General features: G+C 30.8%; 2 protein-coding genes across 2 annotated transcripts; both read right to left on the bottom strand.

The window, feature by feature from the left end:
- Positions 1–30652: 30652 nt before the first annotated feature.
- LOC129286380 (cytokinin hydroxylase-like) lies at positions 30653–98685 on the bottom strand. Its single transcript, XM_054922373.1, has 9 exons — positions 98539–98685; positions 98259–98340; positions 98002–98144; positions 97689–97923; positions 97082–97256; positions 34039–34295; positions 33687–33916; positions 32237–32839; positions 30653–31084 (listed from the first exon to the last, which is right to left on the bottom strand). The coding sequence occupies exons 1-9, from the start codon at positions 98683–98685 to the stop codon at positions 30653–30655; spliced, it is 2304 nt and encodes a 767-aa protein (XP_054778348.1).
- A 42455-nt stretch (positions 98686–141140) lies between these two features.
- LOC129286281 (uncharacterized) lies at positions 141141–141956 on the bottom strand. The gene has a single exon (XM_054922305.1). The coding sequence runs from the start codon at positions 141954–141956 to the stop codon at positions 141141–141143; it is 816 nt and encodes a 271-aa protein (XP_054778280.1).
- Between the last annotated feature and the right edge of the window lie 2223 nt (positions 141957–144179).

Here is a 144179-nt window from a genome sequence, read left to right as displayed (position 1 = left end):
ACATATGGCCAAATTTTCCACATATACATCTCATATATCACCATGCCATAACCCCATATAACTCAATTACTAGCTCACATGACCATTCTTACCATTCATACATATAAACACACAAAGGGGCTAGGATTTCAAAATCATACATACACACATATATTCACAAGTTATGTACAAGTGTTGGTTCTTATGGTAACTTATATACAAACCACTACTATTATTCTCAAATTCATTACACCATCTTACAATGGGCTTCATAAAGGATCCTCTAACCTTGGCCCAAATCTTTTCCCATCACACCACTAACACCAAAACCTAAAAAATGTAAATAATTATAGATGAGATCAAAATCTCAGTAACCAATATAGTTTATTCAATCTACTAGCATAAATAACTATGCCAAAGTAGTGAAACCAAAATTTAGCATATACATACATACATACATACATACATATATATATATCATAACATAGCTTTTCTCATAACTTTTTCTATTATAAATTATTTTCGTATACTAGCATGATCATCTATCCATCGATCCTCCAAAGCTCCCTAACATGAAACCATAACTCTATTAGATCAATCACTCATTGACCCAAGTACACTTTCAATAGTAGAAACACCTGGCCAAAGATAATTTATCCTACCTACAGACTATAGTTTTCCTCATGTCACACACTTGTGATAGAAGCATTGTTGACTCTTAACTACACACTAACGGGCACTAGTGAGTTGCCAGACTACCCGGATGTCCTATGGTAATAGTTTCATAATATGCTATATTGGATTACCCATGGTACCAACCCATAATATGCTGCACTAGATGTCCCATGATGCCAACCTGACCATATGAATTTGTTCACTTACATCATCACACACACATATCTGTACATATCTTGGGTGAACTCCTACCCCCTATGATCATGCTTTTTACACACTTTTCAATGTTTTCTTTCTATAATTTCCACCACCATACATAAATATATGTATATATATATGCATATATCAATCCAAACTAGAAATCATTGAACTTCCCTTTTACAAATCAATTTCATGCTAAAATTGTTCACAATATGATTTCATGCATAAAAACTTCAAAAAAAGAATAATACATTTATTTCTACACAGTTGTATGAGTTAATAAACATAACAAACTATATAGTTACCTTCACCCTTTTATTCAATAGAAAGGATTACTCGTGTTCTATAAACCTATTCAAGCTTCTTTTCGCTATTTACTCATCACATAATAGAATCTATACAAATTTAGGCACCCAAAGTCAATTTTACCATTGACAAAAAGTGCCAATTATCATAATTAAACATCCAATCACAACTATTCCTCTTATTTGTGCCCATTTCTATGCTCTACTCCCAATTATCACTTAATTTAGGTGCTAATACATCCATTATCAAATTTTCCCAATTACTCTCTCTCTAGCTTAAGTCAAATTATGCCTACTACTTCAAACCTTTATCATTCCGACTCAAACCAATCACAATATATTTTAGTCCCAAAGGACCTTTCTATTTCTCATTTCTCCTAAGTCATTCTTGGTGGAGTCAAGCTCTATACTCTAGATCATCAAGACTTCCTCATGATAGGGCTACATTTCCCCCTACCATAATCCAGGGTATATATCGCAGATGTAATGCATGTCAGTACACATGCCATCTCAAATTCAGTTCAATCAATACTCACACACCCGTATGCATATACTTTCACAATGCTGCTACTCTATCGATTCACAACACAATACACATAGTTATATTAAAGTATTTACAAACAGTTTCATAAACAAACAAGTAAAAGGGTTACTCCAATTACCTTTAACTCTTACTATTAAGGGTTACCAACTACACTAAGCTATCAGGGGCGCAAATTTTCACGAGCAACTTCACAAGTGCTCAATCTATATAACATATTACCCCTCAGTCAATTCTCAACACATTTCATAGGCATTGATTTGGCTAAACTGAATCCCTTAATGTATAAAACTATTTAATTGAACCCTTTTCAATTCACTTATCCAGTATTTATGTTCACTAGCCAATAGGCTATCAAACAATCATAACAACCTCTTAACACATTCATTCACCCAAATTCATCCTTTTAAGCTAACTTTTAGGCCACTTTGAGCCTAAATGCTCAAAGCTCAACTATTCAACTCCATACTAGTTATAAAACCTTAGTTCTGTATTTGATATCCCATTTTAACCCTTTATTTTATGTTACAACACCTTAGAATCTCATGATTCAATTTCTCAACTGATGAAATTCAATAAAAAAGGGGTCGAATTGAAGCTTGGGATTGCGTGATACTTACCTAGCAAATTATCAATTGAAGCTGACTTTGAACCTTAAGTTATGGCTTGCCTTAGTAGATCCACAGCTTCCTCACCTCTCACGCATGTCTCCCCCTCTTTCTTTTTCTGTTTTCATGATCTGACTTAGGCTTTAAGTAACAATTTTACACCATGCATTACGGTGCATATAGTTTCTGCTACAACGCATAGCACAGTGAGAAAAATATCACTTGTGCTCTCACGTTAAACCTCAGATCATCTTTCTACCCTTTAATTCTATTAATACAACACCCAAACAACACAAATTATCAACTCAACATCTAAATCACAATCAATCCCCTAATTACTAATTCACCCTTGATTAATAATTAGTTCTTGGGATTGAAATTCAAGATGTTACAACATCCCAATGAATTAATATAACATCCCATTATTCAGAATACCAATCTCACATTAAATCACTAATTCATTCCATAATAAGTAATTAATGCAGGATTAAAAATTCAGGATATCACATCCATATAGGCAAGACTAGAAGTTGATTTGTGTTTTCAATCATCTAAATAAGCTTGCTAACTCCCTCTCCTCTTTCTTTAAACTATTTTTAAAGGGTTAGAAGATTTGGAGATTTTGGGTTTTGAGTTGGGGAAGATTATACCCAAACCCTATAGATTGTATGTGATGATTGGAGCTTAACTAAAGTTTCTTTGAGTTAAATAATTATTAATATGAAGCTTAGCTGTTGTTTGGAATAAGTTAGATCAAGCCCTAGTTAATTTATAGCGTTTTAAAGTGTGACAAGTTGAGATACATGGGTAATATGGGTAGTTAATTTAAAGCCCTAGTTAATTTATAGCTTTTTTAAGGTTACTGATGGAACTGTTTTTGAGAACATGAAATCTCAAAATTAAACTGGGAATTTGTTAGCTTTTGAAAACTTATTTGTTGCCTGAATTCCACTTTTGTTTTATTGTTCAACTAACTCAAGCTACTTTCTCAATGTATAGGGAATTTTGTTGTGGTTGATGAAAGTGGAAAGGAAAGGGCTCTTGATTCAGGTAGCAAGGTTGCTTGTATTGTTACTCAAGTTCTTTACCATGAACAAGTTTGAATGCTTCAAAAATCTCCAGAATGGTATGCTTTTCTTGATCCTTTTGATCTTACTAGCTAGCAATAATGATAATGCATAAATATCTCAACTCTTTCCTCTCTTTCTCTTTTTCCTTTTGAAAGTTATAAAAGGATTCTCAGTATTACACCCACGCACTGGCTGTTCCTGCACTGGTTTTTATTTTTCATCCTATTCATCATGCACACAGTCTTACAATCATCATTTCATCTAGGCCTACAATTTTCAAATCTAGGGCTATTAATGATTCAAATGGAAATTTGCACGGAAACACCTCCCAACCAGAGATTGAGAAGGACTCTAGTGATGATGATGGACTACCCCCATTGGAAGCCAATACAAACAGGTTGAGACCTTTTGAGTTACAAATGGAGGAAGATTCTGAATCCAATTTTGATACAGATGATTGAATAATTTATCTAGATTTTGGTGAACAATGGTAAAAAAGTATTTTTAAAAATTTAAATTCTTGACAAATATTAGTGGTAAGATTATACTTTCATTTCAATTCATTTTCCTCTATCCAGACATACCATTAATGAACTACCTTTATGTCTAACTGAATTGAAATGGTTGGCATGTGAAACAATTTTTCTTTATACCAGTAGGCTGGCTGATTCTGCAGATACACTCAAGTTTATGAGATTGTTTGGCAAACGTCCAGTTTGTGAGATTGAGTTTGCTTTAAAATGTAAACAATTTTGTACTACTCTTAGTACTTACAGCAACCTCAATTTATTTGAATCATTAAGTTGCTCTTTGGAACTATTTTTCATTAGTTTTTTTGGCTTAATGAAGTGCATTTAGTGTGTAAAAAGTAGATGTAACTAAGCGGCATCTATCACTTGTCAGTACTTTTGTTTAAAATTTGAAGGTTTTAAGAGATTATTTTGATATTATCTTTTTTAAATAGACCACTTGCTGACTGTAGAAGCCTTATGGCTTTTGAATTGACTTGATTTTGATCCTTTTGCATAGGTTTACCCATGTATTTCAAAAAAAATAAGAAATGGGAGAATTAGGGTGATATAGGTAGTTAATAGTGCTTATGTTAATTGAAAATTAACATATAGTACTTGTTATTGTAGATTATGGTATGGGGAACCTTGCTTTAACCCAAGAAGAGATTTAGTACCGTGGGTAACTCTTTTAGTAATAAAATGATTGAGGTAACTAGATAATTTATTATTCATTATCTTGTACAAGTTATTCATAAGTTGTTTTTGTATGATTGGTTATATATACATATATAATTTTTGTAAAAGTTAAATATTTTAGAAAATGTGTGGAGTATTGATTTGTGAAATTTGATATTTTTGAAGTAAGTGGTAAGATCCATTATATTTGTTTAGAAAGTGGTTATGCATGGTCAAGTGAAGATATGTAGTAAAATGTGGCATGTTAAAATGAGGAAGGTCACCCTAGTGGGAAATTAAGTCCATATGGCACTATTGGCACCTCAAGATGTGGTGTTGGAGATTTATTCTCTTAAATACCTAGATGGGTGTGGAGTTAGAGATTATGCTCCTTAGTATCCATAAGGTATGATGTTAAAGTAACGACACCCTAATTACTCATAATAGGGGGAACCTGTAGTCCAGAAGTTGTTTAGGATGCCTTAGTTAGGTATTCCCACCATGGATGTTAAGCTTAAGGACTATACACTTGGTCTGGTTTTGTTAAATAGCCTATCGATTCGGTCAGGAGTATTGGAGGATCATATGATTAGCGATCATGCATTGCAATTATGGTAATTTGTATATGGTATATTCATTTTCCATATTTTAAAACCTTTTTATAACTTGACATGTTAATCGATAATGTAGATTATCTTAGTTATTGAGATTTTTTTATCTCACCTCATGGTAATTATTTACAGGTTCTACTGCTAAGTTTGAGCAAAAGAAGGAATCAGGCAAGGGCTAGCATATTTACTACATTACAATTGTAATGCTTGATTTTGTTTTGGGTTGTGTGTACATAAACTTAAATGTATAAGAATATGAGTTGTCAACTAGGAATGCATGACATTTTGTTATTACCACTTGTATTATATTATGCTACTTTCTATTTTAGCCCAATATTGTATATAATGTGAATATGTCGTGATTTTTGTGGTGATGGGCTAAAATACTAATACAAGTACAAGAAATGTTGTACATATGTGGTGATAATGTATATATGGTGTATTATGTGGTAATGATGAGGCCAAGTAGTATTTTTTTATGATTTTGGTGAGATTAGCCATATTGGGTAAAACCGACATTAAGTAACCAAATTTTGTGTTTGGTGTGTTTAAATGCTCAATCAAGTGTATATTAGTCCATTGAACTTGGTTCAAGCCTCAAAATAGGTTAATAGTATAAGGTTTGAGTTTTGGGTACTTAGATGCTTGAAAACCATTTTAAAATCTGACTTTTGCATCCGTGTGTCTAATTTCTCATACGATGTTAGATCATAATGAAACTTATACTATTAGCTAGCTTATTAAAGAAGCTTCGTGTAGGATGCTTGAATCAATCCAATTAGAGATTTGATATGAAAATGGCGCATAGCAAAAATTCAACTTGAAAAGCTATCATAATTGTCATGATTTGGTATGTGCATGGTGGTATAAATTATGTATGCCATAGCATATGGTACAATAGGGGAATTGAGCCCTCTATGCCATATTTCACAGCACATGGACCACATGCCATGGTATATGTACTAGAATGTACAAAAATAACATTTTTGGCTCTGTTTTTAAGTGTTTTGCTTCCTAAACTTTTCCATGCTTCTTATATGTTTAAAAACCATTAAGTTTGAAGTCAAACTACCTATTTAAAGGGTTTTCTTAGGATCCTAAATATTCTAAATTATTTTTAAATGTTTAATAGTTTTAACTCTTCTGTGTGTACAGTGAGCTTAGGAGTGATCTATAGCTCCTAACTACCATTGTATGATATGATGGTGTGGTGATCAATGGTAATGTCAAGGTGGACATTACATATACACTCAAGATATTTATAAAAAGGTTTAATAAAGATTGGATTCTAAATGAGTAGTTAACCATAACTAAAGATTATAGAGAAATCTTTATGTGTAGATTATGGTCTCAAGACACTCAAAAATTATTATAGTTAACTATTGGTTGGGTTAAATTTGGAAGGGAATTTGTGTTATATGAATAAAGGTATTAACTAATTCTCTGTATATTTTATATAGGATGTTTTGAAGAAGACAAACTTTTTAGAAGTTGAAAGAAGTAAATCTTTGGATTTTTTAGTATGGCAGGTAAGTAGATAGCGTCCAACTAATTTACTTAAAAAAATTATTTTTCTAAAAGAATATATGTTATGTAGATTATTTTTACTAACAAATATGCTAAGTATTGGATTTTTGGTTATTTAAATCTTTTCATCTTCTGAAAATATAAAGTGATGGTGAAGAATAATTAAATTATGGCATGTTTATATATTTTTCCTTATAAAGTATACTTTCAAGATTATTGAAATTATTTTTATAAGCTTTGATAATTTTTGTTTCTTAATAAATGCAAGCACGAACATTAGTTATGAAATTTTATTCTGACAAGTTTTGATGTTTAAAAGTATTCAAGCATGTTTGATTTTAAGAATGAAAATTGTATTATTAGTGATGATTTTCTTACATGATCGAAAATGGATTTGAAAGGAACTTTATACAAAGTAATGGTTGCTAATGGCAATTTCATTAGCTCTTAGCATGCTATGGTTAAATTCTAGCTAGCTTGGTATTCATGAGCATTATACTCATGTGTTATGGGTCTTTTGCATGCGCTTGTTTTATGGGCCTTATGTGTAACATCTTGAACTTTAATCCAAGAAAGTAGTTCCTAATTAAGAGTAAATATGTAATTAGTAGATTGATTATAGTTTTGGATGGTGGGTTGATGTATGGTGTTGTTTGGCTGATGTGATTCTAAAATCGAGTGGTAGAACATACAATCTGAAATGTAATGGGCTAGTAGCAGTAGGAATTGTCTTACTATGCCATACGTCATGGCAGGTGATGCATGCGCCACGGTGCATGGCACAAAATTTTCATAAATCTAATGTGCCAGCTAGTGAAATTAGAGGGAGAAAGGAAGAGAAAGGATAAAGAAGACAAGGAGGAGATCCTATTATACTAGGGTAAGGATTTTTAAAGGATTCAGAGTTGACTCCAACCAATGACTTGTTGAGTAAGTTTCGTACTACCCTATACTACATTTCTACCCCAATTTCTCTAGGTTGGGTTGATAGAGAAACTTGACTAGGGTGTTTTAAAGGGTTAAAATTTGAGGAAAGGGTTGGTAATGGACTTTTTGGTGTGAAACTATAGTTTTGTGACTGCTTTAAGGTTTAGTGGTTGAGTGTTAGAGATATAGGGTTAAATTGACTTAAATGGTCAACTTAAAAAGAGTAAAATGTTAGTCAAATTTGCTAAAAAGTTTGTTTTGGTCATTTTAATGGTCTCAAGGTGAATGATTATAATAATTGGGTTAAGTGGAGTTAAAAGGTGCTAACGAAATTGTTTTATGTAGTAAAAAATTTGGCTCATCCAAATTAGTACCCTGTGTTAAGTATTAGAAACTGATAAAAGACATTTCATTGTATAGATTGAGCATCCAAGGAATTGCTTATGAAAATTTGTGCTATCTAAGGGTAAAATTGCTAATGGTAACCTTAGTAATAAAGGTAAAAGGTAATTGAAGTAACCCCTTTCTTTTATTAGCTTGTAAAATGATTTACAAGTATTTTATATTAATTATATGCATTTTATTTTATAAAATGGTAGAGTAGCAATTTTGTGAAAAGCGATGCATGTGCATTTACATCCATAAGTATACCTTAGTCTAAGGTAAGGGGTTGTGCCCTACTCTATGCAAGGTTGGAAAGTCCTGAAGGTCTAAGGCATTGATTATGATCTGCTAATGATGACTTAGAATGAATCTATGAGTGTACCTTAGACTAAGGTAGGGGGTCGTGGCCTTATTCTATGTAAGGCTAGGAAGTCCTAGTGGTTCAAGCATAGATTTTTATTTGCTAGTGGGGAAAATGGAGAGCATACCACCTACTATGATACCCTAGTCTGAGGTAATAGTTGGTGCCCTGTTTCATATAAGGATTGAAAGTTCTAGTTCGAGCATTGAGCATGCTCCACTAGTAGGAACCAAATGTACATGAAATAACTACTCTACCAAAGGTGTTCTATCCATCTTTCAAATTATGGACTCCCCTTATTACTCATACAATTAGAGTTTCATTTACTTTAACACCACATCCTTTTAGGAACTGAGGAGCCCATGTCATGTAATGACTACCTGGATATCCCACGATAACAGTCCCTCACATATTGCTATATCGGATGTCTTATGGTGTCAACTTGACCAAATGAATTTCCACACTACTCCATCTAAGGTGAACTTTCACCCTCTATTATGATCATGTCATTACACACATATAATGCAATAACCCTATTTACATTTCATTTTCAATTAGCTTAGTTACCATCACAAAATAAATATACATATATAACTATATATAGGTGTAACATCTTAAATTTTAATCCCTGAATTAACTAACTTTCATTATGATAATTGAGTAAATTGACGTAGTGTGTAGCTAGAGAGGTCTAATAACTATTTAGTGGTTTTTCAACCTTAATTATGGGTTCAATGTGAAGTCGAGCCATACAAGCATTAAAAGGAAAAGAATATAAGGATGAAATATTTTTGTGCCACACGCCGCAGCATGAAATACATTCGCCATGGCACACAGACAACAATTGAAGTAAGAGGGGACCTCTCTATACCATGCATCACGATGCATGAAGCGTTTACCATAGCACACAGCCATTTTCTACAAAATATTAATCACGAATTGAGGCAGAAAAATAAAGAGAAGGAAAGAGGAAATAAAAAACTAATGGAAAACTCTGCTAGGGTTCACCTTTCGGGGAATTGTGGGTTGTTTTTGGAGCTACTAAACGCTAAAGGTAAGTACCCTACACCCATTTTTTCCTATTTCTTCCACAGTTATGATGTTTTTTTATTGGGATTTCATAGTAGGAGAAGATTTTTGGTCCATATAGATTATGGGTTCAAATCCATTGACTCAAATGGAGTTCATGAGATTAGATTGGAGTATCAAAACCTCAAAATATTGAGTTTTGAAATTTTTGGTTGGTAGACCTCATAAATATCCAAAATTTGTATTTATGAGGGTTGTTGGGAGAGTTGTAATGCCATTAATAAGAGTATAATGGCTCATTAATGTTATTAGATACTAAAGAGAGTTAATAAACTCAATAGGTAATGCCAAGGGTGAGAAGTAAGGGTATTGGGTATTGTGGGAGTGTAAATGTGATAGTTGGAATGGGTGGTTGACATTATTCATAAAGTTTAACTTGGTTGATTATAGATTGAGCTCTTGCATGAACACTAGTTTGGCTTGGAAAAGTCAAGTTTAGAAGCTTGATATTAAGGGATAAACATTTGACCTCTTAAAGGTTTGAAGTAACCGAAAGAACCCTACATTGAGTTGTTATATGTTAATTGATTGTTAGTTCTGAATTGTGAATGTTACATGAACTGATTTCTAATGTGAAAGCATGTTATTAGTCTTGACAAGTCTTTGAAATATGAATGCGCATACTGTTATAATTGATATGAAATGTGAGATTAAAGTTAAAGTGAGTTTTCAAACTATGAACATGTATATGATTTGAGATGAGAAGATGTGATGTGTATGATAGGATAAATGTGTATGGATGGATTTATATGGTATATGTAAAATTGATTTGGATGCTCACTTGGGTAGAAAATTTATGTGAGCCTAATGTGTTAATAATGAATAATGAGATTGTAAAAATATTGAGCATCATATATGGCATGATTAATAGGTAGGAGTTCGCCTAAGGATTGGGAGTAAAGAAAATTCATATAGTATTAAGGCTGCCCTCTAGTACACAGGGGTATAGCCTTATCCAACAGTTTGTCAAGGGATGAGAACCTAACTATCTCCACCAGTTTATTAAAGAGATTACCTTAGGTTATATGATACCTTAGAGATTTGAGAGTAGGGAAAATTGTGGTCTGAGAATGAGTCACGTAATCTTTAGCCAAGTCACACCCACAATTAGTGAGCTTGGGTAATTCAGTCACACGGACTGAGCCCTATTTAATGTTATAACCCACGGTTTCAGTCGAAGGAAATAAGAAGGGTATAAAGTTAGTTGATTATTGCCTATGTGATTGTATGACGTGTCACATGATTGAGTTATGGCAAGTCGTGTTGACATGTTGTGTCATGATCACATGTCTGTGTGTCTTGTGATAATGTACCTTGCATTAAGATGAAAATTGTAATGCCCTCAACAACATTACCATACGACCCTCCACATAAACTACTAATCAAAATAGATAACTTTGAAAGCTTTGAGATCTTAATATCAAACCTTTTGAAATCTCTGCATAGAAGCCATTTAAGTTGTTTAAAATAGCACACAGCGAAAGTACTAGACATAAACACAACAAGTAGCAACTCAAAAAATCTAAATTCACACAAAAAGTAGGCCATGCATCGTGGCTCATGCCACTTGCACTGCGGCATGTGGCACAGAAACCTTAGTTGCATGCTTTGTGCCATACACCATGACATGCTGTCCTTTATTGACACATGCATCGCAGTGCATATGCTAAAATTTGCTGTCAAATTTTGTATTCTGATATGAACTTCAAAAGCGAGTTGTTTTTGCATTCGATGTTTGATTGGGGTGATTCAAGCGCCCACACGAAGCTAATTTCAAAATCCAACTAATGACACTGGTTTCATTTCAATCTGATTTTTCATTCAAAAATTAGACACCCAAGTACATTTTAACCATAATATGTCAAAATTTACTACTTAAGCATCACCGTTTGAAACTATAAGTCATTGGCCACTTCTAGGCCTTAACTACGTCCAAAAAGACAAACACTACCTAATTGAATAATTCAAATCATATTATCACACATATACACATTTTTGGCCTTTCAACTGCCCATGACACATATCTGAGGCTAAATATCTTTATTTCTCTTCATTCCACATAAATAGACAAACTTTACACATAACACATATATTGTTTATCCACACACATACGTACACATCCTCTAGCGCACAATGTCAATTTCACCACATACACATAAATATCCACAGTGGCCTAGTATAATAAAAATCACACACATATCCACAATTCACATGTTCATGAACAAGATAACCATCCCTATGGCAACTTATATACATAACTACTATTATACAGTCAAATTCATTATACCAAATTACAATGGGCTTTTCAAAGGAATCTCTACTTAGCCTATTTCCTTTCCCTTTGTACCACTAGTACTAGAACATGAAAAATATAAATGACCACGGGTGAGATCAAAATCTCAATAACCAATATAGTTTATTTAATATCTATTACCATAGATAACTATGCCAAAGTAACAAAACCAAAGCAATAGTATATATATATCAAAGCATATAGAATCTCCTCCTTTGAAGCATTTCTACACAATTACCATATTAGCACAATCATCTAGCCATCGAACCTCTAATGCTCTCCGACACAAAACCATAGGCTCTCCTAAATCAATCATGTATTGACCCAAGTACACTTTCGATGGTAGAAACACCCGATTAAAGGCAATCTATCCCACTTATAAACTATAGTTTCCCTCTTCTCACACACTTATGACAAAGGCATCATTGACTTCTGACTATACCCTAATGGGTACTAAGGAGTTGCCAGACTACTCGGATGTTTCATGGTAATAATTCCAATGCTATACCAAATGTCCTATGGTACCAGCCCCTATAATGCTACATCGAATATCCTATGGTGCCAGCTCAACTATATGATTTATTGACTCCCATCTCCACACACACATATCCACACATACCCTGGGTGAACTTCCACCCCCTATAATCATGCTTTTCACACACATTTCACAACTTTTCCACAATTTATACCATACATACATAAATATATATATATATATATATATATACACATACATATTTATAGAAATCCATCTAAACCAGTAATCATAAAATTACCATTTACAAATTAATTTCATGCTAAAATCATTTGCAATGTAAAATCATGGATAGAACTAACAAAACCACAATTTCACACTTATACAATTACTTCTACATAGTTATAATAGTTAATAAACATAATAAAATATATGGTTATCTCAACCCCTCTATTAGATAGAAAGGTTACTTGTATTTTCCTTAACATTACTTACTTTCTTTTGCTATTCAACTCGTCACACACAAAAATCTACACAATTTAGGCACTCAGAGTCAATTTCGTCATTGACAAAAAGTGCCAATTATAACAATCAAGCACCTAATCACTACCATTTCCCTTATTCAAAATCATTCACACGCATTAGGAACAATTGCCACTCGTGATTAACACTAACTTTCTCACAATCAAATTCTCTCTTATTATTCCTCCTCTAGATTAGGTCAAATTGAGCCTATAGCTTTAAAGTTTTATCATTCCAACTCAAACCAATCACAAAGTACTAGTTTAGTCCTAGAGGACCTTTCTATTGCTATAGAGTAAAAAATCAACTTCTTAAAACTCCCAAATTTAATTTCTCAATAGTTAAAATTAAGAGAAAATAGGATAGAATTGAAGGTTAAGGCAATATGAGACTTACCCAATAAGTAATAGGTTGGAAACCTCATCCTTTCTCCTGAAATCACTTGCCCTATATAATGCCCTCAATGACATTACCATACAACCCTCCACATAAACTACTAATTAAAATAATTAACTTGAAAACTTTAGAATCCCAATATAAAAACATTTCTAAAACCATTTAATAAGATATATGAGTTGTAAAATATTACACAACGAAAGAAATATGCAATAGCATCTCAAATTCAATGAGAAAACATATGTAATTTAACCAAATTAATTCAAGATAGAGGCCACGTACCGCGGCATGTGGTCCTTTGTTGACACATGTGCTACAGCGCATATATCAGAATCTGTTGTCAAATTTTAAATTTTGATACGTACTTTAGAGGTATGCCATTTTCGCATCTGATGTCTAATTAAAGTGATTCAAGTGCCCACATGAAGCTTATTTCAAAATCTAACTAATGACACTAGCTTCATTTCAATTTCATATCTCTTTTAAAAAGTTAGACACCCAAGTACATTTTGACCATTTTAAGTTAAAATTTGCCACTCAAGCATCACCATTTGAAACCATATGTCATTAGCCACTTTTTAGGCCTTGACCATGACTAATTAGACAATGTACACCTGATTGATCTATTATATACACAATATAACATGCATACACATAATTAGCTTGTAAACTGCCCATTATACATAATTTAGGCAAATTCTCAATTTCCAATCTCATTTATACACATGGCCAATTTCACATACATATCCCATATTCACCATATCCACACACATTATCATCCATCTACTAGCCCACACTGTCATTTCTTCATATACACTCATATACACAAGGTAAGGGAATCAAAACATCAAACGCCATTAAAATCTATCATAAAATGCACATGTTTCATATGACAACTTATATACACATTTACCACTACTTATACATAAATTCATTACACCAGTTCTTACTAGACTTTATTGAGAAGTCTCTATTCTCAGCCTAATTCCTTACCTTTCGTACTACCACCAAAACCTAAAAAATGTAAGTAATTATAGGTAAGATCAAAATCTCAATAACCAATATAGCTCATTTAATGCCTATTAACACAAATAACTATGCCTAAGTAACAAAACTAAAGTAATAGCATGTGTGTGTGTGTGTGTGTCAAAAGTAAATATAGAGCTCTTCTCTTTTCAAAATGTTTCCACAATCACAATACTAGCATGATCATCTATCCGCCTAGCCTCTAAAGTTTTCCAACACAAAACCATAAGCTTTACTGGATCAATCACTCACTAACCCAAGCACACTTTTGATGGTAGAAATACTCAGCCAAAGGTAATCTATCCCACCTATGAATTACAATTTCTCTCATTTCACACACTTGTGATAGAGGCATCATTGACTCCTAACCACACCCTAACAAACACTAGGGAGTTACCAGACTACCTGAATATCCCATAGTAACAATCTTAATATAACACTGTATAACACTTGTCCCAAGTGTTATCCAAAAATCACACAATTCAAATAAACTAAGTGTGGTTAAAGAGTTAATCCTAAAACCAACTTAGGAAACAAACCATTTAAATCACTAAGCAAATACACGATTGCAAAATAAACATTTAAAACCTTTTTTAAATAAAAAAATTTATAGGTTTTACCTATAGCGCACGGAAGCAAGCTAGGTAAAAATGAGGTAAAAAGATGTTGTCATGACAGCCCTCCCAGGCCAACTTCTGGGAGGTGTCGTTCTGTCATCTGATTCCCGATCGAAGTAATTTTAAAGCTCACATATCACATTCAAAGGGTAATATAAGTGTACCAAATTTCAAAAAGATCCAATGGTCAGATTAAAAATTAGACATGTTAAAATTTAGTCATTTTTGTTGTCATGACAGCACCTCCAGACTAAGTTCTGGAGTGCACCATTTCATCATCCGACCTCCGATAGGAGCAATTCCAAAGTTCACATGTCACTTTTAAATAGTACTATTAGCATGCCAAATTTTAGAAAGATCCAAATTTTAAATAGTACTATTAGCATGCCAACTTTTAAATTAAATTTCATGCATGTTGCAACATCATCACTGTTGCTGTCATGACAGCTCCTTTGGACTAAATTCTGAAGTGTGTCGTTTCTCCGTCTGATATCCAATCGATGTGATTCCAAAGCCTATATGAAGCTTATAAACGGTTTTACTTGTGACCGAAATTTTAGAGAAATCCAACAGTCGGATTAAGATTTGGACACCAGGATGCAAAAGTATAGTTTTTTGGTAAAAACCATTTTCAAAATTGTCCAAATCTCATCCTAATGGTGACAAACCTGTGGGAATACTTTAGACACATCAAATAGGACTAAAAACATCTGATAGAACATTTAAATGATAGAAAAACCCTTTATACCAAAATTTGACCACCCGGGTGCCATTTCCCAAAATGGACCCTAAAACCCTAAAATGCACAAATCACACAAGACTAGCCAAAAACTATTCCAAATATCATATACACATATGAATACACACATTAAACATTTTCACTTGGCTCAAAGATCTCTGTGGGGCCCACGCACATACTCTCTCTATCCAAGGTGTATGTTTGCCCATAGCACACCATTTGCAATGCAACCACTTTACATTTGCTTACGGAATCACATATATACCAAAATAAATATTTACTTGTAGTGAAAACTTGGCCTACTAAATAAATCCATCAAAACCACTCACCATAGCCAAGTTTCCTAGCCACAAGTTTACAAGCAAATAAAAATTCACACACAAGCCATACAATCCACACATACTCACACACATATACATAATCACATCCTACTGGCACCCTAATTCTAAATACATTACAATAGATTTGCTCCAAAAAAAGGGGTTGCAGTTCTTTACAATTCACAAACAACCCCTAGCTCTGCTCCTTTCCCCATCCTCCATTGGTTCCTTCGCCTGGACCTGAAAATATTGAAAAGAAAAAGGTGAGACAACCACAGTCTCAGTAACAGAGAAATCTATATTGATTATTACAAAGTAAGCCATAATCGAATAAATGAATAATAAATTCAATATCGTATATAATTTAGCCATTTAAAATGTATGAATGCAAAACATAGGCCGGTATGGCCTTTCATGACCAACAAAATGCCCACTGGCACTCTTTAACTTGCAAGTAAACCTTATACCCACTTGTACCTCCACAGGCAGAAAACATAATCTAAGCTATGATCTAATCCACCAAACCGCCTGTACCCCTTCAATGTGAATCCTGAGCAGTCGAAGCTAACTCCCTCCCAGAGCCAGCCCGACTTACTCTCCATGTAAGGGCTACCTTGACCTAGGCACTCAACCTCACACTTCATATGTCGGATTCCCTCCCCCACTGGGAGGTGTCAAACACTCAATATACTAACCACTTTAGTACACTGAGCCCACAATACGTAAGGCAACACTTAGTACTAGTAGTGTGCTATAGAATATGAAAAGTCCACACCTTCTCATTGCTGAACTCCCACCGAGATCATGCCTTTTACTCGTGCCTACCTTTCCCGAGTATTGACCACTTCAACACTCTAAGGTAGTATAACATTTATAAATCTCCTTTAAATGGTTCCTTAGCCTATCTAAGGTATCTTACTTAGTTACACTTCCTTTAGTTCAACTTCTATTCTTTATGATTACAATATATGCAAACAAATCTCGTTTCCATAAAAATATTGTTGTTAAACAATTAAAAAAAATATATTTGCACTATAATCAAAATAATAACCCCATAACCCCTTATAAAGCACATTTAATCTTTTAAAATATGTAATGCATGATAGCTAGTAATATTTATTCAAAAATAGCTAAAATAAAGTAATAAGAAATATAAATTTCCCTATTACCTCAACCCTTTGGTACCAAAAGGGTTTCTCTTGTACAAAATAAGACTTAGTTTGTTCCTTAACTTCTCAATAAGTTCCATCAACAATTCCCTACAACATATAAGTGATCCACATCACTTTTCATGGCAAATAGCATTAATGAAGACTATAACTCATGCCACACAACTTGAGTTAATGAGTCACAATCCATCCTAATGGTCCATATATTAAACCAACCATTCACATACTACTACTTAACCACCAAAACCATTTATTAACCATCACCAGGCTAATTTCTAATTTATAAAATTTTTAATCAATTAAAAACCTTCACTTAGTGTCACCAACTTTCATAATTAGCCCTTATAATAACAACTAAACCTTGATTTAAATCTTATTGGGCTCAAATAGCAAAATTATAACTAAATCAATAGACTTAAACTATTGAGGAGAAAAATCCAACCTCTCGGGGTTTAATTTATGCCCAAAACACCTCTTTTTATCTAATTATTCACTCAAAATATTAGATCACTATATAGAAACTCAAAACAACCTCTCAAGGACCCAAAGAAACCAAAGCTTACAAGAATAAAGCCCTTAGGATCAAAATCCATAATTTACCTCTTTCAAAAATTGAAGAAAATCAAGAAGGAAAGAAGAGAATTGAAGTAGGGAGCTTACCTACCGTGTAGCCAAGCTCGCAAGGGCCGTAGAGCCTCCTAGATCTGAGCTCTAGCTTCCTTCTCTTTCCCCTCTCTCCACCGTCTCCTCTTTTCTTTGTTTCTTGCTCGTGCGTTTCTTTCCTTTTAAATTTCTATTTTTGCATTCTTTTTTCTTCTTAAATTGCTGATATAATACTTTGGAAAAAATTACAAGAAAGGACCAACATTTTTTATTATAGCACAAAAGCGCGAGTCAACTTTGGTAATTTTTTGCATAGTTAAAAATCAAATAAAACAAAACTTTTGCTAAGAAAAATTCAAACTCTGGACCTCTATCAAATTACTCTAAATTTTAATTTGATTATAGATATTTTATTTTAGTTTTAAAATAAATCTGAGTCTTAAAATTTTTAGAATGTTACAAATAGCCTGTATAATGCTACACTGGATGTCCCACAATGCCAGCCTGACCATATGGATTTGTTCACTCCCATCTCCAAACACATATATCCATACACACCTTAGGTGAACTCTCACCCCCTATGATCATGTTTTTTCACAAAAGTTTCACTGCTCTTTCACATTTCTACACCATACACTTTTATACATAACATATATATATATATACACACACACATTTAAAGCTAGAAATCCTTAAACTTTCTTTTTGTAAATCAATTTCATGCTAAACTTGTTTCATAATAAACTCATGCATAAAACCTCATAAAGCAATAATACATTTACTTCTACACAATTATATGAGCTAACAAACATAACAAATTACATAGTTACCTCAATCCTTTTATTTAATAGAAAGGGTTACCTATGTTCCACAACCCTATTCAAGCTTCTTTAGCTATTCAACTCATCGTACGCAATAATCTACATAATTTAGGCACTCAAAGTCAATTACTCTATTGACTAAAAGTGCCAAGTACAATAATTTAGTACCTAATTGCTATCACTTCCACAATTCATACTCATTCATGTGTATTACAACTGATTACCACTCAATATAAGCTTTAACTCCCTCACAGTCAAATTCTCTCTTACTACTCTCTCTAGATTAGGTTAATTTGAGCTTATAGTTTTAAAGTGTAACATCCTAAATTTTTTAATCCTATGATTAGTGGTTGATCATGGGTAAAGTAGAAATTTGTGTGGGATTAGAGATTCAGATGATTACTTGATGATTTAGCTTGTTTGTGTGTTGTATGAACAGATACGGGTGATAGGAATACATTTTAGGTCAAAGCAAGTACGAGTGGTGAGAATAAATCTCATTATACCATGCGCCATGACTTATGCTACATATATCATGACACGTGGACTAGACAATCCCTTCATAAGTTATGAAATTTTAGAAATTTCAGAGAGGTGAATTTTGGAAACACGTGAGAGAAGGAGAGAAGAAGGTCTGAGAAGCTAGAGAAAGCTATTTCAGGCTGTTAAAAGGTGCTTCTAATCGATAACTTATCAGGTAAGCTATGTATAACTCTTACCTTCCATTCTACACAAATTTCTTTGAAAATGAATTATAGAAAAATTAAATCAGTAGAATTTAAGGGGTTTGATTCTTTTCTAATAGTAATAAAAAGGTTTTCAAAAGTTAAATTAGAGCTTTGCGACTGGTTTAAAGTTGAATGGTAAAGCTTTAAACCCATAAGCTTAATTTGGCCTTAGAAAGAGAGTTTTAGGAAAAAAAATCATTTTTGAGTAACATGAGACTAGTTGAGATGATCTAAAGTAGTAATCGAGTAGTAATGGACTTAAAATGGATAAATGGAAAAGAGTTTATGGGTTGAATATAGCCCTAAGTAGTCAATATGAGTTTTTGATCAAAATGGATAAAATGATTGAAATGTGCCAAATGTGTTTAGATTGGCATATTGGACGTGTGAGTAGAGAAAGGAAGCTTGAGATAAGTTATAATAGTAGTTAAAATCCACAAGTTACCTTTCTAGTGATAGAAGGGTTGAGGTAACTGAATAACTTCTTTTATTTGACTGTTTATTGTAACTATGTGTGACTATGTTATGTAGTGCATAAAATAATTTTTGAACTAAGCATATTTTATAACATTGCATGATTATCGTGTGAAATGGCTTTTAATTAAAATAAAGCATTAAAATGTGTGATTTCAAATGGAATGTATTATATATGTGTTATGTGTAAGAAAGTATGTAAAATGATAAATGAAAACCTTGAATGGTTTAGAAAGCATGACCATAGGGGTGGGAGTTCACCTGAATGGAGGTGATAATAAAGACCATATGGCAAGGTTTCCTTAGTACCCGACAGGGTGTGGTGTTGGAAACAATTCTCCTTAGTCCATTATAAGGTGCGGTGTTGGAGAAGATCTCCTTAATACCTAGTAAGATGCGGTGTTGGAGATGTAAGACTCCTTAGTGTCTATATGATATGGTGTTAGAGTCAATGATGCCCTATTGTGCATATTTGGGGGAAACCATAATCCATATGTGTGTTAGAACATCTTTGGCTGGGTGATTCTACCACTGCAGGTGAGCTCAAGACCAATAAGAGTGTACATTAGTCTAAGGCAAGCCTAGGGCTGTGCATGGGCAGGGTCGGGTAGGGCAATCCATTAACCCGATGCCCTGCCCTAAATGTCTTCGGGCAAAAAAACTATGCCCAAAGCCCGACCCTACCCGAAAGATGCCCGACTTTGGAGGGGCCGGGCGGGCAGGGTCGGGCAGGGATCGGGCACCTCGGGCAGGGTCTCCAACCTTGCCCTACCGAAATAAAAAATCAAAACCATCCACACAAATCTAAAATATACTGTAGCAAATTAATTATTTCCATCAATAAATCACTTCAAGCTCTTATTTTAAAAGTAATAGATTGTTAAATATCACTAGCAAAAATATTATGGTGTCATCAAAAAACTTAATGGCAAAACAAATATGGAAGGAATTTTTCATGCAAGTCACAAGTGCTGTCCAATTTCAAATTCTAAGAAATATAAAAATATTTAACCTAAGGTTTACAAACTTGATCATCAAGGCATCTAAAAAAAAGAACTACCATTTATGTCCCCATCAAGTTAAAAAATTATATCCTATATTATTATTTTTATAAAAAAATATATTATATCTCGGGTCGGGCAGGGTCAATTGGTTTGATACCCCAGCCCTAAACCCTGCCCAACCCGAAGATCGGGCTCAGCCCGACCATGCCCAAACAGAATTGGGCAATTTTTTTAGGGCTCGGGTTGGGCATATTTTGCTCGGGCCGGGCCGGGCATCTCGGGCTCATGGGCATCCTGCACAGGCCTAAGCAAGCCTATGGTTTTGTGTCGAGGTGATTTGGAGATTCGATTGGCAGTGATCATGCTATAATATGCTATGAAATGCTATGGAATATTATATGTAAGAAAGTGGTGAAATGTGAAACATGAAAGTAATCTAAGTGAAATTTAGAATATACATTATTTTAATGAGATTTAAATAGTACATTATATTTTACTTCCATATTATTGCATGTGATAGTCAACAAGAGTAAGTTATTCTATTACTGAGATTTTTATCTCACTCCCGTGGTTACATGTTTACAGGATCGGGCAGTGATCAGGGTAAAGGAAGAAAGTCTGAACTGGCTTGAGTTGTGAAGCCATGTATGCTCTGAGATTGTGTAAAGAACTAAGAATTTATGTATATATGTATATATGAGTTGCCATAGGGTTTCATGCATGTTTTGAGTCATGAAGTTGTGAAATTATATCTTGATTGTGGATATTTATGATGAAACGAATTAAGGGCTATGACTTAAGCATATTTGTGTTGAATTTGTTGTGATTGTTAGTGAATCTTAAGCTCAAGTGAGAAATTATGATGAAATGAGTAATTTGAGGCTAAGATTATAATATACATGTATTATGAATGTGATTATATATGCTTATCATGGGAACAAGACCAAGTGGCCTATGTTGTGCCAACAAATGGCAAGTTGTGTGAAGTTAAAAAATGTGAAAATTGACTGTTGATGGGTCAAATTTCAATATATGTGTGTGGTTGAAATAAACTATAGTCAATCAGGTGTATTAAGTCCTTTTAAACTTTATTCAAGGCTTTGTGTGATCTAATGAGAGAAAGGGATTGATTTAAGTGCTTGAATGAACAAAAATTTTAAAAAAAGTGACTTTTTGCACCCAATTATTTAAATTTTTATAAGGCCGTTAGATTGTATCCAAACCTATCTAATTAGATAACTTATGAACTAAGCTTCGTGTGGGTACTTGAATCACTCCGATCGAACATCATATGTGAAAACAACACACATCAAAAGTCTACCACTTTTGCTGTCAAAATGATAGCAGAAATTCAAATAGGCTCGCCACGATACATGGTGTCACATGCCATGGCACATGGCACAGAATAGGCTGAGTGTGTAGCTTTGTGCCACATGCTAAGGCACATATACTGCACACCGTGGTGCATGAACCAAATCCCAACTTTATTTTGTGATGAAAATGCATACAATTGAGATGAGAGTGTTTATAGGATGTGTCTACTACTAGAGAAACACATGACTTGCTTTCACTGTGTATTTCTCTGATTGCATTGTGATTTAAATGGTTTTGTAAAACAAGTCTTGGGCCCATGCTTTTTAAAAAAAATATATGATTCCTGTTTGGTGTGAATGATGTGGTAATTCCATAATCTTCTCCTATACCTAGAAGATAGAGGAGGAGGTTACATAAAGCTTTATCGTTCCGATTCAAACTAGTCACAAAGTATTACTTTAGTCCCAGAGGACCTTTCTATTAATATAAGATAAGAAATCATCTCCTTTAATCTTCTAAATTCAATTTCTCAATAGTTTAAATTAAGAGAAAATATGTTAGAATCGAAGGTTAAGGCAGTACGAGACTTGCCCAATAAGTAATAGGTCAAAAACATTGTCCTTTCTCCCAAAAATGATTGCCCTAGGTAAGAACTCTCTCTTCTCTATGCCAAAATCCCTTCCTTCTTGTTTCCTTTCTATTTCTCATGAGTTGCCATGATCTCATGTATCAGAATTCTGTACCATGCGCCATGGTGCATCTATCCTCTGTCATAACTCGTGACACAGTAAGGGTAATCCTCACTATGCTCGCACACTTTACTTCAAGACACCATTCTTTCACTCATACCTATTCATATAACATCCTAACTAATCAAAATAATACTTTACTATCCAGAATCCTAATTTGACATTAAATCACTAATTTAATCCCTAATCAGTATTAATACAGGTATTAAAAATTTAGGATGTTACACTTTAGTAGAGAAACCTCTCTTCTCCATGCCAGGACCCTCTTTCTTTCATTTCTTCTTTATTTTCATGAGCTACACACGTCCCACTTTATCTAATTTCTATGCTATGCACCGCTGCATGTGTCACAATGAGGGAAATCCTCACTATACTCACACGCTCCACTTCAAGATGCTGTTCTTTCACTCATATCTATTCATATAACATCCCAATGAGTCAAAACAAACTTCACTATCTAGAATCCTAATATTGCATTAAATCACTAATTCATTCCTTAATTAGTTATTAATGTAGGATTAAAAATTCGAGATGTTACAAAAATGAGCTAAATGAGTAATGATAAGTTGTGTGCTATGTATTCAATCATGTTTCAAGAAATTTGTTTCATATCTATGTATTTATTACAATTGACATATAACTGCATAAGGTAAGTTTTACCTTAATTACTTGGTAGTTAGACTCAGCCCTTTTCTTTAACATTTTACTGACTCTAACTTTGTTATTGAGAGGGATAAAGCTCTTGAGGCTTAGGAATTCATACATTCCCTGTGTAGTCTCTAAGTATTGTTTATTCTATGTAATAGAATTTCATTGTCAATTCTAGGATGAATTTTGTTCACACTTGCACTATAAACTTTCAATTTACCATCTAAAATCATAATTAACTTAATTAATCCATTAATTTACCTTTAATTAGCAATTAGTTTTTAAATTGAAGATTTTAGAATGTTACAACTAATGCCCATGAAAATGATACACAAGTAATTAAGCTTCATTTATAGATAGGAAAATACAACTATAATAAGGAGAGAGTGAGAGAAAGCGAGGTGGCGATTTCACATTATGGTGTTAATATTGTTATATATGATCATTTATGAAGAAATATATCAACATAGCTTGTATTATAAAATGCAGTCTCCTGTATGAAAAATATGGTCCAACCTAGCATAAATGAGCTAACCCAGCCCATCATTGGGTAAAAAAAAAAGAGAAGGATAGAACTACGCTATTATGCCTACTTTCTTATGATAGGTTGAAATTTTCATAGGCCAACTCTTTTGTGATGGATTGATAGGTCAAATGTGCTAAGTCATTTTAAAAAATATGAATTATAAAACTATTTTTTAAAAAAATATTAAAATTCATATATTCACAATCACAAATCATAAGTCACAATTTGCTCATAATTTATAAATCACCTTCAAAAATATCATCCCTAATTATCCACAAAATTCACTTATAATTTATATTTTAGAATGAGTGAGGAGGGTGTCAAGCTAATTATTAAAAGGATGGTCATAAAAGAAATAAAAGAAGTATAATAAAAATCATCTCAAATTTCTTGTTGGATAAAACTCACTAGATTAATTGCCTGGGAGAAACTAACTCACAATAAAGTTGATGGAGGGATGGGTTTCAAGAATTTTGTCCTTTTTAGTGATGCTCTCTTAGCTAAGACTACTCGGCACCTCATTCATAACCCAGATGCTCTATGGGCTTGTGTTCTCAATGGGATTTATTTCTTTAAGATAGATTTTCTTTCAACAATAAAGGGGTACAAAGCATCTTGGTGTTTGTCTAGTATTGTAGCTGGTAGATTGTTTCTGGATGATAAACTTTATTGGAAAATTGGGAATGGTAAGTCTATTGTTTCTGGATGATAAACTTTATTGGAAAATTGGGAATGGTAAGTCTATGAGAATTTGGAAGGACAAATGACTTCCTACCATTAAAAGCCATAGGCTCCTATTTGTGAGGACATAGAGGTAGATGCTGATTGCTTGGTGGAATGACTCATTGACAATAGACAATAAGATCTATCTCATTTGACTATTTAGGTGAGAGATGTAAAGTCTAAATCTTGTAAATTTGGAATAAATTGACTAATTAAGGGATAAATTAGTTAAAAATAATTAATTAATTTAATTATATTTTTAGGTTGTTAATTGGCTTTTTGGGTCATAATGGTCTCTAAATTGAGTTAGGATGGAAGTTGGATCGAATCGGGTGACATCGGGGGGGAGCAAAAGTGAGCTTATGCTCTTTACGTCGTGAGCCATAACTTATGTGTTGTGTGCTACGGCGCATGGTACAACACAGGCATAAAACAGGAAAATAATCAAAAAAAAAATTCAGTTTTGGTGGGAGAAAGCTTGAAACTCGAAGGAGGAAGATTTGGACACTGCTAGAGCTTTATTTTGGGATGATTTTGAAGCTAAATTGGGCCTTTAAACTCTTGAGTAAGTTTTTCACCCTTCTGTATCTTTTCACCTCTTTTTTCACGAAATTTGGGAGTAAGAATTTGCTCTAAATTGATTAAGCTATAAGTCTATGTTTTAAAGATTTCAATTAACTCTAAAGGTTTGGTATAAGTATCTTAACCTTGGATAAGTGATAATATGAAGCTACTTTATTGTTTGGTGAAAGTTGGATCAAGCCACAGCTTGATTATGGGGTTTTGAGGTGTGACAAGTTGAGATGTCAAGTGTTATATTGTGATAGAGTTAGAAGGAAGCTTGAGGCGAATGTGTGGACAAATTGTAATCTTGAAAAGCCTCTTAGCTGAGAATATGAGTAAGAAGTGAGAGAATTAAGATGTTATTGATAGCTAATAGTGCTTGTGTTAATTAAAAATTAACATATAGTATTTATTGATGTAGATTGTGGTGTCTAATTTTTTGATCTGAAAAGCGAGTCTGGTAGCTTAAAAATTGACTTTTAGTTGCGGCCAAATATCAAAATTTCAGATTCTGAATATTGTCCAACTAATTGAGCCTAAATATGGCCCAGTACCACCTAAAGTTCAATTCAAAACCTTAATTAGGATCCGATATAACCATTAGCCATTCCTACATTATTATTATTATTATTATTATTATTATTATTATTATTATTATTTATTTTAGTCCAAATTAACTCTCAATTCTTTAATTTATCCTTAATTATTCAATTATCCTTAAGTTAAATATTTTTTATATTACAAAAATAGTTTAGTGGTTTTATTTATTTGTCATATTATTTTTTGTATTATATGATTAAGAGGCTTTGGTGACTTAGTGGTCAAAGTTATTTGGGCAAGCCAAGAGGCTATGGGTCTGGTTGTCGAAGCTCGTGCAGCAGTGAAAGAGATCAGGCCACCGAAGTCTCGGCAGGGGGTTTCGGTGACAATGACTGTAACTTTTATTAAAATAAATGAAGGGCATTTTAGATATTTCCCATCAAATGTAATTTTTATTTAGTCCCTGAGTCTTATAGTGAAGTTTCAAAATTTATTGGGCTTGCTTTGAAGATAAGTCCATTCAGGGGTCCTATACTAGGGTCTCCCAAAAAAGAAAGCAGGCAAGAAATGAGGTTGCATATTTACAGAAAATGAGGAAATATATTATATTTTCAAATAGAAGAATTAGAGTGAGTCACATGAAAAAATTCTTTCACATGCACAAAGAAAATGAAAGAAGAACGTACCAATTTTAAAGATTGTCTTGGTAAACATATTTAAATTTTTTTGAGATATCTATGTAGAAAGATGTAAAACGAAAGCTAAAAAAGTCACATATAATATAATTTCTAATTTCCATAACCATTCTGAATCAGTTCGTCTTTGTTTACTACCCCAAGGGTAATTTATTTGTATCAGTAAACATTGTATGGTTTTCTTGTACGAAAATATATTAGGGAGAATGTCATTCAAGACCCCATCAAGAGAGATAATGGCACTTTAGGCTTACATATAATTCTAAATTTATTTTTTATTATTTTTTTTTTGCAAGTCCATGCCTTATCATGTGAGTTTGATTTCATTGCTCATCAAGTGATAAACACCACCGTACTCATCACTTGATGAGCATGTAGACCATGCAAATTTTTAAAAATCTAGACAGTTTAGATTTTATAAAATTTATTTTTTAATTTTATTTTATATTTATTATAAAAAATATAAAATTTTAATAAATTTATTTTATTATCAATCTAGACAATACAGATTTAATATGGGTGATACAATTTAATATTAATTTTTTAAAAAAATTATGAATTGACTATTTAAATGTCAACTAGATACAAAATATATTTGAATGGTCAATTTATAAAATTTTTTTAAAAATATTAATATTAAATTAGATTATTTAAATTAAATCTATATTGTCTATATTGATAAAGTATATTTATTAAAATTTTATATTTTATAATTTAATAAATATATATTAAAATATAAAAACAAAATGAATAAATATGAACCATCTAAATTTAAAATTTAGATGGCTTATATTACTCATTAGGTGATGAGCTCGCACATGATGAGTATCAAAACCAAACTATCATCACAAAATTAGGCATATATGTATGACAGTTTTGATATGACGGTTACTTTACAACTAGGCATTCAAATATTAATAACAATATGGTTGAATTTTAACAAGTAATTTTAATTTCTTTCAGGTAATCATTTATTAAAAATTCCATCTTAGCTTAAAAATTAACTAGTAAAAGTTATATTGACAATAATATATTCTAATTTGACACAGGTCAATCTTTGATTGGATTATATCACATTTTTAAAACAAAATTTCAAGTTACTCTAAAAAATTAATAAGTAAAAATTTTGCAATTGACAATAACGTAAGCGGATTTTGAAAATTCATTCTCTGATTGTCACAGGTTACATTTTTAAAATAAAATTTCAAGTTACCCTGGAAAAAAAATAACAAGTTATATTTCTATGTACAATTAACAACGAGTGCAAATTTTCACAAACCAACATATGGATTTTGAATAAATTATGATGACTTGGAAAAAAAGTCACTTGTCAAAATTCCAACACTTTGTTATCAATAAATAAATACCTAGTTATAAATAAAAAAAAAACAATACAATGCACTCGTATCAAGGATATTTTGCATTTTTACATCAAAACATATTTTCACCGCCATCCTAAGGGTTTGCAAAAGAATTTTAGAATTGTATAGACCCAAACATCTATTTTGATCCTCATGGCAACGCTCAATGACATTCTCCCAAAATATTACTAGATATTTGTTTTTTTTTTAACTAAAAGAGATCGATATTTGTTTTCATTTGTAGTACTTTAGTTATTATTCATTTGGAAACATATTAATTAGTACTATTTACTCTTTAATAACGTTACTTGTTTTTCCATCTTATATTTTGCACAGGAACAAAAAAATTTTGGGAGAATAACAATTAAGTCTTAAAAGAAAAAATTAATGACAATTAAATCTCAACAATATTTTTTGAAAAATAATTTTAAATATCAATTCAAACTGTTGAAAATTTAAAAGTTTTAATCATAAATATGATATTTGAATTCTAAATATAATAATTAGTTTGCGATTTGGATTCTTATTTTTAACTGTTTGAATTGCTATTTATATTTTATTTTACAGAGAATTTTGATAGGGACTTAACTGTTATTGATTCTTTTTTTGGGACTTTATTGTTATTCTCCCAATTTTTTTTGAAGAAAATGTGATGAAAATTAAACTGTTCAACAAACGATTAAATAAATTAAGATTGTTTCATAAACTTGAGCTACAATATTTCAAACACCGAGATTAAATTATTTAACTTCACGATTTTCAAAAATTGTGATCAAATATATTATTTTTTATTATGAGAAATGGGAGAAGTATATCGATCGCATTGATTATGAACTTCTCTATTGTGACAAATAATATCATTTTATAAACTGTTAAATACACTGCGCAGGCTGCCTTTAAAACACAATTTTATATCACCATTTCTATATTATGCTGCAATCAGAACAGGAATGGTCGTGAGAAGATGGTATATTTTAATAGTATCGTTATTCTCTGTTTTCGTCAATATATTTAATTAATTCACTCATTCATTATCGTACGTGATCTCTCAGTCTCTGATTCATTTATATATACATACATACATATATATATATATATATATATATATATAGCTGCGCAAAACTTTGACCCTTCCATTTTCCACATGATTCCTAGATTCCAACATTTTGAAGTTTAAAGTATACTGTCGATCAAATTCAACATTGATCACCAACGGGCACGACCTTCTGTGTGAAAATTAATAGACAAATTAAAAGTCCACATGGTCATAGACGTCAAGTACACAGAGATCTAGAATTGATGACATCTGCACATGCACAGTTACACACACCTTCAAGTAGATTGATACTAACGCATCACAGCGAGACAAACCTAAAAAAAATCACTTGATCATCACTCAAAAAATTAGAAAAAATAATAATAAAATTTTTTTCAAATTACATAAATGATAATTTTATCTTTCGAAATACCATAATATCAATAAAGTCTTTAGGGATCTCTTTGTAATAATTTTTTACAAAAAAAATCATTTTATCCTTATTGACAAATTGTGATTTTTTATTCAATTCTTACATAATTTTTTTTAAAAAAAGCTGTGATTCTTTAAACAAAAGCTATGAATGAAGTTTGTTATTTTAAGAACTTATTTTTCAATTATAGAAATTACACTTGACAAGTTATGATTTCTTGTTCAACTATTGCAATTCATAAAATAAAATTTGTGATTGAGGTTTTTTTTTAATAATAAAAATTATATTTGAAAAGTTGTGATTTCTTACTCAATTTTTGTGATTTGCAAAATAAAAGTTGTCATTGAGTCATGTTATTTTCAATGAGCGTAAAATGATTTTTTTCTAAAAAAGTTATTGATAAAAAGGTCCTTAAGGACTGTATTGGTGTTATAATATTTTGAGGGATCAAATTATTATTTACACAATTCAAAGAAATGTTATTGTCATTTTTTCAAAAAAATTAGATATTTCCTTCAGTCATACATATATAGTGGGTAAAAGAGAAAATTAACCCATAAACTATAAATATATGAGTTTTTGGAACTCTATGCTCATTGTTTGTGTAATGTTTTCATTCAATTTTTGAAAACAATATAATATAGCCCCTACTGTTAACAAAAGTTAACGTTGATGGTTAATTAATTAGAAAATGATAGAAAAAGACCTTAAAAATTAAGAGAGAGAGGCCAATAAAATTTTTTAGGTCATTTTCTATAATTTTTTGAATCCTTGATTGTAATTTTTGTATCCTTTATTGTAATTGTTTGGTCTTTTTCTGTAAGTTTTGATATTATTTTCTGTTATTTTTTTATAAACTAATGATCAAAGTTAAATTTCGTTAATGGAAGGACAACATTATATTATTTTCAAAAATTAAAAGAAAATATTATATAAAAATGAGTTTAGAGTTTTAGATGCTCTTAAACTTATAGTTTAGGGATTAATTTTCTTTTTTTTATCCTTATATATATATAAGGTGTCTTGTTTTTTTTTTCTTGTCAAATATATAATAAGGTGTCTTTTGAAAGATAAAATGGGTCCAATTTAAAAGGTATTGTATCAAAGTATCAAAAATGACTTTTCTTTTTCATACCCCTAATATTTCAATACTAGCTACCTAATATCTCATGACTTGGACCTAGTTTCATGATCTCTTTCACACAGAACAACAATAACGGTATAATTCAAAGTACTTGAATGTGTTCTTGGACAAATAAATTCACGAAACAACTTTTATTAATTTACGTAAAAATATCTAAAACATCGTATAATTATAATAAGAACAGGAATGAGTATATAATATGTAAGATTTGAAACTACACTGTTACAGCTAAATTGGAATATTAATTACTTGCTTAATGTTCACTGCTTAGTGATCAAGAGGCTCAACTGTGAGAAGAAGTCCATGAGCAGGCCTGAGAGAGAGCATAATTGAAGGAGAATGATGATAACGTGGAGAAAGCTTAAACCTAAACCTAGAAAGAAGAAGAGTTAACACAATCTTATACTCCATGAAGGACAAGTTCCTTCCCACACACATTCTTCCCCCGAACCCAAAAGGTAAGTAACCCATCTTATGGCTACATCCTCCATTAACGTCGTCTTTGAACCGCTCCGGTCTGAACTCGTTCACGGTTTCTCCCCATAGTTCCGGGTCATGGTGCATCGCCACCACATCGATCCACATGTTGGTGCCATTAGGCACTGTCAATTTGTCGACTTTAATGTCTTCTCTGGCTTGCCTTTGAACGTTTGGCGCAGGTGGGTATAATCTGAGAACCTCATTCATCACCCACTTCATCTGTAAAGTAATATGAGTTCAACACAATCGCAAGTGTGAGAAAAGGATTGAATAGTATTGTGAATACGAAATAATATTCATAGCCAATGAAAATTCAGATCAACCTATCTAATTAAACCAGTAAAATATTAAATCAGTGTCTTCTGGTTCAATGACAGATTTGGTTTCAATACCTTTTATTTTATTTTATTTTTTTGGTCAGATATTTCTAACATGTTGTGTGTTGTGTGGCTGTTCTACTAACTACGTGTTTATATTTATCAGACACTTGGCTGCGTTGTCTTGGCTATAATATTGACAAGGAAAAAAGTCAGCACCACGTACACATGTGGATGTGGCAAATAAAGGCTTGAAAAGGGGCACCGCGTTTTCTATAATTTATTATTTTCATTCCAAAAAGAATTGGCACTTTGTGGCTGAAGCTGCGCACGGGCATGCTTTATGGCGTGGACTATTCAAGTTATTATTATTTTTTATTATTTTTGTTTTGTTTATTTCGTACCTTTCATAAATAATGGTCAACTATGACTTGAACCACACAAATATGAGCCCGTCCTTACACACGTATTGGGTAGAGGTATCAATATCAATACTGTAAACAAGTCATTATATAAATATATTACGTGGCAAAATATTCTGAAACAGCATGAGACGAGCTGAATTCCAGAGTATCAAACTCTTGTCAAAATTTAGTATATCATGCTATATCATTTTAAGAGGGAAAAATTATCTCAAATTTTAGAATAAGCTATTATTCATTATTTATAAATTATTCCTAACACATTTCATCAAAAAGAAGTCTTAAACTTCATTAATTCTGTATTAAAATTTAAAAAATTTTCACTTCTACTCCCTTATAAGATGAAAAAGAATTATTTTGAATAATTTTTTTTAGAATTTAATAAAGTAAAAAGGTAAAGATGAATATAAAAAAATAGTGAAATGTATTATAAATAGAACTAAAATTAATATTCTCTGTTTGTCTTATAAATAAATAGAACGAGATAAGTATTTTTGACATTTTTAAATATGGTGAAAAATGTTTGATTACCAAGCAAAGATATTTTAATTCCTAATTAAGTGGCCATTATTAAGTTAGAAACCATACGAGAAATTAATTAAAATCAAGTGAGAGCAATTAATCTCTCGTACCTTCCTTAAACCTGCGAGCAAATTGACATCATGAAGCTCGTTATCTCCCACGACTTCTTTGATCTCATCTCTAAGTTGATTTTGCCAATCTTCATGCGTAGCCAAAAGCATCAAAGTCCAGGTTACAGCAAGTGCAGTGGTCTCATGTCCACCAAAGAAGAAAGTCTTGCACTCATCAACAAGTTCTCTCATAGTCAATTTATTCCCTTGCACCAACAAATCCAACAAATCTTGTTGATTTTCCTGAGGTTGTCTCATCGTTTTCAACTGTTTCCGAGATTCTATGATCGACAACAAGAGATTATCAATCTCCTTCCCCAGTTTCTTGGCCTCTAGGGCTTTCTCAACGTTCAAGTAATTCCCAAAAGGCACACCCACGTATCGATTAGTCTTGAAGAGAGTCATTTGAAGAACTCTTAGTTTATCAAACACTTGCTTTGCCTTCTCATGATCTCTCATACCAAAGCTCGTTCTCGCTATGATTTCTCCAGCTGTGGCTATAACTTCTCTCTCTACGTCTATTTCAGAGTTTCCAGAGTTTATTTGGGAACACCATCTTTGTATCATTTGGTTTGTGGATTCCACCATCAAGCACGTCATTGCCTGGTTTTAAATATCACCAAAAAAAAAAAACTTATTATTAGCATGCTTACGCTTATGATTAGAAGAAAAATCAGATTATGAAATTATACAGACTTAGTGGTACAATATGTGCAAATCATAAATCTGCGCGCTGCCACTATATATATGCATTGTCGGCTGATGAAGGTAATAGCTTGCTTTTCAAATCCGTAATGATTGTGCGAATGTATTTTTGGGCAAGTTGTGGAAATGATTAAGAACCAATCAAATGGGTGAAAAATTGGAGAGGAAAAAAAACTAAGCATGGAAGGTCCTAAAATAAAAATGCGTTGCAGATCTGCAATCGAAATTCAAGAATCATCGATATTGCAGATTCTTGAAGATCTTTCGAAACTTGACTAAAAGTTTGAAATCTCTACATTAATGATCTTCGAGTGTCAGCTCTACTTTCTCCCAAAATTTTCACCGACTTGGTCTTTTCTGGTTTCCTACATCATCCTCACAATTGATAACTACAAAACTAATCCCTTAAACAATCTCAGAACCCGATTAAGGGGTTCAGTAAATGTTTTTGTAGACCGGTTTCGCAAGGAACAGATCTAGAAAGTACTTAAGACACACCAATTTATTACTAAAATGTCACCGCCTCTACTCTCTAAATAGGTCTAAAAAGACAGGTTTAGATAACTATTTTTCCACTAGTCCTCAACAATGCTCACTATACACACTTCCGGATGGAACCCAGCTGGAATAATGTTCAAGAGGCCCACTTAGTCCTTATATATGTACGATGAAAAGGCCACATGTTCTAGATCACTAAAGCTTGAGAGAGAGAGAGAGAGATGGAAAGGAGGAGAGAGAGAGAGACCTTCAGGTTGAGAGGAGAGAAGGCGGGGGCAATAATATGACGATGACGAACCCAGTCGTTGCCTTCGACCATAAGAAGGCCACTTCCAAACATGGCGTCTCTGTCATTTCTGAACACACTCGGCTTTCCCCATCTCTTCGCCAAAACCTCTGTCGACATTCGCTTCAAGAATTCTGGTTCTGCTATATACAAGAACGGCTCTGTCCCCAACCAGTACACGAACACCTTCCCTGCATTATCATCATTGTTCCAACACCAACCAACCAAACACACATTCATCATCAATTCCTTTCTCAATAACATTATTAATGTATATATATATATATAGTGGAACTGTTTGTGGAAGACTTACCGTGAGAATTCTGCCATCGAGAGAAGTAAGGGAAAACGTTGGAGTGTATATCATGGCTGGGTTTTGATGATGATGATGATGATGAGTACTGAAGAGTGATAGCACTTGTGGTGTTATTCTGGTTTTTCATCTCTTTAATGTTTCCGAATGGGAAACTTGGCGTTGGCCCTCCAAATCCACATCTCTTCAGCTTGAGATGTGTCAGGACCGGCTTCACCCACCATGAAAATGCAAGTTTCAGAGCTAAACTGATAAAGCTGAACAAAACAAGACCCACAATCAACCTAAATAACTCCATATCTCTCTCTCTCTCTCTGTGTATGTGTCTGGCTTTGGATTTGTACGTATCAGTACTTACGTACGAGGCTTATAAATTCTGAGTGAAGGTTGTGATGAACCAAGTTCTGGGGGGGAAGAGTATTTATAGAAGAAGAGAAGGGTCGGAGAATGCGTGGCCGTTGACTAAGCAAAAGGGTTTGAACATTTTGGATGGCGCGAATTTTTTATTTTTCCATAATTTTTCTTCGGTCATAGATTACGCGACTTGTGACCCACATGTTGGCTGTTCTGTTGCGCTTCATTTTTGTCTTTGTTGAATTTTGCTTCTATTTTCAAAACTCTTTAAATGAGGAAAAAAAAAAATAAATTTCACATATTTCCCATGAGTTTTTTTTTTTTAAGTATACAAAATTACAAGCCTCCAATTTTGATGAAAAATTTGTGTATGTTCTTTTTTTATTATTATTATTCCATCGCTTGGTATTCTTAAAATTTAGGGTATTAACTACCTTATCTTGCCTAAACTAATATGAAAATCCTGCTATGTGATATTATTATCATCAACAACAACATCATGGATACCTTAAGAACACCTTTAGCATATTTATTTAAGAAAAATTAATCATTTAATCTCTACAGTTTTAACTTAATTGTAATTTAATTCCTGAACTTTGACTCATTATAACTCTGTATTTATAGTTTTAACTAAGTTGTAACTCAATTTCTTGAATTTTGTCTCTTACAATTTAGTCCCTATAATTTCAACCACTTAAATATTGGTCATTATATTTTTAAAAATAAAATTATAAAGATTAAAAATATTTTAAACTTTTAAAAGGGTTTAACAATTTAAAATATTAGTAATAAATTTTAACATAATTTTAATTAAAATATAGGAAAAGATATTTAAATGGTTGAAACTATGGGAAATAAATTACAAGAGTAAAAGTTTAGAAATTGAATTACAAATAAAGTCAAAATTTCAAGAATTAAGTTATAACAAATTAAAATTTAAGAATTGAGTTATAATTATATCAAAACTACAAAGATAAAATGATTATTTTTCTCTTTATTTAATAAGACTGTGTTATGAGCACAAGCTCAAAGAAGGAGCATATCTCAAAAGAGTGAAAGGCTAACATGTTGGGCAAAGAGTCCTTGAACTCATAAAACCACCCACTTGTAAGCCCCATGATGTGGAACTCATTACAGATTGTATATACAAGAATTGAGAACTCAAGACTCCAAAATAAGTTAATTAAACTCTTTCAATCAGTTAAACCAAGTGTCACTTGGTAAAATTTGTGTATATTCTAATTATAGAAATGTCATGCAAGTGAAAATTAAGAAAATTTTTTCAATTTAATTTTTTATTTTAGAAGTTTCAAAAAAAATTAAAAAAATAAAAAGGCATACATAATTCTTATAAGATTCAAGAGGCATAAATATCAATACATATTATAGAAATACTACAAAAATTAAATACTATATATTATTATGTTGTATATCTCCTGCTCATTCTATAAATCTCTATATAATATAAATTTTTTTAAAAAATACATTATTTATTAATTATAAATAATGTGACTCATTTTTTAAAAATTTATAATACTCAAGGTTAAATCAGTGTGTTTAAAAATTTAGCGAGAATTATATTGAAGTCCCACCTAAGAAAATTAATTGTTGTAAGATTCATTGATAATTAAATTAAACTGCATTGACAACACAATTAATTATTAATGTATTTTAGTTCAATTATCAATGAACTTTGTAGTAATTAATTTTTTTGTGTGAGATCTGGTTGTAATTCTCTCAAAAATTTATATGCCCCCAATCATGCAATACTACAAAGATTAGGTTAGGTTAGGTTGAATCTAGTTTGTACTTCCTCCGTTTAAAAATATAAAGCATTTTTTGAAAAGTTAAATATTAAAAAATATAAGAAATTTTTAGTTTTTCAAGATGTAATCATTATTTTTTTCAAAAGTGCCCCTATTGATAGTAATTTTATATTTACTATAGAATGTTTAATATAAGTAAATATGAAAAAATAGAGTTAATATGAAAGTAGATAACTATTTTATTGAGGGTGAAATTCGGTTAAAAATGCTTTACATTTTTTAACGGAGGGAGTATTAGTTTTTTAAAAAAAATTAAAAATTAATATGTGTGTATATATATATATATATAAGTATAAAAATACATGATTGTAAGAAGAAAAAAGGAAAAATTATAACTTGATCTCATAAAAGAGAATTTACTATTAGAAAATCCTATAAAATTCATAAAATACTCTTAAATTCTAAATCATATGCATTTATAACTTGACAAACAACATTTACATTTGGGCAACAAGCATTTGCCCATTGTCCAATTGTAAATGCACAGAATTTGAAATTTAAGAATATTTTGTAAATTTTAGGGGATCTCTTAGTAATAAATTATTTTTTGTGAGACTTAGGTGTAATTTTTTCAAGAAAAAAAGGATTGCGTTTTTTTTAATAAAATATAGGAAAGATTTATATAATTTTTTTTAAGAAAACATAACTTTGAGTCTCTACATTTTGTTTTAAATTTTTTATAGATCCCTATATTTTTATTTTTCTCTATTCTAGGCCCCAATAGTACTGCTCATTGAGGAACTTAAAACATGAAAAAAAAAAAGGTGTAAGAACATAGAACATCAATAAAAGTGTAGGAATCTATAGCAAAATTCAAGTAAAATGTAGAGACCCAAATTTTTTTTTTAGGCCAAGGGAAGATTTATACTCCCTCTGTTTAAAAATATAAAATATTTTTAATTAAATTTCACACCAATAAAGTAGTGTACTTTCAAATTAATATTATCTTTTTATATTTACTCTTATTAAATATTTTATAATAAATATAAAGTCATTATCAATAAGGACACTTTAAAAAAATAATAATTATATTTTAAAAAATTAAAATTATTTTATATTTTTTAATATCTAATTCTTTAAATAATAGGGGGAGTATAATTGAGACTATTAAATTTTTTTTAACTTTTTAAATGGTCGGACTAAAATAACGGGGACGGCACCCTTTAAGTTGTCTTTTGTTGGGAATTGCGGCTGCACGTTAAAGGGGTGTGGAATCGACCGGGCCAAATACGCTATTATTTGTGCGTTTCGGGAACTTTTAATCTTGGTTTGACCAAAACAACGTCAAAGTAAATTGGATAATTAAACAAATTGATCCTAAATGCCTAAATTATAATTCCAAAAGTATCTAAAATTTTAAAATTATTTTTTTGTGTAATGTTTCTATCAATTTTTAAAAGCAATGCTAGCTCTTTCATTAACAAAAGTTAATTTTTAATATTAGTGGATTAGAAAACGATAGAAAAATATCTCAAAAATTATTAAAAAAATGTCCAATAATATTTTCTTAGCCTTTTTAAATATTGTTTATGGGTCTTTGTCTGAAATTTTTGGACCTTTTATTGTAAAGTTTTGGTTATTTTTGTAACTTTTGATATCCTTTTCTATCATTTTATAATTAATTAATGGTCAAAATTAATTTTTATTTATGGCAGAGGCCGAATTACAAAGTTTTTAAAAATTGATAAAAAAATTTTATACACAAAATAAATTTAGAATATCAGACATTTATAGATCTATAATTTAGGAGTCAATTTGTTGCTATCAAGTAAATTTATCTGGAAAATTGAAATTACCTTCCTCGGTCAACTCAAAAATTGTAATTTAAAAGCATATTATTTTTATATGAAAACCAAACAAATACTAATGTAATGTTTGGTAAGAAAAAAATATTTTAGAAGAAAAATGTTAAATACATTTACCTATATTTTTTTCTAAATACGCTTCTTATTTTTTTTAGAAATTATTTTTTTGGCCAACTTTTAGAAATTATTTTTATGTGTATCAAAAATATAGTAAATGCATAATCCGTCAAACATATGACATGAGGAACCTGTTATTCTCGCTTTGATCAAGAAAATTTTGGAAGATTTATTTTAGCATAAATTATAAAAACAAGAACAATCATGCATGTTGCATTAATTATACTCCTTTCAATTCAAAATATAAACAGTTTTTAAGCAAAAATTCTCATATCAATAAAGTTCTTATTCCCATAAAGTTATATACTCCATTGTTTTTTTCCTTTTACTCCTAATCTCAATTATTAATGCATTCCATCATGAGTAAAAGATACATTTATATAAATATTTAGCTTAATAAATATAAGCAGTAAAATAGAAAAAAAAATTTACATGTAAGTTAATAATTATAAGGGATTGATAAATATAAGGGGTGAATTTAACTTGATCCATCTTGGTAATAAATGGTGTGCCCATCACCTTTGAAGAGATTTGGAGTGTCCAGATTTAAAACTTTTAGTTTTAATTTCAATTTTACATTTATTAAAATAAAGTTCTAAAATTATAAATTTTTTAATAAATCTAATTATTACCAATCTAGATCATTCAGAGTGCCCATTAGGAGATTATCTTTATTTTTAACATTGTATTTATCAAAATAAAAATTTGTAAAAATTTAAAAATTAGGGTTAAGAAACAAGAACATCCATGAACTTTTTCTCAACACGCTTCTAATATTTTTAAGTTAATAATAGTGCATGGTAATGTTATCCATTAAACTTATAAAAAATATCAACTTTCTTCACTATGTTAAAATGGCTTGACAGTCAAATGTTTTCAATCCTTAAATTTAAGATAACATTAGGCCATGTTTTCAAAATATTCATCTTGTTAGTATAATTATTTTCAATCTTTTCATTACTCCATTCTGTTATATTTTTACTTTTTCAATTTTTTACTATATTAGTTGCAAATTTATAAATTGAAAAGATGGGTGTTAAAAATGTCAAAGATATATAGTTTTGAAATCTTCCACAATGCAACGATATATATATATATATATATATATATATATAGAAAAAACAAGTACTTCACTTAGAAATTGAGAAACGGCATTTTTATTTCCTTAAAAACATATTTTCAATCAAGGAAATTTTTTTAGAAATTATGGCCTTTTAAATTTATTAATAGCGTGCATTTGCTATTTAGATGCTTGAAGATTTGAATTTAGATTTAAATTTAAATTGAATCCTTTGTTTGAATCACTGTTTTGAAAACTGGACCGGACCGGCCGGTCGGACCGGTCAGACCGTCGACCGGTCTGGTTTTCGGTCTAGTTCAAAGGAAAAAATCATTTTAAGAGTTGAGCCAGGTTGAGCCGTTTTGAACCGGCGGTTGGATCGAGAACTGGATCCGGTTTTCAAAAACCGGACTGTTCAAATTTTTTTTTATTTTTTATCAAATTTTTTTAAAAAAAATGACTAATTTTTTTAATCATTTGATATTATATTGTATCATATAGCTTGTTAAGTTGTGATAAACTTAAAATATTTAATTTTTTAAGTTAAATAGCAATTTCATATGTACTTCTTATATTTAAATTATTATATACATATATAATTTTTTTTAATTTAATTATTACGTCAATGGTCCAACCGATTGAACCATGCGAACCGTGAACCGCTGACTTTTCCGATTCAATGTCCGATCCGGTTCTGAAAATATTAGTTTGAATACATAAAAGTCTTTAAATTATAATTTTTTGTAATTTAAAATTTTTTCTAAACCCTTATTATTTAAAATTTCAATTACCCTAAACCTCTTTTCTTTTTTATGTTTTTACTATTAGTTTCTCTATTATTTTAGTTACTCCTCTTATCCTCATTCTTGTCTTTGATTGATTGAAAAAATAGAAGTAAGCTAGTTACTTTTAATCTTTTATTTCTATTTTGAATATCAAGCCATCTTCTTCTATCTTTAAAGTTTTTTATACTATTCAAACAAGAGATTTTAAATGCATAAATTTTAAATATAATATTTAAAATTTAAAATTTATTCAAATCAATAATTCCTCATTGGTAGGCAAAAAAAAAATACAACTCGTTTATTAGGCTGCAAAAAAGTCAAGTTACTCTCTCCAATATTATAAGGAATTTTTTTAAAGGGATTGATGATTTTTATTATAAGTTGTTTAATTGTTTGATGAAGTATTATTAATTAAGTTTCTTTCAATATTACCCCTGTTTTAAGCCCTTAATTTTTAGAGATAATGTAATACAAATTTAAAAGTATTTTATTTAAATATGGGTAAAATTATAAAATTATTCTATGTCCAGATAAAATTAATGAGATAATCGCCTCTCATTAATTTTAATAAAAAATTTAACAATATTTTATGATAGAAATCGGAGGAAATATATTATTGTTCGTATTAATAAAGTGTCAGACTGTCAGTACGCACTAATTGCTTAGCATAATTTGGACTTTCACATATTTCATAAAGTGGTAAATAACATGAGTCCTTAACTTAGTGAATTTTTTTCCCCCTCTTTTAACATGTCTTCTCATATTTTAAAATGATTTAACTTAAATATTAAAAATATTGTAATTTTTTAAATGAAAAATGTAAGGTTACGATGATACACAACATCAAGACACCTAAGCCATTGGAGTTTTACTTAACTTTCAAATAGAAAAGGCTTCGAAAAATGACAAGTTTCAAAAAGTTGAATTAATAATAATTAAATTTTAATAAAAAATTTTAAAAAAATAAATTGTAAATTTCAATTTAACAATTATAAACAAAAACTCCTCTTACAATTTAAAAGTTACATTTAATATTTAAATATTTATTTATAATTAAAACTTTTAAATTTATAATTATTTAAATTAATATTTTAAAATTATTTTTCAAAAAACAAATGTTGTTAGCATCAACTTGTCATTAATTTAAAATTTTAAGATTTAACTTTCATTTTTCCAAAAGCCTTCAGCATCCCTGTACGAACATGACATCAGTGCACGGATAATATCAACAATAGGAATTGCATTTGGTGTGCATTATCACGGCCCTAAAACTTTTCTTTCCTTAACCCGTATCGATTTTAATTTGATCAATCTTTTAATTTTAATTAAATTAGCTAAACCTATAAAGTAGGCAAAAAACTTAAAAGGATTAGTCACACAAATAAAAAGTAGAGAGTTTAAGTAAATAAATTTGGGAGTTTTGTTGATTTGCTTGAGTAGTTACAAATAAAGGATGAGGGAATATTTATAGGCTCCCCCCCTCTTCTAAAAAGTTCCCACTTCCTTAATAGATGGTTGGGATTAATTCGATGTAATGATATACATTCTATCTCTAGAATATTTTATTGAAATATTTACAAGGAATATCTTGATATTTACAAGAAAAATTCTAGAATGTATTAGAGGAGAATATTCTTAAAATAATCTAAATATTTCAAGTACTCTCTATACTATTTTAGAGATATTTAGTTCTTTTGAAGTCATACTAGTATATTTCAGAAGTTTTTAGTGCTTTTTTTATTGTTCTAAATCATTCTGAAAGCTTTTAGAATTATTTTAACCTCATAAAAATTTTAATTTTATCACAGTGTGCTCATCAAGCTAGGAAGGATCCTGATGCTCTATTTCAGCTTTATTTAATACCTATCATTCATTTAAATTAATTTTTTTAAATATTTTTAATATTATATTTATTAATATAAAAAATTTTAAAATTTTAATATATCTATTTATCACTAATCTTATCAGTACAAATTTAATCTAACAATTCAATTTAATATTATAAAAATTATAATTTTATAATTTAACTATATAAATAGATTCTGTACAGTTTAAGTATAATTTAAATGACCTAACTTAATATTAAAATTTATAAATTTTATAAATTAACCATTTAAATATACTCTAAATAGTTTAAATTTAATATTAAAATTTTTTATATTTTTTATTTTAGTAAATATAATATTAAAAATATTTAAAAAATTAATTTAAATGGACAATATTAATCAAATAAGGCTGAAATGAAAGGCCAAAATTGTTTCTAACCTAATGAGCACGCGGTGTCAGAAGCGAACGTATTTGGAGTCAGTTCTACAGTGCCATAGGAAGCAATTATTATTTCATTACTTTTTAAAAAAATTAAAGTTGTGCCGCTTAAGTTTTTAAGAAATTTAAATTTAAATTATATTTTTGAAATTTAAATTGTATTTTTTAAATTCAATAATTCATGATATTGCAATAATAAATAATTTTATCTTACTAGGTTATATACATTTTTAAAATGTATGATATTGTATTAACATATTTTATATTTAGGTTGTTTTAAAATTAATTATCAATTTTTTCTTGACAACTTTTATTTCTAATTTAGGTAAGGATTACAAATTTTGAAATAAAAAATTACTCTTTATATTTTTAATATACACAGGGTTACAAATTAATTGCCTTTTCTTTAAGAAAAATGAATTCATTAATATTTGTCTCCCTTCCCTTCCATGTTTCTTGAATTGGGTGGATTAATGATCTCACACATTGCACGGAAAAAAATCTAGTTTTGTTTCTCGGAGATCCTCAATGGGATTCAATAATATTTATTTAATTATTTTAGTAACACCACGGTAAGTTCAATTGTATTGAATTTGATTTTGTTCATAACTAATATCAAATATTATTTTCTGTAATTGTTGCTTATTAAAATGCAATGGACATTTGTTTTTTTTTTTTCAAATGATGAATTGTTTATTAAATCACAATTAATAACAAATTTTATCATTTAGTGACGGACTTGTTCCTCAATAACATCAATTTTTTGAGTAGTGATTTTTTTTTTATATTATAACTAAAGAGTATTGATGGTTTGATAATCATTGATTTTTTGGGTGGCCAAGGGATCTTAGGCTGAAACCCTCTCCCTTGGCCACCTTTAATGATTTAATGACTTAATTGGCTACTGACATCAGAGCTCTAACAACACCTTATTTAGAGGTGATCATCTAGTGACTGGCATTGGTGACAATGATTTAAAAGCTAGATCGAACTAGATGGTCAAACTGTCATCTAGAGTGGTTAATGACTCGATGTGGAGCAAAAAACTATTTTCATGATTGAGCCAAATTAGACCAAAGTTGAGCCGCTATTGAGTCAAAAATTAGAGTTGAACCAGGAATCAAACAATTTTAAACATAATATTAAAAAAATTAAAAATTTTGAAAAAATAAAAAATTTTAAAAATTAAATCCTACTAAAAGCCAACTTTATTTTTGAACAATTTACTTGTATAAAATAAGATTTGATACTATTTTTTATAAAAATGTTGACAATTATAGATGCAGATACGGATACTTTTAAGTCTATTCACATCTAATTTAATTAAGATCCACCTATATTTGACAAGTTATAAAATTATAATTTATAATATTATTAATTTACAGTCATATTATGTCATTTTATTAATATGCTATAGATTTTTTTGTTATATTTATTTTATATATACATTTAATATTTTTTATTTAATTATTAGATTATCAATTTGACTACATGTGAACCATAAACCGTCGGCCTTTCTGATTTAATATCTAATCTAGCTTTAAAAACATTACTAGTGAATGTGGGTAAAGGTGTTTAGAGGATGGGACAGGATCAAGACACCCCTATCCCGTGTCCCATCCTGAAAAATTATTGCAAGTGAATTTTTGTCTTGTGTCCTATCCTATCCCAAAAAGTCATCTTGTCCTATTAAGAATTGAGATGGGATCAAGACAAAATCGGGACGCCCTGCTATCTCAATAAAGTGGACAATGTGGGAGAAAAGCCTAGATAATAACATTCATTAATTAAAATTTTAAATACATAACTTATTAAGTTTAAAATCGAAACAACACAAGTATATAAATCACAACAATTATTGAATTACATCAATCACAACTATAAAATGTACAACTTAAAGTCAATTATACCTGAAACATAACATATTATGATATCAATTATAAGTGATCTCTATGCTATAAGAGCAATAATAACAGATAAGCTTGGCACACCATCAAGTTATTGTTCTTTTTCTTTAGTTGAAATATATTAATCTAATGACTCTTCCTAAAATAAAGTAAGAAATACAATATAAACAAATGTTATTAAATATGCAAATCAAGAATAAATTATATTAATATAATTTATATATTTTAAAGAAAGATATTAACATGTGCAGTGTACTTTATATCATTAAAATTATTAATAAATTTTTTAGTTTTAAATAAGAATAGCAAGTATTGAAATGATAATTAATATAAGTATAAATTATATTAATATAATCAATATATTTAATGTATATTTTTTAAAAAAATAATATATATCCATATAATATATATTCTTGAGGGTAATCTCGTATCTCGTTTCGTCCTGAATTCCTTTACTATCTTATTTTGCAAAGTCCCGTTCTAATTATCTTCGGGCCAGGATCAGAACGGGTATAAGTTGAACACCTCTAATTATGAGGAAAGACTTTTTTAAATATATATATATATATATATATATATCAAGGGTAGTTCAATCTTTTTGCAATATAATGAAATTTTATTTAGGTGAGTAATTTTAGAATAATCCAATCCTTGTTTGTAAATGTTTTTTTAGAAGGCCTTTGAATATAATTTCCTCAAAAAAGTTGGAGATAGCTACCCCGGATATTTAAAGGGGCACAATAATATATTTGAATATGATTTGAATGTACAGAAGATTGTCCTGTGTCCTGAGTTTGCTTGCATGGGTTGTATCGCTCTACTTTTTTTTTTTTAATCATCACATAGTTTTTTGACCAATTAATCATCACATAGTTGAAATTAGAGTTAGAAATACGAGCGGGCCCGACTTTTATAGACTCGACCCTTAAAGGCTTGAGTTCTAAAGCCTGGTTTTCTATTCTGAATCCCATTTCTCAAGTCCGGCCCTTATGTGAAGGGTTTAGGGCCGGGCCCGTAAATCCTTTTTTAAAAAATAAAAATAATAAAAATAAAATTAAATATTATAAATTAATTAAAATATTCTAAAATTAAAAAAATAAAATTTTTATAATTTTTTAAAAATTAAACAACACACATTTAAAAGTCTAGTAATAAAATTTAAATCTTGATTAAAAAATAATTTATTTTTTATAAATACACAAACATAATAATTATAGAAAAATAAAAAATATCAGGAATTTTATACTATACACTGATATTTATTAAATTATATTAAATTAATTTTAGAATAAATTAAAATTAATAATAATATAATGTGTGTAGGATCAGATGAGTAAGTCATTGGTTTCAAACACATATTCTACCAAAGAAAATAATAATAATAATAATAATATAACAGGGCTTGAAGGGCTACTCGAACCCGAGCCCTTTTTTATAGAGCTTATCAGGGCCAGGCCCTCAAACCCGATTACTTTAAAAAAAATTATTTTTAAAATCTAAACTCTTATTTAAATAAGGCCTCTAAGCCCGACCCTCTAAGTACGACCCTTATTCCCAGTTTTAGTTGAAATGTGCTATTTTCTTCATCTCTATCTCCCATTTGAATGGATAATTGTCAATAGTAGAAATTAAATAGCCATACGTACATAATTGAATGGATGGGGCAGACCAAAAAAACCAGTTTACAAATAAATTAGTGGAAAACTGTCGTGACTCCCGCTCGCGCGCGTGTTTTTAATTTGCTGTCATGCTTTTAATTTATTCACAAATTAAATTTAAAAAAATTCTATTCTTTTTTTTGTCCAAAAAAAAATTCTATTCAAATGTAAAAGAATCACTAATCTCAATAAAAATAGCAGCATGATAAAAAAATACATATAAATAATGACTACTCTTTCTCCTCAAAATTATAAGTAATTTTTAACTAACTTTTACTCTGAGAAAACATTTAACATCATTAAAATTACATACTATTTTTATATTTATCTTTATTTAATATAGTAATTTTTTTTTCAATTACTTATAGATATCTTTCTTTTAAAATTGTGGTCAGACATTAAATGTGAATACCTCTCTCAACAAAGATTTGAATCTTAATTCATCATGTTATGAGAGAGTAGCCTTTTCTGTTAGACCTAACTCTCGTTATTAATATAATAACTTAATTATAAATAAATATGTAATCTTATTAATCTAAAGTATTTATTAATTGAAATCTTGAAAAAAAATCATTAATTAATCCTAGAAAATATCAAATATTTTATATTTTTAAACAAAAATACCTCTAAAAAATTCCTTACAATTCTAAATGGAGGGAATAAATAGTAACAATTGATTATATATATATATATATATATATATATATATATATTGTTGATTTCCTGTCCTCAACGTCAACAACTTGGCTTAAATATTGATAGCTTTTTTATTGTAAGACACGGGGAGTATGTTGACAGGCAGTAGAGGCTAAATCAAATATAATTTGATGGATTCCACGACACGAATGACATGATATTAATGACAATAAAATTTAAGGATAGTAATTATGAGCATGATAACATGCAAGGAGTACAAGGTAAGGAGCAAGAAACCTAACACTTTCAATCCAACATGTCTAAAAACCTTTTACAAGATATTAGAGATCCAATAATAGGAGCCTGAATTAAAGCCATAAAGCTAGCCTTGTTCAATCTTGTGTAAGAAATCCAAGAGCTTGGAGAGCATTAGGGCACTCCTCTCAAGTCCAAAGGAGAGCATCTACGAATGTAAAATGTACTTAAAATTTAAATTTATAAAGAGAAGTTGAATGAAATTATTCATTTTAGAGTTTATAACTCTTGTGAGCCTTAATTCTTTGTGGTGGCATCTCATGTGAGAAACAAATGTAATTAAGAACGTGATCAACTCTTATAGTGTCTTTAAAGGTTGAGGTTTCTAGACGCAGGTGCTCTAGAGAATCTTATTGTTAATCATCATCCCGTTGTTTATTTCATTTCTTTCTTTATTTTTGTCATAAATTTCATCCCTTTTTTTGTTCTTATATTTTTGTTGTGTTTCAGGGTTCTGTCCCTAAACTAGCATGATTCTGCTTTCGCATCCTCTATCAAATTGGTATCAAAAGCTTTGGTGCTAGTTTGCTAGTTATGGTTCAAATTCTTGTCATTTTTTCTTCTTCTTCTTTATTTTCATTACTTTCATCTTCTTCATCATCTTAAGTTACTTTTTTTTATCATCTCTTATCTACCCCATCTACTTCTATCTTTTGGTTTTCCTCTTCTTCACCTTTGTGACTTTTCCATCTCATGTGAGTTTTCATTTTATTAGCCTAGTAAAAAAAATGCCTAAAAATTCGTACAAAAAGGCCAAAAAAAGTGTTAGTGTGTTAAAAAAAGAAAAAAAGTCTACAAATTCAAAAAAATTACAAAAAAAATTTAGATATTACTATGAGTTGTGATTGTAGGAAAATGCTATTCTTGAATTTCAAGTCACAAAGAGGTTGCCTAAAGAGAAAAGTCAACTTGAGTGATAAGAAAATCTTCTACTTTGATCACTTTCTTATTTTTAATTTTTGATAGCACTTTTTAAATTTTTTATTCTCCAATTTTACTATTTGTGTTACTCTCCTATTCTATTTGGCTTCCTATTTTTATCTTTGAGTATTTGACTCTTTGACTTTCATTTTTTTTCTTTCCTATTTTTGTTTGTCATGTGTGGTTTTCCCTTTTGCAAGTTTGATTTTATTTAAAAATTTTGTTTTCCTATTTGTTTCAAAATTTCAAAAATTTGAAAAAAGAAATCCTATTTTCATCTTGTGCTTATTTTTTAGTTTTTTTAATTCATAAGATATTCCTTGGTTGTTTCTTAGTTTCTTAATTTGTGTTTAGTTTCACCATTGAATTCTATCCACAAACTTAGTAAGTGGTAAAAAGCAAGTGTGTTTTTCATCATTAAAAAATTTATTTTTTTTAGTAAAACACGAGTGACTTTATTTTTTATAAGAGTAAACACGTGAATTTATGTGTATGATGATCTATTTTTATCTTATATGATTTCTAGTACTTCTGTGAACATTAATAATAAGGATGAATCCCTTAATGTTGATATGAACTCTCTTTTAGAATTTATTAAAACACAGTTATAGCAGTTTTGCTTGGAATTTAATTAGAGGTTCCATAAGGAAAATAAGAATGAGCTAGAGACTTCCTCTTCTAAAAGGAAGAAGCTTGAGACCCCTAGCGATGATGAGGAGTATGAAGAACCCCCTTCTCTTAAGGGAAAGAAATCCTTAAAGTGTGATATTGACTTACTGGACCAAAAAGTAAAGTATCCTTCATTTAAGAGTAGCAACAATCTAAAAAAATACCTTAATTGGGAAATGAAGATAGATCAAATCTTTATGATTTTTGATTTGTCTGAGTCAATAAAGGTAAAAACTACTTTTTTAAATTTTACTCTATTTATTGGTGGCAAGATTTACAGTACAAAAGAAGCCAACTTAGGAAAAAGTCCATTAAAATATAGGAGAAGCTTAAAAGATACTTGAAAAAGGCTTATTCCCTAGCTACTACTACACAAAGTTGAATAGAAAATTGAGGATATTTTCTCAAGGATCTATGACTGTGGAGGAATATCTGCACGAGTTGAATATCTTAAAGTTTCATACAAACACTCAAGAGAATGAACGTGAAACAATGTCAAGAATTATGGATGGCTTAAGGTTGGAGTTGAGAAATAAGCTTGACTTGTACACTTTAGTGGATAAGGAAGAGCTCATACACAAAGCTATAAAGTTGAACCAGAAAAATAAGAACAAACATTCCAAGTCTTCTTAGAAAGACTCCAAGGCAACTTCCAAATGGAAGGATTCCAAGGCCAAAGATACATCAAGGCTAAGGAAGAAATGAAGCCCGAGTATGAGGGTAAAATTTCTAACCCTAAACCTTCTTCTTATTCATTTAACACTTCTCTTGTCAAGTGTTTCAAGTGCTATGGCATGGGCCATGTGGCGAGAGATTGTAACAATAAAAGAGTTATGATCTTAAGAGATGATGGTGGCTATAATAGTGGGCATGAAAGTGATAAAGATGATGCTGATAACGTTGATGATGATTCTACCTCCCATGAATCAAATGATGAGCTTGAATTCAATAGTGTTGTTGACTCTATCTTGATGGTAAGAAAAGCTCTCAATATTCAACTAAAGGAGGATTATGAACATAAACAATGTAAGCATATTTTTCATACTAGATACTTTACCAAAGAGAAAGTGTGTATCAGGGTAATTGATGGAGGTAGTTGTACTAATATAGCTAGTACTTTATTTGTGGATAAATTATCTCTACCTTTGATTCCACACCCTTAGCCCTACAAATTGCAATGGTTGAATGATTGTACTGAAATTAGTGTATTGAAGCAAGTGTTGATTACTTTCTCTGTTAGGATTTATTCTTGTAATGTATTATGTGATGTAGGCCTTATGCTTGCTGGACACTTGTTATTAGGTAGGCCTTGATAATTTGATAGTAAGGCTACCCATGATGGTTTTAGAAATTATTACAAAGTGTCTTTTAAAGGCAAGACTGTTGTACTAAATCCTCTTACGCCTATCCAAACCTATAAAGATCAACTGAAGATTGCTCAAAATTATAAGCAAAGGAGAGCTCCCCTTAATTGTAGCATAAGTGAAAGAGAAAATAAAGAGAGTATTACTTTACTTGAAAGTGAATCAAAAGAGAGAAAAGAGTGGTGAGAAGGTGAGAAAAGAAAAAAATAGAATGGTGGGAGTGAAAGAAAATAGTGAAAAGAAAATGTTATTGTGTGGAAAAAGTGAGATTCAAGAGGTTTTGATGAGTGAGCGAGCTCTTATTGTAATTTTCAAGAATATTTATTTTTATACTAACACTTTTAACCCTACTTCGCCTTCTAATGTTGTCCCTTTATTGCATGATTATGGAGATCTATTCCCTGATGAGGTTTCTGATGGACTTCCTTTCTTAATAGGAATTAAGTATGGGATAGATTTCTTGTATCAAGCTGCTATTCCAAACAAGCTTGCTTATAAGGCTAACCTTGAAGAGACTAAGGAGATCCAGTGCCAAGTAGAGGAATTGATGATGAAAGGCTTTGTGCATGAGAACCTTAGTCCTTGTGCTATCCCTATTATCTTGGTGCCTAAAAAAGGTGGATCTTGGAGGCAGTGTGTTGATGGTAGAGCAATGAACAAAATCACTGTAAAATATCATTACCCTATCCCTAGACTTGATGATATGTTTGATGAGTTGCATGGTGCTTCTTTCTTTCCTAAAATTAATTTTAGAAGTGGTTATCATCAAATTCGCATGAAAGAAAGTGATGAATGAAAAACTGCCTTTAAAACTAAGTTTGGATTATATGAATGGTTAGTTATGCCTTTTGGTTTGACTAATTTGCTCCTAGTACTTTTATGGCATTAATGAATCATGTTTTTAGAAAGTTTATAGGCAAGTTTGTTGTGATTTACTTTGATGATATTCTGATTTATAATAAATCTTTGATTGATCATGTGAATTATTTTAAAACTGTGTTTGACACTTTAAGGGAATATAAGCTATATACTAATTTTCAAAAGTGTTTCTTTTGTATAGACTCTGTTATCTTTTTGGAATTTATTATTAGATCATAGGGAATCTGTGTGGATGAGGAGAAAGTTAAGTCTATTCATGAATGGCTAACTCCTAAGAATGCAAGTGATGTGAGAAGCTTCCACGGCTTAGCAAGCTTCTATAGGAGATTCGTTAGAGATTTTTCTAGCATTGCTGCCCCTCTTAATGAACTTGTTAAGAAGAATGTGACTTTCATGTGAGGTGAGACATAGGAAAGGGCTTTTCAAACCCTAAAGGATAAATTGACTAATTCCTATTTACTTGTTTTGCCTAATTTCTCTAAAACATTTGAAATTCAATGTGATACTTTTAGTATTGGTATAGGTGCTATTTTAAAATAGGATTCTAAGCCTATAGCTTAGTTTAGTGAAAAGCTACATGGTGCAACTTTGAATTATTCCACCTATGACAAAGAGCTCTATGCTCTAAAAAGGGCCTTAGAAATGTGGCAACACTATTTATGGCCTAAGGAATTCATCATTTATTTTGATCATGAAAGTTTATAGTTTTTCAAGTCTTAAGGTGAGTTAAACAAGAGACATGCTCACTGGATAGAGTTTGTTGAGACTTTTTCCTATATGATTAAGCATAAGCAAAGCAAAAAAAATGTCGTTGCTAATGCCTTATTTTAAAGGTATACATAATTTCCTATTTGCATGCTCAATTAATTGGCTTTGAGATTCTAAAAAATCTTTATAAATCTAATTATGATTTTTAAAATATTTAAAAATCTTGTGAAAATCATGAATCTGGTGATTTATTTAGATTTGATGGATTTCTTTTGAAGAAAAATAAATTATGCATTCCTATTTGTTCTATGTGTGAGTTGCTTATTAAGGAAGCACATGGTGGTGGTTTGATGGGACACTTTGGTGCAGAGAAAACTTTGGCTATTTTGTCTAATCATTTTTTTTGGCCTCACATGTGAAAAGATGTCATATCTATTTGTGATAAATGCATTAAACATAAACAAGCAAAATCTAAGGTTTAACCTTATGGACTTTACTCTCCTTTACCCGTTCCTTCTCACCTTTAGGAACATATTTCTATGGATTTTATAATTAAATTGCCTAAATCTTCTATAGGCAAACATTATATATTTGTTGTTGTTAACAGATTCTCTAAGATGGCACACTTTATTGCTTGTGCTAAGACTAATGATGATATTGACATTGCTGACTTATTCTTTAAAGAGATTGTTTTACTTAAGACTATTGTGAGTGACAGGAATGTGAAGTTTCTTAGTCACTTCTGATGTACCCTATGGCATAAATTGAAAACTAAGTTACTTTTTTCCACTACTGTCTATCCATAAACTGATGGTCAAATTGAGGTAGTCAATAGAATTATAACTACACTACTAAGAGCGATAATTCAAAAGAATTTAAAGAATTAGGTGAATTGTTTACCTCATATTGAATTTGCTTACAACAAGGTTGGTCATTCTTCTACTTCTCATTTTTCGTTTGAAATTGTTTATAGTTTCAATCCATTGTCTCCTATTGATATTTTATCTTTGCCTTTTCCTGAGCGTGCTAACATTGATGGCAAGAGAAAAGCTAAGTTTGTACCGGACTTACATGCTAAGGTTAAGGCAAACATGGAGCGAAGAATGAGCAATATGCCAAGCAAGCTAGTAAAGGTAGGAGATGTGTGATCTTTGATCTCGAAGATTGTTTTTGGTTATATTTAAGGAAAGAGAGATTTTTGAATCAAAGAAAATTCAAACTTCAAGCCCGAGGAGATAGAACTTTTCAAGTTCTAGAAAGAATTAATGATAATACTTACAAGATTGATTTGCCTAGCTCTTATAGAAATGTTAGGGCCACATTTAATGCTTATAATCTATCTTTATATGATTCTATAGATTCGAGAACGAATTCGATGGACCCCATGGCTTAGATAACATGGCATTAATGGCAACGAAACTTGAGAATGGTAATCATGAGTATGGTGGCATGAAAGGAGCCCAAGGAAAGAAACAAGGAGCCTAACACTTTCAATCTAACGTGCCTAAAAACCCTTACAATATATTAGAGATCCAATGAAAAGAGCCCAAATTAAAGCCATGAAGCAAGCCTTGTTTAGTCCTGTGCAAGAAGTCCAAGAGATTGAAGAGTATTGGGGCACTCCTCTCAAGCCTAAAGGAGAGCATTTAGGCATGTATAATATATTTAAGATCTAAATCCACAAAGAGAAGTTGAATGAACTTATTCATTTTAGAGTTTAACTCTTGTGAGCCTTAGTGCTTTATGATGGCATTCCATATAAGAAACAGATGTGATCAAGAGCGTGATCAACTCTTATGGTGTCTTCGAAGGTTGAGGTTCCTAGAGGTAAGTGCTCTAAATGGTCTTATCTTTAGTTATTATCCCGTTATTTATTTCATTTATTTCTTTATTTTTGTCATAAATTTCATCCCTTTCTTTTTGTTGTTGTGTTTTTGTTGTGTTTGAGGGTTCTGTCTCTAAACTAATACGATTCTGCTTCCGCATCCTCTGTCATAATTACTTGTATTTTTTACTATCTATATTTAAACTATCATATAAAGATTTCATTTTTCATTAAAATATGATAAATGATTAATCTTTTAAAGGGGAAGACTTATTATTTAACCATAAATACTTAATATTCCGGTTAAAAAAACCATATATACTTAATATAAACTTTTTTTCAATTAAATTGAAACAAGTGAATTTTGAAGTGTTAATAATATTAATAATGAAAGTTTATTATAAATTAAAATAAATAATATATAAAATATTTGTATATTTTGATTTAATTGGATACAATAAAAACTTTAAGTATATAAGGTTTCCCATTAAATAAATATACATTTTTAAAATTAAATTATATACTTATCATATTTTTTCACATAACAATAATTAAATAGCTATTATATCATTATATTATAAAAATGGGCTTTGATAACATTTAAAATTTAGTTTCATAATGTTTATAAAATGCTATAACATTCAATGTTATAATAGGTCTTAAGTGGTGTTCATTAATTAATTAAATATCACAAGACTAATGTAAGAGGAAAGGCATTTGGTTTTGTAAACGCCACCTCTTTGAGTTTCTCTTTTTTTTTAAAATAAAAATAAAAATAAAAACAGAGAGGTGGTGTTTTGTCTCGCTTGAAATGTTACCTTTCTCCCTCTTTTGATCAATAGAGATGGCACTTTCTTAAAAGATAAACTCCACATCTTTATATTTACTAAAATTGTAAATGAAAAGATTATTTAGAAGCAGTGGCATTTAATATAAGAAACTCTGCTTCTCTGCTTTAACTTTAATATTAATGGCATTTTATTTTTTGTTGCTACTAAATCGCACTTATGTAGTGGTATATATTTCAATTACTATTAATGATAAAAGTATTAAATCATCATAAATTTTAATTTTAGTTGCAATTGCTTTGATTTAATATATATATATATATATATATATATATATCAACGTTTTCTTTTAACCAAATGGATCCTGCCGCGAGTGCGATGTAGTTTATCATACACATGTTTGCGCGAAGGCTTAAGACATAGTCTGATTTATAACAATGAGATTATTAATAAAACGATAAAGGATATGCAAGATATATGAATTCAAAACACAACAATAACAACAAAAGAAGCAGGGAAGTACACTTATACTTGAAATAACCAAATTAATTTCTTGCCTGCTCAAGTGAATAGGTTATTATTTCCTCCAACTCTTACATGTACATAACATAAAGGACTTGTGATCATCGTGCTTTAATCATTAATAGCAATATTATTCAATATTTATTTTTAGCTCTTTTAATATGCCACAAACTATTTAATTATGAAATTGAAAACAGCAGACGAGTTAAAAACACTGGTTCAAGAGTTAAAGATTAAAATTATAGTTAAACTAGTTATAAATAAATTATTTTATTAAACCAATTAAGATATTGGTTTCATGGTTTATCGGTTTAATCAACAAGATTGACTTGAATTTACATGTTACATGCTATTTATAAATTATAAATATAAATATATGTAGTGCAATCTTATATTCTGTACAAAGTATGGTCTCCACAATGTAGTTTAATACTTTCTCTATCCTAAATTATATGACAATTTTGAAGAAGTTTTTTTATCTCAAAAATATAACACTTTGAATAGATTAAGGTTTCATTAAATACATCAATTTTAATATTACTCTTTCTCTTTCTATAATTAATTTTTATCCCTTATCTTTTCAATGTGTTAAATAATAAGTATTTTTGAAAGTTTATATTTTTATTTTAAAAAGATAAAGTTATTAAGTGTATTTAATAAAATTTATTAATATACAAAATTTTATTTAAAAATATTTTATAATTTAAAATAAAGGGAATATTATGCATGAGAAGCGATGACATTGAGATTTGGTCATTGCATTATTATAACCTAAATGTCGTGGTCATCATAGACTTACTTACAAGATGGTAGTCTTATAACATTCAATGGCAATAACAGTAATTCAAAGTAAAAATTATGATCTTATTATGACAGACATTAAAAAAGCTGTTATTGTTAGTGTTTTCGGCCAATTAAAAACATTAAATAAAACTTAATACACAGCTAAAAAATATTAATTATTTTAATGTTTGCAGCTAATTAATAAAAGATTAATATTTATATGCATATCAAGACAGTCATTATATGGCCTGTTGTTAGTGGGACCAACATCTTATTATAAAATATAAACTAATAGCATGTATCGCCAGGTCCTAAATGCACTGTCGTTATCAGCAACAAATTAACGACACAGTTCCCAAGGCCTGTCATTAATATATTCATTAATAGTTCTTCAAATTAATATAAATATCAATAAATAATGTCAATATTCATAAAAGAAAATTAATCATTTAATCCTTATAATTTTGACCTAATTATAACTTACTCTTTAAATTTTGCCTCATTATAACTTAATCTCTAAAATTTTGACTCAATTATAAATCAATTTTTAAACTTTACCTCTTATAATTTAATTCTTAAAGTTCAACCTTTTAAATATTGATACTTATATTTAAAAAATAAAATAATAAAAATTAAAAATATTTTAAAATTTATTACTAATATCTTACATTACTAAATCCTTTTAATATTTATAAATATTATAAATATCAAAAGTTTAAAATATTTTTAATCTTTATAATTTTATTTGTTAAAATATAAGAACTAATATTTCAGAGGTTAAATTTTATGGACTAAATTATAAAAGACAAAGTTCAAGGACTGATTTACAAGTGAGCCAAACTTCAAGAACTGTGTTATAACAAATCAAAGTTTAAGGATTAAATTACAATTGAGTCAAAACTATAATGACCAAATGATTAATTTTCTCTATTCATAATCTTAATATTAATATAAATGATATTTATATAATACTCCCTCTATTTAAAAATGTAAGATATTTTTAATTGAATTTTACTCCCAATAAAGTAGTTACCTATTTCAAACTAATCTTACCTTTTCACATTTACTTTATTAAATATCCTATAATAAATATAAGTTATTTCATTCAATAGAGATATTTTTAAAAGAAAAGTAATAATTATATTTTAAAAAATTAAAATATTTTATATTTTTGAATGGAGGAGTACAAATATTGTTCATGAAAGTTCATATTACTAATATTGATAATAATATTCACATTAAATAAGTAATATATAATTAATTTAGAGTTGAAAGGAAATAGATGTGAGAAGGATTCTGCTGACTAGCACGCAAGCACAAATGATAACAATTGGGAAAGAGCCAACATCAGTAATCAGGGAACCCTTAGAGAGTGTAATAATTAACCGAAAGTTTATAGGCCAATATCGGGGCTATTTTATTATTTTAATTTAGACTGAAAAAATCTCTAAACCTAAATACAATTAGTTGATTCAGGCCACACTCAGGATATTTTATTATATTTAATGATATTTGTCAATAATATATTATTGTATATCAATGATAAACTTCTTATACATCAATAATAAACCTGTTGTGTATCAATGTGAACTAATCATACACCCAAATTTTTAAAAAATTGATCTATATTTTCTTGGCACGAGACTTTTTTCAGCCAATTAACCAATTTATAAATTAGAATATTAGATGTAAAACAATTTCTATAGATATAATATAATTATAATATATAATAAAATATCTAACATATTGAACAAGAAATATATAATTGATGGAAGCCCGTAATATTTTTAATTACCAATTACCTGGGGTTTAGATAATGTTGTTATTATTGCTGTTGCTGTTATTGAGTTAATATGTAAAAGTATATATCATTGGAAATTGGAAAATATAGAGAAGATTAATATGGTCCTTGCACAAAGATGACACAGATTGAGAAATATGGCAATGGGCGCACAAGAATACGTAAAAGAAAGCGTGTTAGGAAAAGTTTGGTTTGAATTCTGAACAGAAGCTTCCACTTTATGAACCGGCCGGATATTTGAACCGAAAGTAAACTTCATACTTTACACATTTAAAAGACCATGAATCTTATTACGAATTACTCTTAAATATGAGTGTGTGTGTTAAATTAGTCCATATCCATTCATCCATCCACACACACACACACACGCACACATATACCCTCCATTAAAAATAGAAGGCATTTTTTGGGGGCAAAATGTTAAAAAATATAGAATAAAAATGCATTTTTATTCTTAAAATATTTTCAAAAAGTACGTAACCCCTTAACATTTTTGTTAAAGTAATTTTGCCCTTTCCGTCAAATTTTTTAACATTAACTTCAAACATTGACTGTTAAAAAATTTGACGAAAAGAACAAAAATGCTTTGTTTTGATAATATTAAAAGCAAAATTGCTTCAACAAAAACGTTTATGGTACTGGGTGCTCCTTAGAAAATACTTCAAGGATAAAAATGCACCTTTATCCAAAAAATATGAGATATTTTGAATCTTTTAAAGTATAATTTATGAGATTTTTTCAAAAATGTCCTTAATTAAATGTATAATTAATAATATTTTTCTAATCAAGAAACATATGAAATAGCGATAAACAGGGAAATAGTTTATAATTTAAATATAATTAACTAACTTATTAGAATGCATAATTTATCAAAAATGCTTTAAGAGTGTATATATATATATATATATATTGTAACCGTAAAAAATTGAAAATTTATATGCATGAATCTTATAAAACAAGTACTGATAGCTAGTTAACGGTGAAGGGTTGTGTAGAATTTTAACACGAAATTACAATCAAGTGGACTCTCAATACTTTGGACTTGCATGTCTGTGCTTGATCCTTTCGGGATCCAAAATTTAGATATACTTTGGACTTGCATGTCTGTGTTTCATCACGTTTGATATTCTCTAATTAACTATTCAAGTGTTTCAATTCTATTTCTTGGTATAAGCAAATATTTAGTGACCCACTGAATTTTTCTTTTTTTCGTTTTCTTGTCATTCTCTACTTTGTTTCAATTTGTATGACTTTTTATTATAAATATTATCATTTGATCTCTGTTGTTTTTTGGGGGGGGGGGGGGAGGGCGGGAAACTGATAGCTGGTCACAAATTTTACGCGCGTGCATCTTTAAAAAGTAATGCCAGTTCGTGAAAGACAAGAAGTTTTGAACTGCATGTACATTGAATCTAGTTATATCAAACGAATTTCAAAATGATCTTCATAAAGATGTTATAAAAATGATCCATGAGATTCAGACTTAACACACCACCTCGGAAATTCAAAGAGATTCATCTCTATCCTGGCATATTTTTTTGCTTTGAAAATATTGCTCTCAAGTCCCTTGAAAGAAGTCATTTTATACTAAAGTCTCATGAAATCATCACATATATTAATTATAATGAAGCATTAAGTTACCAAGCACTACTATTTCATATTGCTTCACATATCCATATCAATATCATATCTGATATCGATATTTATCGATACTTCTTTAATATGTATCTATAAAATATTGAAATATTATTTTTAAATTTTTAATACATATCTGATACTTCTATATTAGGAATCAGATACTTTAAATCCAATGCTTCAAGGCTATTTTTAATAAATTAAATTTTGTTAAATATTGTGATATTATTTTTTTATATTCTTAATATATTTTTGTGATTTTCTTTTAAAGTTAAAGATTATATTTTTTTAGAAAATAAGTTTTTATATAATAAAAAATAAATATTATACTTTCTTAACTATATAAAAGATAGGAATGTAATTTTTTGACATATAAACCTTAAGTAAAAAACTATTAGTAGGGACTAGCTAGAAGGTAGGAAATTAGCTATAGATAGAATAGAAATACAATTAATGATTATGTTTTATTTGACATTACTATAAAGAACTATATAAATATACTATTTTAGATATTTTATTAATTGAAAATATATTAAAAAATACTTTTTATGTATTTTTATAATATATATGTGCATATCAAATACATATCATATCCTATATTTTTTTAAAAATGAAAGTATCAACATATTCAATATGTATCGTATCTATTTATAATAGATTCTAAGTCATTTTATTTAAATAAGTTTTGAAACATAATTACTAAAATGCCCTTTCTTGTTAAAAAAAAAAAAAAAAACTTACCTCCACTTGTCACCAATGCTAGAGCCACCACCTGCCAGGGTGCCTCATCATTGGTGATGGGTTATATCTTCTAAGATGGTCAAAGTTGGATTTGAACTTATGATTCTTTGGCTCAAAGGAAAAATATATAGCCACCAAATTCCTTGATCAAAGAATGCAAAAAGGTTATATATGTTATAAACTTAATTTTTGATTTCCATCCTCTTGTCAATAGTTTAAGTCAACATGTCATTTCAGCGACATTTATAGGAACTTATTAAGAAGGTTCAACATGTAAAGTCATCTTTATAACATGGAATTTAATTGTCAAAATGGTAAGTGAATTTGTCCTTCTACTTAACTTCAATTGTGAACTAAGTATAAGAAAAATTTATCAACAAGATTCAATATGAAGAATGTATTCTTATAACTTGAAATGTACTTGTCAAAATGGTAATAAGTGAACTTTGACAATCACATTTCATATTATAAAGACACTTTTTTATATATTGAATTTTAGTGAAAAAGTTTCGCCTATAGTAAATTAACAAGTAAATATTATTAAAATGAAATGATGACAAGCTAACTTAACTATTGGCAAGTAATAGGAAGATTTGTCAAAATGGTAAGTGAAATTTGTCATTCTACTTAACTTTAATTGTCAATTTAGTATGAGAAAAATTTATCAACAAGATTCAATATGAAGAATGTATTCTTATAACTAAAAGTGTACTTGTCAAAATGGTTATAAGTGCATTTTGACAAGTACATTTCATATTATAAAGACACTTTTTTCACATATTGAATCTCATTAAAAAAGTTTCTCCTATAATAAATTAACAAGTAAATATTACTAAAGTAAAATGATGACAAGCTGATCTAAACTAGTGGCAAGTAATAGGAATGGAAATTGAAATCTAAATTTATAACACATAAAATTTTGAATTAATTTATTGTTCAAAATACTTTGATGGCTTAGTGGCCTGGCTATATATATATATATATATATATATATATATTATATTATATTTAGTGAGTCAAAGGTTCATGAATTCAAATTCCATCTAAGCTATCTTAAAGTATTTAACTCATCACTAGTATTGGGGCTCCAATGGTCTGGATTTAACTCATTGTTGGTGTCAGAGCTCAGGGGTCCTACTAGTGATGGGGCAAAACTTATTTACAGTAAAGAGACATAAGATCATATAGTGTAATTAATATGAAAATTTTATAGTGCTCCTTTTATCTCAAATTATAAAACTCTTTTAGATAAAATTACATACCAATAAATTTTATTAAATACACTTAACAATATTATATTTTCAAAATAAAAATATAAAATTTTAAAAATATCCATCATTTAATACATTAAAAAGAAAAGAGACGAAAATTAATTACAGAGAGAGAAAGGGTAATATTAAAATTGTTACATTTAAAAAATATTAATTTACTTAAAGTGTCTTATATTTTAGAATAAAAAACTTCTTTAAATATGCTCTATAATTTATGATGGAGGGAGTACTTTATAGTGTAAAATGACTTTTTTCAATCAATTTGAAAGTAATTTATCTTGCTTTTAATATTAAAAATATAAGGTTAAAGTTTACTTTTAATTTTATACAAAGTTTCAGTTTAATTCATTAATTTCATAAAGCATTTTTTTAGTTTTCCAACTTTGACATCATTAATTTTAAATCATTATTTTTTTAAAAAAACTAAACTTAATATATTAACATTTAAAAATATTTTTTAATATATAAAATTTAAATGTAGAGATTTTTTTTTGTAAATAAAACTAATGATGTTTGAGTTAAATAACTAAAAAATATTTTATAAAATTAAGAAATTAAGGTGAAATTTTATATAAAATTAAAAGATTAAAGTTGCACTCCCTTCGAAAATATAACTTTCGCACTGTTCATGAGTCGCCCGAGATCCGTGCTTTCTCATATACTTTTCTGTTTTATTTTTAATAAGTATTTATGCAGATATATAACGTTATGCCGTGAACTACATTTTTTCTGGTGAAAAAAAAAAAGGGAATATTTTCACACCAAGGACATAAGTTCGGGATGAAAAAAAAAATAAAGGTGAAAGACAAGCATTTTTGCTTTTCGTTTTGCATATGTGTCAACTTTTTATTGTGCAATTTGCTCCTCGTTAATTCACCACTTCAGACTGAATTACTTTATTCTGTATCTTTCTTTCTTTCTTTTTTTTTTCTTGGTTAAAATTATTTCTTTTTTCATCTTCAACTTCAAAATCATTGTAGCGAAACCTAGCCAGTTTACTAGGGCAGTAGGGAGTGCATATGCCCGTGCTCAAATTTATTTATTTATTTAACTTTGGGTGAGTATAATTTCAATCTAAATTTTTATGTGCACGGCGTATTAATCCTCATTTTAAATATAAAAAATAAAAATAAATTTTTTTAAGTATTTTTTTAAGAAACAGAATAAATGGGAAGGCAAATTTTTAATATAGTACGATGCAATGGAAAAGAGCAAATAAAATTAATTAAAATTTTCAACACCAATTATACTTTATTTTTTAAAATTGAACATATGAAAATTTCCCATCCCCCTCCATTCTTCCAAACAAAAAGAAGTAAGATTAATAGAGTTAAATATTACTCTCTTCATTTAAAAATATAAAATATTTTTTAAAAAAATATATGTTAAAAAATATAAGATATTTTAGTCTTTCAAAGTGTAATCATTATTTTTTTAAAAAAATGTTCTATTAAATAAACCACTTTATATTTATTTTAGGATGAAATATCCTATTAAATAAGGGTAGATAAAAAAATATAGTTAGTTTGAAAATAAGTAACTACTTTATAGGGAGTGAGATTTGACTAAAAATATCTTATATTTTTTAATAGAAGAAGCAAGTAATTATTTACTTGATAATTTTATAACAAATGAAAGTGATTATAAAATATAAAATAAAATTTTATAGGCCTTTTATTACTTATTTTTACTATTGCATTCATATTTTTATTGTGAGATTACTATTATTATATTTATTTACGTTTATTATATTATATTTTAAAAAATTATCATATGTATTTTTTAAAAATTCATTGGGGATTATAGATCTACAGTAGCAAATGACGGCAATTATATACTATTGTGGATGTAGATTTTATAATTAATTACATTTCCACATATCCATGCTACAAATCCAATATTAATATTAATATCAATATATAATAAAGCACAATATCAAAATATAGTATAGTGTTTTGAATAGTCTATTTTACTATTTTTTTTACTTTTATTTAAATGTGATTAAAAAATAGTTAACGAACATTTTGTTAAAAAATATAAATATAGGAGCCATAATAAAAAAAAGGGAGATGGGTGTGGGACCTATTATTTAAAAAAGTGAGGTCAATAATTTAATTAATAAATTTATTTATATAAGATGAAAATTTTTTGTTATATAGTTTTTATTTGTACATGTAAAAAATTAGACAAAATGTAAAACAGAACTATGAGAGATCCAATGATAAGAATAAAAAAAAATAGTGTAAAAAGTGTTTTAAATAGTGAAAATTGATAATGGATAATAAAAATAATAGGAATTAGATATACAATAAAATTATACTAAATTTTATTTAGACATAGTGTAAAAAGTGGGTAGGTAATACGATAAGTTTTACTTTGAAATTTAATTTACTTAAAATAAAAATTCTCAATAAAATAATTTGTTACTTTTAATTTTATATGTATAAGATAATAAAATAAAAAAAACTAAGCGACAAATTAACTCTATATGCAGAGGATGATAAAATGTAGAATTTATCCTGTAATTTTAATTTTAACTTTAAAATAATATATCATTTAAATGTTTTGAAGGGTAAGTTGTATGATTCTTTAAATGTTTAAAAAATCTTATATCCACTGTCTAAATTTTGTATATGAGAATTTATATAACAGAATTTTTTCATCCTATATCAAAAAAAGGAGCTTTTATAGATACAGCTTATGTTATTATATGAAAAAATTAAGTAAACAACCCAACATTTATTATATTTTATATTAAAAATAATTTATTATATTTGCCAATAAAATATTGATGTATATCAATGATAAATTACTTATAAATTTTTAATAATAAATTTTTTATATATCAATAATAAACTCTTTGTATGCCATTGTAAAGTGGTTATGCTATTAAATTTTAAAAAATTTGGTCTATATTTTTTAGGTACAAAATTTTTTTGGACAGTGGGCTAATTTATTCATAAAAAAATTTATAAATTAAATTATGGATCCCACACTCACTTTTTTAATTGTAGGTTCCCTACCCAATTTTTTTTAATCATAGGTTCCACATCTATATTTTTATTTTTAATTTTTGCTAATAAAATTATTCTCCGTGCAATGCATGGCAATTTTTTAGTATTTAAAAAAAATATTATTTTAATGTACTTATATGGAGAAAATATAACGACCCTCTCTATTTTATAAAAATTTCAGATATCTCTCTTTTATTTTAAAAATTGACTAAAGTATTTCTTTAGTCTTTTAATTTTGCACATTTTTTTATTTTAGTCTCTTTTTAAATAAATTTTTTTAATTTTATTTATAAATCACTTTCAATTTATTTTATTGAAATCAAAGAAAAATTTAAAACTTAAATTTAGTAACTTCTCAACTTTACCTTTATTAAATATATACATTTTAATAATATATTTTCTCTCTTCACCATTTAATAGAGGATAAAAAAATTATAATTAAAATTTAATGATTTAACTTATAAATAAGACAAAAATTTTTTTTTTCTTTGCCTTGTAAATAAGACAATTTTTTTAAACTAAGTGTTATTTAAAAATCATTCAACTCACCATCAAAACATTTAAAGGATATTTTTTTTAAAATTTAAAATTAACATTAAAGGATATTATTGTACATTTTATTATCCTCTACATATAAAATTAATTTGTCAACTTAGTTTTATATTTTATTCTATATTGAATTGTCTCATACATATAAAATTAAAAGTAAAAAAGTTATTCTATTTAAAATTTTTATTTTAATTAAATTAAATTTTTGAAGTAAAACTCATCAGATTATCTACCTATTTTTTATACTCTATCTAAATAAAGTTTATAATTTCATTGTATATTTAATACCTATTATTTTTATTATCCACAGTCAATTTTTATTATGGATATCACATGATTCTTTTTTACAATTTGTCTAACTTTTGACATTTATAAATGAAAATCTATATAGAGAAAATATTTCTCATCTTATGTAAATAAATTTTATTAATTAAATTATGGGTCTTGCATTTACCTCACTTTTTTTGAATGGTAGATTTCGCATCCACTTCTATTTTATTATTATCATGGATCCTACATCTGTATTTTTTTAACAAGATATCCATTAACTATTTTTTTAATGAAATTTAAATAAAAATACAAAAATAGTAAAGCACACTATTGAATATATATGTTTGATTGATTTACCTTTCACTGCATGCCTAATCTTTTTTAAATCATATTACTTGTAATATATTTATTTGATTTTTTTATAAGTTATTTTTATTAACTTCATTAATACCAATGCAAAAAAAGTGTAAGAAATAAAAGTATGTAGAATTTTAAATATACCCCTATACAATAAATTTAAAAAATAATGTCATGTTACTTTTTCTCTTTTTTGAAAAGTAATTTTGAAATTACCTTTCAAATATTACCTAAAAAGCTATACTGTGACTTATAAATGAGAATATATAGACTTTCTAGAATATAACTTATAAATAAGATCGGAAGAAGTACATACATATGATTGATAAATGGTATAATAACATGAATTATATTATTTGTTTAACTTACTACCATTATAATGATGATTTATAAATAATATTATGATCTAAATTATAGGATGATTCAATATAGCATATGTTTAATTTTTCTTCATGTGATAATGAGAAATTTTGAAAAAAAGAATAAGATAGGGATGTGAGAAATTTTAAAAAAATATTGATATATTTTTTAATATGTATGAAAATAACACAGTCTAAAATAAAAAGCTGTTTCTTAAATTTTGTCTGAAAAAAATATTTTTTAAATTTTAATTTACACGAGACAATGCATTTTACTTTAAATTCACAAAATTTTTTAATATTAATATTTATTTTTATTTTTATCTTAAATACGCACGAAGGTATAAATCTAGTTTCAATTATATGCTTTTATTATCTCACATTATTTTATTTTGAAAGAATGATAATAAAATTTTAAAAAAATAAATTAATAACAGTTTTTTATAAAATAAATTATAAATATAAATTTAAATAATTATAAATAAGAGTTTGAATTGTAAATTAATTGTTATATTTAAAATTTAAATTTTGTAGTTATAATTGAAACTTTTAAATTTACAATTGTTTGAATTAATATTTATAACTGATTTTTTTTAAATTATTAGGGACTGTCATTAATTTCTTTTTTTGAGACTTAATTGTTATTTTTTCCTTTTTTTTGGTAAATTATATATCTGGCATTATTTCAACACATGAAAAATCATCGCACATTTTTGTCTACTTTAATTTTTTAATTTCTTTCTTCTTCTGATTTAATTTTCTATATATATATATATATATATAAGCAAAATGATAATTTAGCCTTTAAATTATAGGCAAAGAAACATTTAAGACCTTAAGTTTATTTTTATTGCATTTTTATCTCCAAACATTTAAGATATTCTTCCTTCTTGTTAAAATTGAAAAAAAAATGTCCATTATTTATTTTAAAAAAATTAATTTTTTAATCCTCCAACTTTTAACTAACTTTAACTTAATCTTTCAACCATGACTCGTTGTAATTTAATCCTTCAACTTTTGGCTCGCCTATGACTCAATTCCTCAACTTTTAACTCGTCTATGAATTAGTCTCTTAACTTTTGTTTGTTCTCATTTTTTATACTAACTTAAATCTCACATCAAAGAGTAAGAGAAGAGTATTTTATAGTAAGATATAGAATTTTTTTTTATCCCTCTTATTTGATAGGGATAATTTTTTAAAAAAATTAAAAAATAAGAACCAAGTTATAAGTGAGTCAAAAGTTAAAGGATTGAGTCATAGCAAGTCATAATTGAAGGACTTAGTTACAACGAGTCAGATTTAAAGGATTGAGTTATAAGTAAATTAAAAATTGAATAACTAAAGAAATTAATTTTTCTTTTATTTTAATAGTGTAGGGCTCATATATTCGAACACATGGCATTACACAATGGCTTTTCGTCTGGACCCATGTTATTAAAATCTAAAGTGACAAAAGTTTTCTTAATTTTAACAGTGAGGGATATTTAAATGTTTAGTAGTGAAAAATAATAATAAATGAGTTTAGGCTGATGCACTGAAGTATAGTTTAAGTGCCAAATTCCATTTTATCCGATATTTAATCTATATTCATGTCAATTACCGAAAAATTATATGTTTGTTTTTTGATATACTGTCATCAATAGTAGTTTTATGGATTCATCGTATTATTATTATTTCTAGAGCGTCAAAGTACTGCAAAAGCTTTATAAATCTTGTAAGATAAAATAATTTTTTTTAATACTTCCTTAACATTAATTTGTTCTAGATATTGATAATAGTAGATTATTACATTCTATTATATAGCCTATTTCATAAAAACGGATCTGAAATATTTATTGAACTAATTGCGTAATGATGATTTTTGAAAGAATTACTATGAGATTCTAAGTAAAAAATTAATAATTTTTTTTAGTCAATTTACATCTATATTCACATGTTAAACTTTAGCATTTATAAGTGTATGAGACTTGTAAGTAATTAGTTTCCTTACTTGGGACTTATATATAATTCTCCCAAAACACACATACGTGTACATTTGCGTTATGTGCTATAAGAATGTACTAAGTATGATACAATATCTTCATGCATAAATGCTTAGATAGTGTAATTATTGTTTATGTTAAATATTTTTTAGTATATTGTTGATGTTGATTTTTCGCACTTGTATTTAATCGCGTTTAGTTAAATTAAAAAAAGTTAAAAATATTTTTTCTAATAATATAGTTGAAAATAAACTTATACATACATGACAAAAGTAATTTATTTTGCCTCCAGTGAATTAGGATCTTGCAATCGGCCATCATCATTAACATTTTATTGTTCTTTTGAGCCAATCATTATACATATGTATTCTTGCTCGTCAATTTAAAATTTATTTCTATATAGACCAAATCAGCCAAGCTTTGATGTACTTAATATATTTAATATAAGAAATATAAGAAAAAATAAACTAATAAAACAATCAAGTTCCCGTTGGATTCTAATGTAAATCAAACAAAATAATGATATATAATCACAATATGTTTCTCATTAATTCATTTCAACATATAAGACTAATAAAGTACTCAAGCTTATTCATTAACCATGAATTAATATATAATAATGCAACTTATCTCAAACTTAATTTGTGTAACGCATTAAACGTTGCACTGTCTAGTTTTATTTTAATACGTTAAGTTAAGTAGCAAAGTTATTATTTTATACCTAACACTGAATCAGTCAAGTTTGAATTGGCTTCTCATGTAATGCAAAAGAAAGTATATAATATATAATTATATTGAATCCATATGTTGCTCATTTATCTCGTTAATAATTCAACTCAACATACGGGATAAGTGAATCCAAGCTACTTTTGTGCAATGTAATAGATTTATATTATTATTTGGCAATTAGAAAGTTTGGCCACCAACGTTGAAAAGTGTTCATAGATTACTCATTACTCTTCTAGGTAGTCCTATTCATAGCACAAAAATGATATTTGATTTGGTTATATTTAGGGCATCTTAATGATTACTGTATTTATCTTTATCTTTTTTTTTTCCTTATTAAATCTTGAAAAGGTTATTAAATGCTAGATGAGTATATTTTTAATGTATGTATATTTAATAGGAATAAAGTTAGAAATTTACTGAATTTTTATTTAATAAGATTTAAGGTTTTTTTTTTGCTTATGTAAAAATACTAAAAGTGACTTATAAATGTTTGCCCTAGCTGAAAAGTGTTTAGTAATTAATGCATTTGCAGATTATCAAACTAATCCTTATCAACATTCATTAGCTTATGGTAGAATCAAGGTACTTAAAACAAACTGATCATTAAACCAATTGATTTAAGGGTTAATAGTGAAAATCATAAATAAATTGTGATTAAATCAGTCATAAACAAAGCATTTTATTAAATAAATTAAAACATTATTTTAATAATTTACTAGTTCAATTAAGCGGCGGGTTAATCCAGATTTCGGTCCTATAGGTAAAATAAAAAAACCTCCTCCACACACAATATTCGTAAGTTATAAACACTAGTTAGTGCAGTGTATACTGGACTCGTTCAAATTGATCACCAAGCCTGTTATAATTAATTAATATTACTATAAATATATATCAAATTTTATTTGTTATGAGTCAAAACATCTTATATTATAAATATAAATACAATTATACTTCACATCAAACTCAAACCTAAATGTTTTAAGAATCAAACCAAACTGGTACATTCAACCGGTTGAATTAAAGATAAATAAACAAATATTCAAGAAATATGTATAAAATATGAACAAATATATATTTAAAATGTATAAATTATGAAATAATTATGCATATTTTGGAGGAAAGCAATGTAATATTGATGTATATTATCCTTTTTTACTATATATTATTTTGTTTGAGATTTCAACATTCATTTTTATTATTATATATATTTATTTTTTTAATTTGATGTATATATCATTTTAAATATATCAATTTAATCACAATTCAAACCACAATATCACCACTCAACTACGAACTAATATATTTTAAGCCAGCCTAATGGTCATTCTGATTTTCTTAACATTGCTTGATCTACGCAAGATCTAGAAACGTGCCATCCATATGTTGCTCATTTATCTCATTAATTCAACTCAATGAAACGCACACAAGGACTAGGGTAAAGGCAAGCTACTTTTGTGAAATAATTAATGGAACTAATATATTTATTATAATTATTATTATCATTTGGATGAAGAAGAAGAAGAATAAGAAGAAGAAGAAGAAGATTTGGTGAATAACGCGTACGTTAAATACTCACGAAAGCATTGAAAAGAATAAGCGAATTATTAGGGCAATCAAAGACGCGTCAAAATAGCGTTGCATAGCAAACACAACATGTGCATGATATGGAATTGATGATCGAAACCAATAGCCACTAATGAAATCATCAAAAAACTTGTTGGTGTAGAAAATAATAATTCACTTTTCCTACACCTGTAGTCATTAATAATCATTATGTGCTATAACTTATACATAGAATACGACTTCCACTCACTTTCATATTTTTATTTTTTTTTATTTTTAATTTTTGGATCAATAAGTTCCCATATTTGTATATTTTTGAGATCCCAACATGAGTCTAGATTCTTTGCATGTCCACTAGACTGTACAGGAGGTATGTATCTCATCTGAATAATTCTCCATGTGAGTTTAATTTGGATGGTTTAAATAGAAAAAATGACAATAAAATTTCCTTAAATTATATAAATGATAATCTAATTTTTTGAAATGTCATAATTCTACTGAAGTCACTAAGAAACTTTGTGTCGATAAATTTTAAATTAAAAAGATTATTTTATCCTCATTAATAAGTTGTGATTTTTTATTCAATTCCTGTGATATTTTAATGAAAGTTGTTATTCTTTAAATAAAAGTTGTGATTGAAATTTGTTATTTTGACAACTTATTTTTCAATAACATAAATTACACTTGACAAGTTGTAATTTTTTGTTCAATTCTTCTGATTTACAAAACAAAATCCACAAGCAAAAGTTGTGATTAAATTGTTTTTTTCAATAACGTAACAAAATTTACATTTGACAAGTTATGATTTCTTGTTCAATTCTTGCAATGCACAGAATAAAAATTGTCAGTCCTTAAATAAAAGTTATGATGGGAGCTTGTTATTTTAAATAAGAGTAAAATTATCTTTTTACTTTAAAATTTATTAATACCAAAGTCCCTAAAAAATTCAGTAGAATTATAACATTTCGAGGGATCATATTATTGTTTATATAATTTGAAGAATTTTATTATCATTTTCCTGTTTAAATATTCATTTTCATTTTTTTTGAAAAAAATTATTTATCTTACATGTTATTATTATTTTAAATTTAGAAATTTTTGGTTCCAAAATAGGGGTAGTTACTCTATTATATTTTTTATGCAGAAAATAAAAAATATTTTTTTATTTTGATGTTGGTAGTAGTAAGGGCTCTCATTTATTACATATATGTATAAGTGATTAAAGGTTACTTTTATATATGAAACAAAAATAGTTAGCTAAGGAGAGATTTTATTATCTACCTTATTAATTAGAAGTGGTCTATTCTTTATCCTCTGTCATGAGAGAAATCAGTTTTTTTTTTTTTTAATATTCAGAGATAATGCTCGTTGTGTCTAAAAGCAATATGGTCCCCACCTATGTCATACACATCGAGTTTGATTTTAAAAGTGGCATCACAATGATGAAAGGAACGTTACGCTATGCATGATTTTGTTGTTAAATATTATATTATATTTATTTGAATTTGATTTTAATTAGATATTTTAATTTAAGAGATCATCTTGGATAATAAAACAACTTGAGTGAGGCCCACAAGCCAGCTAGCTGATCTAATTTTATCTAACCTAATAGTGGGTTATAAATTTGGGTTGATAGAATGAGTTAACATACACTAATTAACTTGAGAAAATAACTCAATCGAAATGCTCCTTGAGGGTTTCTTGACTAGGATCAACTTTTTTTTAATTGTTATTAATGTGCCTACAAGTTAATAAGAAGATTTTTTCTCATATCTTTCTCAAATCGCATTATGAATGTGAGACTAGAGAAACTTTATAACAAATCATCTAGCAATGGCGAAAAATATTTTAAAGCCTTATGTTGCAACTTTGGGTTTGTAGGAGTGTTTTATACAAAGGTTCTAAAAACCAAACTGATTGTTAAACTAAATTAGGCATTAGTTCATGATTTATTGATTGAATTATTGTCGGACCATGGTTGAATCGCTTGACATTAAATTAATATATTTTTAATTTTTGTATCATAATTAGATAAGAAATACATGTAAATATATATTGTCTAAAAAATAGTATAAATGCTTGGTAATATAATTTATTTTTGATGAATACATAATTAATTAATTATAAATAAAGCTTTCCATTTAAAAATCAAGAAAGATGTTGATAGAATGATAAAATATTAGACACTATACTTAAGCTAAATTAAAATGATCAATTTTAAATAAAAAATATAGATAGATAATTGAAAGTACAATGATTAAAAATATGTGTTTACATTTTTAAAAAACTTCAAGATATAAGAAAAAAATTAACCAAAATCAAAAGGGCAAGAAAGAAATAAAGAAGCATTATGTAGTGTATTGTGTGTACATAATATTTATTAGAGACTCCCACGTTGCTTGTATCGAAAGAGAATGCAAACGCCCATGGCTATTAAAAACAAGGGGCGGAGCACGCCAAACAAGTTAGGCGAAACTTTGCTTTTGTAAGGCATGTTAATGATGAAAGAAAAGTTATATATGATTTTGTTGTCAGATATTTTATTACATATATATATATATATATATTATAGTATATTTATTTGAAATTGATTTTAATTAGATATTTCAATTTAAGATATTATTTTGGATGATAAAATACTGCGAGTGTGGCCCATAAGTTGGTTGATCTAATTATATCTAGGCTTATTACCTATTTGTAGATTATAAATAGGGATTGATAGAATGAGTTAACATACAGTAAATTGATAAACTAACATAGTTGTTATGCTCCTTAAAGATTCCTTGACTAATGACAACTTTTTTCAATTGATATATTATGCCCACAAACTAGTCAGAAGATTCCTTCTCATATCTTTTTCTTTTAACCCTCTTTTGTGTTTTCATATCTCATATTAGGATCGTGAGACTACAAAAATTTTATAACAAATCATCTAGTATCGTTGGGATATATTTTAAAGTTGTACATTGCAACTTTGGATTTGTAGGAGTTCTATATAAATGTATTATTTAGAATATTTTTCAGCAAGTGAGATATCAGAACCTGATCCGATGTTCTTTGCATTGCTATGCTCTTTATTTATCCACACCTGGGATGATTTTTCGAGCCCATAACTGGGAAGGGTAGGGATGCTTTATAGCATTTTCTGATAGTCATTGTCGACCTTTTCATCAAAAACCCGATCAGCAGTTGAGCTTTGGACACGACGACATTGAATTTTCATAATGATTTTTTGGCCTTTTTGGGAAAGTTCATTGCTCAGGTTCGGTCCATATTCTTCTTATTGTTTCACCATTTAGATCGTTGAAAACGAAGGTCTGGATCCCTAGAAAAAGCGACTTGAATTTTCGAGCCATTGGCCTGTTTGTTGCGAGGCTGGGTTTGAACTGAGTCTAACGACCCGCTTCTATGAAGGGACTACATTGTGTTTTTGACTCATTTCCGGAACGGCGTGTCGTTTATGTCATCCTGGAGTGAAGCCCCGAATGTGACGAAACGACGCCATCCTAGCCCAGTGAAATGCATCGTTCACGTGTTCAGGAGTTGGTCTGGACTTGATTAGGGCCATGGCAATTTGGGCTTTTATTTTTATTTTTTAGAAAAAATAATAATTGGTTTTAGTAGATTTATCAGCTTTTATTTTTAGTTCCTATAGTTTTTTCAGTAGGATTTAAAATATTGAAACCATAGGAATTTAAAAAATAAACATCATCTAATCTTATTGAAATAGGGACTAAAAACATTGGAAAGAAACTTTAGAGATTAAAAATAAAACCTAGTGCAACTATTGGAATAAATGCTTCTTTTTATTTTTCTTTCTTTGTTTTTGGGCCACTGTTTTGGGCCAAAGAATTATTTTGATTTTCTAAAAATTATTTGGGCCAATTATGTTAGTTTCTAAAAACTGATTTGGGTTAAAAAAATTACGTTTAGGCTACGTTTTCTTCCAGATATTTTATTTAGCATTCTGTTTTATAAAAATCTATTGTTTAATAATTTGGAAAATTTAGTTTTGGCTATTTTACATTTTTACAATGAGGAAAATTTTGCAAAATTTAACTTGTGTGTTATTTTAACTGTCAAAAAATTTGAAAAATTAATTTTAGATAATTATATAATTATTCAAATTTTTTAAGGTTATATTTGAGTTATCATTTGCTGAAATTAATTTTAAAACAATTATTTGGTGCATAATATAGTGGGAGTATTTTTCTATGTATTTTATCACATGATGTTTTAGCTGATAAATTGATTGCATTCTCATTGAGGTATGTGCATTAAATTTGGGTTTGCACTTGATATTAATTATTAGCATACATTATTCCAAAGGAGTAACCACGACCTTATTCTATATGTTTGTTGTGTGCATAATTAATCAATATAAATTTTAAAATATTAATTCTAATTTAATGTTTAATTGTAATTTATCTTTGTCCATTTCTGGGCTATAGATAAATAAAGGTGGAGAAAACTGTGCAATATGATTCAATATATTGGACGGTTATTTATAGGACCATTTAATATGTGTTTAATTAATTTAATTTTTTTAATAAAAAATAGATATTATATTGGACAGTATAGATATTATATTGGATGGTTTTTTGAGTTAACCATCCAATATAGTCTTTGTATATTGGATGGTTGTTTAAGTAACCATCCAATATACATTTTAAAAAACCATCCCCTAGCTCTAGAATATTAAACTCCATCTTTTTTCATTGTCTTTCCTTCCCCTCTGTCTCTCTAGAACAGTAAACCCCTTATTGCCTTTGTGCTCCTTTCCTCTTCCATTGCTGCAGCTCACAACACATGGGGCTCATCTTCTTTCTTGTTCAATGTCATAGAGCAGGTGTACTCCTCCATTGAGTGTGCCTCGCATCCATAAGTCCATTTTCCCTTTTCCTATTCCTCCTACTAGCTATGTTATTGAGCTTTAGATTATTTTGGTTTGGTTGCTGTATTATTACTTAAATTCTAGCAATGTTTTATTTTTTTTCTTAGGTACTGTTGTGTTGGATTAGATTATATATAAAATTTTTGTTTTCATTGTTGTCCATAAGGTGTTCGGTGAAATTCTTGAAAGAAAAGTCACTTTTGGCCAAAACTCACTTTATGTTTGAAGCTTTCATGAAGGTCTTTTAGTTAAAAATTCAATTCAAAGTCAAAATGTGGCTGGCAATTTTAGTTAATTGAATCTATTTGAATTGTTTGCTCTTGAATATTCTCCTTTTTCTTACACAATTTCTTAGGTATTGTGTTGGATTAGATTATATATAGAATTTGCATTTTCATTATTGTGCACAAGGTGTTTGGTGAAATGCTTGAAAGAAAAAAATTATCATTGGCCAAAACTCATTTTATGTTTGAAACTTTCATGGAGATATAACATCATTTTTTTTAGTCTACTGACTCGACTATCCCACATTGATACCTGGGGAAAATACTATACTTAAAGCATTGATGCTTGTAGACCATTTGTGAGGGTTGATTTTTAATCCTATTGATACCAACTACCTGTTTCCATTCCCACCTTGGATGCATTCACAGCTGGAGAAGCGAGCGGCAACTTTATTGCATGGTCTAAATTTTCTTCAGTTTAGTAGAGGGAGCACAAAACCAAGCATAAGTATAATAGTTACCTATATATATATATATATATATATGTTACCTTTATTAGTCTCTAACTATATAATTGGTGTGTAGTCTAAGGGGAAGAGCATTGTTAGAGGCCACTTATCTAAGGTTAAGGCAATCATACTAGATTAATTGCCAAAAACCTACCAGAGTGCAACTAAGGCATATGCATAATAATTTACTAGTACTACAATGCTTACGAACTTCGACCAAAGCATGTAGGGCAGAGAACAACATGATATGATTAGGGTTAAAATGGTCAATGAAGTCCTCAAGTGTTATTTGATCAACCAAAAAATGATCCACTTTTAAATGAGGTACATATTCTTTGCATGACCTTCTATTATATTTAAACTTATATAATAATTTATTTATTTATTTCATTTAGGTACTTGAACGAAAATTTTACTGTCCTTGATAATCTTGTGTCGAATTTTGTCTTTGCTTGTCCTTGTGATGTCTATGCTCATCACAACATCATTCTTGAGGCTTGTCATGTCCAAGCTTGGTCATTAGTAAATTATTTTGAGGCAAAGAACCGTACTATAGAGATGTTATTTTTGGCACCTTATGTGTAAGGTGAATTTAGTGGTATCCTAATCAATACAATTTATCTTTTCTTTTTAAATTTCATGATATGTGCTTTCAAATTGTCTTAGGAGCTACTGGATGCTAATCGTCATTTTACTAGCTATTTTTAAAATTGTGTAGTTTTACTACTTGGATTCTACTGCTGGCTAGCCAATAATAGAAAGAAGATGATGGAATTATTTAATATGTAAGTTTATAATTTAATTAAATTTTATATGTTTTTTCTCATTTTGAATTTCTAACTTCAACTTATTTTCTTTGTTATCAGGGATGTAGTGCTTTATTACACCTAATAGAGCTTTCTTATACCATTAAGGTACAAGTCATATGATCAAATCTACACTAATTGGAAGATAATAAAGATACTTATCACTACTAATTTGAACAATTAATACTAACTTTCTAATTAATTCAATAACATGTTATTAGTTTCTCTATCAGTGCCTATGGCAAATAGCATATAGTTAGGATTATGGATACTATGTGATGAGGTTTTTCAAAGACATTATTACTCATGGGATGACTCTAATCCCCGCCACAATCTATTTGTTATTTAGCTTCAATTATATATGATTATGAATTTTAATTTTCTAAATTGATTAACTTTATTATCATATTACATTATTATAGTATAATCTTGACTCATATTGTGAACAACTCAAAGATCATCACATCAACGAAATCATTAAGGAATGCATGGCATTAGTATGCTTTCTAATTGGGGGAAAAAAGTGAGTTGGATATTTTTTTATATAGTTTTTCTCATTTAGGTTTTATAAGTTACATTAATTGTGGTTTACTATTGAGCAATTATATAGCAAATAATTTTAGTTTTTATATAATTTTAATAAAATTGTTAGTTTAGTATAATTGCTGTTGGTTTAGTAGAATTTTGGATTGAAGTAAACTTTTTATTGTATTTGAATTGTACTGTTGTAGAAAATACAACATATTGGATGGTTATGGTCATAGTCATCCAATATATTGGACGATTATGATTATAACTATCCAATTAAGCATTGCATGTATTATAATGCAAATATCATATTAATAGCTCAGGGTATAAAATATACAAGATAATTTCAATTATAATACAAATAGTCAAAAGGATAGCATGTAATCCTAGCTAGCAAGTTAACTATCAAAATACACATAGAAGTAAATTTAGAGGACTATTGATATGATTTACACTCGATTCTAAACCTCTAGTCATTTTTCTTGATTTTGATTCAATCAGCTAGGCCTTGTAATATTGAAAAATGAGGGCTGAGAATAACTCAGTAACCAAGGCTAACCTTGTAACATCCTAAAACTTCAAATCTAGAAAAGTTGATTAATTAAGGGATAAATTAGTTAAAAATATAATTAATTTATTTAATTATGTTTTTGGGTTGCTAATTAAATTTTTGGGTCATATTAGGCTCTAAATTAAGATAGGATGAAAGTCGGATCAAGTTAGGTGGCATTGGGGTAGCAAAATCAACATTTTGCTCGCTGCGTCGTGAACCGCAGCTTGGTGGTGTGCGCTGCGGCGCACGGCACAGCAGGCAACTTACAATTTCATAAATCATTAGAAATTGACAGATTTTGTGGTGGAAAACCTAGAGTACAAAAGGGGCAACTTTGGACACTGCTAGGGCATCATTTTGGGAGGATTTTGAAGACAAATTGAGCCTTCAAACTCTTAAGTAAGTTTCCTACCCTTCTCCTCTACTTTTTCATCTCATTTTCCATGGGATTTGGAAGAGTGAGAATTTGGTCTGATTGGATTAAGCCATGAGTCAATATTTTAAAGGTTTCTATTGACTTTAAAGATTTAATTTAGGTTTATTGATCTTGGATATGTGGTAATAGGAAGCTACTTTCTTGTTTAGTGAATTTTGGATCAAGCCCTAACTTGATCATAGGGTGTTGAAGTGTGAAAAGTAGAGATATTAAGTTTTATATTGTGATAGAGTAGGAGGAGGCTTAAAGGGATTGTATGAACAAATTCTAATCTTAACAAGTCTCTTTGTTGAGAATATGAGTGAGAAGTGGGAGAATTGGGAGGTTATTATTAGCTAATAGTGCTTGTGTTAATTGAAAATTAACATGTAGTACTTGTTGATGTAGATTGTGGAGTGGGAAGACTTACCTTAACACAAGAAGAGAATTAGTACCACGGGTAATCCTTTTAGTAACAAAAGGGTTGAGGTAACTAGATAATTTGCATTGTTTATTACCTTGTACAGGTTATTCTCAAGTTGCTTTTCTATGAATTATTGAGTATATATGTATAAATTCTTTAAAGGTTAACTATTTTAGAAAATGAGTGAAGTATTGCTTTGTGAAATTCTATATTTTTGAAGTAAATGGTAAGATTTATTATATTTGTTTGGAAATTTGTTTATGCATGGTCAAGTGGGAGATATGTAGTGAAATGTGGCATATTAGAAGGTGGGAGGTCACCCTAGTGGAGATAGTGAAGATCAAGTCTATATGACATTACTGGCACCTCGGGACCCCAGGTGCAGCACTTACTCTCCTTAGTGCCCGAAAATGGGTACGGTGTTGGAGACTTACTCTCCTTAGTACCCGAAAGGGTGTAGAGTTGGAGACTATGCTCCTTAGCATCTGTAGGATGTGGTGTTGAAGTAACGACACCCTAATTACTTGTAATAGGGGGAACCAATAGTCCAAAAGTGGTTTAGGACACCTTGGCCAGATAGTCCTACCATGGATGGTGAGCTTGGGAACTATAAATGTGGTTTGGTTCTGTGAAATAGCCTACTAGTTCGGTCGAGAGTATTGGAGGACTGAATGGTTAGGGATCATGCATGCAATTTGTGGTGATCTTATATGATGTGATTATGTTACTTATTTTAATTCTTGTTTATAACTTGGCTTGTTAATCAATAATGTAGGTTATCTTAGTTACTGAGATTTTTATCTCACCCCGTGGTTATCATTTTACAGGTTCTACTAGTGAGACTAAGCCAGGGAGGGAATCGGGCAAGGGCTAGCATACTTGCTACATTCTCATTATAAAGCCCGATTTCATTTTGAGTCATGTACATAAACTTCTATGAATGATATTATATGTTGCCAACTAGGAATGCATATCATTTTGATTGGTTTCACTTGTTTCATACTATGTTGTTTTGTATTTTAGCCTAATATGGTATGTGATGTGAACATGTGAGAATTTTTGTGGTGATAGGCTAAAATACTAATACAAGTGTAAAGAATGTTTTATCTATGTGGTGAAAATGTAATTGTAATGTATTATGTGACAATAGAAGCCAAATAGTGCATGTAGTGTTGATTATGTGTTTTGGCCATATTGGGTGAAATGGCCATTGAGTGGTCAAATTTTGTATTTAGTATGTTTTTGTATGTTTAATTGGTCACTCAAGCATATTTTGGTCCATTGGACTTGGTTCAAACCTCACAATGGGTTAATGGTATAAGTTATGAGTTTTGGGTACTTGGATGGTTGAAAATTTCTTTAAAAACTGACTTTTATATCTAAGTGTCTAAAATTCTCATATGTTGTTGGATCATAATGAAACTTGTACCATTAGTTAACTTATTGAATAAGCTTCGCGTAGGCGCTTGAATCACTCCAATCGAATATCAGATGCAAAAATAGCACACGTTTGAAATTCGTCTAGAAAAGCTGTCATGGACACGTGAGCTGTGGCACATGGTACAGCGAGTGAACTTGGCTTTTTGTGCCATATGCCATGGCACATGGACCATGACTGTAGCGCATAGACCAAAACACTTAAAAATGACATTTTTGGCCCTGTTTTAAAGTGGTTTGCTTCCCAAATCTTTTTCATGCTTCCAATACCTTTATAAATCATTAAGTTTGAGCTCAAACTATCAATTTAAAGGGTTTTTATGGGATCCCAATTATTCCAAAATTATTTTTAAAAGATTATTAGTTTTTAACCCTTATATAGATAATGTGAGCTTAGGAGCAATCCTTGCTCCTAATTATCATTGTTTGTTATGATTGTGTAGTGAATTTTTAGTAATGTCAAGGTGGACATTACAAACCTAGCCTATATAGTTGCATATCAATTAATTAGAAATGCAAATGGCAATAAACTTAATTATCAAATGCATATATCAAGTATAACCTTAGCCATAAAAATAACAATCATGTGACCAGGCATACAACACACATCATTAGATACATCTCAATTATACACATCTTGGGGTCATAAAAATAACAACTATGCACCCTTAAAAGACAAGCTAAACTACAATAATAACAATCATGTGGCCAGAAATATAAATGCATGATTAATGCCAGTCTAATACTCTCTTGTTACCTTTGACATGAAACTAGTGACTATCTATTAGTTATATCCATAATAAGGACTAACCCATCCTTCTACTTATGAGGAGTTGCTGGGTTAAGGTTAACTCACTCAATTGTATTTCATGATTTTTTTTAATACTAACAACCATAGGGTGTCGTACCCTTAATATAACCTCTTTATGAATCGGTGAAAACTAGTTAGATTTTAGTCCCTCAGAGAACAAGTGGGACAATCCTTAATCAACTATAGGACAATGTCTATCTCTCGATTTCAACTGTCAATGCCAAGGCAAGCTTTCGATTTCAACGGTAAGCCGCCATTACCATATGAATTTATTAATCTACCCCTCTTTCTATAGGCAAACTCCCGACTTAATGATCATGCCATGCACATAATAACAAGTTATATGCCATTCAACACACATTAATCACAAATATCATGTTCACATAAATTTCTTTTTTCACTATACTCCACATACCAATTATCACATATTAATCATTCTCCACATGCCAAATATCACATATTCATCATTAATTACCTATATATAAACATGCATATTCTTCTCAATAATTCAACACAATTTCACTCATTGCCTAATTTGCAGAAACACCAAACAAATTTCAAACACTTAAATTTAACAAATAATTAATTAATAAGTAACTATTAGGAGCAAAAGAGAACTATAAATATTAACATCAATTGAAGAATTTGAAATGAGGTTCTCACCCTTCCCTTGTTCTTTTTAGGGTTCTTGTACTCTTTCTCCCAACTCCTTGCTACTCCTCAATATAATAGCATTGAGATTAGCTTTAGGATTAGCAATGGTATTAGATGGTAATGTAGGAGCTTGAGCATTAGCTGCACTTAATTAGTTAGCAAGCATATTCATTTGAGAAGTAAAGGCATCAATTTTTGAATTCATGTTCTCACACTTATTGCCTATGTTTTCTACATGTTTCCTAAGCCATCATACATGTTCTTGTATAAGGTATTCATTTCAATCAATTGCTTATGTAACACATTCACATAATTAGAAGAATTAGAGTTATAAGAGCTCTTAGTTGGAATAAGCCTCCTATCACCATAAGTAGTAGAAGAAGGTATAAGAGAATTATCATTTGGATTGTAGTTGTGGGAAGAGCTACCTTGGGACATACAGCATGAAAGCTCACGGCCTTGAGTGTTTTGGAATGCTCCTCTTGGTTGGTTTCCTTGAAAAGCCATATTTGGGTTTGAACAGGAGAAATTTGAATGCTCTCTCTATGAAGGATTGCAAGTATTTGAATATACACCTTGCCCTTGACTCTCACCGAAAGCTTGGTTCCCATTATAGAGAGCATTTACTTGCTAAAACTTTATAGGACAATTGCTTTCTAAATGCATAGGTGAGTCACAAAAAGAACAACAATAAAGGATAAGTGCTTGAGAAATACTTACATTGCTCACTTGAGATATTTATGGAGCTAACATTCTCCTTATCTTGGCAGCAAGCAAGTCCACTTATGAATCATAAACATAAAAGAACCAACCATGTTGACACTCCTTTTCTCTCATTGAGAATTGAGCACCACTTGAGGCCATTTTGTCAATTAATTCCCAAGCCTTCAAGTAAGGACAATCAACCATCTACCACTAGTAGCATCAATGTTAACTTTATTTCTTGGAATCAAGCCCTTACAGAAATATTAGACTAAATTTTCACTAAAAATTTGATGGTGTGGGCATTTGGCCAAAAGTTCTTAAAATCTAGTCCAATACTCATAGAGACTCTCATCTTTTCCTTGTTGGACCCCATAGATTTACTTCCTGAAGTTGGTGATTTTGGAATTTGGAAAGCATTTATCCAAGAAAAGCCTTTTTAGCTCGGCCCATATGCTCACTTTGACATAAAAAGGGTAGTTGAAGTACCACTCTTTTGCTAAACCTTTAAGAGAAAATACAAAAGCCTTAGCTTAAATATCATCAACATTTACATGCATAGGCTTCATAGTATCACAAACCAAGTAGAGAGTATGCAAAAACCTATGGCAATCCTCTCCCGGTAACCCATGAAATTTAGGCAATGCATTAATCAAAGAGGGTTTAATTTCAAATTAAACATTAGTGGGACGAACATACAAGCCATAAGGATTATCATGCTAATTAGGTTGAGTTAATTGTCTTATGCTCTTCTCCTCTCTATGATTATGCAAGCACTCAAATTCATTATTTATATGGCCATCATCATGCAAATGCTCGTTACCATTCTTATGGCCCTCATTATGCACATGTTCATGCCCTAGGATACCTTCCATTGTTGAATTACAAACCAAATGAGAATCAAGAATAGGTTGTGATCTTCTCAACCTTAAAATAGTACTTTCAATTTATGGATCTAATTCAACAAATGAGGTATGTTTCCTTCAGGACATGCACTAATCAAGCTCAAGAAAATTAAGAACAAAGAACAAGCTAAGCTAAAATGTAAATCATAAATAAACAATTCAAACACTCAAAAACAAGGAAATTTTTTCTTTCTCTAATAAACTCAACAGCAACCAAATGAACAAATATAAACAAAAACACACCAAACAAGTAGAAAGAAAGTTAGAAATGCTCAATCAAGAAGCTTTAACAATTTTAGAATTCATACAGCAGGCTCTTTGGAGAATGTAAACTTTTGGATTTTATAGTTGTCGCATTCGGAAATGCGACGCGGACGGCGCGAGAGTGGAGGTTCCAGCCTTTGGAAGGAAGACTAGAGAAATAGGAGTCGCCACCAAGATTTTGAGAGAAATCTCGAGAAACCATTTAAAGGTGAATAAGGGTGGTTTGCAAAAATAGAAAATAGGTTCGGGAGTCGATTGAGTATGGGGAAGATGTTAGGCACCTCATAACACCCGTTCGTAAGAACGGTTACCTGAAGTTTGTTGTGCTATATAAATATGATTTTAAAATTATTTTAATTATCCCTTTTATATTCATGTGTTTGATATGAAAATAATAAGAATTAAGCGAGAAATGTTTATTTATTTATGAGGAGAACTTGACTCAGAATCTGACTTTGAGGCCTACGTACCCTACGGTGGGGATGAAAGTTCACGTAGTTCGGGCTTGGTAATTGTTGGTGAAAATATTTTTTAAAAAGAAATTAATCAGAAATAATTCACCATTTTGCAAATAAAACAATTTTTAAAAATTTTGATGTGTGTGTTTTAAATTGTAAAAAGTGATTTAATTTCAATCATTTTCTCAATTTTTTAAATTTTTGGAATAAAGAGAGAAAAGAGTTTAAAATTATTTTTCTTTTATGTTTTATGATTGGGGATTTAATCGCAGTACCTGCAGAACCTTATTAGTTTATACGGTAATGCAATTATTCTTTATATTTGCGGAGAATCCAAACTCTTACAAGATAAAAGAGTTTAATGACTTAGTTTATTTACTTAAGTTTTTTTAATTATTATTTTTTTAGTACATTCATATATACTTCTCTCTTTTTTTTTTAAAAAAAAACTCTTAATCATCATACATGCAAAGCCTTATTGACTTTTACAGTAATACGATTATTCTAAATATCTGCGGAGATTTCAAAATCCTCCCACCATAAAGGATTAAATATTATATATATTTTTTTAAAATATTTTAATATGTAATTATATAATTTGCATTTTAAAATATAAAAATCTTAATTGCTATACCCAAGAAGTCTTATTGACTTTTCACGATAAGATAATTATTTTAGAGGTCTATGGATATTCAAAAATCTCACATGACTAAAAGATATAATTGGTAAATATAATTATAATCTAAATTCATTAATTTAAGTAATTAAAATTATAAATATTTTTAAAATTTTTTTATTTACAAAATTCATCTATTCATTTACCATATAAATTGTGAATCACGATATCTATGTGGATTATTATCCTATACGATAATGTGATTAATTTAAGTCTCTATGAAGATTCTTCAAATCTCTCATGAAACTTAAATATTTAGTATAAAGAGAAAAAATTAATTTTAATAATGGGCAATATATTCAAATTAATAATCATGACATCTGCGATACAAGTAAGAAGAAATTATGCAGGGCATGTAAAAGAAGAAATAAGGACACTACAATATGATAAACGCAAATAGTCACAATGAAAATTATGACTATAATGAAATGAAACTCTAGGACCACAGGTAGCAAAAATTGTCACTGCAATTATAATAATTGTTTCATCACAATCAATGGGACATAAAACAAATTAACAATTACAGAGACAATGAAGTTGAAAATAATAATTTGTGACCTAGAATCATGAAGTGTACTGAGAAACCATTAATTTGAACCACCATAAATAATCAATCATAGTTTATTAAATCATAAAATCAACATGAAGTAACTTTCAATTTTTATATTTAATTACTAAAGTAAAAGTAAAACAATAACAAGTTAGCCAAAACCTTGACGAAAACAGAATCTCACTTGAGGACAAAGTCAGCGAAAGGTTTGCATTCTCTTTCCTCTCAAGACAATGCTTTCATCACCTCAACCTCAAGTTTTGAACATGTTTTCTAGTTCTTTATCACCTGTAAACCATCCAGAACTCGTGTGACCGAGGGAAGAAGAAAATGATGATCTCGTTCAGTACAAAAACCCACGTGTGCATGCACGTTACTGTTCATGCGTGTTCTTCTTTTCCATCCGTCCTTGTGCTCTGTTTTCCTTTTTTTCTTTTTGCTACTCTCGCTCTCAGTCTTTCTTCTCTTCTCTCCGTCTCTTTTTCTGTCAGCCTCTTTTCTCTCTAGCTAATTCTCATCCTCTTGTGTGTTTTCCTCTCATTTTCAGATGCCCCTCCCTTCATGCTCTGTTTTTTCCGTGCTCCCTCTTTTTCTAGTTTTCTGCATTTGTTCCCTTTCTCTTCTTCTACCCTGTATTTTCTTCTCTTCCTCGATCTTCCTCTTCTCTCCTTCCTCCAGTTTTTCTCTCTCATTCTCGGTTTCTCTCTCTCAGTTTTCAACTCAGTTTCTCGTGCTCTTTCCTTCCTCCTCTTGCTCTGTTTTTCTTCTCCTTTCCTCTGTGCCTCTCTTCTCCAGTTTTCATTCGTCCTCCTGCTCTCATTTTTCTCTCCTTTTTTTCTTCTCCTGTGTCTTTTATATTTGCTCCCTTTTTCTTCTCCTTTCATCCAGTTGTGTTCTGCATTTCATACTCTCGGTCTCTCACTCTTTTGTCACGTTTCTCTTTTGTCATGTCTCCTCCGTCTGACTGTCTTTCTTGTTCTTTCATTTTGCTATGCATGTCTTTTTTCTTCTTCCTCTTGCGTGCATGCATGGCTGTGTTTCATGTCTACTGCTGTACATGGCCGAAAGCTTCTCCTCTTTTTTTTTTCTACGTCTACTCATGTGTTTCTCCTCTTTTCTACCTTCCTCTTTTTCGGCCGAAAAGTGTGGTGCTTTTTCTCTGCGTTTGCGTGAGTGTGTGTCTTTGTATGGTTGCATTTCTGCCCTTCTCCTCTATTTTTTTGTTTTAGCCTGCTTCTCTCTTCTGTCTTTCCGTTTGTGCCTTTCATGTATGTGTGTATATGTTCTACTCTGTGCTTCCTTTCGTGTATGGGTGTGCATGTTCTGCTCTGTGCTTTCTTTGCTCATCTGGTGTTTTCAGAACGAAGGACCAGAATGGATTTTAACCTTCAGTTTTCGCGCGCGCGCGCACACATTTAACCACAGTTTGTAGTTATTTATTTATAATTTTTTTTTGAAAAATAATCCTTAATGGATTGAATTTTTATTTTTTTATATTTATTATATTTTTAGTTGTTTTAATGAGCTAAAGAAATAAAATTCTAATCAGCAGATTATAATATTAAACCTTATTAATTAAATTATTTTTTATTTTGAAAATATAATCTTAAAAAGGATTAAATTTTATTTTGGTATCTTTATATATTTTGGTTATTTATTATTATTTTTAAAAAATACCCGAACAAAATATAGTGTTCACAATAGCAGCTAATCCACATGAGCAATTTCCCTAAAAATTTTATGAGAGACACAAGAGATATACAATAAAATTATATAAAAATTTTAGATTAAAAATCCTTCCCAATTGTTCCCACAAGTTGGTCCACAGGTCTGAAGAAATAGGATTTTGTCTAGAAGTCCTTCAGAGCTTTTGACAAACTTTCAAATAGGAATATGGCAAACTCAAAGAAAATTCTAAATAAAAGAAACAAAGCTAAGACAATGAGGAAAACTATGGGACTGTAATCAATCAATTTATACACACAAAGAGGGAGATATGCTAACTTAAAATTGCAACAAGATTTTAGGAATCCTTTGTAAAGGCTCCTTAGACCTTGTTAGGTTTTAAAAATTCCATAGGACAAACACCATGTCTAAAATTGACTAAACTAATTTCAAAATGAAGCTAAGAGATAGATCTTTCAAATGCAACAAATTTCAAATCAAAATACCCCTAGACTCATTCCCAGTTGATTTTTGAATTTCTGATAGAGATACTAGAAACAAAGTATTTTTAGCTTTATACTAAATCAATGAAAAGTGCACTATTTTTTTTCTAAAATAGAGTAAAAACAATCAAAACACATAAAAACACTAAGAAAAACACAAAATAAAAATTTTCATAATTTTTCTCAAAATTTTTTAGAAATACTAAAAATGTAAATTAAGTACTAAACAATCATAGATCAAACCTAAACAAATCCCCAACAATAGCGCTAAAATTTTGATAGGGAAATTAGTTGCTTACCCTCATAATCAAACTAAAGCTAACCCTAATGCAATACAGGACCAACCTTAAGTCATCTTTCAAGAAATGATTTTAAGTCTAATTAAAGTTATCTAGTGGAATAAATCACCTAAAATTTAAAGTTGATTACCTAATTGCTAACCTAATTATCTAGTGAACTAAACTAGCAAACTAAATCTAATTATGAATGATGTGGCTTTCCTATTAAAGTAGGAACCCTAGGGTATTACTAATGGAGGAATCCTAGTTTCTAATCAAACATGGCAGCTCACTTAACTCTCTTCCTTAGCTGAAAAATGTATTTACTTAAGACAACTATTTTAAGCAACCTAGCTTCACTAATTCAATTCCTTAAGTGCTATTACAAGCCCCTTAGGTAACCTTACTGGCTTAGCTCAAGAATTAACTAAGTGTCTAGTTAAAATTCATCCCTAATTGCCACTGCTCAAAGCTATACCTAAGCTCAAGATTATAAAAACTCAAGTAACTCATCAAGTATTCACCTCACAATTACATGCTAGGCTAATACAAGACATTCACCAATTGAAATCACATGTTACAATGCAAATTCATGATGTGGATGAAATTCCAATAGCAACAAGAGCAAGAAATTCAATTCAACAAACTTGTTTCAAAATCAATAGTTGCAAACAACCATGAAACTAAAGTTAAGTTGAACTATAATTAACAATAGTTATAGTATTCCAATGGAATTGAAACAAGATGAAAAAATAGTTGAGCTTAGCCAAGTGAAGACTTTAAAATTCTTCTTCCATCAAATCTCCCCTAAGATTTCATGAAGACTCTAGCTAGAAAACATCAAGAACATCTTGCTTCCTCTAAGACTCATACTAGCAGTGTAGGTATGCTCCATGAACTTTGATGAATTAAGCTTAAATCTTTTTCAAAGTGGTCAGGGTAGGTTCAGCCATGAGAGGAGAAGAGAATAGTAGAAGTTTTGAGTGGATTTGATGGACAAATGATGGAGAAAAGATGGCTAGAAGTGTAGAGAGAAGATGGAGAAAATAAAGAACACTATAAACAAGAGAGAGAAAATGTGGAATATAAAATGAATGGGTGAATGATCTCATTTTAGGGATCAATGGACGTGAATTAGAGGTTTTCCATCAGATGAAGCTCAATTAAAAAATAGGAAGAGAAAATAAAAAGGAAATGGGAGCTCTATCACACTTGCAAGGTGGCATCCTCCTATTGGCTTAGAGATGATTCTAATGTGTGTCTAATTTTTCACGTGTCATCCACATTTTCAAGCCAATTTAATCCCCTATACAATGCATAAAAATGTCCTAAATGCTTAGCTTTGACCTCAAGGAGTGTCAACTTTAATTGCCTAATTGATGTACAAGTCACATGCCACCTATATCACATAAATCACATAATTCAATTAAATAACATATGACGTAATAAAATCTAATTAGTGTCTAGAATTAAATTCATAATTAGAAGAGAGAATTTATTAAAATAACTAAGTTTTAGGTTGCACAAAATTATATAAAAATTTTCAAACAAAGGCAAATCGAAAACTAGGTAAACTAAGACATTTAAGAAAGTGTTGACTTTTTATTTAATTACTCCCAAACTACAATAAATTTTAAAAATATAATTTGACTACTTATCAAATGTATATAAAATGCACTTTGTCAATTTTTTTTGTACATTTTCTCAAAATTTTATTTGTTGGATCAAAATAGCCTCAATGCACTAAACCTAGACACTTTAGGTAATTTTCCAAATCTAATACAATGAGTGCACTTTAAGGTGATAAAAATTAATAGAAGGGTCCGAATTGACAAATAAAAGTGTGTAACAAATGTGTTCTATCAACATCCCTCATGCTGTGGCATGTGGCACAAAAAAACCCTCTTAAGCTTTTTCTCACCTTTTGATGTCTGAATGGTCCAACTTCACTTCGGACCCAAAGCCAAGGCTGAACTCACAAATAAACACACTTATTAGACCCCTCCGGCCACACACAACATCAATAAACTTGATTACCCTAATTAAGCTTAGTTAATCATGTTTAAATTTCTAGGATTTTACATCCACTCTTGGTGGATCAAAGCCCAATACAAGCCTAATTAGAGTGGGGATTTTATAAAAGTATTGGGGAAGTTTGGGTCCTTGCGCGTGATAAAACTAAGGCTAGGATATTAATATTCCCATGGTCATTTTGATTATTAGTGGCAATGATTTTTTCTACATAAGAGACATGTTCTCCATACTAATCACCAAGTGGGTGGTTTTATGGGAGAGAGACTACAGCCAATTCATTCAATGCGTGCATAACCAAAGTTTCCTCTCTTCTCTCTTTTCTTTCCTTCTTATGTATTTGTTGTGCATTTATGAATTGAGCCTTGTGACTTCATGCCTCATTCGGTATTCCATCCGGCACCACACTACATTTATGTCTTTCTCCTCCAGAATCTATTAAATAGATTCCTCTAGACAAGAAGAAGAGGAAGATAATGGCTTTCTTGATGGGATTAAATAAAAAAATGAAAGGAGTGGATCAGTGGAGAGTTTTTATGAACATTTGACTAGTGGTCTCTTTTTTTTTTGTGTGGCTTAGTTTCCTCCTTGTGTAGCCAGTTAATGCTTTCTAATTTTCTCCATAATCATTTCCCTACCCCTCACCTTCTTTCTTGCTGTTTAGCATGTTTGCAGGTTAAGTAAAAGGACTTGACATTGTTTTGGGCAAGAATGACGATGAAGACTCAAGCATGACAAAATTACATGTCTCCAATTGTTGCCACCTAGCTCATGCTTGATTTATTTTGTTCTTTTGGTCTAGAATTTTCAAACCTTATCTTCCTCATTTGTAGAGCATTTTTCACACGTTATAAGAGGAGAAAATTTTTTGGGCTTGGATGGTTAAATTCGATCTTAGAGTTAATGGAAAGAAAATTCAATTCTTAAGGCCACCCATCCTTGCTTTTCTTTTCCCTGACAAATTCCACACTTACTTTTTCACTTTTTCTTAGCCCATAGTTTTGTTTGTTGTCTGGACGATATAGAGTATGTGGATGGTTCTGGACCCAATCTTTAATGGATAGAAGGAAAAGCGCAACTTAATTAAAGTCATTGGTTGAGCTAATTATTTTTTTGTTTACTTAGCTTATTTTAAATTTGGTGCTTAAGAACCTTTTCATTTATTCATTGCATTTCATTCATCTTATTATATTTCAATTATCATGACTTTTCCTGAAGCGTTCTTCTGGTTCCTTTCCAATTAATATAAATAACCTACTAATAAAAACTTATTTATTGTTCTTACAAGCATTTATGTCTACATTTTGGGATATTACAACAATCCTTTTTCTAAATATTTTGTACTCTTTGGACTAAATAAAAATTATTTAGACACGAAAGCTTATTAGGTATGTAACTTTTTAATGATCAAGGTAATATATGAAGAGCATATTTACATAAAAGATCATATCAAATTGTTCAATATAATTTTAAAAAAATTCTGATAAATCTATTATGTTATTACAATTTCAGTCCTACTATGTAATTATTATTTTTAATTATTAAATTTTTATTTTTAAAAATTATTAATTTTTAAATTAAATTATCTTGCCTTCTAACTTCGCTGCTACTTAAGGCTTTATGCCACTAAATCTGGATTAAAAAATATTTGTAAGGTATACCTTTTTTTGGCCAAAATTTGTAAGATATGCTTATGTTGAAACAAACAAGCAAGAAAATTATATACTCCCTCTTGTCCACAATATAAACATTTTTTAAAAGCCTTACTTTTCAAAATATAAGGCATTGGATAGTTCTTATAATTTTTATTTTAACTATACTCTTAGGACCTGTTTGCTTGATAGAAAGGAACGAAATGGAATTGATTAAAAAAAAAAAGAGCAAACATGAATTAAGTTATTCAATCCCTCATAAATATGATTTAATACCATATACCTTAAATATGAGAAGCACTACACCCACTACAAAACCTCAAGAATCATGATTTCCTATGTCTTTTTTATAAAATATCTACAAAATAACATTTATTTTTATAAAATATCTAAACTATTTTCAAATAGCTTATTTTTTTAATATTTAACAGATTGGCCCATAATCATTATATCAGAAAGGTGGTGCTTCTTTTTTCCCCCTTTCTAATGGCCCTCATCACTGTAAGTGATATATGTTTGGAATTATTGAAACTCCTTAAAGTTGCATTTGGGATTTGAATTTGAGCTAAATATTTATCATTTGGATTCATATCAAAGCCAAATTCATATTTTATTATAATTCTTTTATAATTTTAAATCTCTCCTGCATCCTAATTATTAGAAATGCTAACTACTATAATCCTATATTCTCTTTTTCAGTTTCATTTCTCATCTTTTTTTGTTATCTTTGAATTTATTTTTTAAAGACCATTTTTCTCCTAAATTATTTTTGAGAGCATTGGGTACCTTATATTGAAGGGTGAGGTAATATTCCCTTTAAACAATTTTTTAAGGAGCAAAATCATTCTTCTAGCAGAGACTTATCATATTCTTTGTTATCTGCTGACATAGAATAGTTATGGGCCCACACATACTGACAACAAGGCATTTTGACCCATTTTATTGTCATTTCACCACTAAAATCAAGCATAGTAACATCCCAAGTCTAAGATCCCAAAAATAATTACTAATTAAGGGAAAATCAGTAGATTAATTTAGTTAATCATGTTTCTAGGGTGTAATTGATATTTTGGGTGTAATGTCCACCTTGACATTACCAAAATTCATTACATAATCACAACAAACAATCATAATTAGGAGCAAGGATTGCTCTTAAGCTCACATTATCCATATAAGGGTTAAAACTAATAATCTTTTAAAAATAATTGTGGAATAATTGGGATCTCATAAAAACTCTTTAAATTGATAGTTTGAGCTCAAACTTAATGATTTATAAAGGTATAGGAAGCATGGAAAAGTTTTGGGAAGCAAAACACTTCAAAACAGGGCCAAAAATGTCATTTTTGAGTGTTTTGGTCCATGCGCTGCGGCTCATGGTCCATGCGCCATTGCATATGGCACAGAAAGCTAAGTTCGCTTGCTGTATCGTGCGCCATGGCTTGCGTGAAATGCGCCGCAGCGTACGTGTCTATGACAGCAATGCTGTCATGACAGCTTTTCTGGATGAACTTCGAACACGTGCCATTTTCACATTTGATGTCCGATTGGAGTGATTCAAGTGTCCATGTGAAGCTTATTTGATAAGCTAACTAATAATATAAGTTTCATTATGATTCAACACTATATGAGAATTTTAGACTCTTAGATGTAAAAGTTAGTTTTTGAAATGTTTTTCTAGCATCCAAGTACTCAAAACTCATAACTTATACCATTAACCTATTATGATGCTTGAACCAAGTCTAATGAACCAAAATACACTTGAGTGACCAATCAAACACACAAAAACATACCAAACACAAAACTTGGCCACTCAATGGCTATTTTGCCCAATATGGCCAAAATGCACAATCAACACTACATACGCTATTTGGCCTCTATTACCACATAATACACTACAATTACATTGTCACCATATAGATAAAACATTCCTTGCACTTGTATTAGTATTTTAGCCCATCACCATAAAAATTCCCACATATTCACATCATATATAATATTGGGCTAAAATATGCCACAACATAGTATGAAACAAGTGCAACCAATCAAAATGATATGTATTCCTAGTTGGCAACATATAATATCATATAACAAGTTTATGTACACCACTCAAACCAAAATTGGGCATTACTATTCGTGATGTAGTAAATCTACTAGTCCTTGCTCGATTCCTTTCCCTACCCAGTCTCAGAGGTAGAACCTGTAAAATGATAACCATGGGGTGAGATAAAAATCTCAGTAACTAAGATAATCTACATTATTGATTAACAAGCCAAGTTAGAAAAAAGCATTAAAATAAGTAATATAATCACATCATATAAGATCAACACAAATTGCATGCATGATCCCTAGCCATCCGATCCTTCAATACTCCTGACTGAACCAGTAGGCTATTTCACAGAACCAAACAACATGTATGGTCCCTAAGCTCACCATCTATGGTAGGACTACCTGGCCAAGGTGTTCTAAACCACTTCTAGACTACTGTTTCTCCCTTATTACAGGTAATTGGGGTGTCATTACTCCAACACCGCATCCTACAGATACTAAGAAGCATAGTCTCCAACTCCATAGCCTTTTGGGTACTAAAGAGAGTAAGTCTCCAACACCGCACCCATTTTTGGGCACTAAGGAGAGTAAGTACTGCACCTAGCGTCCCGAGGTGCCAGCAATATCATATGGACTTAATCTTCACTATCTCCATACCCTCTAATATGCCACATTTCACTACATATCTCCATTTGACCATGCATAAATAACTTTCCAAATAAATATAACAAAATTTTACCATCTACTTTTTTTTTGACCAAAAAAATTTACCATTTACTTCAAAAATATAGAATTTCACAAAGCAATACTCCACTCATTGTCTAAAATAGTTAACCTTTAAAGAATTTATACATATATACTCAACAATTCATAGAAAAGCAACTTGAGAGTAACTTATAGAAGGTAATAAACAATGTAAATTATCTAGTTACCTTAACCCTTTTGTTACTAAAAGGGTTACCCGTGGTACTAATTCTCCTCTTGTGTGAAAGTAAGTCTTCCCACTCTACAATCTACATCAACAAGTACTACATGTTAATTTTCAATTAACACAAGCACTATTAGCTAATAATAACCTCCCAATTCTCCCACTTCTCACTCATATTCTCAACAAAGAAGCTTGTTAAGATTAGAATTTGTTCATACAATCCCTTTAAACTTCCTTCTACTGTATCACAATATAAAACTTAATATCTCAACTTATCACACTTCAACACCCTATGATCAAGTTAGGGCTTGATCCAAAATTCATCAAACAAGAAAGTAGCTTCCTATTACCATATATCTAAGACCAATAAATCTAAATTAAACCTTTATAGTCAATAGAAACCTTCAAAACATTGACTCATAGCTTAATCCAATCAGACCAAATTCTCACTCTTCCAAATCCTATGGAAAATGAGATGAAAAGGTAGAGGAGAACGGTAGGAAACTAACTCAAGAGTTTGAAGGCTCAATTTATCTTCAAAATCCTCCCAAAATGATGCCATAGTAGTGCCCAAAGTTGTGCCCTTTATGCTCTAGGTTTTCCACCCCAAAATCTGTCAATTTCTGATGATTTGTGAAATTTTAAGTTGCCTGCTGTACCGTACACCGCAGCGCATGCCACGCAAGCCTTGGCTCATAATGCAGTGAGCAAAATGTTGATTTTGCTCCCCCCAATGCCACCCAACTTGATCCAAATTTCATCCTATCTCAATTTAGAGCCAAATATGACCCAAAAATTCAATTAGCAACTCAAAAACATAATTAAATAAATTAATCATATTTTTAACTAATTTATCCCTTAATTAATCAATTTTTTCATATTTGAAGTTTTAGGATGTTACAGTTCTCCCTTCCTTTAAAGGAATTTTGCCCCTGAAATTTAAGAACAACCACAACACATACTTAAGGATAGATAAGGATATTGCTGCTTCATTTTGTCCTCTGTCTCCCAGGTAGCATCACCAGGAGCTATTCCTTTCCATACCACCTTAACCAGTCAAATAGTCTTGTTCTGCAATTGCTTATCTTTAACATGTACTATTCATTCTGGCTCTACTCGATACGTCATATTCTCTTGTAGCTCTACCTCTTCGGGTTCAATCACATGAGATGGATCAGGTTGATATTACTTCAATTGAGAAACATGAAAAACATCATGAATCCTAGATAATTGTGGTGGTAAGGTGATTTGGTAGGCAACCGGCCTAACTTTCCTGAGGATCTCAAATGGACCCATGAATCGAGGAGATAATTTCTTTGTTCTGATTGACCTCTCAATTCCCGTCACAGGTAAAACTCTTAGAAAAACATGGTCACCAACTACAAACTCTAACAGCCTTCATCGTTTATCCGCATAACTCTTCTGCCTATTCTGAGTCGTTAGAAGTTTTTGCCTTATCATTTGAATCTTTTTCATCATTTGATCCATAATATCAGGACCCATAATGCTTCTCTCACTCAGTTCAACCCAACAAAGAGGAGATCGACATTTTCATCTATATAGTGCCTCATAGGGAGCCAACCCTATACTGAAGTAGAAACTATTATTGTAGGCAAACTCCGCTAAAGGAAGGTGGCTATCCCAATTGCCTCTCAGTTCCAAGGCATAAGCTCTCAACATGTCCTCTAGAGTCTGTATAGTCCTTTCTGTCTGTCCATCAATCTGTTGATGATACACTATGTTGAATCTTAATTCAGTACCTATTACTCTCTGCAACACTTTCCAAAAATTTGAGGTGAACCTTAGGTCACGATGAGAGACAATGTCTTTTGGTACCCTATGCAATCTCACAACTTCTCGAATGTAGATCTTTGCCAACTTCTCTAATGAATCACTTATTCGCACTACCAAGAAATGAATCATGACTGGATTGGGTTCTTAGTAATCCTGAAATGAAATCTATAGATATACTATCCCACTTCTACTTCGGTATCTCTAGTAGTTGTAAAGTTCTTGCTGGCCTCTAATGCTCGATTTTAACCTTTTGATAAATTAAACATCAAGATACAAAATCTGTAACATCCTTTTTCATTCCAGGCCACCATCAATATCACTTCATATCTTGGTACATCTTAATTGCTTCAGGGTGAATTGTATATCTACTCTTATATGGCTCATTTAAAATTTTCTTTCTTAAATCACCCTCATTTAGTACACAAACCCGATCTCGATATACAACATATCCATCATCACTGAAACCAAAGTCTGTGGTTCACCTTTCCTCCACATTTTCTCAAATTTTCAACAGATACTTATCCTCAAGCTGTGCTGTCCTTAACTCTCTCTCTAAAACTCATTGGTAATTTCTATGGAATGTAGGCTACACAAAGTAAATTCTAGTAAGTCATGCTGAATATCTAAGTAGGATTCTAGCAATTTGTGCTCTTGCACTATTAGATAAGCGACATGCAATAACTTTCGACTTAATGCATCTGCAACCACATTTGCTTTCCCTGGATGGTATTTAATTTCGAAGCTATAGTCCTTTAAGAACTCTATCCACCTTCTTTGTCTCATATTAAGTTCCTTCTGATCCACTAAATATTTCAGGCTCTTATGATCATTGAAAACATTGAACACTGCTCCATACAAATAATGCTGCCAAATCTTTAGTGCAAACACAACTGCAGTAAGCTCTAAGTCATGGGTAGGGTAATTTTCTTCATGTGGCCTGAGCTGTCTAGAGGTATAAGCCATTACCCGCTCATCTTGCATCAACACACATCCTAGACCCTTTAGAGATGTATCTATATACACTTTATATGGCAATCGTGGATTAGGAATAATCAACACCAGTGCCATAGTTAGTTTCTCCTTCAACTTTTGAAATGCGATCTCGCACTTGTCATCCCAAATGAACGGCTGATCTTTTCAGGACAACCTAATCAATGATGAAGCTATCTAAGAGAAACCCTAAATAAATCTATGATAATATCCAGCAATCCTAAAAAATACTGTATTTTAGTCACAGAACTAGGTCTTTCCTATTTCAACACTGCGTCCACTTTATGCGGATCCACCATAATCCCTTCCACCGACACAACATGTCATAGAAATTGAACCTCTCGTAGCCAAAACTCACACTTGCTCAGCTTGGCATAGAGCTTATTGTCCTTCAAAATTTATAGCATAATCCTCAATTACTTCGCATGCTACTCCTTATTTTCAGAATATATCAAAATGTCATCAATAAATAACACTACAAATTGATCCAGGTAAGGCCTAAATATGTGGTTCATGTAGTCTATGAAAACTATAGGCGTATTTGTTAACTTAAATGGCATGACCAGGAACTCATAATGCCTATATTTAGTACGGAAAGCTGTCTTGAGCACATCCTCTAAGTGCACTCTCAATTGATGGTATCCTGACCTCAGGTCAATTTTTTAGAACACCGAAGCTCCCACCAATTGATCTAACCAATCATCAATCCTTAGTAAAGGATATTTGTTCTTTACCGTCACCTTATTCAACTGTCTATAATCAATACAGAGCCGTAAGCTACCGTCCTTCTTCTTAACAATAGCATAGGTGATCCCCAAGGTGACACACTAGGTCTAATAAATCCTTTTTCAAGTAACTCCTCTATCTGCTTCTTCAACTCAGCTAACTCTATTGGTGACATCCGGTATGGTGCCTTTGAGATTGGTTCAGTTCCTGGCACTAGGTCTATGGTGAATTCCACTTCCCTTTCTGGAGGTAAACCAGACATATCATCCTTAAATACCTCAGGGAATTCATTCACTACCCCAATCTTATTAATATTTCCATCATAGACCTTATGTACTGAGAAGAAAACCATATAAGCCATACACCCTTATTGCATCAGTTTCTCTACTTGCACCACTGATAAGAACATAGACTCGCTAGGAATATTAGCCGATATAGTATGTACCAGTAAGAAAACTATCTTCCTAGCACACTCCAAGGTGGCATTATTTGCCATCAACTAATTTATATTGATAATCATGTCCAAAACCTTCATAGGAATTTAGATCAAATCTAGAGTGGTTGAATGATTTTCAAACCTCACTTCTATATTCAAACATGCTTTACTGGTCATATTAGATGACCCAGATGGTGTAGACACTTTAATCACATAAGTCAATTCATGCAAAGGAAGTCCTAACCTTTCTACACATTCATATGAAATAAATGAATGTATAGTATCGGAATCAAACAATGCTTCAATTTTTTGCTTGCAAATAGAAATAATACCTTTTATCAAGTTTGGTGATGCTCTTGCCTCCTCTTGAGATAGTGTGTTGACTCGTCCTGAAATGGTAGTTCTCAGCCCTTCCATCTCCACTCTTCCCTTAGGACATTGTCTTGCTAAATGGCCAGGTTTCCCACATTTAAAACATGCCCAGCACCTCCCAGGATGTGACCACCTATACTTAGTAGACGGTGGTGGTCGAGCTGTACTTAAGGTTGGGGTAGGCATATTAGAAGCCTATAGAGATAGTTGTGGAACACTAGAACTCCTAAATCCACCCCTCTAAAATGTTCCTCGAGTCTGTGATTCTCTAACAAAACTCTTCTTGCCTGGTGCTGCAGAACTACTCTGGCCATAACCCGTCTTCTTAGAGACTCTTCTAAAAGGGTCTAGGGAGGACGAGAACCTCTTATGACTATCTCGTCTCTTTTCTGCTTCTACTTCGCAACCCCTTCTTGCTACAATTTAGAGTCGATTACCCATGTCACCATATGTGATTACTCCTAATAGAGTAATTTGTTATCTATATTTAGTCCTCATCTTTTCTAAAAGCCTCTTAGCCTTCCACTTACTATCATTGGTCTTATTCAAATAAGTAGCAAATTTTGATAGCTGATTAAACTTCTGGATAAATGCTTCCTCGTCAAGATCTCCCTGCCAAACTGCATGAAACTCAGCCTCTTTCTCATCTCTAAATGCTGGAGGAAAATGATGATCAAAGAATATTTCCTTGAATTGTTCCCACATTAGCTGGCGTCCATCTACTGGTCTTGTGGAATTCCACCAGTGTTTAGCATCTTTAATAAGATATACTGTGGCTATAATCACCTTCTATTTTGTAGAACATAGTACCACCTCAAAGATGGTCTCAACTCTCTCTATCCATTTCTCTACTTCTCCTTCCTTTATAGTTCCATTAAAGGCTGGAGGGTTAAACCGAGAGAAAGTCCTCCATACCAGATCAATAGCCATCCTTTGAACATCTCCACCCACTCTCATCCTAGACGATCCAGGTCTACTACCAGAACCATGAGATTATTCTAATCTATTCTCATGAGCTTCCTCTTGTCTCCTTTCTTCCTTCTCACAACCTCTATTACGGAGAAGAACATTGTGATCTTAAACAGTTCTCTGAATATTCCTCATCATATCTCACACTTCCTTTAGAATTGCATTATTACCCTGGGGCCTTTGTTGTTATTCCACTTATATCTCTAGCTGTACCTCTAGTATAAGTCCATTATTCTCTAGTAAATTACCAGCATTTTGAGTACTTCTTCTAACCATTTTTCTCCCCTCCTAAGGAAGAAATCAAGTAGAAAAGGGGAATTAGTGGGAAATAAAGGAAATGAGACAAAGGAAAAGAGTTGTGTACATAAAGTTGCCAACTAATGAGAATGAATGCAATAGACACATCACCACAACCAAATCTCATAACTTGAGAAACTGATATTCAAATTTAGAAAAATTGATTCATTAAGGGATAAATTAGTTAAAAATATGACTAATTTATTTAATTATGTTTTTAGGCTGCTAATTGGATTTTTGGGTCATATTTGGCTTTAAATTGAGATAGGATGAAATTCGAATCAAGTCAGGTGGTATCGAGGGGAGAAAAATCAATATTTTGCTCGTTGCATCATGAGTCATGGCTTACGTGGCATGCGCTGCAACGCACAGCACAGCAGGCAACTTAAAATTTCACAAATCATCAAAAATTGACAGATTTTGGGGAGGAAAACCTAGAGCATGAAGGGGGAAACTTTGAACACTACTAGGGCATCATTTTAGAGGATTTTAAAGACAAATAAAGCTTTAAACTCTTAAGTAAGTTTTCTACCCTTCTCCTCTACCTTTTCATCTCATTTTCCATGGGATTTGGAAGAGTGAGAATTTGGTCTGATTGGATTAAGCTACGAGTCAATGTTTTGAAGGTTTCTATTGACTATAAAGGTTTAATTTAGATTTATTGATTTTGGATATGTGGTAATAGGAAGCTACTTTCTTGTTTGGTAAATTTTGGATTAAGCCCTGACTTGATCATAGGGTGTTGAAGTGTGATAAGTTAAGATATTAAGTTTTATGTTATGATAGAGTAGAAGGAGGCTTAAAGGGATTGTGTGAATAAATTGTAATCTTCACAAGCTTATTTGTTGAGAATTTGAGTGAGAAGTGGGAGAATTGGGAGGTTATTGGTAGTTAATAGTGCTTGTGTTAATTAAAAATTAATATATAGTACTTGTTGTTGTAGATTGTAGTGTGGGAAGACTTACCTTAACACAAGAAGAGAATCAGTACCACGGGTAACCCTTTTAGTAACAAAAGGGTTGGGGTAACTAGATAATTTTCATTATTTATTATCTTATATAAGTTATTCTCAAGTTGCTTTTCTATGAATTGTTAAGTATATATGTATAAATTCTTTAAAGGTTAACTATTGTAGAAAATGAATGGAGTATTGCTTTATGAAATTCTATATTTTTTAAGTAAATGGTAAGATTTTGTTATATTTGTTTGGAAAGTTGTTTATACATGGTCAAGTGGAGATATGTAGTGAAATGTGGGATATTAGAGGGTGGCAGGTCACCCTAGTAGAGATAGTAAAGATTAAGTCCATATGGCATTGCTGGCACCTCGGGACGCCAAGTGCAGCACTTACTCTCCTTAGTGCCCAAAAATGGGTACGGTGTTGAACACTTACTCTCCTTAGTACCTAAAAGGGTGCAGAGTTGGAGACTATGCTGCTTAGCATCTGTAGGATGCAGTGTTAGAGTAACGACACCCCAATTATTTATAATAGGGGGAGACAGTAGTTCAGAAGTAGTTTAGGACACCTTGGCTAGGTAGTCTTACCATGGATGGTCAGCTTGGGGACCATACATGTGGTTTGGTTCTGTTAAATAGCCTACTGGTTTGGTCGGGAGTATTGGAGGACTGGATGGTTAGGGATCATGCATGCAATTTGTGGTGATCTTATATGATGTGATTATGTTACTTATTTTAATGCTTTTTTTCTAACTTGGCTTATTAATCAATAATGTAGATTATCTTAGTTACTGAGATTTTTATCTCACCCTATAGTTATCATTTTGTAGGTTCTACCTCTAAGACTGGGCAGGAAAAGGAATTAGGCAAGGACTAGTAGATTTACTACATCACAGATAGTAATGCCTAATTTTGATTTGAGTGGTGTACATAAACTTGTTATATGATATTATATGTTGCCAACTAGGAATGCATATCATTTTGATTGGTTGCACTTGTTTCATACTATGTTGTGGCATATTTTAGCCCAATATTGTATATGATGTGAATATGTGGGAATTTTTATGGTGATGGGCTAAAATACTAATACAAGTGCAAGGAATATTTTATCTATGTGGTGACAATGTAATTGTAGTGTATTATGTGGTAATAGAGGCCAAATAGCGCATGTAATGTTGATTGTGCATTTTGGCCATATTAGGCAAAATGGCCATTAAGTGGCCAAGTTTTGTGTTTGGTATGTTTTTGTGTGTTTGATAGGTCACTCAAGTATATTTTGGTCCATTGGACTTAGTTCAAGCCTCACAATGGGTTAATGGTATAAGTTATGAGTTTTGGGTACTTGGATATTTGAAAATCATTTTAAAAATTAACTTTTGCATCTGAGTGTTTAAAATTCTCATACAGTGTTAGATCATAATGAAACTTATACCATTAGTTATCTTATTGAATAAGCTTCGTGTGGGCACTTGAATCACTCCAATAGGACATCGGATGCGAAAATGGCGCGCTTTCGAAGTTTGTCCAGAAAAGCTATCATGACAGCATTGCTGTCATGGACACGTGCACCACGACGCATGGTATAGTGAGGAAACTTGACTTTCTGTGCCACATGCCATAGCGCATAGACCACGAGCCATGGTGTATAGACCAAAACACTCGAAAATGACATTTTTGACCCTTTTTTGAAGTATTTTGCTTCCCAAAAGTTTTCTATGCTTCTAATATCTTTATAAATCATTAAGTTTGGGCTCAAACTGTCAATTTAAAGGGTTTTTATGGGATCCTAATTATTCCACAATTATTTTTAAAAGATTATTAGTTTTAACCCTTATATGGATAATGTGAGCTTAGGAGCAATCTTTGCTCCTAATTATGAGTGTTTGTTATGATTGTGTAGTGAATTTTGGTAATGTCAAGGTGGATATTACATTGGGTCCTTGGACAGTTGCATGATTAAGATGGGATGGATGTGGTGCAGTTTAGGATAGAGTGGGAAAGCTGGAGTGAGAAATACCTCACTATGCCACAAGCCTAAAAAATTTTAAATCCAAACTATTCAAATTTAATCTAAATAATCCTAATTTTGTCATGATGGTGCAAAGGAGGGAAAGTAGGGGCAGAAGCCAAATCTTTTTTTTAACTTATTTTTTCTCTATATATGCTATAATCTATTTTCACATATTATTGTATTGCTAAACTTTATACAAAATTATTTTTATGAATGTGATATAGCTAAACTAATATGAATAATGTAAATTCTTGGTCCTTCCATGTTTCATCATAAATTAGTTCATTTATTTGACCATTCACTCACTAATTAACTAATCACAAACACAACTAAACTTAAAAAGATCAATATGTACTCTATAATTTATTAACTAACATTTTTTATTTCATCATCATGGTACAATTAGCCGCTGCACATGAATAGAAATTTAACTTTTTATAGAGGGATCAACTCATGATTGTGGGAAGGAAAAAGGGAAAACATGACAGAGAAGTAAGAAAAAGAGGAGGCTCTGCGAGGACATAAGGTCTTGGACACTTGGGAGTCATCTTCGACCTATCATTTTCTGGGTAAGCCTTATACCTCTTTTGTCTTCCTATCCACTTCATTTTCTCTTGGTTTAAGAGGTGAAGAAATTAGGTTCTAAGTTTATGGAAGGGTTTTATTTGATCCAATGGCCGTTACAAGGTTATTGGAAATTAAATTAAAGATTTGTAAATAATTTGGTAGTTGATGATAGAGTTTTGAGGCTTTAGTTCAACTTTAGCCTCAAGGAGAGAGGTTTGAATTATGAAGAATCTTCTATTGAAGCTAATGAGGTTAGTGAAAGTGGTAGGAAGTTTGTGAAAGGTCGATAGGACTTAAGAGTGTCTAATTGAAGGGATTAGAAGCTTAAGCTAGTTTAATTGTATTGATAATTACTTATGTTCAATTTGGAATTGAGATACAATACTTAATATTATAGATTGACTTATTTGAGCAATTGTTAGTTGAAAGAACTAAAAGTACCATAGGTAACCCATTTTGTAACAGAAAGGTTGAGACAATTGGATAATTCATTCTTTTTATTAGCTTGTTTAATTGCTTGCAAGTGTTTTTTAAAAATTAAATATGATATTACATGTTAGATGATTTAGAACTTGTAATTAGGAAAAATAAAGGGTTTTCTAAAAATAATAAATATTTATTAATGGTATTTGTAATTAAAGTTATATGATAAAGAAATGTTAACATAATTGTGTAGCTGCATGATGAAAAATTTTGGGTTCAAAACTCAATTTTCAAAATCATCATAATTTTTAACTGAATCAACACCAAATAGAGTATAGTACTGTGAAATGAAACATATGCATCTATTAGAGTCCATGTATGCTTTCAAAACTAAGAAATAAAGTTAAAACTTCAGCCATGCATTATAGTGTGGACCACATGTGCTACAGCATGTGGCATAGAGTCATGAGCAGCTCTTCTCTGTGTCATGTACCACGGCGTAAGCATGTCATGCACCACAGTACACATGACAGTTTTTGCAATTGTTATTTGACAATTTGCAGGGCAAACTTCCGGCGTGCACTGTTTCTACATATGACGTTTGATTGAAGTGATTTAAGCATTCACACGAAGCTTATTTCATAAGCTAACTAATGAGAGAAATTTGGACATGATCCAATAGTCCAATTAAAATTTAGACATCTAGATATAAAAAGTTACTTTTTTAAAAATTTTGCACACTTAAGCACTCAAATCGCTCTTATTGTCTCATTAGACCATTCTACATTGTGAACCAAGTCTAAAAGGACCTAATATACCTAATTGACTATATTTTATATCATATATACACACAAATCATAAGTTAGCTGCTCAACATCCCAACTCTACCAAATATAATTTTTTTTCACCACAAAATGCAAAATAGGCTATAATCACCACAATTTCACTACTAACTCGCACATCTCCACATTCACAACTTATTCACAACTCAATCTTAGCTTATATTACTTATTTCACAACATATTCATACATAAGGGACAAGATTTATAAAATCACTACTTATCTCAATAAATCACAACTCAAAACATGCATGTAAATCCTAGGTAACTTATATACATAATATCCATAAGATTTAGGTTCCTTACACAAAATTTACTTTCACATGGCCTTAAGAACTCTAAGCTGATATTGACTCTTTTCCCTTACCTTGCTCACTATTCTAGCATGTAAAAATGTAACCATGGGGTGAGATAAAAATCTCAGTAATAAAATAACTCTCTACTACTAACTATTATATGCAACCATAAGCAAGTAATAATATACAATTAAGCATAGCATATAACACATGTTTTATTTCAACAAGATTATTTTCACCACTGATCACTACTTTTAGAAATCATATTCTCATCAGTTTACCACTAATAACATATAGCATGATCACTACTATCCGAACCTCTAAATCACCTCGACTTGAAACCATAGGCTTGCCTTAGGCTAACACACATACTCATTGGCCTTGAGCTCACCTTTAGTGGTAGAATCACCCAGCTAAAGGTGTTATATCTCACTTTCAAACTATAGTTTTCCTCATTTCACACAACAGGGATGTCATTAACTCTAACACTGCATCACATCGATACTAAGGAGTTTGAATCTCCAATACCGCACCTTAATAGGTACTAAGGAGATAATTTTCAACACCGCACCTTGAAAGGCACTAAGAAGATACAAATCTCTAACACCATACCCTGTTGGGTACTAAGGAGAATATACCATATGGTCTTTCTTTACTCTTCTCTATAGGTGAACTCCCACTCCTATGATTATGCTTTCGTATAAATCACCTCTTCATATAGAGAGATAGATATATATATATATATAACCGTATATATATAATCACAAAACATACAGTTCCATAAACTCAATTATTTATAAATCATTTTCATGCATTAAGTATTCACTTAGCAAACATGCTCATTCTAAAACATATTCATGCAATAATACTCATACTCTTCGACAATTATAATAGATAATCAAACAAAGAAAGTTATTCAGTTACCTCAACCCTTCTGTCAAAAGAAAGATTACCTGTGGAATTTTAATGACAACTAAATCTCTCTACAAGCCTCCTTTTTCAACTTACATATATAATACACCAATCTATATACATTTGGCTTAATTTGTCAATTAGTCAATTTGACTAAAAGCACTAAATTGTCGCTTAAAGCTATATTTAGTCATTCATCCTTTTCACTCAGTCACTTTAGGATCAATATTCCTTATTTGTCACTTTCTATTACTTCTAGTGATCCCATTTCACTTCTACTCCATTCCCACCCCATTACTCTTTGAGTTAGGGCCAAATTTAAGCCTAAAGCTTTAAAGCTCTATCGTTTAACTCTAAACTAGTTATAAAGCTTTAATTTAACCTCGAGAACCTTTTTATTATTATAGGATAAGAAATAAACCCTTGAAATTTCCCTGATTTAATTTCTCTCTAACTTATACTAAGAGAAATTATAGTAGAATTGGAGGTAAGGGCTGCACAAAGTGTGCCCAATAAGTTACCAGTTCGAAATACCTTCCAAGCTCCTAAATCCTCTTACCCTAGCAGACCCTTTCTCTCTTCTTTTGTCCTTTCACATTTTCTTTCTTTTGCTCTCTTCTAAACTAAGAGCTGATTCATGACTTTTTTAGCAATTTTCTGTGCCATGCACCACGGTGCAGGTTGCTTGTGCTATGGTATATGGCATAGTAAGGAAAATCCTCATTATGCACACACACTTTGTCCTGAAATGTGATTCTTCTAACTATATCTGCTCATTTAACACCCCAAGGACTCAAATTATAACATCATGATTTTTAATCCTATGATTAGCTCTTAGTCAGGGATAAATTGCTAATTGTAAAGTGATTAAAGTTTTAAGTGATAATGTGATGGGTAGAAGAACTACATCCCAAAGCAAAGTGTGTGCATGTGGTGTGGATTCTCCTTATTATGCCATGTATCATAGCACAAACTAGATGTGCTGCAGTGCATAGACTAGAAAGTAACCTAAAAGTCATAGATCAGCTAGTGAGCTAAGAGAGGATAAAAGAGGAAGACGTGAAAGAAGAAGAGAGAAAGCTAAGGTAAGTTAGGGCAAGCCTTTTCTGAGCATTGGAAGGAACTTTTGAGTAATAACTTATTGAATAAGCTACGTATAACCCTTATCTTCCATTCTACCTAAATTTCTCTAAATATAAGTTATAGAGAAATTGAATCAAGGAAATTTAAGGGGCTTGATTCTTACTCAATAGTAATAAAAAGGTTCTCGAGAGTTAAATTAGAGCTTTATGACTGGTTTAGAGCTAAGTGATATAAGCTTTGAACTCATATGCTTAATTTGGCCCTAATTCAAAGGAAAACAAGGGTAAAAATCATGTTTAAGTGAAATGAGATCATTTGAAGTGATATCAAGTGGTAATTGAGTGGTAACTAACTTAAAATGGATGAGTAGAAAGGAATGAATAGATAGTTATAGCCATAGTTGGTAGTTATGTGCTTTTGGTCAATTTGAACTAATTGACTAATAGTGACAATTGCTTTTAGATTGGCATATCACGTGTGTAAACTGAGAAAGGAAGCTTGTGACGAGCTATTGTGGTACTTGAAATTCATAAGTAACCTTCCTAGTAATAGAAGGGTTAACGTAACTGAATAATTTTCTCTGTTTGACTATTTGTTGTAACTATGTGTGAGTATGCTAAGTAATGCATGAAATTATTTTAAACTGAACATGTTTTGTAGCATTATGTGTTTATTGCATGAAAAGGAATTTTGGTTAAACATGTAAATGAAATGGTGTAATTTGATATGGAAATGTTTATATGTATATATATATGAGATTAGTAGTAATTGGGAACCTATGATTGGTAATATATAATTGGTTTGGAAAGCATGATCATAGGAGAATTATATCTCATATATACGAGATTAGTGATGAGAGGTAACCTTTGTGGAGTGTAGTGATAAGACCATATGGCATCATTCTCCTTAGTGTTCGACGGGGTACGGTGTTGGAGAATTGTATCTTAATGCTTTTTAAGGTGTGGTGTTGGAGATTATCTCCGTCGTACCTATTGAGGTGCAAGGTTAGAGATTTAAATTCTCTAATATCGATATGATGTAGAGTTGGAGTCAATGACACCCCATTGTGTGTATTAAGGGAAATTATAGTCCAGAAGTAAGATAAAACACCTTTGGCCATATGATTCTAACACTGAAGGCGAGCCTAAGGCTGATGTGGGTGTTATTGGTTTGAGGTGAGCCTATGGCTTCAAGTCTGAGTGATTTGAAGGTTTGGTTGGTAGTGATTATGCTATGTGTGAGAAAGTGGTGAAAAGTGGTGATTATATTGGTAAAAGAGGTGAATTGACACGTATTATACAATTTAAAATGAAACATGTGATATATGTTACGTTTAACTATATATTTGCTATACTTTCATATGGTTGCATGTGATAGTTGTTTTGTTACTAAGATTTTTATCTCACCCCCATGGTTATATTTTTACAAGACCAAGTAGTTATCATGGCAAGAAAAAAGCCTTATAAAACCTCTGAGTTTGTGTAATGAACTAGATCTTTAGTAAAATTATGTAAATAAATTATCATAGGGGTTGCATGTATGATTAGTGGTGATTTATAGAGAATTGTGGTAATTTTTATGAATATTAGCCCTTGTGTGTGATTACATGATGAAATGAGTAATTAGGGCTTAGGTTGAGTTGTGAATATATTGTGAATGTGTAAAGTGGAGATTTATAATGAAAATGTGATGAAAATGGCCAAAGGGAAGTTTTGAGCCAAGTTGTGCAAATTTATGTTTTGTGGAAATGGACCATTAGGTGGTTAAATCATGATATATGTATATATTTGCTGTATAACTTGGTCAATTAGGTGTGTTAGGTCCTTTTGGACTTGGTTCAAGGCGTTATGTGATCTAATAAGATAATAGCGTTAAATTTTTATAAAAAGTAAAATTTTATACCTAGGTGTTTAAATTTTGATCGGACCTTTAGATCATGTCCAAACCTATCTCTTTAGCTAGCTTATGAGCTAAGTTTTGTGTAGGTGCTTGGATCATTCTAATCGGACGTCGTATGTGAAAATGGTGCATGCTGGAAATTCATCATTTTGCTATCAAATGACAGTAGCAAAATCGGACATGTGCGTTGCGATGCATGGCGTTTCACACTTTGACGCGTGGCATAAAAAAGGTCTAGGTGTATAGTTTTGTGCCACATGTTGCAGTATATGTACTATCTGCCGCAACGTATGGTGCCTAATTTAACCTTGTTTCTTAGTACTTGAGGCATGCAATAGTTCATATGAATGCAACTATTTGCTTTCTGCTGTGTGTTACTTTGATTTGGTATGAATTAGATGATTTTACAAACTAGTCTTGAGCCTAAGCTATTCAAACTAATATTTAATTACTGTTTGATGTGATTAGTGTAGTTATTTAGTTAACCCTTCCTAATATCAAGTGGATATTGGGAAAGGTTATACAAAGTCATTCAAATTTCCAATCATTTACTAATTATTAATTCACCCTTGATTATTAGCTAATTACTAGATTAGAAAAATTAGGATGTTACATATGATATGTGTATATGTGAAGTCATGATCATGATAGTGGGTGGTAGTTCACCTTAGGTAGAGAGGTGAGAAAAATTCATTTAGTTGGATGACACTATAGGTATTTTGTAACATCCTAAATTTCTTAATCTCGTGATTAGTGATTAATTGAGAGTAAAGCGTTAATTAGGGTGGGATTAGAGATTTGGATGATTACTTAATAAATTGACTCATTGGGATGTTAAATGAGTAGATACAGGTGAAAAGAGTGCGTTTCAGGTCAAAGCAAGTGCATATGGTGAGAATTAATCTCACTATGCCACGTGCCACAGCTTGTGCTACATTGTTGTGGCGCATGGCCCTAAAAATGACTTTTTAAGACGTGAAATTTCAGAAATTTTAGAGGAGAAAAATTTGAAACACACGAGAGGAAGGTGAAAAGAAGGGCTGTAGAGCTAGGGCAAGCTATTTTAGGTCATTAGAAGGTGCTTTTGATCGATAACTTAGTAGGTAAGTTATGTATAACTCTTACCTTCCATTCTACACAAATTTCTCTAAAAATGAACTATAGAGAAATTGAATCGGTAAAATTTGAGAGGTTTGATTCTTGCCCAATATTAATAAAAATGTTCTTGGGAGTTAAATTAGAAGTTTATGACTGGTTTAAAGTTGAATGATAGATCTTTGAAATTGTAGGCTTGATAATTTAGTCCTTAGAGAGAGAAAGAGAATTTAAGGTAGAAATCTAATTTGAGTGAAATAAGACCAGTTGAGGTGATGTAAAGTATTAATCAAATAGTAATGGACCTAGAATGGATAAATAGAAAAGAGTTTATAGATGAATATAACCCTGAATAGTAAATAAGAGATTTTAGTCAAAATGGACCAAATGTCTAAAATGTGGTTCAGATTGGCATATTAGACGTGTGAGTAAAGAAAGGAAGCTTAAGATAAGCTGTTGTGGTAGTTGGAATCCATGAGTAACCTTTCTAGTGACAGAAGGGTTGAGGTAATAGAGTAGCTTCTTTTGTTTGACTATTTATTGTAACTGTGTGTGAGTATGCTATGTAGTGCATGAACTTGTTTTAGATTAAGGATGTTTTATAGTATTATGTGAATGTTGCATGAAATAGCTTTTGATATAATAAAAGCATCGAAATGGGTGTTTTCAAATGGTATGTATAAGTTATGTGTGAGAAAACATGTAAAGTATGATCATATGGTTGGGAGTTCACCTGAGTAGAGAGGTGGTGATAATACCATATGGCATATTCTCCTTTGTGCTGGACAGGATGTGGTGTTGGAGAAATACCTTCTTAGTGCCTTATAAGGTGCAGTGTTAGTGAAGATCTTCTTAGTGCCTATTGAGGTGTTATGTTGGGGATTTAAGAGTCCTTAGTGTCTGTGTGATATAGTGTTGGAGTCAACAACACCCTATTGTGTGTATTGGGGGAAACTATAGTCTGGAAGTGAGATAGAATATATTTGGCTAGGTGATTCTACCACTAAAGGTGAGTTCAAGGCCAATAAGAGTGTAGATTTGTTTAAGGCAAGCCTATGGTTTCATGTCGGGGTGATTTAGAGGTTCGGTCGATAGTGATCATGCTATAGGATGTTATAGATTGCTATGTGATGCAATATGTTACTATATGTGAGAAAGTGGTGAACGAACATATGTGGTTGTGAATTGAAAAATGGAACTTCTGATATATGCTTTGTTAATTGCGTTTAAATGGTATATTATGCTTTACTTCTATATTGTTGCATGTGATAGTCAATAGGAGTGAGTTATTCTATTACTGAGATTTTTATCTCATCCCCGTGGTTACATTTTATAGGATTGGACAGTGATCAGGGTAAGGGAAGAGAGTCTAGACCAGCTTAAGTTGTTAAAGCCGTGTAAACTCTGAGTTTGTGTAATGAACTAAACCAAGAAACTTGTATATATATGTGTATATAGATTGCCATAGGATTGCATGCATGACTTGAGTATTGGTTTTGTGGAATCTTAGCCCAATTGTATGAATATATGATAAAATGAATCAAGGGCTATGATTTAAGTGTGTTTGTATTGAAATTGTTATTGATATTAGTAAATCTTAAGCCTAAGTGAGAAATTATGATAAAATGAGTAATTTAAGGCTAAGCTTGTATTGTGAATGTGAATATATGTGTTTATGTTGAAAAAGGCCAAGTGGGCTAAGTTATGCTAAGTGTTGGCAATTTGTGTAAAGTTGATCAATGTGGAAATTGACTGTAGGAGGGTCAAATTTTAGTATATATGTATGATTATGATAAATTGTGGTCAATCAGGTGCAATAGGTCCTTTTGGACTTGATTCAAGGCCTTGTGTGATCTAATAAAAGAAAAGGATCAATTTGAGCACTTGGGTATGCAAAATTTTTAGAAAAAGTAACTTTTTTGCACCCCAAGTGTCTAAATTTTGATCGGACTGTTAGATCATGTCTAAACCTGTCTTATTAGATAGCTTATGAGCTAAGCTTCATAGAAATACTTGAATCACTTCAATCAAAATTCATATGTGAAAATGGTGCACGTCAAAAGTTTATTATTTTGTTGTTAAAATGACAACAGAAATTTGGACAGGCACGCCGTGGTACATGATGACACATGTCACAGCGCATGTACCGCATGCCATAGTGCACGGACTAACTCCCAACTTGATTTTGTAATTTAATTGCATGTAATTGAGATAGGAATGCTGGTGGGTTGTGTCCACTATGCATTATACAAATGTGTAATTTGCTTCCATTGTGTATTCTCTAAGTTATTATGATTTTTAATGATTTTATGAAACAAGTTTTTATCTAAAGCTTTTCAAATGATATATTTGATTTCTGTGGTGATTTTGTTAATCTTCTCCTGTATTAAGTGGACACAAGAAAAGGTTACATACGATGCAGAAACATGTGACAGATTATTATTATGGGACATTTGGGTAGTCATGAAATTATTATGAGATTCATAGTACCTAGAAAGGTGCTGTGGTAGAGTATAAGACGCCTTATGTGTGTAATATGGGGAGTTTGTAGTTTGAAAGTGTGATAAAATACTTTTGGTAGGGCGGTTGTCCCATGGAAGGTAAGCTCGGATTAGCTCTATTGGAGTTGATCCGGTATTATAGCTTAAGGATTCATGAATTATTTTAGTTATCAGGACTCTATCTTACTCTAAGGTTACTATTTTAAAGGTTCAGACATGGAAAGGAGCAGAGGGAAAGATTTAAGCCAAGAGTAGCGAAACTACTATTATATAGCTTTATTATGTATTGTGTAATGAATATGTATAAGGTTTATGTTTATAAGTTTTCTAGTAGGAATCTGAGTGCACTTATATGAGAGAATGCGTAGAGTATCTTAGTCTTAAGATTGATATTTATGATTGTGGTTAGAGGGCTGAGATATTAGCATAAGTGTATGCTTATATGTTTTGATTGGATAGGATGGGTAAAATTTGGCCAAGGTAGTTCATTTTGTGTAAATATATAGTGCAGCCCTATTTATGAGAAATCAAGGAATTTGAGTGGCTAAATGTGAATTGAAATGTATGTTTGATGATATAACTATTTAATTAGGTATGTATTGGTTTGTTTAATGTGGTTGAGGCCCTGATTGTGGCTAATAATATAAGTTTATGGTTTGAGGCTTTAAAGTGTAGTGAAATGAGATAAAGTAGTCATTTTTTATTTGGATGTTCAATTTTTGAATGAACAATTAGAATGAAGTGAAACTTATGTCATTAGTTAGATCGTGAGATAAGCTATATATGGGCACTCAAATCACTCTAATTAGACTTCGTATGTGGAAATGGTGCATGTTGAAAATTCACTTCTGACAAGTTGCCTTGACAACAAATATTATCATGCGTGCCTTGGCATATGGAAACATGTCGCAATGTATGGCATAGTGCCATAATTTTGTTCTTTATGCCGTATATTGTGGCATATGGCACATAATCCATGGTATATGTGCCATTTGGTGAAAAAATGAACTTTTTGCCCCTATTTTCTCATGTGATATGATTTTGTGAACTCTTATACTTTCATTATATTTTTATACTTGGAAATTTCTAGCTTAAACATAGTTTCAAAGAGTTTTGGGATCCCAAATATATTTAAATTTTTTATTTATAATAATAATTTATTATTGGTTTAAGGGAAGCTTAGGGGTTTATTGACTCCTAGTTACCTTTGAGTGTTAATTTATGGTGATAAATTAGTAATGTCAGGGTGGACATTACATATATATTGTACAAGGAGTAATGCTATTATATTCAACTATCATAAGTTAAATCTTCTCATGCATTGCATAAGGAGTAAATGCTACTTAAAAGAATAATAAAAAATAAAGAACAAACTAATCATATATGTTGAAGTAGGGGCTAAGTAGTTGAGATATTATTTAGACTATTTATTAAAAATATAAAAAAGATTTACATAGATATAGTCAAATATTGGATCGATAGTGTATAACAATTTACAAATTTTTTGCATATAGCTTTTATATATATTTATGACATAACTTCAACGAGAATTCAATTCATTCCCTAAAATGGTTTCAGAGCTTCCATTATAGCCACCAAATTTTCCTTTTTTCTCCATAGTGTATCTTCATATGTACTATTACAATGGCACTCGAACCCTCTCATTCGAACATCTCTTCCTCTTCCATTATTGTCAACCAAGACAATGCTCTGTTTCCTATTATGCTCACCCTTGACGAATCAAATTACTCTATATGGTCTCAACTCATGGAGATATAGATCCTTGCTCAAAACAAATGCGACTACCTTATTAGTGAAATCACTAAATTGGTCTTTAGTGATTTATACTTAGCAGTATGGCAGATTAAAAATCAATGTGTTTGTAATTGGCTCATTGAATCAATGGCTTCTACACTAATGCAATAGCTCATTCAGCTTTCTACAGCTCATAAAATATGGGATGCACTTGCTTACACATTTTCCTATGCCTCTGATGAGATTGTGATCTTTGAGCTTAATCATAGGTCATTCACTACTCGTCAGAATGGTCTTCCTTTATTTGTTTACAATAACAAACTTGTTTCCATTTTTTAGGAGCTAGATTTTTGAACTAACACTCAGGTTAAGACTGTCCCAAAAGTCGTTCAAGCACACTCAACCTTCACATGACTTTGAGTTTACATTTTTTTGATGGTCTCAACCCTTAATTTGACTCTATTTATGGTGAGCTCTTATGTCGTGATAACAAACTTGACCTTGAGAGCACCTATGCACGACCCTGCAATTTACCTCGATGAATAGTAGACAAATGTCTTCTAATAGCACGACCTTGCTGATGAAACCATCTTCAATCAGCCCATCAAAACCTTGCTCATGCATATCAAACTCTCTTACTTGAACTCATTGTGGGGCATTTGGTCACACAAAACAACACTACTATGAAATAATCAACTACTCAAACTAGTGGAATTTCTTGAAAAAGCCTCAATTGAACATTAGGAGTTAGGCTATACACACTACCAGTGGCTCCGATGTACTCCCTCCCATTAATTTTGTTGAACGCCTTAAGGCTGGCACCAATTTTTCTCTACATACTAAATCAGGCTCCTCTGGTAAGCAATCTTTTTTAGCTCCTGTCTTTCATGATTCATAGATTATTGACATAAGTGCCTCGATCTTATGATAAAAGATACTTAGAATCTTCGCATTATTCAACCATCTTGGTAGTTCATTATTTCTACTACTAATGGAAGTGAATCCCGAATTAAAAGCCAAGAGCCATATACTCTATCTCTTATTATCAAACTTAATCAAGTGCTTTTAGTCCCTTCCCTTAGATATGATTTGTTGTCTGTTAGACAAGTTTCTTTTGCTCTCTTTTGCACCATAACCTTCTGGCCTTTATTTTGTGTTTTTTACGACATTCTAACGTGGAGGATTCTTGGTTATAGTGTTAGGCGGGGAACCTTTTATTATTGGGCATCGAATGACTCTAATCAACCTAGTCACGTTTTTTTGACTCATGTTCATGCTAACAATAAGCTTAAGATATATGTATGGTTGTGGCATCATTGTCTTGGTCATCTCTCTTTTTCCATCATAAACAGCTTCGTCTCTAGTTGTTTCTTAATGTTAAAATTTTTGAGTTTCATTGTTTTTGAGGATGCTAAGATCCATGATGTTTCTTATTTGCCAAATTTGAATAAAGCTTCTAATCCATTTATAGTTGTTCATTCTGACTTGTGGGGTCCTATAAAAGTTTCATCTATTTTGAATGCCTATTATTGTATCACCTTTATTGATGAATGTACTTGAATGGTATAGGTTTCTTTGCTTAAAATTAAAAATTATGTGTTTAATGTTTTTCAAGAATTTTATCAGATGGTCGACACTCAGTACCAATGATGTATCTCTATTATTCAAACTAATAATGGCACTAAATTTGTGAATGCATTTATGAGTGGTTTCTTGCAATGCCATGGTATACGTCATCAAACCTCTTGTGTGTATACTCCATAGCAAAATGGATTAGTTGTGTGCAAGAATTTCTAGCTTATAGAGGTTGTTCATGCTCTCCTCTTTGGCATGAATTCCCTCAAAGCTATCGGGGAGAGGTTGGAAAATCAGCTATGTACCTTATCAGTCATACTCCTTCAAGTGTTCTTAATTTTTAGACTCCCTTTATAGTGTTGATGTCTTAACTTATTGTTCTCCATATGCCCAACCTTAAACCTCGCATCCGTGGATGTATTGCTTATGTTCAGATTCCAAAATCCCTTCATAACAAACTTGACCCTTATACTAAGAAGTGTTTTCATAGGCTATTTGGACTTTTGAAAAGGAAATCATTGTTATGATCCCTCTTCAAGAAAATTGTATACTACCCTCAATATCTCTTTTGATGAGGCTATCCTATACTTTTGCCTTGGACTCTTCTCTTTAGGGGGAGACATCACACTATAATGAGAAGAGTGTTGGTGTTGAAATTAATCAAGACTTACATACATTTGAAGATTTGCATGACTAACTTAGTATAGATCAACATAATATAGCACCATTTGTAGTACCTCTTGTATACTCTCATGTAGAATCACGTGCAGAGGTAAATGAGAATGTATAGATAGAAAAGAAGCAACAATACATATAGAGGCAAAATCACAATGCAACATACCCCTATACTAGAGCAACAACATATATCTATAATACTTTAAGTACCCAAAGTGCTCATATTACGAGTGAGTTGCCTACACCATAATTACCTATACCATACATCAATGAATCATCCTAGAATGTCCCTCAAGTAACTATGAATCCTCAATCTTCTTGTGATATAATTGATACTACCATTGAAACAATATTGCCTAGAGTCTCTCAATGAACCACGAAAGGGATTCCTAAAAAGCAATATGAACCTAATCTACACACTGGAAGCAAGTATTCTAAGAAACTATACATGTTCTACCAGAGTGTGTGACTCTTATGCTCTAACTAATATATGTATATAGAATATTTCCATTCCTAACAATGTGCAAGAGGCATTGCTAGATCCTAACTAGAAGAATACCATGAATGAGGACACTTGAAGCATTGCAAAAAGTCAAGATATGAGACCTAGTTTCATTACTAAAAGGGAAAATATTGGTTAGATGTAGATAGATTTTCACACAAAAAATGAATGGTGATGATAGCTTGAACAAATACAAGACGAGATTAGTAGCTAAAGGTTACACTCAAAAATATGGAATAGATTATGACAACATTCACACCTGTGGCCAAGATTAATACAATTTGGATACTTCTATTATTGGTAGCAAACTTCGGCTAGGGATTACAGCAACTAGACCTAAAGAATGCTTTTTTGAGTAGAGAACTAGAAGAACTATATATGGAACTACCTTTTGGGCTCAAATATCACTCTTCGCATAAAAATAAAGTATATAAGTTGAAGAAATCATTGTATGAGTTGAAACAATCACCATGTGCATGATTTGGTAGATTAGCTGACACCATGGAGGGCTTTACATACAGACAAAGTAAGTTTGATCATTCACTATTTATAAAAGAGATCAATGAAAAATTGACAATATTGATTGCTCATGTAGATGACATGTTTTTAATAGAGGAGATCTAACAAGAACTTCATGCCTTAAAGAAGTACTTGACCAAGTATTTTGAAATGAAAGACTTGGGGCAACTTAAGTGTTTTCTTGAAATTGAGGTGACATGCTCAAACCAAGGAATTTACTTATCACAACGAAAATATACATTTTATTTTATATTTATTCAAATAAAAATGTAAAATTTTAATAAATTTATCTTATCATCAATCTAGATAATACATATTTAATTTGGATGGTTCAATTTAATATTAATTAAATATATGGATGGTCTAGATTTTTCAGTTTTTATTTTATATTATATTTTATATTTATTATATTAAAATATAAAATTTTAATAAGTTTATCTTATAATCAATCTAGATAATACAAGTTTAATCTGGATAGTTCAATTTATATTAATTTTTTTTAAAATTTTTATAAATTGAATGTCTAGATGTACTCAAGATCGAGTCTGTCTAGAATACATTTGGATAGTTAATTTATATTTTTTTAAAAAAATTAATATTAAATTAGATCATCTGAATTAAATTTGTATTGTTCAGATTGATGATAATATACATATATTAAAATTTTATAATTTTTATAATAAAAATAAAAAAAGCTATAAATCTGGACCGTCCAAATAGTCCAAATGTTCTAAATGCTCATCGAGTGATGAGCATATTGGTGCTCATCAAGTCATGCTCATAATTTGATGAGCACCAAAACCAGACTTGTAAGACAAGTGGTTGACAAGACCAAGGGTGTTTCATTTTAACCACATCCTTCTCCAGCTGCTCTCGCTTTCTCTAATTCAAATTTAATTGAGTTCAACAAATAGTGTAAATCTACTCATGTGTAGCAACATAATAACCATTCAATTAAATTAAATGATTATAAAATATTTTGTTTTTTAATATTAAAAAATACTAAATTTTATATTTTTTTAAAGGAACAGCATATATTTGAAATGTTTTAATCTTAAGAACTATTTTAAAATCCTACCCCTTATTTTTAACGAAGTTTCCTCTTTAAAATCATATCCCTCTGCTTTTAATTTCCATATAAGACTACCCTTATTCAAGGACCCAAAAGTGAGGATAAAGATGTTTAATTTAATATTAAGCCCCAACAATTAATTAAATTTTGGGAAAATATGAAAAATGGAGACAAAAAAAACTCGTTTTGCCAATCTACTTGGCCCCACTTTCTTGCTTCCAAACTTGCCCTTTTGGTCAATCTAATGGCTCCAATTAATTTTCTTGCAGCCATGACATGTAACAAACATAAGAAACTCTTGCCTAACTTGTAATGGTCAAGATAATTGAATAAGAAGTTTTTCCAAAATATATTGATTATTATCAGTATTACCATTGAACTTTTAAATATTCTCAAGGTTCTGAAACTTTGTAAGAGAAACATCTTTGCCGACATAAATGTCTACTCTAATTCTCTTGGAAACTCATATGCTTGTGTAGACTGACATCACCCTAAATCATTTCTTCATCAAAACTACATTTAAAAAAAAACTAAAAAATATTAGCTTGAGAGATTAGGTGATTACTTTCAACTATGTGTATTCAAAAAAACACAATAAATTTGCGGATTGGCTTGCTCAACAAACACTAAATGGCAACCTTAATATTTTGATTTTGGATGATTTAGGGTGCCAAATCCTTATGAGGCAAGACATGTCGTGATTGCTTTTTCTCGCACATTATCCATGGTCATATATTAAAAAAAAAAAAAAAGCCGGCAATCCATGACGCCCACAATGATCTCTCGAGACACCCATATCCAGCATTAGCACTTGAGATAGACTTGACTCCATCCGCATTAATTTTAATCCAGCCAGATGAGCGGTGACGCCATAACTTGCTCATTGTTGACATTCCAGAAGTATAAACAGTTTTAAGATTAATGGACACTTTTACTTGTTAATTATTCGTTCAAAAATGTCCAATATCCTAAATTTATATATGGTGTAAATTTTTGATTCCTTCAACATTTAAAAATGGTACATGAAGCACGTTGTTGTTAAAAAAAGTTAACTTTGACCATTTTTTTTTTGGTAAAAATGTTGATTATTAGTTAACTTAAAAAATTATAAAAAATGACATAAAAAATTATAGTAAAAAACTAAGAAAAGTACTTTGTAAGAAAATTAATATTGATTAAATTCTTAAAATAGTATAATAATTTATAAGTCTTTTTTCAAAATTTACAAGTCATCCTTCAAAAGTTTATAATTGCTTGTGAAAAAAAAAGCATTCATCTAGAAATAACAGATGCACTAGTTGAGATGTAAATTTTCAGAGGATGTATAAATATCAAAATTTAACTTTAAAATTTTGTGTGAAGATTTGTAAAGCAAATATAATTTTTTAATTACTTATTGGTGTTGCAATTGTGATCCATTAATTACCCAATAGCTGGTTAAATTAATTGGTCAAAATCATATTTCAGTCTTTTACATGGTAAAAAATAATTTTTGTATCCTGATATTTATATGTAATTTCAAGGACCTAATTGGTGTTAATTTTCTTATAGGATACTTATATTTAATTTTCTAGGTCCTTTTTTGTTATTTTTGAAATCTTTTTCTATAATTTTTAAGTCAACTAATTATCAAAGTTAACTTTTTTAATATGAGGGTACTTAATACACCATTCTCAAATGTTGACAGGAAAACTTGTACTATATGTAAGTTTAGAACAGCAGAAGCTCCTATATAGTTGAGAGGAAAAAAATGGGGAAAATTTTAGTAAGGAACGCTTCAACGAAGATATTAGAAAAAAAAAAAAGGAACCTCAAAATTTCTGAAATTTTACTGTAAGGATTAGGTACTGAATTGAAATTAAATTTACGACAGGAATGACAAAATTGACTTTATTTAAATGAACAACATAATATAGATAAGATGACTTATTCTTTCCCATACTATATGTTGTTTATTTACTTACAAAATATTATTAATTATCTAATTTCACTTGTTTATAGCCCTAGTTTCATTTGATTTCATTTCAAGTGTTAATTTTATGATAAGAAAATTTGTTCTTTCATGTACTATATCTTGTTCATTTACTTACAAAATATTATTTATTTTCCTAATGCACTTATTTATGGGCCTTGGAATAAAATCAAGTGAAAGTACGACTATAAACATGTGAAGTAGGAAGATAAATAATATTCTGTAAATAAATAAATAACATATAGTATGGGAACAAACAAGTTGTCTTATCTATAGTATGTAATTCATTTAAATAAGGGTAATTTTATCATTTTTATTACAAATTTAATTTCAATTCAGTACTTGATATTTGCAGTGAAATTTTAAAAATTTTAAGATTTTCTTTTTCATTATGCTGGGTCAAGGTTTCTTCACTGAAATTTTTTCAAAGAAATGTCATTTAACTCCAGTTTTATCGTTACAGGAAGAGACTTATGATTTCCAGCGATTGATAATATGGCAAGTAGTATAGTGATTCTTGAGGTTTTTAAAAATTTTGGTCAAAGATAAAATGATTTCTCCAAGACCATAATTTCCAAATAATGACACCCCAGATTAATTTGATCCCACTTGGAATTCACAGAAGAACCTATTTTTATTTTATTCTTAGGTGAAACCTGAAATTGACATAAAGCGAAACCCCAACACTTGACCCATGTTAAACTCTGAAGTAAATTCAACTCCCAATAGGGCAAATTTTAATGCGTCAACCACGTGACGTTAACTTTTTTAAATTTCTTTTGTTTTTCTGTTTTTTTTCCCCAATTACATTGCACGGAGCTAAATTGAATATAACATGATTGAAATCTTTTACTAAATTTAAATTAATTTTGACAAATCATGAAAAATGAACGCTAAAATTTAGAAATATACGAATAACAGGCCTGGGAACAAAAACTACTATTATCCATATATATATATATATATATATAAGATTTGACCAAGTCTTGTCCATTAATTGTTGAGGCCTCAACACACCCCTTATCTTTAATTTAAACTTGATATCGACCAAACAATATAGACGGATCAAGTATTTTCAGAGAGCTATTGAGAATTTTTTACTTCTTTATATATATATATATATATATATATATTATGTTTTTTCACTTTTGGCAACCGCAGGGCTTTCGCGTCCAGGTCATAGAACATGGGAACGAGTTTCTCCACTCATGTGAAAGATAATGGATGGTTTGGATTTAAAAATTATTATATATTTTAAAATTATATTTATTAAAATAAAAATTTGTAAAAATTACATAATAATTTTAATAAATTTTTTATTTTTAATTTAGTTTAGATTTAATTTAAAAGGTCCAATTTTATATTAAAATTTTTGCAATTGATGAATATTAATTATTCAGATATTTTGTGCATAGTCCAGATCTTTATAAAAATTTAATTTGGACTATGCAGAGTATATCTAGATAACCAATATATATTAATTGTAAAAATTTAATATAAAATTAGATTCTCTAAATTAAATCTCGATTAGATTAGAAAAAATTATTAAAATTATTTTATAATTTTTATAATTTTTTATTTTAATAAATATAATAAAAAATACTTTGAGTCTGGACCGTACAAATTAAAATTTGAATGGTACAGATCTCATTCTAAGGATGAGGAGGGAATCCATCCCCTTCAAGTTTAGACTTTGGGAGACCTGATCATGGCTCAAGTTGCATGCACTTTTTTTATATGTGTGCATTTAAGATGATTGATTGAAGGATTAAAGGATCTTTACTGATTCCTTGAGTTAGGTGTAGAATAATGAGTAACATATAAATAAAAATATTTTTAATTTGAAAAAACAAATGTAAAATTTTAAAATCTAATTAATTAGTATCAATGATTTATCTTAAAAATACGCATAATGAATATAAGGTGTAACATCCCAATTTTCACTCACAAAATTTAGGATTAAAGGGCAAAAATGCTCATAAACTTTTCTTTTAGGGATACTCAATATCATTAAATGAAGGAGGGTGCAAAGGTACCTATAAGGTTGATTTAAGAGGTGAAACCGTTCCAAAATCGTTAGAGAAACCAAACATTATTCATATGAGTAATCGCCATGTGTTTCCTACCATGAAAACCAAAGCCTGTGACGTGTACTGTGCAAACTTGAAGAGCTGCTTCGTCTCTCCATTATGCTCATTCTCTCAAACGCCGCTCTCACATTCGTGAAGGAGATCGAGGTTGAAGCCGAGTGAGGACCAGATCGAGGCTTTGATTCAAAAGGGGGATAAGAACAACAACGGCATGGTGGAGTTCTCTGAGTTCTTCACCATGGTCGAGCCAGATATCAACCACGCTCGTTGCCCCTACTCGGAGGACCAACTCCGCTAGATCATTCAGATGATTGGCCTCAACGGCAACAGCTGCATAATCGCCGTTAAGCTCGCACATTAATTCCATGGCCAAATCCAGCAACATTCAAGAATTCTCTTAGGCCATCACTTCCCTTGCCTTTACAATTCTTGGGTTTGAAAATCTCATCACTTCTCTTAGCATAATTTCTTACACCTTCGAGCATCAGTTTTATATAAAGCATCCTATTCATATTATTTTCATTTTATCAAGTTGCTAGATTTTCTATTGATGGCTTGAGAAAAATCTATTGTTGTAGATGGTGAAGTGAGGAGGGAAGCATCAAGGCTGTAGGAAGTGCGGTCATATCCCCCATTCAGTATGCTGATATGAATCTCTAAAATGGGATTCAAACAATCATTATGTCAATGGTTCATACCTTGAACTACTTGTGGAAGATACAACTTTATATCTTAATGTCATGGAAATTGTCTATGAGAAATTGTGGTTGAATGCAAATCATGAGGTCAAATTGATAGTGTTTTTTTTAACATTAGGACTTCAACATAAAACATTTTAGAGGTTAAGAATGACAATGATTTGATATAATATTTTAATTTATTGAGAAATTCTAATCTCTTTAACTTTTCGTTGATTGTCTTTATTTCTAATGAATCTTTGTCCATACAAAAAGTGTTTGAACCTTGTCATTAAGGAGCTAGTTCCTTAATTTCATGTTCTTCTACATTTACCAACAATAAGCATTGTAGTGGAGCTGATAAGCTTTTGTAAATGGAAGATATTAAGGAGGAAGATGTGTTCTTTAGCAAATTGGATGTTCAAAAAATTTTGCAATTTTTAGCTATAGTGTTGATGGTTAGAGGCTTGCTATTGCTTATAGTGTTGATGGTTGTAAAAGGTATGTGCGGGCCTTAACGGTTTTTCCTACTCCAGTTTGAGTCATTAAATGGTATGTCAAGGACCATACTTATGTTGTTGATGTTGTGGGTGGTAATTATAGGCAAGCAACAAGCCTTATCATTAGTGAATGTATGAAGTAAAAATTTTCCATAAGCATTTCAAGGTATGAACCATCTACATAACAGTTATTCAAATCCCATTTTTCACATAACAAATGACAAGATTAAGCATCCTTATATGTACAAGATAAAATGATGTTGGTTAGTTTTCATTAATATGGCTTATATATAAGTGATATACAATAATATATCATTGATATGTTATTGCAGGTCGATATTACCTGACAATTAGAAATTAACTCGTCTGTCATTGATATATATCCGTATATCAATGATGTAGTATCACATATTAGTAACATAAAAAACACATAATTATTTGACTAAAATAGATCAAACACAGTCGCAAAACTTGTAGGCTCTTAGGTTACTATAGAGAATCAAATACCTAAACTAATAAAATAATAAACTATGAACAATGACAGAATAACCTGTGTTTTCTGGTAATAATTCAAACAAAGTTTCATAATCAATGACAATAAGTCATAGATTATGAATAAATGAATAATTATTTGGTGAAGATGGTGAACGATAGATAATAGACTTTGGCCTACTATTCAACTTTCAAAAACTATAATCTAATGATCAATCGTACAAGTATTGGATAATACTATTGAGAAATATTTGATAGTGATTCTCATGAGACAAGAAAGGAAAGGAATGATTGTGAAAGGGTCGGGGGAGAAATAAAATGGTTGTGTGTGCAGGGAATCAATTAGTTAGCTGAAGTTTAAAGAATTTAGCTTAATGTTAAAATTATTTAGTTACACGAGATTTATTCCTAGCCCAATTCATGTCGAAGTTATTGTTTCATGTTTTATATATTTGTTCTGTGGATAAAAAGGATAATCACCTCCAATTGAGTTTATAAATGGGCCATATTTTAAAATATTTAAAAACCTCATCCATAATATTTGAGAACTCTATTTTTCACAGCCATTGGGCTGATATTCTCATAAATATATGTAATATGATATTTAAATAATTTGAAGATGGGATTAATGAATTGAGGTGGGGTTTAAAATCATTTGAAGTTTATTGCTTGAAGTTTGGTGAGGTTGAGACTATTTCAATGGTCAATTAAATTAGGATTTTGCCACAGTCATTGAAACATGTTTTAGATGTGTGGGAGTGGTTTCCACATACAACTCATTGCTTTTCTGAAAGTTACCTTGAACTAAATGATGATTAATCTATTTTGGAGAATGACTGTAGCAGTGGTGGTCATGTTTTCCTGATTCGAAACAATGACAACCTCTAGATCTGCCTTCTTGATATGGGCCTTGGATGGTGCAAAATGGTACTCCTCACAAATTTTGGACATGGGAACGGTAGTTTTATTTATTAGCCTCATCATTCTATGGTCCTCATCCATCTTTGACATCAATAGTGCTTCTTAAAACTCCAATGAAGTTGACCCATCGAGAAGACCAGAAGTACACCAAATGATTGATAACTTGTTTGCTCTTTAGGCAAGTGGCAATAGACACTTTAATTTAATTGACACGTTTGATTTACTATGTGGCAATAGACGCTTTAATTTAACTGATAGCTCGAATGTTCTCAACTTCACCAAACTTTTGGCAATAGACTTCAAATGATTTTGATCCATTTAGGTGAAGTTTTCTTTTTGTAGAAAAGGAGATAAGATTTTATATTTTTTTAAAAAAATAACAAAATGAATAAAAATACTAAAAAAACTTCACTTGAATTCTGCAATCCTAACTTCAGAGGATTTAAACCTTGTAATATGTGTATCATATGCCCTTATCTTATATATATTAATTACCTTCAGTGAAAAATAATATTATTTTCTTATGCCATTCAATTTTTTATTTTTTATACTCATAATTTTTATGGTCCGCATAAAAAATATAACACGTTTTATGCTTATTATTTTATTCATGACTATTCATTTTTTCTCATTAACACTGACTTTTTCTCTTAACTTTTTTTTTTCATTTCTTCCCACTTTAGTTTAGATCAAAAAATTAAACTATATCCCTAAATAGCATCTTCAGCCTTCACACAATCTTCACAAATCGAGATATCCTTTAATATATTTGCTTTTAACTACAACAGTTGAAAGGGTTTTCTCTACTAAGAATATGATTAAGAATTAAAAGCAACATCATATGGGAGATGAATTGTTGAATGATTGTTTGGTCAGTAATATAGAGAAATAAATTTTTGATAGTATCGAAAATGGAAAAATTATTCAGCATTATCAAAATATGAAACCTCATAGGGATAAAGATTTAAAAAAATCATAGAAGAAAAACTTGTGATGTATATTTTCTTATAGTATTATTATGTATTTTTTCTATTATAGGTATATCTTTATATTTGTAAATAGATGATGCACTCATGATTCAAAATTTCTAGGTTCATACCTAATGTGATCCAACTAGCTTATGTTACCAAAACCAAATGGTTTTTTAATCTATCCAAGTCCAGATTATTGCTTCTTACTCTACTGTTGGACTTGAAGCAACAAAAAGCTTGTCCCTTAATTGTTTATAGATATGATTTCGATACTTTTGGTTTGAGATAATGCAGAAAAGATACATATTGTGTTGGAAAAATTATTATTTTGGTCTTTATAATTTAAATTTTCTTAAAACTCAGTCTTTCAAGTATGACCTGGTGCAACTCAGTCTCTAAACTTTTAACTCTTAAAACTCAATTCCTATGATCTACATTATTTTTATTTTTGTCCTTGTCATGCATAATTTAGGTCTGAGTTGTCATTATGCCATCTTACATGGAAAAAAGTAATGAATCATCATTCCACTTCATATAATGAATCAATTGGGGAAAAAATAAAAATAATAATGAGAAAAAGAGTAGAAGGAAATTGATAGGATAACGTGAACACTGCCTATAACATCCTAAATTTCTTAATTCTGTTATTAGTTGTTAATTGAGGGTAAAGTAGTAATTAGTGAGGGATTAGAGATTTGGATGATTACTTGATAATTCAACTTGTTAGGATGTTGTATGAATAGGTACAGGTGAGAGGATTGCGTTTGGGTCAAAGAAAATACACGTGGTGAGAATTAATCTCAATGTATCACGCGCCGTGGCTTGTGTTGCATGCATCGTGGTACATGGACTAGAAAATAACTTCTTAAGTTGTGAAATTTCAAAAATTTTAGAAGGAAGAAATTGAAAACAAACAAAATGGAGAAGAGAAGAAGGGCAAGTCAACTAGGGCAAGCCGTTTCAGGTTATTAGGAGGTGCTTCTGATTGATAACTTAGTGAGTAAGCTATGCATAATCTTTACCTTCCATTCTACACAAATTTCTTTGAATATAGGTTATATAGAAATTGAATCGGTGATGTTTTAAGGATTTGATTCTTTCCTAATAGTAATAAAAAGATTCTTAAAAGTTAAATTAAAGCTTTGCAACTAGTTTAAATGTGAGTGGTAGAGCTTTAAACTCATAGGCTCAATTTGGCCTTAAGTTAGAGAGAAAGGGGGTAGAAATCTAATTTAAGTGAAATGAGACCAGTTGAGGTGATGGAAAGTAGTAATCGAGTAGTAATAGACTTAAGATGGATAAATGGAAAAGAATTTATGGCTGAATATAGCCATGAGTAGTAAAAATGTGTTTTTGGTCAAAGTGACCCAAATGACTAAATTGTATTAAATGTGTTCAAATTAGTATATTGAACGTGTGAGCTGAGAAAGGAAGCTTGTAATAAGTTGTTGTGGTATTTGAAATCCATGGGTAACATTTCTAGTGATAAAAGGATTGAGATAACTGAATAACTTTCTTTGTTTAACTATTTATTATAACTGTGTGTGAGTACGCTATGTAGTGTATGAAAGAGTTTTAAACTAAGCGTTTATAGCATTGTATGAATGTTGTATGAAAATGGCTTTTGAGCAAAGAAATGAGTAAAAAAATGTGATTTCACATGGTATGTTAATATATATATGTTATGTAGGAGAAAACATGTAAAGTGGTGATTGAGAATCTACGTGGTTTAGGAAGCATGATTATAGGGGTAGGAGTTCACCCGAGTAAAGAAGTGGTGATAAGACCATATGGCATATTCTCCTTAATGCTCGACAGGGTGCAGTGTCGGAGAATGATCCCTCCTTAGTATCTTTTAAGGTGCGGTGTTAGAGATATAGGACTCCTTAGCATCTATGAGATATGGTGTTAGAGTTAACGACACCCTATTGTGTGTATTGGGGGAAACCATAGTCTGAAAGTGAGATAGAACACCTTTAGCCAAGTGATTCTACTACTAAAGGTGAGCTCAGGACTAATGAGAGTGTACTTTGATCTAAAACGAGCCTATGGTTTCGTGTCGGGGTGATTTGGAGGTTCGGTTGGTAGTGATCATGTTAAGTGATGCAATATGTTGCTATGTGTGGTATAAGTGGAGAAAAGTGGTGAAATAAGTGTAAAAGTGATGAAATGTCTTATATGAGTGTTATTTAAAATGAAATATGTGATACGTTATATTAAAATGGTATATTATACTTTACTTTCATATAGTTGCATATGATAGTCAATAAGAGTGAGTTATTCTGTTATTGAGATTTTTATCTCACCCTTGTGGTTATATTTTTATAGCACCTGGCAATAATTATGGCAAAGGGAGAGAGATGGGACCAGTATAGTGGTGCCATTGTCATAGAAGTCTTTGAGATTATGTAATGAACTAAAAACTTGTGAGCATATGTGTATATGAGTTTTCATGAGATTACATGCATGTTTTAAGTAGTGACTTTGTAAAATCTTAGCCCAATTGTATATGTATATGGTGAAATCAATCAGAGGCTAAGATTTGAGTGTGTATATATGTTAAAAGTGTAGTGAAAATGGTGAATCTTAAGCCCATGTGAGAAATTATGATAAAGTGAGTAATTTGGGGCTAAGATTGAGTAATACATAAGTTATGAATGTGAATATATGTAATTATGTTGAGAAAAAGGCTAAACGGGCCAAGTTGTGCCAAGTGTTGGCAAATTGTTAAAAGTATGAAAAATGAAAATTAGCCGTTGAGGGGTCAAATTTTGGTATATATGCGTGTTTGTGATATGTTGTAGTCAATCAAGTGTATTAGGTCCTTTTGGATATGATTGAAGGCCTTGTGTGGTCTAATGAGAGAAAGGGATCAATTTGAGCGGTTGAGTGTGCAAAATTTTTAAGAAAAGTGACTTTATACACCCGAGTGTCTAAATTTTAATTAAATCATTAGATCATGTTTAAACTATTTCATTAGCCAGTTGATGAGATAAGCTTCATGTGGGTGCTTGAATCACTTTAATTATACGTTGTATGTGGAAATAGCACACGCCGAAAGTTCATCATTTTGCTATCAAAATAATAGCAAAAATTTTGGGCTGGTGTTGCGTGGAGCATGGTGTCTCACACCATAGTGCATGGCACAGAAAATTAAGTGTGTGGCTCTGTGCCACATGCCGTAGCGTGTAATATCCTCCTTCCTCTAATCCCTTAATTAAAACCAAATCCCAAGTAACTAGGGAATGGAATTATAGTAACTAATAAAATACTAAGTTTGTAATGGTTAGCAAAATGGCAACCCTAAGTTTACAAAACAAAAAAAATCATTTTCAAAGTCTTGCAATTAGACAAATCAAAGTTCACAAATATACAGAAGTATGGGATTATTCATATATGAGTGCATTTGTTTAAGAATTTGAAATAAGAGAATTTCTGAAAAATTTTGAGGCGTGCGCCGCGGCTTATTGGACATGCACCACAGCACATGTCATGCGCTGTGGCATGTTCACCTTGATGACACGCATCGCAGCTCATGGTACCATGTGTTACAGCATAATTGCACGAATTTTGATAGTAATTTCTACTGTCAATTTGATAGCATTTGGGACAACTTTTCATGCATTTCAAATCTCCATCCGACATCCGATTGATGCAAACTAGGTATCTATGAAAAGCTCGCAAATGGCATTGGTCTTAGACTCAAATTATTTTTAAAACAAAAATTGGACACACTTTTAAAAACTTACATTTTTTATAATAATTTTCACAAAACCAAGTGTCAAAACCAAATTCCAAAGGCCAATAGCTACTGACACCAACTTGACCACATACAAATCATTAAAACTAACTCGTGCAATGCACCATATCACATGAAATGCTTACAGATCAAATTTTCACTACTCAGCCCCTTAAACTTAAAAACATATAACGGGGAGTTTACCACAATTTTCCTCGAATTCTCCAAATCATCTCATAATATGCTCTACTCTTACTTACATTAGTATTTTGGCCCTATCACAATAACACATATTCATCAAGTCACTCCCTAAGGCCCAAAATACACTTACAACTTACAATTCACATAATGCAAGTAAGGGTCAAATGAGAATTCTTAATTTGGCAATTGAAATTGTTATACACATATAAATTCTCAAAATAAAGAGGTATACTACAATATGACCGCGGTCTTAAGCCTCTAGGTGTTATCCTTTATCCACACCTTTTAAGCTATTCCTTGTAATATTGAAGATAGTAGGGTGAGTACAACTACTTAGTAACCAAGGTCTGACTAACCCATACTAATGCATGTCAATTAGTTTAAATGCAAGAGGCAATTAATGTCAATACTTTAACCCATATAAAATATTTGAGAATATATATTCACAATTTTGCGCACATAATAGCATTGACTTGAGAAATAATGCTTTTTAGCACTTTTCATATAAAGAGAGTTGGTCAGATAATTCACTGACAAATACATTAGAAGAAATTAAAACTCAACTTATGATATCATTATTAGGGACATAATATAGACAACCAAGTGCCCTTACTCACTATATGCATGACCACACCTCCCTTATATTCTTCTTATTCCTCTGACACAAAACTATAGGCTATAACTCAATGGGATAGTCTATATTGCATGACTTCCCCAGCCTAAATACTTATGAGGGGATTACCTGGCCAAGGCGCACCTAACTCACTTATGAAACATGATTTCTCCTATTTCTCCCATTTCCCCCAACTCATGAAGGAGGCCTTACCATGTGAATTTTATTATCTATTCCTGTTCCTAGGTGAACTCCCACCTCTCAAGATCATGCAATGCACATTCATGTCATAATTTACACATATACAATTCATAGAACTTCACATAATCAATTTCATTGAACTTCATCATTACATAAATGATTGTACTTCTTAAACAAATTTTCATGGAACTTCAAACCAAATAAGTCATTGAATTCTAATTTCACAATCATTGTACTCCATACTTTCAAAATATTGAACTCCACTATTTTAAACATCATTAAACTTCTTATAAATAAAGATTCATGTTACTTCTCAAATCACAAAGTTACTGAACTCCTAATAAACATAATGCAAAATCCACCGATATTGTTCTCCAAGAATTTCACATCACAAGGCATAAAACTCACAATTTCAATCTAGTGGATCTTCTAACAAATCAAGCCATATTTGCATTTCATTTTAATTCACACATTTCAATGATTAATTATAAATTCATAAACTAATAAACACACAAAAGCATAAGATAGAATTCCTCCGATTACCTCAAACCTTTGAGAGGTCAAAGATTTCACCCCTCAATCACTCACTCCCAAAGCTTCCAAGAAGCTCGAATGGTGCTAATGGTAGTTACTCTACAAGCATTTACCATTCAAAATATCAATACCCATATTTGAGCTATTTTCCACTAACACTTCACCATTTTTTAATACGCAAGATTTATTATTGACTCATGTAAAGGTATCCATAAGGCTTCTTAGCTTCCTTTAACCCTCCTTAACAATATTGAGCTCTTAAATGATCATTAATGGAACCACATTGTTCCCAACCACTATATTTATGAGAGCTTTAAACATTTAATATCCTCCAACTACCAATCATCATAAAACCATAAATATTAAGTTTACTTAGCTTACTCTACTCCTATTAACTTTATTTAAGTCAATGGGTTTGGACTCATAGCTTCCATAGATCAAAAATCACCATTATTAATCAAAGCCTAACTTCTACCATCAAGAAAATGGAAGAAGAGAGAAAGATTTAAGTAAGAAAGATTACTTTTGGTGTTTATGAGTTTTAAATTACTCCTATAAGTCATTTTTTAAGCCCTAGCTTAGCTCTTTCTTCTCTTTCTCGATTCCCTTTTGTTTTCTCTTCTATTTTGCTTTAGTTTCATGACTTAATACAGCAAAAATTTTTCCATAGCGCATGGCACAAAGAACCTCTTCTAAGCATGTTGTCATGCATGCACCGTGGCAGATCATCCACAAGCTGCGGCACGTGGCACAGAATCACTTTCATTGGATTTCTTCTTCTTCTATTCCTAGGTAATTCAATTCTTCTTCAAACCCGTGTTTAGAACTGAAATCGAGATCAAACACATCTGTTAGGCTTCTCTGGCCATACACCTCACTAATACACTTAATTAGTCCATTTAAACTTAATTAACCTAATTTAAAATTAATGATGTTATACGACACATGTATTGCATGCCGTGGTATATGGCCCTAATTTTTAACCTGACTTTCCTGGTTTTAAGGCATACAATGGATGAGATGGTTGTCTATATTTATTTTTGCTATGTATTCTCTTATTTATCATGGTTTTTAATGATTTTATGAAATAAGTCTTTAGCCAAAGCTTTTTAAATAGATTCCTTAATTATTGATTGGTGTGTTTAAGTGGTAATTCTATTAATCTTCTCCTGTATTGAGTGGATATAGGAGGAGGTTACATTGCCCTTGATGATAGCTAATGCATACCATGCATATAGGGCTTGGATCGTAAGGCATAGTTGATGAATCACACTTATTCGAAGTCTTTGATGAAAAAAGAATCTCTATAGAACTTAGCATGATTCTTTTGAAGTTATCTAATCTTGACTTACTTAACAAGTTTATTCAAAAATATGAATAGGGTTCGTTCAATGCTGCTACATTTAAGGGACTTTTAGGACATTCTTTCACTAATAGTAATGAGTGAAATAAGGTTATGAAATCAGCCCACCTACTAGTCCTCCCATGTGCATTAGTACAGAGATTCCTCAAGTAAATCGACAGGCTTTAGGGTTATCAATTGACAAAGAAAATTGAGATTGTTAAAATTTCTTCTCTAAATCATCATCCTCTTTGAAGTTTACCGCTCGCTTCTTCTTCAAATCTGATCTTTGAAGTCACTTGTTTCTTTTAGGTTATTAAAAATTGCTTCTTCTTCATTGTCCTCTTCTTCCTTATTAATTGGTGTATAAGCCATGGAGGTATGAGTTTAAAATTTCTTCTCTTCTCTCCATAGGAATGAGTATATGGATGCTGGGAAGGGGTTTCTTTGATATAGAAATTACAAGGTACGGTAATGGATAGTATAATATTCTTTAGAAAATTGATCATCATGCTATAATGAAAAATTTTACTCACCCAAATACTACATATTAAAAAATATCTACCAAGGTCTTACAAATTGAAATTTGTTTTAACAAATACTGAGTTTTATTGTTACATTTTTTATGTCAAACATATAGAACTTGTTTTCTATCAAGCCAAGTTCTATTCAATTAAAATTAAAAAAAAAAAGCATGTCAAACATATTTGTCAAACACCCTCTCTTTCCCCCTCTCTATCATGCACACACCCCAAAACACCAAGCATGACCGGCACAAAATACAAAGTTAACCTTGCTTTGTAAGCCTAATCAAAAAACACATACACACATTACTACAAAATTGGGATTTAGTAGTTTGCATTTTGTAGCAATAAAAAAATGCCACTAATATTAAAGCCAAAGTAGAGAGGTGGAGTTTCTTATATTAAATACCATTGCTAATAAATTATTTTCCTTATTTTAAATTTTAGTAAATATAAAAAGGTGGCATTTTTTAAATGAAATGCCACAATTTCTTGTTATTTAACAATTAAATGGCATTTCAGTAACAAAATGCCACCTCTCTAATTTGTTTTTAATTAAGTATTTTGTTTCATTATATTATGTAACTATTTAATAATAATTACATAATTAATCAAACACCACCTCTCTCAGACCTGTTTTAACTATAATTAAATAATTATTATTAATTTTGTAATATATAATTATTAAATTATGTTTAATATTTGAGATTGTATTTTATATTAAATAATCTAAGATAGGTTGCCTTTGTTGGTCCAGGAAATGCCACCTCTCTTAGCTCTATTTTAAATAAATTAAATAATTGTTATTAATTTTGTAATATATAATAATAAAATATGTATAGTTAATTGTTAAATTATGTTTAATATTATGTATAAAATATTATTCAATAATTTTTATTAATTTTGTAATATATAATTATTAAATTATGTTTAATATTTCATACTGTAATTTATATTAAATAATTTGAGAAATGTGGCATGTGTTGGACCTAAAAAGGCCACTTCTCTTAGCTTTGTTTTAAATAAAATTAAATTATGTTTAATATTTGAGATTTTTTATGTTGAGAGAGGTGGCATTTGAGTGACCTAAAAATGCTACCTCTCTCATATATGTTTTAAATGTAGTTAAATAATTATTATTAATTTTATAATATATAATTGTTAAGTTATGTTTAATATTCAAGACAATATTTTATATGAAATAATCTAAGAGAGTTGGTGTTTGGTGGTCCTAAAAATGTCACCTCTCATTTTGAGTTAAGTGGCTTGTTTAAGTTCAATTTTTTTTTGGGCCAACTTTTATCTATTACCAATAGTGTATTAAGTTGTGATAGAGGTGGTGATTTTCAAGGACCAATTGCCACCTATGTGCATTTATTTCCTTTTTTTTTCCAGCCAACATTTATTTTTGTTCTGGCCATGGTCTCAAGCTCCCAGCTATTGTTCGTCTTTGTCCATGACTGCCTGAGCTTCTTCTTCAAACTCTCAACTTTTGTGCACCTTTAACTCGTCTTCTTCTAGCTCCTTGTTTAGCTCATTTCCTTCAGCTTCTCTAGCATGCTTCAACTCTTCATCAAGCTCCTTGTCCAGCCAACTCATCTTCTTCTAGCTAGCACGCCTTTATCTCATCTTCTTCCAATTCTTTGTCCATGGTATGCTTCTTGTCCCCACCATTTACTTTGTCAAATTTTGTCTTTGTGCTCCTAAGGTCCCCACCTTTTCGTATTTGGATTTTCTTCTCTAACTTTGTCCCCACAACTTCCTTTTTAAATTCTTCTAATTTGTTGTGTCTCATTTCAATTCATGCCTAGCTCGTTTTCTAGTTTTTAGCTTGTGTTTCTTTAGCTTGTAGTTCCAACTCCCAACTAGTTTCCTTTGCTTTGACAGATTTTGGTACATTTTGTACTTTTTTTTCTTATTATAATTATATTATTTAATTTATATTTTAGAAAAATATATATTTTTCTTGTGTAATTAATATGTTTAATATGTTCAATTTATTTAATTAGTGTTGAATATTGGTTTGGTGGTTAGTTAGAATAATTATTTTGCATGCAATAAAAAATGTTGAGTAAATTCTTTTAGGTATTTTAAGTGTTGTGTAACATCTCGATATTTTAAGGTTCGGATTTAAAAATTAATAATAATAATAAAATAATAAAATATTTAGAATTAAATTAAAATTAAGAATAATTTGATAGAGGTTTAGAGTTTAAATTTTTCTCATCAAAAGTTTAGTTTTATTTTATTTTTAACTATGAAAAAATTACCAAAATTGACTTGAGCTTTTGTGCTATAATAAAAAAATGTTGGGCCCTTTCTTGTAATTTTTTCCAAAGTGTTAGATCACCAAAATGAACACAGAAACAAAATAGGGAAAATTAGTCTAAAGTCCCATGGAAGCACTTTAAATACGCTGAGGTCCCATGAATTTAAGAATTAGCTGTCAGGTCCCTAAGGACCTAAGGGTGAATAAGTCTGAAAGTAAAATTACCCATTTGCCCTCTATTTGAAATATGAAAAATCAGTTTGCTTCCCACTAACCCACAAAACTGAAAACGGCTGTGTCTTCCTCATTCTGTCGTGCTCCAGAGCTAACGGCCGAGCACTATTCTTGCGGTCGCATTCCATCGGAGAAGACCGTCGTGTCGTTAGAAAGTGAAAAACTTGAAGGAGTAAAGAATGAGAGTTGGTCGCTCCTACTTCAGTGAGTCATATTTGCCCTAATTGCCATTATCGAACTGTCTCTGCCATCCTTTGCCGCCATCTCGCCACCACAGGTTCAACTGCCATTGATTATGCGTTTTGTTCTCCCATTTTTCCTTTCTTTGTTCTTTTCTTTCTTTAGCTGGTATCTTAATTGTGAATTTTTATTTTTATGTGTTTGTTTTAATGTCTGTTTTTATAGGTTCTCGAAGATTGGTGTGGTCATCTTAGTTGAAGCAAATACTTGCATTGAGTTAGGAGTAACATCTTGTATCCTATTATGTGATGGCAATAGTAAACCAAATGTTCAATCATATTGCATTGTGATGGAGGAGTTTATGGAAGCCTTATGCTTCTCCATATTTATGAGTATGCTAGTTCTTATGGTCGATTGACTTGGTTCCTGATTGATTTCATGCTCATTATCACATCTTTGTTATGTAGAGATATAAATTCAGCTGTATTAGTATCTCATTTTATTTTTGTTTATTATTGTTTACATTTAGAAGAGGGAATTGTTTCAAGACCTGGCAGTAGGCCCATTGTTGTGGAATTCATTTGGTACCATTGCTGCTCTTTTGCAGGTATTTTATCCCACTTGTATGCTATTCCTTTTCTAAATGCTTCGTTTATGATTATTGTACATTTTTACAGTTTAGCTCCTTTTTGTTTAGCTGATAAAGATACTCTCTTCTTTGAATGGTATATTTCTCGCCTATGGTCTTGTTCTACCACAAATATGTGATATATTGTTTCCCAAATTTTGTTTTCATCTTTGACAAAATTGGGCCTAGTCATTCTTATTGAAAAATTGGTCATAGTACCTTTTGACTCTGTTAATGTTTACAACAATTAATGAACATTAGTTGTTCTATTATCATAGTTTATTTTGCTACTTGCATTGTATTTTTTCCATTTTTTTTCATGTTCTATTAATGTATAATAATATCATCAACATTCAACTATTATTTCCTTGAAGGTTGAATCTTTGTTGCATGTAATTTTAAATATGGACGAATTTCTCCATTGACGACAACTGCTTTCTTTGTTGACAATAACCATATGCTATATTAACCAGAATCATTTATTCCATGAATGACAAATAATTACTTCAATGACTACAACCATAAACTCTATTGACAACAACAGTATGCTCCATTGACTAGTGAACTGTCATAACTAGTGAACCGTCATGCCTCTGTGACTTGTGTTTTTTTCTTATTAATAAACAATGCTAGTGCAGAAATCTGTGAGTTGGAACTTAGTAATGACTAGTATGCATATATCTCTTTTCAACACATGTAATTGAACTTTTCTATTTGTTTTCTAGATAAAGGAAGATGAAAGATAAAGCAAAGACAACAGTGAAGAGATATACCGTACCATTTCATACGCGCTGCTCTCCTAGCCAATTTGGTGAAGTGGCAAAATATGTTAAGAAAGATGAGAAATTACAAAAAAGGGTTGAGAAGCTAGGATTCCATAGGCTTCTTGATGTGTCTTGTAAAAAAATTCAAAGAGATATTTGTGGAGAGTTGATGCGTGCCTTTGACCCCCCAACTCGTGAAATATGCATAAGGGGAAAAATCAAGCAAATGAAGGCCAAGGATGTGAATGACTTGATGGGCTTACGTAATAAGGGTAAGCAGATTACTGGGGATGTCAATGTGAATGATAGAGCTTTTAAGAATTTGAGAAATACTTACTATAAAATGCCTTACAAGGAAATAGCTGAAATGATTATATTGGAAAGGAGGTAGCTAAATTTGAGTTACTTTTTGTAATGTATGCATTGGGAACCTTGCTATTACCAACCGTAAGTCTTGAGGTTAGTGACCGTATATTGAAGGTCGTTTATGAGACACAAAAGAAACAAAGCGCAAATGATTGGGGTATGTTCATTTTTAATGAACTTTGCAAGGAGGTAGAAGACTACAAGAAACAGCTGAGCAAAGGGAAGGGAAGGACGAGGAAGAACGTTGAGGGATGTATCTAGTTTCTAATGGTAAGTGTGTGTTCAATTTACATTAATCCAAAGTGATAGCCTTTCAAAGTTTTCCATGTAAAAGTTTTATGTTTATACTGATTTGTCAAGTTTAGGTATGGGGCTTCCAGAATTTTCCAGTTGGCCAAGGTTGTCCAAAAGCCGTAGATGCTCTAAAATATTGGGACGATGATAAAGTGAATACAAGAATAAAGCTAGAGAAAAAGAGCAATCGAGGCATCTTGCATGAGCCAACTACTGTACATGGTTGTTCATCTACCAAGGTGTATCAAGAATCGGCATTTGTTCACCCGGTATGTATAAAATAGAGTACAATGGACAGATATATATGGTCTTATTTATGCACTGAATCAGAAATTGTCTTGCAAGAAGTAAGGAGGCTGTATGGAAAAGTGCTATCGTTTGTGTCTGACATTGGAAAGCAGTTAATGAGCTTACAATCAATGCTGCTTAGACAAGGCTCAAGAGAGGAAGAAGGTGAAAATTCACAAGAGGAAGAAGATGATGATAAAGGGACAAATTCTGAGGGAAAGAATGAAGATGAAAAAATAGAAGAGGAAGGACTTGTTGATGAGGGGACAGCTTCAGAGGAAAAAAATGAAGAAGAAAAATTAAAAGAGGAAGAATATAACGAAGAAGGAGCTGAGCAATCAAAAGAGAAAGAGAATGAAGAAGAAAAATTAGAAGAGGAAGAATGCAACGAAGAAGGAGCTGAACAATCAAAAGAGGAAGAGAATGAAGAAGAAAAATTAGAAGGGGAAGAAGATAAAGAAAAAGATGATAAACAACAAGGTTCTCCTAAAGAAAAGGGCGACAATGATGATTCAAAAGAGGAAGAGGACAAGGAGGCAGGTGTAGGAGGGAAAGATTCTGCCTAGGATGAGGAAGGGAGAGGAAAAGAACAATCAAGTAAACATCCTATAAGATCAAAAAGATATAAAAGATCTACTATGAAATCTCTATGGGTTAGAACTAATGTTGGAAAGAAGAGAAAAATGGATGAGAAGGAGCAATTATTTCAAATATGCACAACACCATGTGAGGAAGATGAGGGAGACAAGTAAGTCCTTATACCATGCCTAAAAATTGACTGACTAAAATATTAGTGACAATCTATTTATTTTTTCCTTCTTCTTCAACAGGATCATTGTAGATTTGTATAGCTACTACTTGACTCGTGTAGAGCTACAATGTTTTAGTGGAAAGAGATGTATTCGTGATAGGGTGATGTCAATAGTTGCCCGAACTTTGGTAGGTGACCAAAAGGAAAATGAAGGGAAAGTCCAGAGACATATCTTTGGTTTTGAGTTCATACTAAAAATGATCAGCAACCCTTTGAAATGGATGGTAGATGACAACAAGGGAGAAATATTTCCTAAGTTTGTTGGATATAACATTACTGATTGTGATTTCATTTTTGGCCCAACTCTTTTCCATAGTCACTGGTTTTGCTATGTCTTTGAGACTAAGAGCAAGAACTTCTATGTGTTAGATTCATTGGTTAGTAAAAGGGAGTATTTCCAAAGATAGCAGGAAGAGGAAGAAGAAGAGAATGTTGAGAAGAAGGGCAAGGGAAAGGAGAAGAAGAAGAAGAAGAAAGGACAATTGGATTCTAAAGAAATGATGGCAAGAGGATGCGTATGTCTATACTTGTCACTCAACATTACCAACATTTATATTTGTCATTGTCTTCTTGATTAGTTGTAAATCAACATTACTAACATTGCAAGTCTTGAGTTTGCAGAGGAATTGCTTTCACTCTCTACTTCGTGCAGTCAAGCCACAATTGTTTGAGGATGACGTTAGCACGGACATTATATGGGCTAAAGTTCATGTGCAAACTGATACGTGAGTTCCTTTTATGTTTATATATCATTAAGCTTATATTTACATGTGAAAAATTAATTTTATGTTATGTTTTTTATTTTGTTTTTAGCCATACTTGTGGGGTGCACGTTATGACATGGTTACAATCGTAGGACAATGTTGTGGATAAGAATGGGTATATGATGCCAAAATACTCTGACGTATGCATTCTTTGCTTTACATTTTCCCTCTTTCATGTACTAGATATTTGTTGTTGTCCCTTATAAGACTTACCTATAGTGCAGGATGATCTCTATAAGAAGAAGGTAGAACTCTTGTGGTGGCTACTGAGTCATCATAATAATATGAAGGAGCCCGAAGCCATGTCCTTGTTAGAAGGATCCCAAGCGACAAGGAAAAGAAAATAGAAGATTTTTTATAGAACTTTAGGATATAATTTTATTGATCATCATATCCCTTTATATAGTTAGCTCATTTTGTGTAGTTAACTTAGATAACGCTGGTTATAAAAGCTGATTACAAGTTTGTAAATGTGGCAGACAGTTTGTTTTATTAATTGCATGTCAACAAGTTGTTATCACTTTATTAACAAGTGTCAATAAGTACATTAACAAGTTAATAATTCACCATTGATAAGTAGTAATAATTATATTGATAAGGTTGTAATTCGCCATTGACAAGTGCTGAGGTAGTAAGTGCTGTTATTTCCTTGGAAAATCAGCTAGTTAAATGAACCAGTTGACTGCTTAGCTTTGGAGATTGACAAGTACTATTAACTATATTGATAAGGTAGTAATTCAACATTGACAAGTGCTGAAGTAGTAAGTGCTGTTATTCCCTTTAAAATTTAACAAGGTGCAAGAACTTGTTGACTGCTTAGCTTTGAAGATTGACAAGTACTATTAACTATATTGACAAGGTAGTAATTCGATATTGACAAGTTCTGAAGTAGTAAGTGCTGTTATTCCCTTTAAAATTCAACAAGGTGCAAGAACCTATTGACTGCTTAGCTTTGGAGATTGACAAGTACTATTAACTATATTAACAAGGTAGTAATTTGATATTGACAAGTGCTGAAGTAGTAAGTGTTGTTATTCCCTTTAAAATTCAACAAGGTGCAAGAACCTGTTGACTGCTTAGCTTTGGAGATTGACAAGTACTATTAACTATATTGACAAGGTAGTAATTCGACATTGACAAGTGCTGTAGTAGTAAGTGCTGTTATTCCCTTTAAAATTCAACAAGGTGCAAGAACCTATTGACTGCTTAGCTTTGGAGATTGACAAGTACTATTAGCTATATTGACAAGGTAGTAATTCGACATTGACAAGTGCTGAAATAGTAAGTGTTGTTATTCCCTTTAAAATTCAACAAGGTGTAAGAACCTGTTGACTACTTCTGTTGCCTATTGACAAGTGGATATAACTATATTGACAAGGTATTAATTCTCCATTGACAAGTGTTGATGCACTTGGTGCTGTTAATCCTTGAGAAAATCAACCAGGTGCAAGAACCTATTGACTACTTGCCATTAGTCATTGACTATAAGGTATCATTTCATTTACAATTTACGCATTTGCTATTGACAAGTGCTAATACATTATGTACATTAAACCAAAAAGTAAACAAAAAAAAAATTCCATATATATAAATAAAAAAATACACTTGTTTGTAATATTTTCTAGCATGGATTAGGATTCTTGCAAGTCTTGGAGGTATGACCAATCTTATGGCGTCTTCCACAATGATAAACCCTTTTGTTTTGGAATTGAGATTCCCTTCTTTTACTCTTTAGTCTACTAGGAGGCCTTCTAGTCATTGGTGGCTCTAAAAAGGTTTCGGTTAATAAATTTGTCACTGTCAATGCTTCTGGACGTGGACAGTCATGTGTGGCTATTGGCTTCACGCTGCTGGCATATATCTTTTCTTGAGCAATATTCATCCACAAAATTGTACACATTGCCATGAAGTAGCTTGATTGCTGCACAAGCATGTGCACAAGGTATTCCACTCATTTGCCATACTAAACAAGAGCATGTACGTACTGCAAGATCAACATTCAAGTGTATTAGTCCATTAACTGATATAGTTTGCATAGAGAATAAATTTTCTCTATAAATTTGTGCATGTAAATTTTCAACTCTCACAACTTACTCCATAACTTTTGCCTCAACGTTAGGCCTGACACCGTGTTTCCAATTTCCCATAGCCACTTTGCTAGCGACCATCTTCTTTGCCAATTTCTCTCTATGCTCATGAATCAAGACATTAACATTGTGTTTTCTCTCTTTCACAATCCAAGCATTAAAGGATTCTGCAAGATTAGTTGTGATATTATCCCATCGTTTATATCTAAATTTGTATTGAGCCCATCGATCTATATCCCCTTGGGTTTCAACCCATTGTGCCAACTGTGGACAAAACAATCTTAGATTCCCTATTGCAATATTAAATTCAGCCTCATGCCTTGCATAGGCAATTGCATCAAGTAATTTCAACGCATCATCTTTCATATTGCTCGAGGTATGCCTCTTACCTCTATTGATTTTTGTAAATGCTGTGCTAAAATTTTCCTTCACATGATGGTAGCAAAACGCATGTCTCTCACCACTACCAAATATAGCTTGCACAGCAACAATAATCGCATTATTTTGATTAGAAACAATTGTTAACTCCAGTGATCTTGTTATGTCTTTGACATTTTGAAGAAACCAAGACCAATCTTCTAATGTTTCCCCACTAACAATGGCATATGCTACTGGAAATAAGTCATTGTCAGCGTCATATGTATATGCTGATAGCATTATTCCCTTATATGGACCGCTTAGGTGACATCCATCTACATAAAGTATGGCTCGACAACCTCTTAAAAAACTAGATATAGAGCATCCATAAGCAATGAATAGCCTCTCAAATCTATTATTTAAGGCATTCCATTTTGCAACTGTCATTGGATCATTTTCCATTAATCAATCACAAATCCAAGGGATTATGCTATAAAAATCTTTTACACGACCATGTATTTCCCGCAATGCTTTTTCTCTTCCCCTATAGGCTTGACTGTAGCTCAATCACACACTATACTCTCTATACAAGTCTCTTGCAAGTTCATTGGCACCTTTATCTATATTAGACCTTAGAGCATCAACTATGATTGATGATGTTAATTTTGACCTTGTCAGGTGTGGCACAATAAGGTTGTCTTGTGCATTATGGGTGTGATCATTGTTGAATTTTATAACCCTTTAAATCTCATTATCTTTCCCTATTGAATATGCTGTAATGTTCCATTCACAACCCTCCACCTTACAACATGCAATGATCTTCTCTTTGTTATTCTTCTTAAACTTGTATGAAAACTTGTGGGAGATGCTATACTTGTATAATACTTGTCTAAAGGCATCAATATTAGGAAAAAATTACCCTTTACCTACTAACAAATCCTTCCATTTCATAGAACTCATTTTAGGTATTGGTGTAGGTACCATTTGTACAGCGCATGCCAATTCCGAGTCTTCAATCTTAGGATAGATACTTGGTCGAGAGAAAGAGCATCCATCTGAAACTCTCAATAAATTATCAATCCTACATTCAATGACAACATTACAATTGTACTTTTCAACATATTTGCATTAACAAAAAAATTTACACAACTTACACATGTTGGTTCTCTAATGGGCAATCCATTAATGCTTCTATGGTGTCATTCCCATTTGTAACTACATACATATGTCCACTTTGTTTGTCATATTTGATCAGATGTTCTACTCCATCATCATCAACTAGATCTACAAGTGTGCTTGCATCAATATTGACTGTGAATTTTAATTGGATTATATTGCTTTCATTCCCTATAATTGATGATATCATTCTTGTCAACTCTTCATATGTTGTCCCTTCCTTTATTATTTTAGTTCTAACACTCCCCCCAACATATTGCATACTTTCTTGGTCATCATTTTGAAAATGCCCCCTATTTGGAAAAAACATAATATATGTTCTCCTGAAGAACTTGCCATCTTACAGGTCAACCTGCACCATACATAATATATTGACAACTAGACAATATGTATTGACAACATATTTATCCACTATTGATAAGACGTAGTGTTCATTAATAGCAGAGATTTTTCAACAAAACAAGCTTACCTCAGATGCTTGGGAATAATATATAACTTGTCCTATATGAAAAAAAATAACATAATACATGTTTTCCAGTAGTACTTGCATTCTTATTGATTAGCCTGCACAATACAGTGTATTGACAACTATTCATATCATATTGACAACACAACAAAACACTATTGACAACATGTAGAGATATTCATATCAGATATTTGTCAACGGAATAGTGTTGCGCCAAATTATTCCATATATCAGCTATGCAAACTGAATGATCATAGGTTTACCCAGAAAACATTATCCTACCCTTAAACAATAATGAAATCATTAACGCACAAGAAATTGTTTACCCAGCTAACAATGGATATGCTACTGTTAATTGGTAATTTACGTAATCGTTTACAGCCAACAATCGTTTACTTAGAAAATATATTTTCTGCCGATGAAATGCTACTGTTGCAGAAGAAACACTCCCAACTCACTTAGATGAAGACAACGGCTGTAATCATGGATGTGAGGAAGTGAAGATGATCCTACCGTGATCAACAATCATGGATATGCAGCAACCTTCACTATTGCTGATCATGGGTTTCCTCAAACGTACGCGTGCAAGCAAAATCTTATTTTTAATGCTAAAGGGCAAATGGGTAATTTTATTTTCAGACTTATTCACCCTTAGGTCCCTAGGGACCTGGCAGCTATTTCTTAAATTTATGGGATCTTAGCGTATTTAAAGTGCTTTCATGGGACTTTAGACTGATTTTCCCAACAAAATATGACAAAGAACAAAGGAAAGAAAGAAACTCAGAGATAAGAGTGAGAGGAAGAAGAAAAGAGGAAGAGAGGGATTTAGGCTCAGATCTGAAAGGCTTTGCGGCCGTTATGAACTCAGCTATATAATAGGTAAACTGTACTTTAATCTTCTTCCTTCCTTCTTCATTTTCTTCAATTTTTGGAAGAGAAAATTTTTAAATTTTGATCCCAAAGGCTTTATTCTTGTCAGCTTTGGTTTCTTTGAATCTTAGGGAGGATGTTTTGAGTTTCTATATAGTAATTTAATGTTTTGA

Source organism: Prosopis cineraria, unplaced genomic scaffold (genome assembly GCF_029017545.1).
Source record: "Prosopis cineraria cultivar Desert tree isolate PC_DT_omini unplaced genomic scaffold, ASM2901754v1 PC1, whole genome shotgun sequence".
In the NCBI taxonomy this organism is placed as follows: Eukaryota; Viridiplantae; Streptophyta; class Magnoliopsida; order Fabales; family Fabaceae; genus Prosopis; species Prosopis cineraria.
Note: the sequence above shows the minus strand (reverse complement) of the source record. Positions and strands in the feature narration are given on the sequence as shown.

Bases quoted from the DNA above. Each gene is read 5' to 3' on its own strand.
- LOC129286380 (XM_054922373.1), bottom strand. From the start codon at position 98,685: ATGAGAGTGGGTGGAGATGTTCAAAGGATGGCTATTGATCTGGTATGG. The intron at 98,145-98,258 runs GTAAGTGGAAGG...TCTAAATTGTAG, and splicing joins TTTGAATAAGACCAATGATA to CAAGAAGGGGTTGCGAAGTA. The intron at 97,924-98,001 runs GTTAGAGAATCA...CTATCTCTATAG, and splicing joins CACCAGGCAAGAAGAGTTTT to GCTTCTAATATGCCTACCCC.
- LOC129286281 (XM_054922305.1), bottom strand. From the start codon at position 141,956: ATGGAAAATGATCCAATGACAGTTGCAAAATGGAATGCCTTAAATAAT.